The sequence below is a fragment of the Podarcis vaucheri genome (assembly GCF_965113315.1).
Source record: "Podarcis vaucheri genome assembly, chromosome: 9".
NCBI classification, from domain to species: Eukaryota; Metazoa; Chordata; class Lepidosauria; order Squamata; family Lacertidae; genus Podarcis; species Podarcis vaucheri.
In genome coordinates this window covers 30,817,399-30,961,577 of record NC_138767.1, presented here as the reverse complement: position 1 = coordinate 30,961,577, position 144,179 = coordinate 30,817,399, and the positions used below count along the sequence as shown (strand labels likewise).

Sequence of the window (144,179 nt, the reverse complement as noted above, 5' to 3'; positions counted from 1 at the left end):
GGGATTTACACACACACACACACACACACACACACTTTCAGCTAGGACCTGGGGGGAAGCCCCCGTTGTCACTGGCATATAAATTGTAGCTATTAAAACAAAGCCTCTTTGCAGCAGCTGCCACCCATCCAGAAACAGAATACTCCAGACTCTTGCAAGAGAAGCATATATAGGATCCTGGGCTAAATTATACATCCACAGTTTAGTCTTTTAAGAATCAAACCTATTCTTTCTGAGGTTCGTGAGAGATCAAGAAACAAAAGGAATATTTTCCCAAGGCCCCAGAGATGACTGAATGCAGACAACCAAAACAGTAATTTCCCCAGCAACATGCCTCAGAAAGGGAGGAGACACTGGGCTTCAAACCTGAGCATGATTTATTTCCAGTAAGTTACATTAAAACCTATGGGCCATTCTTCAAGTAAATGTATTCAGTATTTCAGAATGCATTGAGCAGTCCACTAGCCAAACCAAGGCTATGAGGGAATGCACAAGTTTGCAGGCAGTCACAGTAAAAATTGCAACCACCAGCCAGCTGTTGGTCACTTGGGAGCCCTGCGCAGGTGGGACAACCAACCTGCCAATCCTGTTGAGTCATGATGATGTAATGCACTTGAAGGGTGAGTTTTCCCACCTACCTGTCAAAGTTGGCCTACAGGGCGAAGCCAAAAAAGTTCCCCAATCCCGTGCTAACACATCCTAAAAAGATGTTGCAATTGGACAGTTCTACCAAGTAGTTTTTGTAAAAAGAAACTAGAATCCTGAGATCCACAGGCAGAACCAGGTACAAAACCATGGAATACATATACAGAAATACACAAAGAAGTAATGAGCAGTGTACCTCTGAGCAGATGGTCAGCACAGGAATTTGTTATCAGTACCAGAACCAGGCTCACAAGTCCTTTTGCACTCAAGCCTTCTTTTTCAGCAACCTATTTTTTTTTAGGGGAAAACAGAATCTTCCAATATTATCAAACAAATGGAAGCCAGATATCAACCAGTAGATCCCAGTCTACTTTCAGCCCAGTCCTGATCTACAATGTTTAAAAATACTGCTATTGAAAGAGACAATTTCGCTGTCACTCTGTTCCAAACTGGATGCTTTTCAAAAATACTTGCTACAAAGTTATGTGCATGTGTTTGTGTACTTCCTTCTTCTATAGGAGGCCTGATACCAGAATCCCGGGTGGATATTTCCTAAACGGTTTCTCTAATCCAGTTCTAAGCAAATTCTGTAGACTGAGAGAATGGGATTTTCCAAGATCAGCAGATTTTTTTTTTAAAGTGAGGGGGATTTAACTGAAAGATTCAATCCTCTTTAAAACATGAAACCCTACACCAGATAGACACTAATTCCAATTTGTAACAAAACCAGGAGAAAAGAAGGGAAACTCCAGTGGTTATGTATAAGACTCAGTGTGAGCCAGACAACTTAATAACACCACTTATTAGAACAGCCTTAAAGGTAATCCCATTAAAGCTATCCAGCAGAACACGAATACGTCTCTGAAATCTGTCTTAGAAGCAGACAGGATTACTAAAATGGAATGTGAGTGGCTTCATAATAAACCTCATCCCCAGATTTACTCCTGAAATTTGTATCTTGTGAGAACGCTTGATAGATGAAACAGAATTATCATCTGGGCACAAAGTGGGGTGTGGGAGTCATTAAACAATTGTTTTCATTTTGAGTAAAGCTTAACAAGAAGCCCATTCACGCTGGCACAAGCTCCTTTCCCAGACTGTGCAACAATCATTGAGTCAAGCAACTTTTCTGGATTTCCTGGTCAACCTGTTCAATTCTCTCAGGAGTTAGCACTGGGGTCGATTGCTCTTTTAGGAGTGGGAATATAGGCTTACATTAATGTAAAGAAATTCTGCTACGTACAGAAAAAGAGCCCCGCTGGGTCAGGTCTGGTTCAGCATCCTGTTTGTTTTTGTTTTTCTGTTAATATCTATATTTATTTATACTTGCCCAAAGATATACAAAAGTTCATAGCCAATACAAAGTATCTTTTAAAAATACACCAAAGTAAAAGAAATAGTTCTAAATTCGAATCTAAAAATGAATGAGGGAGGAGAGAGAGAAAAGGGAAAAGCAGAAAGAAAGGGGGAAGAAAGGAGAGAGAGGTGGGAGGAAAGAAAATGAAAAAGATTTAAAGACTTCTGGTTCTCTGTCCTGCATCTAAATGTAGTGTTCATCCATTAACATTCAGCTATTCTATTTTCTATTAGCCAATATTTTTTCAGTCTTCAAATCTAGACCATTGCAAGTTCATTTTCTCTTTGCCCACAGGAAGTCCACAAGTTGACTTGGGCTCCACAGCATGGCCTTTGTCATGCATTCATGATTATTTGTGCTCATGATGGCATTGGGGCAGTTATATGCAGCACTGCTTTCATTCCTGCCTGCGCCTACAAGAGTTTTGGGGCGGCCATACAGCTTCATTTCCAGTTGGTGCATGTCCTGTGGTTCCCTGCTGAAATCCTATAAATTTTCCTGCCACACATTTTCCAGCGGAAGAGCGCTTGCCCTGCTTTTTGGTGTAATATAGCACAAAAGCAACCCTCCATGTGGCAAAAATAGAATAGCACTGGGGAAGCAGCACAGAGCTAATAAAGCAGAATGACATGTGAGCAGCCCAGTATATAATCTCCACCAATGCATTATTATAATGATACGTTGCAGAAAACACCTGCAAGAAAACCACTAGTCTGAAAAGGCTCAAAGAGACATGTTGACTCTGAACCTGAAAGTATGATATGCTAATGTTTTAATGAATCCATTCCAAAGCCCATTCTATCCCATGTCCTTCTGAATCTGCATTTTAAAAAAGAATGTGTCTGAAAATTTGAACTTAAATATTATTTTATCATGAAATATGTATAAAAACAACACAACAATAATTTTATTAATTGTATGCTGCCAACCTGACTGGGTATCTCAGTTGATTAACTTCTAACTATATTTTAACTTAAAATACAGAAATGATCTTAATATACACATTTTATGACCCATTTTGGAATTCTTTTTGAGCCAAGTACTGGGTGCCAAAATTCAGGACTATCCGGCAAATAATTACATTCTGATCAGTGTAGTAGTAGCCTGGGAGGTGCAAATTAGTTGAGTTTTCTTAAAAATGCAGACTGAATGAAATTCTCCTCCATCTCTCATATATATATATAAAGCTTTCATGACTAGTAGTCTTTGATAGCCTAATTCTCCACGAATTTCTCTAATCCCCTATAACATCCAACAGCTTGAGACTGGCATCTGGATTCACTCAGGGATGAATCATATGACCTTTGTAGTACAGCAGTGTCCTAAAGCTACTTCCACATTATAAATATAACCTGGTTTGAAACTGTTTTCATTGCCATGCCCTGCAGTAAGGATCCCTGCTGCTAACCACGATTTTTGCTGGGTCAGGAAAATTCTCTGTTGGGGCTCTTTCCACAAGCAGGACCAAACCAAATCCAAGGTCACAGGGGAATAGTCCATGCCATGACACCTTTCCATACTTCAGTTTTCCTGGAACGGGAGAGAGGACAGCTTCTGTCATCAGCCGAGGGACCAAGGTCCACTGGGAAGCTGCAGGCAGGAGAAACCAACTGCAAGGGGGAGACCACCTTGGCCCTGTCAATCAGCCAAAGAAGAAACAGCTGGCTGTGGACATGGGGCCCAGGGCAATTGTCATTTGTAGCTGAGTCTTATTTGTAGCTGTCCAGCTACAAATAAGACTCAGCTACAAATGACAATTGCCCTGGGGCTAATGAGGACCACCTCTAGCCCCTCTTATTGGCCAGAGGTCTAATGGTGGGGGGGGGAGAAATGTTGGTTTGATGTGAATGATTTTTGGACTAGGGGAGGTTGAGCTTTTGTTTATTTGTTAATTAATGGGTCTGATTACTGCTTTGTTTATCATTTGAGTATTTTTAATGTTTAGTGTTTATTATTTGAGTATTTTAATGGATATTATGTTATATGAAGTATTATAAGATTCCCCCACTATTTTCTCTCAGGTATTATGTGGTATATATCTTTTTTGCTCTTGGAGTCTCTTGGAGACCTTTGGGTGACAAGCGACTAATAAGTCTAATAAATGAAAAGAAAATGAACAACATATTGGCAAAGGAGAACTGTAGTTCCATGGGAAGAAAATGCCCGTTCCCAAGATTCTTTGGGAGAAACCATGTTCTTTAAAGAGATGTATTTGGACTTGAAGGGTGGGAAGGCTGAGACAACCAATTTATTGAGCACTCATATAGATTGGTTCGCACAAGTTTGCAGGGACAGGTTAGAGGATGTACACTATTTATTATATTTCGTATAAATTTGCCATCACTTTTTTCATCGCCCCCCCCAAAAAAAAAATCAAATCTGTAGAGCATGCAGGTCTATCTGCATCTTCTCAGGAGGCATGTCACATGCCAACTGTTTACCCTCATCCGAGATCCCATTGCCGGGCACAGTAATTGAGAAGGTGGTGGGAAAAAGCCATCTCAGTCTCAGTTTAGGTGAATCTCAAATGAGCAGCCACCTTCTGTGAAAGGCTCTTTGATCCAACGGAATGTTCCATCAGCTGAACAGGGAAGCAGGGGGGGTGCCGATTCCCCCTCCCCTCTTTAATCCTCTGAGCCACCTCCCATACTATTCTGGAGGGTCTTTGACTCTCTGCAACAGGTTTTGGAGATCGAGGTTTGGGGGGGCATAGCTGCTAACAAAAACTGCTTCCTTCCCCCATCTCACTGATAAAAGCCTTTGCTGCATCAAAGAACCTCCTGTCAGTGGGCAGGGCACTGTTGGATACAGCCCTGTGAACAGATTCTCCCTCTCTGCCTACTTGTGTGTGATTTTAAGATCAACTGCAGAAGGACTTTTGAGGACTTGGAAGCGCTCTGTGTGTGTGTGTGTGTGTGTGTGTACATCACAGGCAGAGCAGCACTGGGTGTAGATTTAGATTTAATAATAAAGCTGGGTATGGCAACAGCTTCAGACTTACCAAAGGATATAACTCCAATCACACTCAAAAGATTGCTATCCCATAAACATGTCAGAAACAAAATACAGTACTGCAGTGCGCCGTATAATTTCACACGGAGACAGTAAATTCGGTAGTTCAATAGCCCCTGGCTGAACCAGGCAAGGCTTTGTAAGCTACGGATCATAAAAGGACAGAGCAGAGAATCTGGCCCAAGCCTGTAGCCACTGCACACACTATTGCGAGGTCAATAAGAGTTCATGGTACAGCACATCTGTCATCATAGATCCTAAATTACCTTTCAGTGCTAACCAATGACTGCATGGCTTAACAGGCAGAATGTTTACTTTTGTTTCAGGAGAGGACTTCATTAACAGTAATAGGATTTTTGCCTATTTTAATCCTAATAGGTAAACATACAACAGTTAAATCAAACCAAGCAGTTAAATTATACTGTAGCTGACTTGGAGAAGACAGATTTTAACAATGAGAAGTAAAGTGAGAGAAAATGCCTCCTAAAATGGAAAATATGAAAAGAAGTTTGGCAGTTTAAATGTGATTATATTAAATGTGATGTTTGCCTGAGGCAATGGGGGGGGCAATAAAAAATAATGATTGCATGTGTTTATTTTATTATTTATTTCATTATTTCAATTTCTAGCCAATCCTTCCACATTGTGATTACGGAGAGGTGGGGACCATGAGTAGCAGAATCTGAAATTCAGGAAGGGATATTCAACACCAGACTCTGGTTTTATATGGTTGTACTCTTTTATGTCTTATATGGGAGTAAAGCTTTCCCTTAACAACCACCTGCTCAAGCCTGGAATACTAGGAACTACACCTGCCATATGCTTCACTTCCTTCTTGCGCTGAATCAAATTTCTCTCCCCCACCCCCACATCCCTAACAATGAGGAAGCCCAAACACTGTTTCCTGGAGTCTACACCAGTGGTAGGAAGCCCATGACGCTCCAAGAATTTCTGTCTGACCCTCAAGACTCTTATCAGGCCAGAAAACACATCGGTCCACTTCCATGTACTCCTTAAGTGTTTTTGCCTGGTAGGAATGTATTATTGAACTGTGACAATGCCTCTTTCTTGCCTGGATGGAGGGGGTGTGTGACTTTCATGGGTGGAATGTAACCTACTGCACAATTGCAAACATCACATTTTATTTTTTATTTATATATTTTTATTTATTAGACTTATATACCACCCTGTTAGTCCAGTCACTTTTGGCTCTGGCCAACCCGCCACTGGTCTGTAGACCCCTGATTTGCACATCCACGGTGTAGATAGAACTGTGGCATGTGAATGTACATTGTTGTCTTTTGAGAACATGGCTTCATGTGGCCACTGTGGTAAGAAAACAGAAAAGGTGAAGAATAGAGGGGAAAGAGAAATAGCAACAAAGCAGAGGATATCTGAAGGGGTGAAAAGCAGCTGGTAAATGATGGATGTGAGGGTGACCTTCCATTAGCATTTTTGTTAGGGGAGGCAGGACTTGATGGGGGGCAGAACTGACATGATTGGTCAGTTACATCTATCCAATTACCGCCCGGTCTCGAATCTTCCATTCCTGGGTAAGGTGATTGAGAGAGCGGTTGCTGAACAGCTTGGTAGGTTTCTGGATGAAACATCTGCTTTGGATCCATTCCAGTCCGGCTTCCGTGCTGGTCATGGGACCGAGACGGCTCTGGTCGCCCTAACAGATGATCTCTGCAGGCAGCTGGATCGAGGCGGGTCGGGGCTGCTGATTCTTCTAGACCTGTCAGCAGCCTTTGACATGGTCGATCACGAACTCCTGGACCACCGCCTTGCCGACGTGGGGATCCAGGGCACAGTCCTTCAATGGCTGCGCTCGTTTCTCTCTGATCGGGGACAGAGGGTGGCGCTTGGGGGGGAATTGTCATCGCGTCACTCCTTGGTGTGTGGAGTGCCTCAGGGTGCGATTCTCTCCCCGATGCTTTTTAACATCTTTATGCGCCCCCTCACCCAGCTTGTCCGGAGTTTTGGGCTGGGTTGCCATCAGTATGCTGATGACACCCAACTCTATCTGTTGATGGATGGCCATCCTAACTCGGCCCCAGACACACTGACCAGATGTTTGGAAGCTGTGGCTGGATGGTTACGTGGGAGCCGGTTGAAGTTAAATCCTTCGAAGACAGAGGTCCTCTGGCTGGGTCGGGACGATATGGGATCGAGGGGGCAACTCCCATCTCTTGCGGGGGTGCAATTAGTGCCAGCACCGTCCGTTAAGAGTTTGGGTGTAATCTTCGATACCTCCCTCTCTATGGAGGCGCAGATTACAGCTGTAACAAAGGCGGCATTTTTCCATCTCCGCCAAGCTAAGCAGTTGGCCCCTTATCTCTCTCGCCCTGACCTAGCCACTGTGATCCATGCGACGGTCACCTCCAGACTGGATTATTGTAACTCGCTCTACGTGGGGCTGCCCTTGAGACTGACCCAGAAACTCCAGCGGGTGCAGAATGCCGCGGCGAGACTCCTTACAGGGTCTTCGCTGCGAGATCACATTCTTCCGGTGCTGTACCAGCTGCACTGGCTCCCGGTGGAGTACAGGATCAGGTTTAAGGTGCTGGTTTTAACCTTTAAAGCCCTATACGGCTTAGGACCCTCGTACCTACGGGACCGCCTCTCCTGGTATGCCCCACAGAGAAACCTACGGTCTGCAAATAATAACATCCTCAAGGTCCCAGGCCTCAGAGAGGTTAGGCTGGCCTCAACTAGAGCCAGGGCCTTCTCGGCTGCGGCTCCAACCTGGTGGAATGCTCTGTCACAAGAGACTAGGGCCCTGCGGGACTTGACATCTTTCCGCAGGGCCTGCAAGACAGAGTTGTTCCGCCAGGCCTTTGGTCAGGGCGCAGCCTGACTCCCCCCTCTGGCAACCGCACAAAATCTTGCTTAATCGGTTGCCATCAATTTGATTTTAACTAATTTTATAATGAAATATTTTTAGAATGTATGATTATTTGATTGTTTATTTGATTGTTGTTAGCCGCCCTGAGCCCGGCTCAGCTGGGGAGGGCGGGATATAAATAAAATTTATTATTTATTATTATTATTATTATTAGTTAAGTATTTCTATTGTTTTACTTGATAAGGGAGCAGATCCCCCCCCCCGCCTATGCCCATGGGACTTTCTGGCTATGCCCATGGGACCTTCAAATTTCCTGGTAACAACCAAGGCTGGAGAGGGCAAGTATGATTCTCATTCAACCATTGGTTCCTGTAATGGCTGACCCAACTTGTTTCTCCACATGGTGTGAGTTATTTCTTAAGTAGGTTCATTGGGAGTGTGTGCTACTGTTGCCCCTGTTTTCTGAGTTCCACATCCACCAACATGTATGAAACTAAACATTTCAAAATGTGCCAACCCCTTGCCAACCAACCTTGACTAAAATGGGCCTGAAAATCTGAGAAATATGTTGCATTTTCATAATGTGTTCCAGCTGCAGAAGCTTCTGATTTCAGGGATTCCTGTTTTCTACTGTGACTGCTATTTTTGAAATAGTTATCATGTCCCCTTTATTATTATTATTTTATAATAATATTTTATTAAAATTTTCCAAAAAGTTGACATCAACAAAAATCAACAAAAATCAGAAAAAACAGACAGCAAACATCAAAAATCCAAACAAAGAAACAAACAAAAAATAGAAAAAATACAAAGAAAAGAATTTAGTATAAAAAGAACACTCTTTTATATTAATAACTTTCAAAACCTTATTCTCTTTGCTTCCACCCGCCTTCCCTTCTTGTATTCTACTTTAAAGATTAGTTCAGCAAGATCGTTCATTATACATTTTAAACCTTTATCCCTCCCTTTATAGTCTTATTTATCTTAATCGCTAGAACCCCTTCATTTCATTTTCAGAGCCTTCAACATTCATAAATTTTACAATATTTTTGTAGATAAACTTTAAACTTCTTCCAGTCCTCTTCCATCTGCTCCTCTCCTTGATCTCGGATTCTGCCGGTCATCTCTGCCAGTTCCATATAGTCTATCACTTGCATCTGCCACTCTTCCAAGGTGGGTAGGTCTTGCGTCTTCCAATGCTTTGCTATAAGTATTCTTGCTGCTGCTGTAGCATACATAAAAAAAGTTCTATCCTTCTTTGGCACCAATTGGCCGACTATGCCCAGGAGAAAGGCCTCTGGTTTCTTCAGAAAAGTGTACTTTAATACCTTTTTCAATTCATTATAGATCATTTCCCAGAACGCCTTAATCCTTGGGCACGTCCACCAAAGGTGAAAGAATGTTCCTTCAGTTTCTTTACATTTCCAACATTTATTGTCGGGCAAAATGGTAGATTTTTGCAAGCTTGACTGGTGTCATGTACCACCTATAAATCATTTTCATAATATTTTCTCTTAAGGCATTACATGCCGTAAATTTCATACCGGTGGTCCACAACCGTTCCCAGTCTGCAAACATAATATTATGACCAATGTCTTGTGCCCATTTTATCATATCATGTCCCCTTTATTATAAGCATTAGATTACTCATTTATTTATTTTCAGATAATTCAGTGATCCCTTTTGTCCCCAAATTCTAGTCATAGAAGAAGGCACCCAGCATTTTCATCAGTGTGACATTTGTTTGGCTACTCTTTGATTTGCTCCTCACAGCTCAGGCATTTACAATGAGGCTGGATACACTTGAAAAATCACTAAGTACATATTCTGTGCTTTCCAGTTGTGCCCCATTAAAATTCCCCCTGTCCTCTGTCCCTGTGGTCACTGAATCGTTTCTCCAATGATTCATGCATGGATTTCTAAAAAGGCTTTGACATGACTGAAGTTCCCATCTCTCCCGTTCATTTGTCACTACAGGCAATTCAGATGCAAGACTGAATTAAGATGTGGTCCTGACCACTCTTGATGGAGAGTAAACCCCATTGAACACAGCTGGGATGTACTACTGACTAAGCAGATTTAGGATTGAGCTGCCCATCCGGACTATCAACACAAGGTGAGTCATTTGACAACACAAAATCTAAACAGTTTGTGAATTGACTTAGCTCAAAGAAACAAAGAAAATGTCCATTTTCATCAGCCCCCAATCATGTTCTCAAATCCATATTTGAATTGGGAATACTATCAAATCCATATTTAAATTGGGGCTACAGTAGCACCTCAGCTTACCTTACCCTCGGGTAACGTAAACTTCGGGTTACGAGTGGCAAACCTGGAAGTGTTTCACTGTGTGCACATGCACAGAAGCACTCTTCCGTGCCACACGCATGCGCAGAAGTGGTCCCTCTGGTTGCGGAAACCTCGGGATCCGACCGGAGCTCCTGAATGGATCCCGTCTGCAACTGGAGGTACCACTGTACTATTGGGAAACGAACAACTATCCAACTTTTAGAAGACATCTGAAGGCAGCCCTGTTTAGGGAAGTTTTTTATGTCTGAAGTTTTATTCTGTTTTTAATGTTCTGTTGAAAGCTGGCCAGGGTGGCTGGGGAAAGCCACCCAGATGGGCGGGGTTGTTGTTGTTGTTTAGACATTTAGTCATGTCTGATTCTTTGTGACCCCATGGACCAGAGCACACCAGGCACTCCTGTCTTCCACTGCCTCCCTCAGCTTGGTCAAACTCATGTTAGTAGCATTGAGAACACTGTCCAACCATCTCGTCCTCTGTCGTCCCCTTCTCCTTGTGCCCTCCATCTTTCCCAACATCAGGGTCTTTTCCAGAGAGTCTTCTCTTCTCATGAGGTGGCCAAAGTATTGGAGCCTCAGCTTCAGGATCTGTCCTTCCAGTGGATGGGCGTGGTAGAAATAAATAAATAAACAGTTGTTGTTGTTATCTCTTTCAAGACTTTCATTCTTTCTAAAAACCCAGTATAAGGAAATTTATTTATTTATTACATTTGTATCCAGTGGTGGAGCGTGGGGGTGGGGCAAGGGACGAAGAACAAATGGAGCCCACCATACCCGCTGACCCCCCCCCCCGCTGAGGGAACTACACCAGTCCCAAGTAGCATGGCTGTTGCACCCTCCTCATGCACATATAAACATGTTACATAAAACAGCTGCCATATGAAAGGTAATGCCAGCGCACAGCGGAGTCAACTTGAATAAAATATGGAGGGGGAGGTAAGCCTTGCCCTGCATAATCAATCACAATAAAGGGCACCCACCCACCATTTGAATGGCAATGTCCCATCAATTTTAGGGGTACCTGGCCCCCTACAATTATTTTGAAGGGGGGGTTGAAGTGCCCTTGGCCTTGTCATGAGCCAGGAACCAGCTTCACCTGCTGAATAGCAGCCTGAAGGGAGAGAAGGCAGAGTGACTCCACCTGCAGCTGATCAGCTTTCAAGGAGTCAGAAGAGAAGGCACTGATGAGAACCAGCTGGCTTCAGCCTTCTTAAGCAGAGCTTCCAGCAGCCCCCTGGACTGCCTGCCCACACAGATTGCTGTTTGCCTGACTCTAGGACTGGACCCGATTTTGGATGCTGACTCTGTTTCCAGGCAAGTACACCTCAGAGATTCTTCTAGCTGGCTGGCTGGCTGGCTGGCCTCCTACTCTACTGCATGTTGTTGCTCAGCAATGAGACTATGAGAGGCCCCTAGGAGTTGGCTCATATACCAGCATATATAGGGGGCAATCTTAAAAAATACATGCTATTTGGTTTGACTTGGTTGATCATATAGCAAAATTGGAAAATCCCAACAGAAAATCAGCACCATATGCACTTATATGAAATCAATAAATCAGTAGGTTTTTTGTCTTCAGAGTCCAGCTGTATTCTTCAGAATCTAGCTATACTGGATATTCTTTATAAAATGTTTTTATGATGCAATAGACACATAATTTCTATTATTATTATAAAACCAGTATTCATTGTCCATGTTGTGAAAAGTGGTCCTGGGGGGGAGGATCTGTCCTAGTTGTCTGTAATATATAACTTGCTATTCAATAATGCTTATTTGGAAGCGGGGAAAGGGTAATACCATGTTTGTTTAGCTGTGCCAGATTTACATAGGTGACAGGTGCACATCTCCACAGGGAAGTGGTAATAGAGGTGTTAGCCAAGCCAGCCAAGTGTTGGCAGAGGGCCTGGCCACTGGTACAGGCAGAGTGGCAGGAGATACTGAAACAATGCCTAGAGTAGACAGCAAAGGCATAATTAGAGAATTCATGATGAGGTAGAGAAGACACAAGACCAACTCCCTTGAAGCCTCCCACCCAAGCTCAACCTTAATTAAAAATCCCTGTGTAGAGGCTAGCACTGGTGTGTGGGGGTGTGTGTTGTGGGGTGTTTTTGTGTGTGAAACAGATCAGCTTCTGACATCAAAGCTCAGTCTTGGCCAACAAGGAGTGGAAATCTCTTGTTGGTTAAATTGCAGATGCTTTTTTATGAGTGCGTTTTACAAGCCAAAAGCAATTTGCTAAAAAGCGCCTGAGCTTCAGACTTGTAACTTTCACGCCTTTCGACAAAGCAGAAGAAGTAACAACAACGGAAATGTCAAATCCCTGGCAGGGTGGAAAGAATCTACACTGCAAATGCACTCCTAGCACTGATGCATGAAGAAACAGAATCTTCTCACAGCTTCACACTCAATGAAATCGGTTTGAAACATCGCCATTCCTTTTACACCACATATTTTTAAAGCTACCTTTCCCCATATTAGGCATCCAAGTTTTAGAATAATCATTTCCACTGGAGTAAGAGAATGTTGTGGTACTTGGCCTAAAGCTGATCTGGGGCATGATCTCAGTATGTGTCTAACACTCGCTTCACATGAGTAGGTGCTAATTGTTCCCATCTACACGGTTTCAATAGTAACACACATTTAGACAGCTAGCTACAATTCTTCGCACCACCACCAGAAAGTTTTGGGACTGGATGCATACATGCCGTTGATTTTGCTATTGAATATTAGAAGGAATGTGCATTCTGATGCAGAGGTCTGTTTTCTTAAAAAGCTTCACAAAACTGATGGCACAAATGTGGAGAGCCGAATTTAGGGTTGGAAAAAATGAGAAATGGGGATAAACCAGAATTGTCAGATTTACTCGTCCCTACCTGCCAATCACCTTTAGATCTCCAAAGAGTAGGCAGAGAGGTCTTTACAGCCACCCCCCCCCCCGTGCTGGAATGAAGAGGGCTGGGAATACTGAGACAGAGAGAGGGGTGTACATGGTGTTTGATATAGAATGGTACCTCAGTTTTCGAACATACAGTGGTACCTTGGGTTACATACGTTTCAGGTTGCATACGCTTCAGGTTACAGACTCCGCTAACCCAGAAATAGTACCTCGGGTTAAGAACTTTGCTTCAGGATGAGAACAGAAATCGCACGGTGGCAGCACAGCGGCAGTGGGAGGCCCCATTAGCTAAAGTGGTGCTTCAGGTTAAGAACAGTTTCAGGTTAAGAACTTTGCTTCAGGATGAGAACAGAAATTGTGCTCTGGCAGTGCGGCAGAAGCAGCAGGCGGCCCCATTAGCTAAAGTGGTGCTTCAGGTTAAGAACGGACCTCCGGAACAAATTAAGTACTTAACCTGAGGTACCACTGTAATCCATTACGGAAGACCAAAACATTCGAAAACCAAGGCCATTGAGAAAATTGGGGAAAAAACTCAGCAGAAACCTTTTGACTTCATTCAAAAACAGGAGCAATTACTTCCCGGTTTTCGACGTTCGAAAACTGAAACCTTCAGCTTCCGAGATGCTCGAAAACTGAGGTACCACTGTATATGTGTTTGTGACAATGGGCAGGGGAGATAGTAGTACATGCTCCCCCCCCTTGTTGCTTCTTTTTTTGGATGGTGGTTTGGTGGTTCTTTGGTTTTTTGCCTACCCTCTTTTTGCTGACTCACCAATGAAGGCTAAGGAAGTTGCAATCTGGCCCTCGAAATGAATAGGCCCTCCACCCTGCCATAATTGGATATACCAGTAGCCACGCCTGGGACCTTTTACATGGAAGGCATTAGTTATGTTGTACATCAAAACCACAGTTTAACAGATTTGCTGCTAGTTAGAAATTTCATATACCTGAAATGAGATGATCTACAGTGGTATCTCTGGTTAAGAACTTAATTCGTTCTGGAGGTCTGTTCTTAACCTGAGGTACCACTTTGGCTAATGGGGCCTCCCGCCGCCACCACGCCACTGCCACACAATTTCTGTTCTCATCCTGAAGTAAAGTTCTTAACCTGAGGTACTATTTCTGGGTTAGCGGAGTCTGTAACCTGAAGCATCTGTAACCCAAGGTATCACTGTACTTGCAATAGGAAGGTTTTATTTGTTTGAGAAAGAATTCTTCAAAGGAAGTATCTTGGAAGTAAATTTCATGCCCAAAGGTTTTACAAATAAAATACACATTGTCTGATGATCAAATAAGCCATTTTTTGTGTGCAAGTTTGTACAGTATACATGTTTTTGTAAGCAATTTTCTTCATCATAGTGTATAATAATAATAATAATAACCTGCCCTTCCTCAGAAGGTCCCATGGTAGGTCACAACAGTGTAAAATGCAACATTAAAACACATTATATCCATTTTTGTACACATTATTTTGGTTGGAGACCTGCATAGCACAATTCAGAAAAGTGGAATTTCAAAGGATAGCTGTGGTTCAGTTCCTGTATTATTTCAGGAAGTGTGAATTAGGTAGGTCTGCATTAAAATGCAAATTGAATTCCTCCCGTTCCCTGTTGGCACATGGGGGGTTGGCAAATTTCCCTCCTTGAAATGATATAAACTGAACATATTTAAAGGGCAGAACTTGGTTTCATTTATTACAGTGGTACCTCGGGTTACATACACTTCGGTTAGACTCTGCTAACCCAGAAATAGTACTTCGGGTTAAGAACTTTGCTTCAGAATGAGAACAGAAATCGTGTTCCAGCAGTGAGGTGGCCGCAGGAGGCCCCACTAGCTAAAGTGGTACCTCAGGTTAAGAACGGACCTCCGGAACAAATTAAGTTCTTAACCCGAGGTACCACTGTATTCAACTTTTGAAGCACACAGTCGCACACAGTATATGCAAATGTCTGGCTCATCTAAGACTTTATAGAACGTTTATTTTCAATAGTGATGGAACTCACAGGTGAAGAATACTTTCATTTTTACATATCTTCGTTATTTGTAGTGGAAATGCTAGTATGAGTCAATATTTTACTATTCCTTTGGAGCTGTGCTGTACTTCTGTCCTTCAGGCTGTGGCATTTTAAAGTTTCCATTTTTTATTCTTTGTTGTTTTTTGTTACGCTTGCACTTCAATTCCTTTTATTGGTTTCTTATGAATTTTAAGAAACCAACAACTATGGTCTTGCAGGTCAAATGAAGAGACTTGGCCTACAGGCTGGAGGATTTCTCACCACCACCATGAATTCAGGCCACCATTATATGCTTGGACCTGGGAGAGATTACCTTCTGATTCTTAATATACTTACATAGAATTGCGTAATATCGGGGCCAAGTCTCAAAGCTGAGAATGGCAAGTCCTAGAAAGGATTTAGACCTGCTAGACCCAGTCCTGTTTCTAGAACCTCTTCTAGTCACTCCCACAGAGTTCCTCCATCTTCTCCACTGCTCTTTATATAATTTCATAAAACATACACATTCTTTTTGATTTTGTCTGCTTCAAGTGTTATGCACAGTTGGATAAAAGCTCACTTGTTTCGAAACTTAAAGCCTGACCAGATGTGTGGTTCTTTGGTAGCTTGTCTCACTGTCTTCAATGAGACTTACTCCCCAGCAACTGTGCCCAGAAGTGCATTATTAGTCTTGTTGTTCAGTCGTTTAGTTGTATCCGACTCTTCGTGACCCCATGGACCAGAGCACGCCAGGCACTCCTGTCTTCCACTACCTTTCCCAGTTTGGTCAAACTCATGCTGGTAGCTTCGAGAACACTGTCCAACCATCTCATCCTCTGTTGGCCCCTTTTCCTTGTGCCCTCCATCTTTCCCAACATCAGGGTCTTTTCCAGGGAGTCTTCTCTTCTCATGAGGTGGCCAAAGTATTGGAGCCTCAGCTTCAGGATCTGTCCTTCCACTCAGGGCTAATTTCCTTAAGAATGGATGCATTTGATCTTCTTGCAGTCCATGGGACTCTCAAGAGTCTCCTCCAGCACCATAATTCAAAAGCATCAATTCTTTGGCGATCAGCCTTCTTTATGGTCCAGCTCTCACTTCCATACATCACTACTGGGAAAACCATGGCTTTAACTATAAGGACCTTTGTTGGCAAGGTGATGTCTCTGCTTTTTAAGATGCTGTCTAGGTTTGCCATCGCTTTTCTCCCAAGAAGCAGGTGTCTTTTAATTTCGTGACTGCTGTCACTATCTGCAGTGATCATGGAGCCCAAGTCTTAATACCTGCTATTTCCCCAACCACCAGAACCGAACCAACCCAACCACCATTGAAGCACAATTGCAATAACATTGATAAGGATGAAAACTCCAGTGACTACTGGCATGATGATGGGCATATTGGCAACCTGGCAATGGCAGGTGTTGTTTACTGTGAAAGCGGTGCAATAATGTGTACTCTGTGTCTCCGACTATTCTGATATAATACAGCTGAAAGAATACGTACATTACTGATGCGCAGGGTGTACTTTCCAAAGTCTCTAGGCACAGATCTTACTATGGTCTTACTATGATACTTAAGGAAGATTAATGGGGACTAGTCACCACCTCATTTGTTTGTAAAAGGAGAGCTGGTTTCATCAAAGGAATTGGCACCATGCTGCATGCTACAGATAATCTGCAACAGCTGCACTTTCAGATAGCTGATATCTTATCCTTCATTTTCAAGATTGTATCTATTTGTCTTCTCATTTTTGTGGTTTCTTTAGATCTCGAGGATCCTAGGTAATTTCTGCCTATAAACCATTTTGTTAATTTCCTTTTTCTGAACATCAGAGATTGTTTATTTCCCTCCCAACGATTACATTCCGTTTTCCTTATGTATGCTCTCTCCACCTTCTCCCCACCCCCTTACGGCAATTTTCTGAGAGATCTTTAAGAGAAAAGAAGAAAAGGCTGCAGCTTTCTAACCTGATCATGATTTTGCAGGTTAACTCCAAATGTGCGAAATGTACATGGCATTCCTTTCATGTTGAGGCATGCCTTCAGGGACTTCCATCAAGGTTTTTTTGCTCAAATGGTCATACAATGTAAACTAACCAGATTACACCTGTTGTTTCATGATAGATTAAGTTTCTTTTATTGTTTAAACATATTTTATTTTTCATGTTCTATAGTTAGCTATATTGCTTGCATTGTTTCCCCTCAAGCATAAGAGTGATCAACAAACTTGCCAAAAATAATCTCTTCTGGGGAGGGACTTTGAATGCCTTTGTTAATACCTTCGGCATGTGTATATATGACCAAACAAACAGAACTGTGTACATTTAAAAAAAAAAAGTATTTTCCAAGTTCACTCAAGTTCTTCATAAGAAAAGGATAAATTATGTAACTTGTATAAATTAGGTAAATTAAGCACACCTAAAATCTCTCTCTCTGTGTGTAAATGTTCCATTGTACATACAGTGGTACCTCGGGTTACAGACGCTTCAGGTTACAGACTCTGCTAATCCAAAAATAGTACCTCGGGTTAAGAACTTTGCTTCAGGATGAGAACAGAAATCACGCGGTGGCGGCAGGAGGCCCCATTAGCTAAAGTGGTGCTTCAGGTTAAGAACAGTTTCAGGTTAAGAACGGACCTCCAGAACGAATTAAGTTCTTAACCCAAGGTACCGCTGTATATGCTCATGCTATATGTATATGCATACAAGTGATCATAAGAATGTGCGTGTACAACCTGTGTTCTTCCATATATTGCTCCAACTCCCATCAGACACCAACATGGCCAATGGTCAGGCCTGATGTAGCCCAGTTGCATACCCTCCAACATTTCTGCGATGAAAATAGGGACATCCCATTCCATATGATAGTTTTGCTGTTTATACCCCACACATCTTACTGGGTTGCCTACCACTCTGGGCAGCTTCCAGTATATATAAAAATATAATAAAACAGTAAACATTAAAACTTCCCTGTACAGGATTGCCTTCAGACAGCTTGGGGGTCAGATAACTCCATACCCTCCAACGAAAATGGGGACATCCTAAGGAAAAGTGGGACATTCCAGGATCAAATAAGAAACCAGGACAGCTTCTATAAATCAAGGACGTCCCTGGAAAATAGGGACACTTGGAGGGTCTGCAGCCAAGTCCAGTGGCATCCTGAAAGCCACATATTCCTCATTCCAAAGTGGAGATTCCTGAGGTGCCCAAATTCTAGTTATTTCATGCTGATTTCCACATTTCTTTTTCTTGTGTTGCAAAAGTGCAGTATCAACTCAACTCTGGTCATCCCTGCAATAGTTGTAGTAGGTATAGCTTCTTCAGGGCTGCGCTTTCATTAAGGTTGCACACATAGAACAAAAGGCCTACCCTCACTCTCTTGTGCCATTTATGTTATTTATTTTGATTTCTATTGCATCCTGACACAAAGACTCCGGGTAGATTACAGGCATTGTACATCCAAAAGAGAATGATTCACTTCCCTTAAAGGGGGTCATTGACAGAGCACAATAGATCAATGAACCCAGGGACAAAAGGCGAATGAAGGATACACATGCCCTTTAAAAAGCTTAATCTAAAAAATATATCCCAGGTGAAAGAAGGAGAATAAATCCCATATATTTCTGCAGCAAGGATCAGGAAGCTGTTTCTCTCTTTGGCTATGTCTTTTTCGCCAGCCTGCCATTGTGCACCATAAATGTCAATCTACCTACCTAACTGTCCTGCTTTTCCAACAGGGCAGCTGTCATAACATGGCCTCCATGGTTGGCTAGGGCTGGGATGAGGACCTTTCTTCAGCTCAAGGATCACACAGCTGCATGAGCAGCCTTCCAGAGTTGGCCTGCCAATGGGGGACAGGGCCAGAGGCAAAAAAAAAAATAGGTGGAGCAACAGACAGGGGTCCGCTCTTTGGACAGTAGGCTACATTCCAGCCATGCAAAAGTCAGAGCTTTCTGCACACACATTTCTCCATCCAGACAAGCAAAAGGCATTATCATAGTCCAGCATCCTGGTGCCATGTGTTGCTTTGTTTTATTTAAGATTGTGGGACTTCCGATTCCAAACAAAGCATTTTATTATTCGTTGTAAAAAGGCAGAACACTGCTAGGCGTAATACTACAAACCTGAGAGCTTTCCTTCTACTCAGTCACAATGATCTGCTCAGAAGTGTTGCCTGGCCAGATGAGGGCCAGGTGGACATCTATAGAGGGCCACATTCAGCCCCCAGCCTGAGTACCCCCAACCCTAGCCGCTAGGCGTCCAGTAGATTTAGTAGGAGGCTCACTGATATCTTTCCTTTTTTTCTGGTTTATTTGACAGATTTATTTGACACAATTTCTAGATTGTCTTATAAAACTTAAAAACACAACAAAGATACCAGTTAAACTTAAAATGTTGGTCAGATTATTTCCTACCCAACCTTCAGACACCATAATTGGTACCTATTTGATTATGTTACAAGTCATGATATGCAAAATAGCAGCTCATTGTACACATAGCCAAATGGCACTGATACAAGATAATTGCTGTTACTAACTATTGTTATGGGTTCAGTTTGGCCCATGGACTGCAGGTTCTACACTTACTGACGGCAGCTTTCTGGGGTTTCAGGCCAGAGTAATTTGCAGCCATTGCTCGGGATGCCAGGAATTGAATCTGGACTTTTTGTATATAAAGCTTTCCATGAATATCTGTTTGGCCACTCTGAGAACTAGATGCTGGGCATGCTGGGTCACTGGCCTGATGTAGTAGGGCTGCTCTTATGAGCTGTGTCCCTTCATTAATCATACAACTGTGTGTTAGTAGAAGTATAATTATTTCCAATTGACTGCTGTAGCACAATCTGCTCAACCAATGAAAGGAGTGAAGTGCCAGTAGGGGAATCCCTTTGCTATTGAAGATGCTTGGTTGAATATTTGGGGCAATAAGCTAATTACATCCCTGTCACCTCAGTTGTTCAAAGTACCTATTTGACCCAGTGACAACTTCTAATATTACATCCTAACTGGGTCTTAACCGGGGACCTGGAATCCCTTTTGACTATTCAGTTGTCTTATCTCTAGTTTCATTATCTTGCTTCTTGTTTGTCAACTGGATTTATTTTATAAATATAACTGATACTTCCACGTGAATTATCCCTAGAAGTTAGTAAGCTGAAATGTTTTCCAGAAGGCACACAGTACCCAACTGACCCGCTTGGCCACAGTCTGTTCACTATCATGCTCTAAATTTCACTCAAAAGATATCTTTTTGGCTGATGTACTCAAAGCACCTGGAAAACGTCAGCCTGAGGTTTCCCAGAAAGACATGTCCAGCATAACGACACAGCTTCAGCATGTGTCCAGATAAAGCAGAACAAACAAAAAACAATTGGAGCTTATTGTAAAAAGTTAGAGTAACTTAAAGGCACATCTATACAACACCCTTTCTCAATCATACAGTGACCCCCTGAGAATCTCATGATCCTCAGTACAGGAAGTGTGGTGAAAGCCTGCTGACAGCTTTCTGACAATCCCATGAACTTTAATCCTATTTTTCAAGAGTTTAACTGCACGTGATCATTACTGCAAAATGTAGAGGAGACATGTGACTTTCATTCAATTCTTCTCCCAGTGTGTTTCAGGATAATCAAGGGAAGGCTCTTAATATACAGTAAGAACTGTTGCATGCTTTTGCGTGTCGAGGTCCCCAAGCCACCCCCCAAATAACTCACAATGCACACTTAATTTTTGTTTAAGGTTTTTGGCATAATTTTGGCCACAACTTTATTTAAATACAAAACCGTGAGTGGTTGTTTAGGCATTGGTTAAGACTATCTGTCCCCCCGCCTGGGGACAGAACTGACTTCCGGGCACCACCGAAAGACAGTGCGGGGGAAAGCAAGTCGGGGAGAAATGGAGCTGAGTCACAGACCCTCACCTCTCACCCGCCTGCTCCCCGAAGGCTTGCCGGCCCTAGTCCCATTCCAGGGATTGGACGAAAAGATGGCAAGCCCCAGGATTCCTTTAACGGAATTCCCTTTCCACAGCAACCATGGAGGGGCAGGCCCAGCCTATCCTAACCCCTCCTCCACCAATTTATAACCAATGCCTAACCACAACCTTACAAGTTGTGACGATTTGCTACGCAGTAGGCAAAAACCAAATGGCCCAGCCAATCTGCCAGATGGACAAAATTCCTACCAGGCCCCCGCTCCAAGGCGGACGACCCCATGACAGGCATAGCAAGGTCAATGCAACAACCCCTTACTCTAGAGCGGTGGGCGGGTGATCCGTTGCACGCAGCAAAGAGAAAGCTCCAGGCTGCGTGCAGAGTATTTAAACATTTTACCCCTCCCACCAAAATTGCAACATAACTTTTACCCCAGCAACCCAGTGAACCAATCACTGCCCCAGGCCATCTTTAGAGACCCTGCCTGGTAACAGAGGGGTGGCTCAGCAGACCCCACCGCAACACGAGCTCTCCATGAAGGAGAACACGCTTTGTGATACCTCCAAAAAATTCAGTGACCAGATATATGGCAGGCATAGCCAAGGTTAGCTGGGGCTGATGGGAGTTGTAGGCCAACATCTGGAGGGTACCAGGTTACCTAACCCTGATGTATGGTTAACAATGGCAATGATGTTGTGTGAAATGTCATTGCTAATCATGACCACCTTTGGAATCCAACAACTGTTCCAGAGTCCATGGTGAGCCATTTGCTTCTGTAAGCCCGCTGGAGCCAAACGCTTCATGAACCTGGACTCTACCATTTCAAAGGTGTATTTCATGCGGAAATGCTTCATCGCAATAACAAAGCCCTATACATATAAAATTACCAAAGCAGAGAGAAGTCAAGGCTGAAACTTTACATCCTGAAATGTAACTTCCTATGCATACAGGGGCTTTCTTTGACATGGGTTGAGATTCATACAATCCCCAGCCTATAATATCAGGTGGTGGCACTTTTGTTGCGATAATTGAAAACAACAGTAGAATCTCTGAAATAGATAAAAAGAGGGGAAAGTCAACTGCATCTAGAGATTCAGTCAGAAATAATCTGGTGCTATGGAAGAAGCAGAAAGAAAACTCATGCCCATAAATCATTCCCATGCAACCTGCTTTGGGTATTTATATTTATTTTCGCATTGTTTCTGGTGTTTGCTATTTACTTAATGGGTTCCTGCCATCTTCTATTCCCCGGTGGCATGTTTTGTTATTTCTGTTTATAATGGGTTTTGTTCCCCCTTTTAAATTAGAGAATGTGGAGATTTGCTTGGTCCTGTATGAAATGTTGATGCTTCTTATGAGAACTGAAATTCCCCAGAGATTTCTCTCTGCGTCTCTCTCTTTTTCTTATACACACACACACACACACACACACACGAAGTTGAGCTTTTGCAAAGATACGGGAGGATATGGGAATACCAAGCTAATCAAAGAATGAAACTATTCATGATTGTTAGACACTTACCAGTTCCTTGCTCCTTAGCTGTTATCTGCAAAGTGAAAAGATTTTGGCTAGCTGCTTGTTTGGTAACTGCTTTTCAGAGCACCAGGACCAGATAAGAGGAAATGAGAGACAAAACAGTGTAATTAAAAGCAGTAACAGGCAGAAAGAAAGAAATTAAAGATAATTATTGCAACAGAATAATGCCATAACATGTGTGAAGCAGTTGCATTATTGCAGTTAGGGAAACTGGACATATATCCCTGTTCTGTTCTTTTTATACATAGTGTACACGATAGAAATACATTTAGATCTAAATGTAAAAAATGTAGAGGTTAAATGCCTAACTTGGAGGCCCTTCAAGAAGTCTTGTTGTGCATTCACGAGGATTTGTACACATGATAGCAATGCTGTTTGCATGTTCAGACCCAGAAACCTCCCCCCTAATTAAATCCACACTTGACTCAAATTTTAGTTTGAATTTTTGGCAGAATTTAGGCCACAACTTTGATTACAGAAAGTGAGTGGTTGCATAGGCTCTGGTTCGACTAGTTCCCTGCCATGCAGGTAGCGCTGACCCAGGGTTCCAGCATAGGTCAGCCAAGGGTGAACACCTGGATAGGCGGAAAGTTGGGAACAGACTATGTCCACCACCCAGACATCCCCCTGGACTCAGGCACAGGCACAACCCCCTCTCAAGGGTTGACTAAACCATCTGAGTCCCTGGATTCCTTTAACGGAATACCCTTCACATAGGGATGGCGAGAGCGTTCTTCCATCCCTATCACCTGAACCAGAGCCTATCCACAACCTTCCAAGTTGTGACAAATTGCTACGCGGCAGGTGAAACCCAAATGGCAACAGCCAAGTGGGGGAAATTCCTGCCATGCCCCTGTCCCAACGAAAGACGATATACGGCGGCATAGCAAGGTCAAACACAAAAGCCCTGAAAGTAGGAAGGGGTGGGTGGGTGTTCTGAATGCACAAGCCGAAAGAGGAAGCTCTGGGTCACGTTCATGGGCATAAATAGGTCCCTCAAACCGTTTGGACTGCGTCCCATTGGCCAGATTGTACCCAGCTTCGAGGGACCTACCAAACGGATGTTGTGGTAGACCAATCGTACCCACCCACAACACAGGGTGTTGGTTTCCTGGGACTCCCCGCAAGGGAGGACCCAATATATCCCTGTTCTGTTCTTTTTATGCGTAATGTACACGATAAATACATTTAGATCTAAATGTAAAAAATGTAGACGTTAAATGCCTAACTTGGAGGCCCTTTCAAAAGTCTTGTTTGTTGTGCATTCATGAGGATTTGTGCTCATGATGGCAATTCTGTTTGTGCCAGCAAAGGTTTCAAGGCAGCCATACTACTTTGCTTCCAATCAATGCTTCCTCCCCAACCCCTATTTGTTCTAGTTTATTTATTTTTTTGTCCCACGTTTGACGAGCCCCATTTGCCCCTCACTTTCCGTCACTTTTACAGCACATGCAGAAACTGCCTTCTTGACAGATTGAGCAGTCGAGACCAACAGTGGGTGCAACGGCCTTCTTGACCATTGGGCCCATTATTGGTCTTGTCCACTTAACTGCATGAGCCTTTCTTCATTTGCTGCATCGCTTTAGCAGAAGGCTCCTTAGCTCTGGTAAATTTTGATAGAGAAAACCCCAAGCAAAAGTGTTTTGGTTTTCAGGTTAGCAGCAGCCTAAGACCAATCCACTACTTTTGATTGCTTTTTAGTACATGGCATGACACAAATGCCTAACACTGGCTGGCAAGCTAAGTGGTATTTTGTACCAAGCTAAATGTTTGCCTGGCGACCAAGTAAACTGAGGCCCAACCAGTTATCATACTAGCAGCATGGTGTGGTCAGTGATGCCATGTGGTCCAGGGGACTGATGTTGTTGCTTCCATGCCAACGTCACTGTGTTGGCATGGTCTTTACTTTTTCAGTCTTCCCACTGTTTTCCATTGATCTAGCGGGCCCATGCCTCAACTTAACATACACTCATAAAATTACAGCTAAGTTGTATTTGCATGTTCCCAAAGAACACAAGTTTAGCAGCTACCGATATGAGGGAAGGTATTTGTTCAGAATTGAATTTCTACTCTATAGATGTGACAGTGCTTTTTTCTGGGGGTACTCAAGGGTAGGGAGTACTGGTACCTTTTTTCAAATATTAAAATTGTGGCACTTACTGTAACAAATTCATAGTGAGTACTGACACTTTTCTCTCTCTCTAAAAAAAGGCACTGAATGTACCTACTTGCAATAGCACAGAAGACTCCTCTATCGAGGAATCATGCAAAATAAGCACTTTGTTTTTTCCCTGGCTGCTGATTTGAGGCTATTGATTTTGCTTAATGCTCTCTGTAATATGTTCACGCTCAGCTAGATATCTGGTACAGGAAATCACAGAAAGTTGTCTTCCAATGCCCCATCTCATTCATATGGGTGTCATACATTACCAGGGATGCATAGACATCCCTATGCTAACTACAAAGAGGCTGGATCCCTTGCGCATGCACACACACAAAGGTGTTACTTTGCACATGATCCGAGCGCAAAATAAGTATGTTCCAAACACTCAATTGATTGAAACAGCTGCTGCCACTTCCTTGCCCCCAAAGGACCCGCTCCTTTGTGGGTCAGAGGAAGGAGTAGCAGGTACTTCAGGTCCTCAACCCAGCATTCTTCTCCCCACATCTTGCTAGAATTGTCATCCTTTTTGCTGGCCTGCTTCCATGCCGTTAACAGCAGCCTGATATGCTCAAATTAAACAGATGAAAGCTTGCTTAGTAGGGAGACAGAAGAATAAATAGGAGAGGAATGGAAAACAGAATTCCCAATATAATTCCCAATATAATAATGCCCTTATGGAAATGTATGGTGAGGCTACACTTGGAATGCCATTTGCAGTTCTGGCCAATTCGCCTCAAAAAAGTTATTGTAGAGCTGGAAAAACAGTTCAGAAAAAGACAACCAAACGGTTCAGAAAAAGACAACCAAAATGATCGAGGGGATGGAGCAAGTCCCCTATGAAGAAAGGTTGCAACATTTGGGCTTTTTAGTTCTGAGGGAAAGGCAAGCAAGAAGAGACATGACAGAGATAGATAAAACTATGCATGGTGTAGGAAAAGTGGATAGAGGAGTTTTTCTCCCCCTCTCATAATTCTAGAACTCAGGAACATCCAATGAAGCTGAATCTTGAAAGATTCAGGACAGACAAAAGGAAACATTTTATAGAAAATAAATGCTATATTATAATATTATATTTTGTATGCATTCATTGCATAGTTAAACTGTGAAATATGCCACCACAATATGTAGTGATGGGCACCGATTTGGAGAGCCTTAAAAGGAAATTAGACAATTTCACAGAGGATAAGACTGTCAATGGTTTTTAGCCATTTTACATTGGAGGTGGTATGCCTCTGAATTTCCATTTCTGGGAAACAAGTCTCCATTCTCTTGTGTTTCACACAGTGCTTCTTCTGATGTGTATAAAATGCAAAACAAATAACAGCACAAAACAAAGTACCACAAATCCTAAGCTTGGGACATTTTCTTGCTCATGTAGATTCACAAGAACCAGGGCAGCCTCCTCTGATAGGCCGTAAAGCCAATTCTTTCCTTAAATTTGCTTTCTACTCTCACATGGGCCCATATTTCAGCTGAGATACCCACCCTCCAATTAAAAGGTACAATTGGTGGAAACTTATGCAACTGTGGTATTTATTGAGGGCGGTTTGCACTTCCTCTTAGTTATGGTCTCACTGGGATTATTTTAGTTCATATGGAAAATAACTCTGCATTCTTAAACATAGATAATGGCCATACTTTATGGGTGGTGGAGATACACGTGGTCCAATATTTTGTAGTGATGTTTTTACTAAGATTGTAAAAGGTCCAAGTTGGCAATGCTGAAAGCACTATTGTTTTGGGGCACCTCCAGATGAGTGTTTATTATGGCATCAGTGGTCTTCATATCATCTAGGAATATATTTTGCACCATTCACATGGTATTGTTGGCATCAAAATGCTGGGGAAATCTGATAGGTGAAAATATGAACCCCTTTTGCCAATGTCCCACTTGCAATATCCAAATGACCCTTTTCCAAATTAAGCCCCTCACTCCCCAAGCTGGGAGTACCTTTTGTGTGTGTGAAAGGGACTTTATTAGAAACTAACCTCAGTAACAATTTGAAGTGAGTCCGTATATCTCATTATTTGCATGAGAACCACAATTATCTCTTGACAGCCTGAATGTGTGAAACTGCTAAACTGCTCTCCCCACCGCTGGCAAGATCAGTCATCATTAATCAGCATTGCCACTTATCATATCAGGTAATTAACCGACTTATGGGGCCAAACGGGAAGCTAATGAGATTATCATGTTGGTCGACACCTGTCATGTTACATTCATCACTTTTAAATCTCACCTGAAGACCACGCTTGCAAAATAATGTGTCACAGTTAAATGAATAGGATAAACCTTCAGGCAAGCAGCTTGCAATCACAGAACTAAGGTTTCCCATTCCTCACAAGGAAGCATGAGAGTCAAAAATGGGTGGAGCAATGAGTACAAATGTTTACCTTTGTGCAGTAAGCTAGTTTCTACACACAACTGCTATATGTCTTTGAAGTATAACTCCCCTCTTCCCCAGTCATTGGCTGTTGTGGCTGGGGTTGATGGGAGCAGGAGTCAAACAAGGTCTGGAGAGCCACAGGTTCCCCATCCATGGTGGAGGAAGAGAGGAGTACGTACCCCAGCTCCCTGCCTGCCTAACCCCTGACATTCCCACACAGAGGTCTGCTGGGAAAGGCTTAGAAGTGCATTCAGAAGAACATGTTTAGAAGACACGCTGTGATCAGGAACCCAACATTATCAGGTTTGCTGATCATGTGGAGACTTCTAAGCATGCTCAGCTTATATTTGGATTGAACATAATGCTCAATCACAAAATGACAGCTGACAGCAAGGTAGTAGTAATAATAATGATGATGATGATGATGATGATGATGATGTCAGTTGGAATGGCAGAAGCAGAATGGTAGTACAGTAGGACCTCGGTTGCTGAACATAATCCATTCCAGAAGACGGTTTAACTTCCGAAACATCTGACAACTGAGGCTCAATGGATAGTCAGCAAAATCCACTGAAAAAATGGAGAAATGCGCCTCAAAATCCGTTCAACTTCCGAGGCGTGTTCGAAAACGGAAGCCTTCACTTCTGGGTTGTGGGCATTCGAAAGCTGAAATGTTCGACTTCCGAAGTGTTCAGCAACCAAGGTTCCACTGTACAGTGGTACCTCGGGTTACATACGCTTCAGGTTATACACTCCGCTAACCCATAAATAGTGCTTCAGGTTAAGAACTTTGCTTCAGGATGAGAACAGAAATCATGCTCCGGTGGCATGGCGGCAGCAGGAGGCCCCATTAGCTAAAGTGGTGCTTCAGGTTAAGAACAGTTTCAAGTTAAGAACGGACCTCTGGAACGAATTAAGTACTTAACCCGAGGTACCACTGTAATAGGTTCTGGGGCACCACCCTTCTTTCTCTCTCTCTCTCTCTCTCTCTCTCTCTCTCTCTCTCTCACACACACACACACACACACACACACACACACACACACAGAGAGAGAGAGAGAGGGGGGGGGCATCTTTCTGTCTGCTCACACTGGACTTCTCTCTTAAAATCAGACCAGGCTAAAAATCCCAATTTATACACAGTAGACTGCTTCTCCATCCAGACTTGGCGAGGTGGGGGGTGGAGCACATTCACTTTTTAAAAAATGGACATAAGGTTACATGGTTCATTGTGCTTCAGTTTGGAGATGTCAGCCACTTTCCAGTTTTGACGTGGAATACTCCTCTGTCCCCTTGCTTTGATGTGGTAGTTGAAAGAGATGACTATGCTTTGATGCTGCAATCCCACAGTGTGGACAAGCGACATGCTCTTGTCAAGCTCCTAGTGGTACAGCAATAAAAACTGCTTGCACGTTTGCAAAGCTAAGCAGGGTCCAGTGTGGTTTCAAATTGGTTGAGAGACGATGTGTTGAGGTCCCTGCATTGCAGGAGGTTGGGCTAGATTGCTTCCTGCTTGGCAGGGGGTTGGACTCGATGGCTCTTGTGGTCTATTCCAACTCTATGATTCTAATACAAAACAAGAGTAAGAGCTGTTCAACAGTGGAATTTGCTGCCAAGGAGTGTGGTGGAGTCTCCCTGTTTGGAGGTCTTTAAGCAGAGGCTTGACAACCATATGTCAGGAGTGCTCTGATGGTGTTTCCTGCTTGGCAGGGGGTTGGACTCGATGGCCCTTGTGGTCTCTTCCAACTCTATGATTCTATGATTCTACCCTCAGGATCCCTTCCAACTCTATAATTCTGTGATGCCTCAACTGATGAACATAGGCTAAGGAATTTTGGCATCCTAAATGGGGTATTTGTGAATGATGTACATCTTCCAGAGCAAACATAAGTAACTCTGAAATTTGATATTTGAATATGATATTCTTTTGGTTTGAAAACAAAAACAAACTTTTGGTCACTTCATGGATTAACATATTAACAATCCTATTCTTTTTTAAAGCTGCTCTGCCTACTTTTGACATTATTAACTATTTTAATTTGAAACAAACTTGGAGGCAGTGTGGTCTAGTGGTTAGAGTGTTGGACTAGAGAGATCAGGGTTCAGTTACTTAATTAGCCATAGGTGGACTTGGGCAAGTCACTGTCTTTTAACCAAAACTATTTTACAGGACAGAATCCATACCTTATGTATGTCGTACAGTCATACCTCATGTTACGTCTGCTTCAAGTTACGTTCTTTCAGTTTATGTCCCGCGGCGACCTGGAAGTACCAGAAAGGATTACTTCCAGGATTCACTGCTCGCGCATGCGCAGATGTGCAAAATGATGTCACGTGCATGCGCAGAAGCGGCGAATCGCAACCCACGCATGTGCAGATGTGACACTGCGGGTTGCGTTCTTTTCATGTTGCGAACGGGCCTCTGGAATGGATCCCGTTCGCAACCAGAGGTACCACTGTACACCAGATTCAGCTCCTTAGAGGAAATATGAGATATAATTAATCTAAATAAATAAATAAATAAATAAAGCTTATTAATGACTTTTCAACTATTAAAAAAGTTTTTACACTTTATCTACTTTCTAGTGTGTTTCAACTTTCCTGGATTTTATTTCCTGTGAAAGCCTGATCTTAAAAATCAAATAAAACAGAATCTATTTCTGTGCATCCAAATTGACGTTCATAAATATGTATGCATTTTCTATTATGTATTTATTGTAATGTATTTTCTGATGTAGCGCACCACTTGTTTTCTCAAGTAAATTTCACTACATTCTGGAGGGATTGCTTCCAAATAATTATGCATAGTCTTGCAGCCTTAGGAAATACATTGATTGTACAAGTTCAAGAGCATCACATCCCTGCGGATTATAGCCTTAGATAGCAAGCAGATCGCCATGAAGAATTAAAAGAAAATTATAGCCTGTCACAATAATGGTTCGTATTTGTTGCTTATAATATTTTAGCATTTCTGATTAAAATAAAATAAAAACAAATTTGTTTTGATTGAAAGGAAGTGAGCTGAGCAAAGGAACTGTACGGTATTTGAATTCACAAATCAGTAGCAAAGAAAATGTGTGAATGGCTGCATTTCCCCACTGCTGTTTTTGATTGCATTATTCTTGTCACTTTACATCTTTGCAACGCGCACCCTGCATCTCTTGTACACTGTAGACAGCTGGTCTTGTTTTCCTTTTCTGATTTCTATGCATTCTCTGGCAAGGCTAGCAATGTTAGAACACAGAAGTACAGACAAATAAGCAGTCACCAAATAGTATTTTTTATTTCCACTTTACTTTAACCATGACCCATGATAGATTCAGATGTCAGCACTGGAAGAAAACATCTCTTCGTATTAACACAAGCTGTGCTACTTTTTCATATAACATTTCTCTGCTTTCCCTACACACATTTTTTTTTCTTTTCTTAAAAAACATAGCCAGTATTTATTCAGACAGTGTATATCCAGTGGGCATTGATTTCCATAATCATTGCAGCCGTTTTACTTGTACAGAGAAACAATTCTTTTCCAGAGGCAAAACTAGATGCCTGGTGACACAGACCTGTGTTTGGGAATCTGTTTGGCCACTTAAACACCTGCCAAGCTGGGCAAGAGCTATTTATAGTGGGAGATTAGAGGGCAATTTGTCGTGTGGGATAGAGAAGGAAAGGATACTTTAAAAATTATTATTACATTTATATACCACCTTTTTCTCCCAAGGAGCTCAAAGTGGCATATATGGTTCTCCTCTGCCCTCTTTCATCCTCACAACAACCTGTTGCACATCATTTAAATGTATAATATATACATATGCACTCCAGGTTTCCTAAAGTACCCAATACATAAAAAGCTACATACCACAATGCCTATAAAAGTATAAAAATACTTACTATCTTCCTGCAGCATAATTTTGTAATTATTAATAGTATCACGGGAGGCTTTTACATGTAATATATACATGCATTTTGCCTATATTTAATCTGTTTTATTAAAACACACACACACACACACACACACACACACAGTGCATGAGTGGCTCAGACTTAAGTGTGCACCCCACTCAAGATGCTTTGGTTTGATGTGGCCCAACCCAGTCAGGTTAGAACCACTCATTTCTGTGCATAAAAAGGTAAAGGTAAAGGGACCCCTGACCATTAGGTCCAGTTGCGGACGACTCTGGAGTTGCGGTACTCATCTCACTTTACTGGCCGAGGGAGCCGGCGTACAGCTTCCGGGTCATGTGGCCAGCATGACTAAGCCGCTTCTGGTAAAACCAGCACAACGCACGAAAACGCCATTTACCTTCCCGCTATAAAGCGGTACCTATTTATCTACTTGCACTTAAGGGTGCTTTCAAACTGCTAGGTGGGCAGGAGCTGGGACCGAACAATGGGAGCTCACCCTGTCGCGGGGATTCGAACCGCCGACCTTCTGATTGGCAAGTCCTAGGCTCTGTGGTTTAACCCACAGCGTCACCCGCGTCCCTTTTCTGTGCATAGGTTCATTTAAAAGAGGGCACTTCCTCCATCCAACAGCCAATCTTTTAGACTTCCAAGTACATTAAACAAACAATGAATATTTAGACCCTAAATTCTGTTCAATTAATTTACAAAGCTTGAGCAATTTCTCCATTAGCTGTGCCAAAGTTAACTTTAATTTCTGACTACGGGCGCTTTGCTGCTTTGAAGCTCAGCGGAATAGTCACCCAAATGGTATCACATCTGGCTCTTATTTTAGCATACATGGAGATGGCAATTATCTAATCTAACCATCAGTTTTCGTGTGTGGGGGGGTGATACCTTTAGCTGGAGATGTTCCAGAAATGCAAACACTCCTTATTAGCAATAGAGAAAGATAGCCACTTCTTGTGTGTTTTTTTAAGGGAGGGGACAATTTCCATTTGGCCTGAATACTGAAGACAGAGAAGAATCATTGTTCTGCCTCCATTGACTCGCATTCTTTCCTCCCACTCTTTGTAAGATTAGTGTGTGTAGAATTTAGAGCCCCCCCCCCATTAATCAATTTGCCCCTTTGTCTTGCAGAGTTTCACTCCTATTCAGTTTCTGAACAGCACCCTGCTTAGCAGTCTTGTAATTCCCTTTCTCTCAGGCTTGCGCCCTAAAAGGAGGGAGTGTAGGATACAGGGAGAAGAAGCCAGCCATCAACCTGTAGTAGCGACAGATAGCTTAAGGTCCCCCTGCCCCCCCCCCACTTTCTTTTCAGCGAGGTGCTGAATGGAGGAAGGTTAGCCAACAAATAAAGGGATGGGTTTTTCAGCTCCTGCCTGGGATTTCAAGGGGGCCCCATGGCAATGACTCACAGAGTAGAGTTTATTTTAGCCATTAGTTGCCACTGGCAGCTTAGACATAATGACCCGGACAAAAGAAAGCCCTTCTAAGACCACAGACTTATTATCTCCCCCTAAATCTTCTCTCCTTGTCACATGTTTACCAACACTCCACACTGCCATTGTTGCTGCTGAATTCAATGCTTTCTCTTGGGTGCAAAATGTTAAATAGGGGAGAAATTACCATTTTCGAGCTGCCTGCTGTCACACATCCTGTATGAAGCAGGAATGGTTAGTTTATAGCCCTTCTATAACACCTTTGGAAGGAAGGAAGTTTAACCCTGTCAACATTGCTAGTCCTGCCTTGCAAAAAGTACAAAGAAATAGCAGTTCCCAGGCTGTTAGTCTGTTGCAGCAAAATTGACAAGATTCCCGTGGCACCTTAAATGGAGACTAACAAGTTTTATGGTGGCCTATGGTTTTGTAGACTAGAGCCCACTTAATCGGATGCAACAAATAAGTAATGTTCTCTTCTGTCAAACTACTGTATTGCTTTGCCTTCAGGGTTTAGTGAGAAAACTCTTCAGTTTTCTGTGAAAGACTAAAGAGGAAGCCTGAGATTTGCCACTGAAAGACTTCTGGTAGATTTCCCTGTGAGAAATAGAAGACTGTTCGTTCTGAAGTGATCATATGTGAACCTCCATTCTGAGGCTCTGTTGCTCCTCTCAGCGACACCATGGCACCATCTTGTCCTGATGTTACAATCTTCTAGGGTTTGCAAAATTATTGGGCCTAGTGGTCATATTTGGAATGTTTAAAAAGTTCCATGGAGATGTGGCATAACACTAAATGGCTGTCACACTTAAAAGAGCAGAAAAAAATAAGACTACAAAAGGGCATGGGCATTCTCCCATTTCAGTGGGTGGAAAGGTGCCTACATGAGCCATTGTCACACTCCTCAGACAGATAAGCTTTTTTCCACCACTCTTCTCTTCAAAACAAAAAGTAGGGAATGTCTCAAGTCTTAGTATCCAAGGAAATGTGTTCATGTTCAAAGGGGTGTGTTCAATGTAGGAAAGGCCAAGCCAGTGCATGCATGAACTGAGATCAGGAAGAGCAAATAGTCTCTCATGAACTGTGGATTTTTTAGTGGATATTTACTGAGAAATTTCATGGGCACCATTGGAAACACTGGCAGACACCTGGCCCCATCAAACCATGGAATACTTTAAAGAGCTGTTCCAGGGCTCACTGGGAGATGAGGTTCTCATGATGTTCTCTGTGACATAGTCAGGTGTAAACTTCGCTTCATAAATAGAGCTTTACATTTAAGTAGTTCATGTCCTTTTAAAATGACGCACTTTAAAGTGCTTTTTGAATGCTGTATGAATGTACCCAAAATATCTTTGAGGAGAGTCCTTCAGCTGTGGCAAGAGTATAGGCCATCTGTTGCAAGATTAAACTAGTCAATCTCCCACCAACATTTCACAGACGGATGGATTTGCTTTCACTGGGTTTTACAGAAAGTCATTAGCAGACTCAAGGACAGAATTAGTAACTCTTCAGTTGCTCTGGTCCCTGATGTATTTCTTGGAAGCGGCTGTATTTGCAGATAACTTTTCAAAAAACAAACTCTAAAGCTATTCTCACAGCGACATTAACTTTTTTAATGCATTGCATTTATAACCGTTTTAATTCTTGACATTCCACTGAGGTTTGGCAACTGTTCCCACCAATGTTTACCCCAAATGTACATTTCATGCTTGGAATGATTTTTTTATATAAAAAAAACCTTTGGCTATCCCATACACTCTTGAAAGACGTATTGGAGGAATCAGTTGAAAATGACTGTCTATCCAACTTAGTTGTGTTTGGGTTAAAACCGTTCTTAAACCAATAATCCATAGTTTCTCACTTTGTCCAACATGGGAAATTATGGTTATTGGCTTTGGAACAAGCAAGGATCTTGAAATAGGCTAAAGATCCTGGTTTGTATCAAAGCTGGTAACCATAGTTTTCTAGTCCAGATGAAATGGGAAACTGTGTGTAACTAATAAGAATTGCAGGCTTAATTGCATGCATGTTGGGAAAGATGGAGGGCACAAGAAGAAGAGGACGACAGAGGACGAGATAGCTGGACAGTGTTCTCGAAGCTACTAACATGAGTTTGACCAAACTGCGGGAGGCAGTGGAAGACAGGAGTGCCTGGCGTGCTCTGGTCCATGGGGTCACGAAGATTCGGACACGACTAAACAACTAAACAACAACAAGAGGAAGAGTAAAAGGACAAAAGGCTTTCTCATATCTTGGCCTGTTAAACCTGAATCAGCTAACTGTCTCTGCTAATTCTATTTCCTGCTGGAAGATGACACTTACCGTAGCTCTGTATCTTCCAGAGATAAATTAACCACACCTTACTCCACTTAACCTAGAATAATTATTCCTTAGAAGAAAAAACAAATGAAAAATGTTGCAAACCTTACTGAAATTATTTTTACTTCCCTTGAAATTCCTGTGAATGCTGTGCCGGAACTGAAACATGCAAATTCACTTCACTAAGCAACATCCTATTTCATTTGCCCATGTAAAGTTTTGATGTCATGTGTTCCAATAAGGCTTTTTAGCATCTATTTTCTTAGAGGACTGGGCTAATGACCCTTGAGGTCCCTTTCGGCTCTACAATTCTTTGTGTAATAATGGACTGGAAGACTGAACGAAAGCCTGCAATTTAACCATTCATATCATGAATATGAAAAGACACTGAAATAGTGTTAAGTGACAAACAATTCATAATAAGTGGGTTTTTTAAAAAAAATAATTACCCTAAATCTGCTTAGAAGTCAATCCCAGCTCTGTTGAGTGGTTTCTCCTTTAGCTTTTGTGTGCAGGGCAACACCCATACTCAACTTACAAATATGATACCTATAATACCTGCGCAACTGTAGAGCTATTTTGGACAGTAAACTGAATATGCAAAGGGAGCCAGTGCTAGTGTTAGTGGGCAGAGAAGTGGCACTACAAAATATTCCTTGTCTTATTATTTATTGTAATCTGTGTGGGGCTGTCCCAAGACTGACCTGTAACCTGCAGCTAATGCAAATAAGAGCAGCTTGTCTGTAATAGGGCAGCCTTCCATGATCATACACCACTGCTGAAATTATTGCACTGGCTAGCAATTGGCTACCAGCCTAAGCCTTAGCTGCAAAGAATATTACATCTTCTGGAAGATTGCTACATGTTCATAAAATAAAGAAAGATAAAGGACCCCTGACAGTTAAATCCAGTCACGAACAACTCTGGGGTTGTGGCGCTCATTTCACTTTACTGGCTGAAGAAGCTGATGTTTGCCCACAGTCAGTTTTTCCGGGTCATGTGGTCAGCATGACTAAGCCACTTCTGGTGAAACCAGAGCAGCACACAGAAATGCCGTTTACCTTCCCACCGTAGTGGTACCTATTTATCTATTTGCACTTTGGCATGCTTTTGAACTGCTAGGTTGACAGGAGTTGGGACCGAGCAACGGGAGCTCACCCCGTCACGGGGATTCGAACCGCCGACCTTCCGATCGGCAAGCCCTAGGCTCAGTGGTTTAGACCAAAGCGCCACCCACGTCCCATAAAATAGCTGCATTTTAAATCTGATGCTCTTTTAAAAATAGAAGCTGTGCCACCCTTGCTATAAAAATAGAATGAAATCATTTTTGTGTACAGTGTTATTCTATTCAGACCTTCCCAATGATCTTTAACTGCAACACCATCACCAGACACCATTTTAGAACCCAAAATAATTATTGAAGCTAAAATCAAATGTAGTCTGTGTTATTTCAAATGACAGAACATAGAATAGCTTCAGGTAAAATCATTAAGGGGGGAAATGCAAGGTAAAAAGGGCACTGGCAGGTTAACGTAAAACAACACTGACAGGGCAACCTAAATAAAAATATGAAACAGAAAGTTTATCCAAAATTAGGAGGGTTTTCTACAGCCGTTCTTTTGCAGAATCCCCATTAAAACAGTTCCAGGCAGCCCATCTAAAGCTTGCATTTTTGAGTGAGGCCTCTGCAGTTCTTGGCATCCATCATACAAAGCCATGTCTGAAATCTATGCAGTGGGATGTTTCTGATAACACACCCAAAGTTTCCAAATGTATGCATTCCTGAAAGAGGAACCATGGTAGTGACCCAAAAGGAGATGTCAGACATGGTATAAAGCCACATCTAACTTCAGCCCAGGTCCAGATAACAGGATGCTGTTACATGCTATAGAAATGAGTGGAAAGGAGCCAATCAAAAATCACTTGGGAGACAGTTTCATATGCTCCTTAAAGATGACTATACCCTTCTGTTGTGGCACAATCTTCTGATGTTAGTAACAAAGCAACAGCAGAACCTGCTGTTTTAGCTGCCCCTAAGGCAACATTCAGTCCAACTGAATCAAATGGTTATGGTGCTTCACTAATGTGCTTTTGCCATTTAATGATCTGGAGTCATCTTCCTATCAAGTTAAGGTGGATTAAATAGAATCCAAAAGACTTATCACTTCTTCCACTAATTAGTTGCTCAAAGATGAAATGATGAAAGGCATCCTGCTGTGTTGGTTCTGGGCATTTCACACTTGAAACATAAATTGGACTGATTATCCTTAAAGACACTGATTACTATTGCTGCATGTCTTTCCTTTCCCTTTTTTTTTTTTTAAGTGCCAGGAAATGCTAAGGGTGTTTGAAGCTGTGTTTGGCTTTTGGCAGTCACAAAGGAAGGGGCAGATAAATCCTCCTTTGCATTTCAACTCCTTTTTTTCTGCCACTGCAAAATTGCAATTCAGATTTTTCAAATGTACCTTGAATTTATTTATTTATTTATTTTTAAAAAGATGCTATGAGAAAAAGCCTGGGAACAGCATGCTTAAGCTTTCTTTTTGTTTTTAAGGTGGATGAGGCAATCAGTCTCTCTCCGTTAAGAACATTGAGCAAAACATGAAATGTAAGTACAAACAATGTCAGGAATACATTTGCTTGTAAACTTGAGGATGTTAGAAACTGTCTAGGATATTGTTTTTATCAAAAATAGAATGAATCCCTACAAAAGTGAGAGGCTGGTACATTGTAGCCTTAATAACCAGGCAACCAACAGCTGCTTCAAGCTCCATTCAGTGCAATCAGATTCCAAGAAAAGTGGAATCCAATAGCCATTATATTTATATCATGATTGTTGCTTTTAAAACAAAATATGGAAATTTGGTCAGCTTAAGGGGAAAAGGTAAAAAAATTAAAGCCAAAACTTGGCATGTGGGGAGGCTCATAATAAAATAGAAAAAAATGAGAAACTACCATTAATTGTGTAAATGAAATTAGCATGCTTATTTTTGCTAAATAAATAACAGTTGTGGGAAACCTGAGCAGCCATGGGGTCTGGGAGAGGAAGTTCAACTCTTTCCCACCCTGCCCCTCTTCCCACATAAATCTGAGGTGTTGTTTGCATTTCAAGAGACATTCCTGTTGGTTTTAATTACTTATCTCCTCTGAGTTTCATTTTCTTTATGAATAGCCCTGCAGGGCTTTCACCACCACATGCTCTCCTCTCCTCTACTAGTACTATACCTCTCCATGCTCCCAGAGGTGTGAGTAGGTGAGTGATTCTGGAAAAGAGCAGCTTCTACCTCTGCTCAAACATTTGCTATGTCTGACTGGCACAGGAGGCTTTTCAATGTGGTGAATGGGTCACTGCCCTCATTTTGCTGTCACCTATCACCTGTCTCCTTGCTTGCTTATGATCAGTCCAAAAGGTGGCACTTGGCTCTATGCTTCCTCCTCTGACTTAGTCTTGTAGAAGTCAGCAGGAAGGAAGATAGGGATGGTCTATAATTAATTTTCGCTGCCTGTTATTGGCTCTGACTCCACCCACTGTTGGCCTCTTGCATTACACCCTACAATCTCAAATTGACATCAGCCACCATTTCTGGGTGGACCAACTCTTTGGCACAAAGAGTTTCTGGGGCCTCAGCAGCTGCCCAACCCCTGGTCAGTCCTGAGTCCTGGTCAGCCCTGTTCTTTTCTTCCAACTATGATGGAATGGGTAAAGATAGGGAGGTCTTTCCCCAACTCCAACAAACCTCTATTGCTTCTCTAGCTGTGAGCCAAGTAGGCATCACACTCAGGGTTTGGATGGGATGGAGGTAGGCAGGGAGCAGATAAGAGTGGGATAGGACCAGTCTCTGTTTATTTCCCTGCAGGTGTGGTACAGTCCAGCAGCACTTCAAATTAATTTTTCAGATTTTTGATAAATACTTTGGTTTTCCAAGCCCCAGTCTGAACCTGACCAAAGGTCTCCATCCTTATCAATAACCCCACCATAATTACTGCAAAATTCTTCTTTCATCAAGGCCTCAAATAAAATCTCAAGGAAAACCTGTCCTTGAGGAACAAAACAGAAATGAATGTTTCCACGAGATAAGTTGTCATCAGTGAACCTTTGTGCTGGCATACCCACTTAAAGCAATCCTGGAATAAGAGCAATGCTATTATGGGCATTTGAGCTCATTTCAGAGTCAAACTACATTGGAAGCCCAGGAATTACATCACAAAATAGATGGTGTTAATGAAGGAGATGCACCAAGTACAAAACTTAACAAATCAGAAATTATTCATTGTGATTTATGGTTTTTTATGCACATGCGAAATAAGCTTGTAACATTGACATCAGGCATCTTATCCGTCAAGTAGTTATATTGCCATGGAGCAGCCTTCCCCAACATGGTGCCTTCCAGAGCACCATGAGGCTACAGTTCTCATCAGCTCAGCCATGCTGGCAGGGCATGATGGGAAATTGTAGTCCAAAACATTTGGAGGGCACCAAGATAGGGGAGGCTGTCATAGAGCACAAAAGCTAAAATATGAAACCCTTCTAGCATCATATGTCTACTACACTCAAATAAAGGGGATAATTCCAAAGTATCAGTAGTAAAGTGTTGGCATATGTATCATATTTCTTCTTGAGTTGGGGAGTGGTGGAATCCTAACAGGAATACATCAAAATTGCCAGATCTGATAGTTATCAATAACTATTGATCTTCCATAGTACAAAGCAGGCATTTTTTCTAGTGTCCAGTCTTCACGCAACCAAAATCCAGAGATACTGAATGCTGGGGGATGACCCTGATGGTAGGCCCCATTCCCAATGTCCATGAGTCCATCACCTCTGATGTGCAGAGCCATAATTCATACATGCAGGACAGGGATGGTGAACCTGTGTGGCTTTCCATATCTGGGGAATTACAGCTCCAAGAAGTTCAGCATATTTGACACCAATTGGTAGCAGCTTTCCATGAATTTCAGGCTGGAGTCCTTCCTATTTGTTGCTGAAGATGTGAGGTATTGAAAAGTGTTAAGTTGTGGGTGAACATATCATACGACACAGCGATTCTTCAAACAGCTCTTCTTTATTCAGATGCTAGAACAGAACTGAACTGAGGAGCTCAGTCAGCCTGCTTATATAGAGCTCCAGAACAGTGTAACTGTTGCAACTTTCTAAAACTATCCAATCACTGAACGTCACTTTCGATCCTTCATTTGCATAACTATCTACAGTATCCCCTGCTGGCCCAGGGTGAGAACTTCAGTACATAACAAAAAGCATGTGTTCTACCACCAATCTTTTGAATAAAATAACTTTATAGCATGATAGGGATGAAAGACTAAGCTCAGTTGGGATGACATGGGGACATGGGACTCTTAATCTCAGGGTTGTGTGTTCGAACCCCACGTTGGGCAAAAAATCTCTTGCTTTGCACAATCCTCTTTATGGAAGATAATGCATATCAATGTTATCTACCAATCTGTTTGCCAGCTTGTACTTGGACCTCTAGAGAGCAAGATACCCAGTCGCACACATTTCCCCTCCTCACAATTTTCATTTGTCCTACAGTTAGTAGAAAATATATATATAGTAGGAGCCAGCTTAATGTTTGTGGACCCTGTTTCAACTTTAAAAGGTCAAATTAGAAGAGACTATGCAAAGGGATGCGGGTGGCGCTGTGGTCTAAACCACAGAGCCTAGGGCTTGCCGATCGGAAGGTTGGCAGTTCGAATCCCCGTGACGGGGTGAGCTCCCGTTGTTTGGTCCTAGCTCCTGCCCACCCAGCAGTTCGAAAGCACGTCAAGTGCAAGTAGATAAATAGGTACCGCTCTGGCAGGAAGGTAAACGGCGTTTCCGTACGCTGCTCTGATTCACCAGAAGTGGCTTAGTCATGCTGGCCACCCGGAAGCTGTCTGCGGACAAACGCCGGCTCCCTTGGCCTATAGAGCAAGATGAGCACACAACCCCAGAGTCGTACGCAACTGGATCTAACAGTCAGGGTACCTTTCTGCAAAGGAAGCCTGTACCTGTATTTATGGGTCACATGATCACTTCCCACTGCTGTTGCTTTCCCCTCTGTTGTGAGACCAGCAGCAACACCCCAAATCCTATCTTCTTTCCTCCTTTGCATCTAGTCACCATTAGAATGGAAAACTCCCCTATGTGCCCTATGATATAGCCATTTCTGCAGCATAATCTAACAGAAAGAAAGGATTACACATAAGAGATTAGATATGAGGGCACATCAGGGAACACACAATTCAAAGCAACCCCCAAGTGTAACTCGTATCTATTTGGAGGGTGGAGAAACACAATCTAAGAGGTATGCAATTCTGCTTCTCACAAAGGAAGCAAAGCTACAGCGTTCCACATTGATGATCAAGTGTTGTGAATGAAGACAGCCTAAAGAAGCGTTGAACTCACTCATCCTTTATTAGTTTCTGTCCTATAAAACCACAAAATCCAGCCACTCGTTGGCAGAATGTGAAGTAAATTGGCTAACTGAGGATGTGTGTCTGTGTGTGATATAGTATATATTCTGTTTGCGGTGCCTGCCTCAAGCCTTTTGAAATGCCATACAGGAGTGTTGGTTTAGTTAATTTCATTTACTGTCCAAGACAGCTTCTGCAAACAGCCATTGTTCAGAGAAACAATTCACTTGGTGCCGCCTTTGCTGTCATCCTTTACCACCCTCAGCGCACATCTATATCACCCACAGCTGGATTTTCATGGCAGATGTTTCTGTTCCCTCTGGTATTTCCTCGCACACCCTCTTTCAAATCCCCCATTAGCCTCTAATTCTCCATTCTCTCTGGCATTCCCAGGATTTCAGAAGTGAGAATATGTGAAAGAATTACTACACAGATTTCCCCAGGGTCAGAGCAGCTGCCCTTTATCCCAAAACTTTGGAGGATCTGGCCAGATTCTATGATTCCAGCTGCTTTGATTTTGTGTTGCTCCACTAAGTTCCCAGTGCTCTTTACATCGAGTTTCCAGGGGATTTTTTTACTAGCTCTTCATAATTTACATATCTTGGCAAGCACTACCAGTGGTTTGTGAAATCCCTTATATGTCAAACATTCACGTAAACAGAAAAATATATTTTATGTATAGAAACCAGCATTCTTCAATGGAGTGTACAGGCAAGAAAATCAGAGTTGGATTAACATAATTTCTTATGTATGCCACAAATTAGGAGAATTGCATCCACACACTACAGGTACTCCTGTAGAGGTTATTCGAGATCATCTTTTTACAAAAAATGCACAAGGTAGCATGCCTTGTGAGTTCAGTGTGTGCCACAGGATGTGCTAAGAGTTAGATCATTGGTACCCCTCCTGCGATTTCTGTTTGTTCTGTGTTTTTCAGGGCTGATGGTGAGTTGAAGTATCACACTGTTATTGCTCTACTCGGGGGTGGGGGTAGGGAGGTGTTAAATTTGAAATAAAAATGTGTCTTCACATTTTCTGCCCCGTCATCATTTTAATCGTTGGCTAGTATGAGTAGTTATCTGGATAGGAAATTCCTATTCACAATTCTCATTCCTGCTTGCTCCATTTTCACAGCCACTGATACCTAGTAGAAAAAGCAAAAGGTTCTTTTTTTTTAAGCAGTCAACTTGAGTTCTCTCTTTAATCTAACTTGTCCCAAATAAAGGCATTGTTTCACATCACCTGAGTTTTTGGGCTTGTTGGAGGATTTTTAAGGAGCTGCAAAACAAAAATGAGATGTGTAAGATGCATACACACACAGTAAGCAATATGTTCAAAACAATGTAGAATAATTAGTTTGACACAGAAATAAGATGGATTTCTTTCTCTGCACTTGTCTGCAGAACACAGACAAACTCCGTAAAGCTGCTTGAGGGAAACGAGAGCCCCAAACAATATAAGCACAGCCAACCTGCCGCCCTCCAGATATTGTGGGACTCCCAACTTCCGTCAGCACCAGTCAGCATCACCAGTGGTCCGAGCTGATGGGAGTTGGAGTCCCAAACATCTGGAGGCCACCATGTTGGCTGTCCTACAGCTTGGACATATCTTTGTTTTCAAAGCATGACAAGTTGTTTGAAAAGAGGGAGGGAGGCGGGGGGGTGTCATTTTAGGTTTCCTGAGAGCAGCAGCCTACAATATTGTAGCAGAGTGAGAATATCACTGCAAGGAAGGCATGGCATGTTATGGAAAACATAAACATTCCTTATCTTTCTTTCTCCAGTCACTAAGATTTCCTGGAAGCTGACATTTCCTCTCTTTGACTGAGGAAACAATGCAAAGCATGTGCCTGACTCTGTTTGAATGGGTTGCTGCTGGATGTGAAATTGTTCTGTGATCAATTAGAGCTATATACTGTCTCTGGGAGACAAAGACCTTGACTGCTACTGTGGCGATGAAGGAGAAAGACTTTGCAGTCCATGCAAGACAGCAAGCATATAGATAAGCAGCTAGAAGGGGGGGGGGGAGGTGATGTTGTCTTTTCAATTATTGACCATTTGATGTGTTCTGAGGGCACCCAGCAATTGTAGGCCATTTAAGATGCTCTTGATGCTCTCACACTCAGCAGGCAGAGCATCCGCACTTCCGAGACGCAAATACCCTTTATCCCTCTTTGACTGGTTGCTTCCTACAGGGCAAAAGGAATATAAAGTCTCACGCTATTAACCCGCCTGAGGAAATATGACTGAATGCATCCCTATCGTTATTAAGGCCACTCAGCAGCTGCTTCTGTAAATCACTTTTATATTTGTGCTCTCGGGGAACTAGAGGACAACCTTGTGAATAGGGTCCCCAGGTTATTCTACAAGCTCAGGCAAATGCATCTCATAAAACTCCGGCTTTCAAGGTTCTGACCTTGGGTTTCAAAGCACTGTAGATCTGGAGTGTCAGGGAGCACATCTTTGCTCCCCAGTGCAGGGGCAAAGAAAGGCCAATGTGTATATTGTTAAGCTTTTGTAACAGCCAAAACCCTGCATGACATAATTTGCATGTGTGTATTTGTATTTGACAGACAACTTGAAGCTCGACAAACTGATGGCATAGTGGTATTTGAAAGAAAGTCAGGAGACCTGAAAATTATCTAGCAATAAGGTTTCCAGGCCTCAGCCAAGCTCTAAAACAGAGGGGTCCGAGAGTGTAGTGTGGGTGGAATATGGAGGGGGTGGTCTGTTGCAAGCAAACAAAGAACCTTAAGACCTGAAGCAGTTAATAATAATAATAATAATAATAATAATAATAATAATAATACAACAACAACAACAACAACAACAACAACAACAACAACAACAACAACGATATAATTTGTACCCTGCCCTCCCCAGCCAAAGCCAGGCTCAGAGCAGCAGGTCCTTATCAAGTCTTCCCATTCCAGTCAGATTTTCCATCCTGCTTCATTGAGTAGCCACACCAACTCCTGTGTGTTAGAGTTGTTCACATTTTGTCATGCCAGTTGTCCTTTCTGGATTCTTACCTGCCTTTGATCATGACCCCATCCACACCTTACATACCAGTCACGGCTTCCCCCAAAGAATCATGGGAACTGTCATTTGTTAAAGTGCCAAGAGTTCGTAAGAAGCTCCTAACAGAGCTACAACCCCCAGCATCCTTAACAAAAAGTACTTCTTCATGCAGTGCATAGTTAAACCAGGGAACACACTCTCACAGGAGGCAGTGAGGACCACTAGCCTAGATGGCTTTAAAAGATGACTGGACAAATTCATGGAAAGAGATACTGATGGCTCAATAGTCATCTAGAGTTTCTAAATACCAGTTGCTGGAAACCACAGGAGGGAGAGTGCTCTTATGTTTGTGGGTTTCCCACGGGAATCTGGTTGGACCCTTTCAGAACAGGATGCTTGACTAGATGGTTCATTGGCCTCATCCAGCAGGACTTTTCTTACGTTCTTGAGTGTTCTAGATCATTGTGGCCCTTCCCTGGACCTTAGAATGAAGGATGGGTAAGAAATCTAACAACAACAAAATCACATCAATATTTTTTTTTTGGTGATGCTTTATCAATATGTATAGATACGTATGTTTTGGGAAAATATTGCACAAAAAGAATCTTGGTGCAGTTGTAGGCATGATTGCATCATCATCATCATTATTGGTTTTCACCAACGTGCATGTGGTTTATTTTAAGTTAACATCTGGGTGAAAGATTAGGAAACTTGCTTGAGCCTTCATGAAGCAGCTGAAGAAGGAGGAGAGGACAGAGGGTGAAGAAAGAGCTGTGAGTGGAGGGGGATGCTCTTTCAGTCCTTTGGATCCCCTGGGAAATTCAACAAAGCTGCTGTACCTAGAACTGGGTGTGGAGAGTGCTGATGAATGGGACACAGCTGTGAGCAGCCTAAGGAAGTGCCATACACCTTGGGCCTGCCCATAAAGAGCAAGTCTAGATTAAGAGACTAAGATTATATCTACTGTTTCCAAGAAGTCTTCTTGTTTTGAGACCTTTGGGGGTGAATTGAGAGTTTGTTGGACCCTGGGTGAGATCCCAGAGGCTGAGAGGGAGGGAGTGTCAGAAGGAAAATATATTGATGCTGATTTATATCTATTGGTAACCTTGTATTAATGTAACATTTTTGTATGTATCTACTTACTTTTTATATTTTGTTTGTCTGTTGTTGCTTCGGTATATATTAAGCGGTATATAAATTAAATAATCAATATCTTACCAGGAATAGATATAATTGTTTCCTGTTAAAGCTAACACAAAGTGTTAAACCCTTTCCTCTTTTGAAAATATGCATCCAAACTACTTCTGTTATAACGTGGAATTATAAATTAGGGAACTAGATCTCTAAACCATTAGACTTGAGAATTCTGTATGAAAGGTTAATTCAGAGCTAAATCCTTGCGGAATCTAAAGCTGAGGCAGAATCTGTCAGGAACAAACTGAAGTAAACCTGTTATCAGCTGCTACTTATAACAAGGTCAGGTTGGGACATAAATAGAAAGCAATCTGGCAGATGTTTGGGGAACTCTGAGCTTAAAAACAGAGCAAGAATATTTGCCAGCAAGCTCTGTGTCAGAATTAGAAAATCAAATGTAATATTGAGAAACAGAACATAGCAAGGAGCCAGAAGCTAGTGCAAAAAGAGCTTTAGAATTAATTTCTGAATTTGGTCGGGTGGCGGGATTCAAGCTGAACAAACAAAAAACTAAGGTTTTGGCAAAAAACTTGACACCTTCAGAAATAGATGGGTTCCAGAAGGAAACAGAACTAAATGTGGTAACAAAGGTGAAATACCTGGGGGTTAACTTGACTGGGAGAAATTTGAATTTGTTTAAAGATAATTACGAAAAATGTTGGTCAGAAATTAAAAAGGATCTAGATATTTGGTCAAGATTGAAACTTTCCTTGTTGGGAAGAATTGCAGCAGTTAAGATGAATGTATTGCCAAGAATGTTGTTTCTGTTTCAAACCCTTCAGATCGTGGACAGAGTGGAATGTTTTGGAAGGTGGCAGAGGGACATTGCGAAGTTTGTCTGGCAGGGCAAAAAGCCCCGAATAAAATTTAAGATACTAACAGACGCAAAGGAAAGAGGGGGGTTTGCCCTGCCGGACTTAAGATTATATTATGAAGCTGCATCCTTCTGCTGGATGAAAGATTGGTTTTTGTTAGAAAACACTGATGTCCTAGATCTGGAAGGGTTTAACAATGCTTTTGGGTGGCATGCATACTTGTGGTACGACAAGGTAAAGTCTCACAGATTGTTTAAAAACCATATTGTCAGGAAAGCTCTATACACTGTCTGGACCAAATATAAGGACTTATTCGAAAACAAGACTCCGAGGTGGCTATCACCAATGGAGGCAAAGGCCCCAAAAAGACTCAACATGGAGGTCGGCTGGGCAAAATACTGTGAAATAATAGAAAAATGTGGAGATAACTGGAGACTAATGAGTTTAGAAAAATTAAAAAATAAGGTGCGAGACTGGCTACATTATGCCCAAATCCAAGAGGTTTTTAAACAAGATAAAAAAATTGGTTTCCAGGTGGAAAAATCAAAATTAGAGACAGAATTACTTGAACCTAAGACGAAAGTGCTTTCAAGAATGTATAACCTGTTGCTGAAATGGAATACTCAAGACGAGACAGTTAAATCAGCTATGATAAAATGGGCACAAGACATTGGGTACAACATTATGTCTGAAGACTGGGAAAGGTTATGGACCACCGGTATGAAATTTACGGCATGTAGTGCCTTAAAAGAAAACATTATGAAAATGGTATACAGGTGGTACATGACCCCAGTCAAACTTGCAAAGATATATCATCTGTCTGACAATAAATGTTGGAAATGTAAGGAGGCTGAAGGAACTTTTTTTCACCTCTGGTGGACATGCCCGAGGGTGAAGGCTTTTTGGGAAATGATTTACAATGAGTTGAAAAAGGTGTTTAAGTACACCTTTCAGAAGAAACCAGAGGCCTTCCTCCTGGGCATTGTGGGCCAGAGAGTGTCAAAAAAAGATAGAACTTTCTTTTTATATGCAACTACAGCAGCAAGAATTCTTATAGCCAAATATTGGAAGGCACAGGAGTTGCGTGCTGAGGTCCCCCAAAACCCCTACCCCAATAACTCAGACATCACACGTAATTTTTGTTTAAGGTTTTTGGCATAATTTTGGCCACAACTTTATTTTTTTTATACAAATTGAGAGTGGTTGCTTAGGCATTGGTTATGACTACCTGTCCCCCCCCGCCTTGGGGGGACAGCACTGACTCCGTAGCCAGTCCCGGAGGAAACATGGTCAGAGTCAGATGGAGCTGCGTCACAGACTCTCACTGCTCCGCGCATGTTCCTTGAAGCTTACACGGCCCGCACCCTGCCGTCAGGGTTTGGACGAGGGGGATGGTAAGCTTCAGAATTCCTTTAACGGAATACCCGTCTGCAGCAGCATTGGAGGGGCAGGCACAGCCAATCCATACCCCTCCACCAACCAATTTTAACCAATGCCTAACCGCCAACCTTACAAGTTGTGACGATTTGCTAAGCAGTAGGCAAAACCCAAAAGGCACGCACTAATCAGCCAATTGGACAAATTCCTACTGGGCCCCCGCACCAAGGCGAACGACCCCATGACAGGCAGAGCAAGGTCAAAGCGCAAGCCCAAATCAAGGGAGGGCGGGCGGGAGATCCGATGTCCACAGCGAAAGAGAAAGAGAAAGCTGTGGACCCTGCTTATATAAGGGGTCTGACCCCACCCCTAAATTGGCAACATCAATTTTGCCCCAGTAACAACTTCTTCCAATCTGCTCCAGCCCATTGCCATCAATGGCCTGGTCACTAACTGGGGGTTTTGTTCGGCCCCATCCGCAACACGTGCTCTCTCTTTTATGAGAACACGCTTTACCCACGCTGGAAGAATGGCATTCGCAGCTGATGGACTACATGGAATTAGCTGAAATGACCGGCAGAATCCGAGATTTGGGAGAAGAGACAGTGGAAGAGGATTGGAAAAAATTTAAGGACTATTTACAAAAACATTATAAACTATATGAATGTTGAGAATTTGCTAAGTTTTTGGGAAAAACACGCTTCAGCATCGAGATTGGTAAAGGAGGGAAACTGAGTTATGAAGTTAAAAAGTATAAATCATAGACTATATAATTAAATGAAAATACAAAAACACATAAAATAAGGTATTAAATTGCTGTTTATTTTTTATTGAAAAGAAAACGGGATGGAAGATCTGGGGAAGTCCAGTTGATTATGATCATTAATTCGGAAATGTAAATTTTCTTGTACATTCTTTTTTTTCTGTAAAACCGCTTTTGATGTGCTGTTGGAGATGTATTTGACCCTGGAAAAAAAGCAATAAAAAAATTATATAAAAAAAAGAGAAACAGAACATAGCAAGCACAAATTGCAGTAACTTGTGGTGGTGTTAAGAATTCTGTCAGGGAGAAAAAATCCAGAGATCTTACTCCAAAATATACATGCATAAAACTGGGGAGAATGGAGGTAACTCAGATTCTGGCCTGCTTCTCCCACTGGGCCAGGCCTAGTCAGGCATTTCAGCGCCATTCCCAATGTGACTCCATTCATGTAAAAGAGGGGATAGCTGAGAGAGTTGGCCTCAATCGTTCTTCAGAGGTTGCAGTGTTGAACTTCTGCAGTGGAGAGCCTTTTCTATTTGTGTAGACTTCCCCACCCCCACCACCACCCATGTGATCTAGAACCATGGAAGATCAGAAGTCAAAATCACACTAGACAGGACGGGCACTAGACAAGGCTTACTTGCTGCCAAAGTTCAGACCCCAGTGCACGGAGGGTGACAAAGCCAGTAACAGTGACACAACAAAAGATATAGGGCTAAGAAGCACATTCCTGTTCTCACACACCTGCCTGCCATGACTAGAATCACAGGTGGGGAATGCCTGAATAGGACTTCCACCTTCACTGAATCTCTCTCTGCCTTCTGCCTGGTTCCAGCAAGGATTCCTTCCTGAGTCTGACTGTGGCCACAGGTGCTACCATGCTCTGCCTGTGACCAACCAGCTCAAACCCACACCCATATTTAAACCACATGGCTTACCCTAACAGATCCTTGGGACTGATGAAAGATCAAGGTCAGAGCCAAGTGGTGAGCTAAAAGATGAGGAAGGGAAGTCAATTAGTGGCAGACCATCTATTTTTCATCCAGGCAGTAGCTGATTCAATCCCTGGTATCTTCAGGTACAACTGGGAATGTCCCCTGCCTTAAACTCTGCCTGAGACCTATCCATAGCTATCAACTTTCCCCTTTTCTTGCGAGGAATCCTATTCGGAATAAGGGAATTTCCCTTTAAAAAAGTGGAAAGTTGACAGCTGTGGACCTATCAATGATCCTACTTAAAAACAAACCCTTTGTTAGCAAGAAACCAGAACTTTGGGGCAAACAAACTTTCTGGAAAATAACTTCCCCATGGACTGGAAGGTACCACTGCTGATCGTGTTAAAATGAAGCCGCATCAATGTAAGTGCGCGATCAGGGATGCATATTGTTTTGAAAGTGAGAACTAAAAAAAGTGCTACCTACCCCAGGAGTTTGGACTTCCAAAAAAAAAAAGTGTGTGAAAATGATCCACCACAAACGTCCTTCTCTCAGCATCACAAGACAAGAGTTTAACAAGTGAGACAAATATAGCATGGACTGTGCATACCATTCACTTATATTTGTCTCCTCATTCTCAGGGGTCTTTCATGAGAACCTTGCCCAGGCCCCGTGGGAATGAGTAGAGGTTGCCAAGAAGCCGAGCTTGGTGGGCTGGGCTCATTTAGAACTGAGTTTTATGCTGCAGAGAACTGTAGTATAAAGCAGCCTTTCTTTGTCCTTCCTTTTCATGAGATTTTTTCAAAGGTCACCACTGCACAAGTGTCAGTGATAATTTAAGCACCCAAGTTAACTTACGCTGAATGCTGCCTTTTGTTTTCAGGAAAGCTTGTCAGAATGGTTACAGGCATGTGTGTGCTCCAGGTTATTTCTGAAGCTCCAGTCATACATAACCCAGGAATGCTTCCAATTTTATGTAAAGAAAAACGAAATGTCATTTTTTTTAAAAAAAGGGAATGTGTTGTAAAATGATGCACAATTATATGGGCCACAGTTAAGGGCAGACCTTTAAAGATCAGACAGGCAGCTGCAGTGAACGTGAAGTGCTATTTCTAGCCCAGATGTAATACAGTGCAGAATTGTTTTCCAGGCTTGAAAAAAGTAATGCATAGTTAACCAGCTTTAATAAAGATAGCACTGTGACACTTCCCCACCCCCACTTCTCATGTCAGAAAAGTACTCCAATGGCTAGGATGGAAAAGGCAGTGTGGTTGCTGCCACACATCTACTCAGTCAGGGTCTCTTGGTACTTGCCCCTAGATAAGCAACTCCTCCAAATGAGGTCAAAATGGGTTCAGTCAGGCTTGCAACTAGTTTCTCGCCTGCCAACCTGGGTGGGGAAAGTAAGAATAGCTTCAGGATGCTCATACAAAGATACTTTTGTAAAAGATAGCCGCCGCTTTCCTTTCAGCCTATTGATACATCACAAATACCCAGTGTCCCTGTCTGTCTAGGGCATATTTCATCTTTGGTTTGGGTTTTTGTTAGTGTGGATTGCTGAACTGGTGCCTCTCGCAGCTACAGCGCCCTTCCCGAGTTCTTGAGAAGTGAATTTTGTGAGGAAGGGTGGTAGCGTGAGGTGGATTTTGCGTGTCTGGAGTGTGGCCCATTGCACAAAGGTAAGAATCACAGCTGTTGTTCCTTCTGCTTTTACCTGTGGCCCAACCCACTTTTGCCTCTGAGCACCCCCACCAATGGTACATGGCCCATGAGGAAATATTGCCCCTGGACTGGAGAATGTTCCCCACCCAATGGAGAGCAATAGTAGTCATCTTCAGATGTTATGACTCTTCTCCATGCACAGACAGTAGGGTGGCATCAGCATTTACTACCTTCAAGTCAGAAAGAGAACTTCTGAAGAAAGCTTATGTGCCGTACTTATTGCATTTCAGTGCCATCTCCAGGTGTGAGGGGGGCCCTGAGTGGTGTGTCCTCTGCTCAGGCATCTCCTCTGTCAGTGGGACCATGGCAGGTTCACCTAACTGTGGCAGAAGTGTTCTGAGGAGAGTTTGGGTGGCTGTATCTAGCTAGCCCTTAAATTCCTCAAAGCAAGGTTAGGTTGGGGCATTGTAGGCAATGAAAATGTCAGCTGTCGCCAGCCTCCTGGTGCTACTCAGAATACCAGGAGAGAGAGATAAAATATAAAAAGGGGTCCAAGATAGGCATGAGCCATGGGTCCTGCCAGGACATCTGGACTCTGGCTGCTATCTAAGGATTCCAGGAGTTGACTCTCTTGTATACCTTCAACCAGCAAAGCAGACTTCTTCCTAGCTTTTAAGAAAGGGCAGGACAGGCTATTTCAAGGTTTATGAATATCGCAGACAGCAGAAGACACAGAGGAGAGCCTGTAGCAATGTGTAATGGGGGACAGGCCCTCCTCAGGCAGTGACCCTTGGTAGGAGGTGTACAGATGCATCTCTCTCTTTATCCCATGAGATACTGGATGGTATGCAAACAAGGAACATACTTACTGTATGTCTGGACACACTGGCATGTTAAATTGTTTGCGGCCTAATGACTTTTGGAGCCTGATTTGCTAGGCTGGCTTACATAAAAATAGCATTATGCTTCCCAAGGAACGTTACTGATGTATTTTTATTTCTGTCGGTTACCTGGCAACTTAAGCACAGTATATACAGCCAGACTGCCAGCCAGTTTAACGCGATCATGATCCTGAGGGGATTTCAACCCAAATAAAGCAACGTAGCAATGACTTTGCTGAAAGGCATATCCCGTCTTTTCCCCGCATCTCCTGTGTCTGCTCTCTGAAGGTGTGTCTGAAACAAGGCAGCATCTTGTGAGCACAGCAGCCTGCTCCTGGTCTCAAGACAACCCTTAAACCCTAAGGAAATAGGTCTGTGAATATAAGAGCTGCAAATTGTTTAATGCGTATATACAGCCAATTATCCAATTTTTGTTGTTGTGGGTTGTAGAGTTTTATGCCTAATGAGCTTATTAGCTCCAGACGTCAGTGCATTTGTAGGACACGAACCCAGGATGTGCAATTTGGCACCACCAGCCGGTCCTGAAGCCACTTACTTTCAGGAGGGGATGCTGTGCTTCATAAATGAATGGTACAGTGAGCCAGTAAAGAGATGAAATTAAGTCTGCCGTTCTACTCGTCTTGTAAATTGAATTAGTCCATATGTTTTCACAAGCCACATGGAGACGCATTGTGTGTTTTTTCTGCTGTTCTCAGTGGCTGTTTAATAGCTCAGAAAAGATAAGTTAATTATGATACTTGGGCGCACATGACATTCCTATGCATTTTGTCAGCTTTTTGCAAGAAATGGCAAAATGTCCAGGAAGGTTCAGTCAACAAGGCAAAGCCTGCCTTATCTATTGCCATTTTGTCAGAACAACAAATGGCCAATACCACAATCTTATGCAAGCTTACTCACAAGTAGGGATGGGGCAGAAATTCATTTCAGTTACCACTTAAAGCTGAATTTATCAAGGTTGTATTTTCCTAAAACATAGCAAAGATGCATTATACTGGGAGAAATTGCTTGCATAAATGTGTACATTCATCTAAACTGCAGACAAAAATGGGTTTATTAGGGGGGGAATCACATTAAAATGCTGAAGAATTTTCAGTTGGTTTTTTTAATTGTTAATCACTACAGAAACATATAGAGCTGAACTTTTAAGATTGGAAAATGGGAAAATAAGTTCCAGCATGTCCAACAGTACTTACTCCCTGGGAAGTATTCTTAAGAACTTTAGGCTAGGAGTAAGCCCTACTGATCACAGTTGGACTTACTACTGAGTAAATATGCATAGGATGGTATTGTAAAAGCCTCTCATTCATTCTTGAAACATTAAAAGCATACTTTGATAACTGTTCAAGAAAGATCAGGTCTATTTTAGGATAAAAAGGAGTTCCTCTTTGTCTGCCTGAGATGATTTGGCTCTTCACTGAGGGGGAGAAAGCTAGCTAAGAAAATGACAGCTCCATTGATGTAATGTGTATCTAAAAATATAGATGCCAAGTTGAAAATATTTTGTATTCTTTCAGAGCATAGTAGGAAACCTTGTACTTCAATAGGCGTAATACTATGTTAGCAGAGCTGACCTGAACACATTTGAGTTGGTATTTTATTTTATTTTTTAACACTCTTGAAAAAGGGCTTTGCTATAGTGTTCACTGACTGAAACTAAGGATAATGGTTCCTAAAAGCTACTTCATTGTCCCTCAGTGACACATCAGCACATAGCTAAGTCTGATTGGTTATAAACGCTTGTGATGCTATGATTGGCCAGGATTGCCCAGCTAACTAGTCCCAGGAAGAAAACTCAGTAATCACTGTGGAGAAAGTACACAAAGCAACAGTGGTAGGGAAATAATTCCAGTAAAGTGATTTGAAAAACATGGACATTCTTCTCAGTATTTTTTGGGGGAAATAATAATAATAATAATAATAATAATAATAATAATAATAATAATAATAATAATTCTTACCCGCACTGAGATAGTCATTGTTTGAATGGGGGTCTTTTATCCATTTCTGCAGTCACACAATCAATCAGTCAATCAATCAATTAATCAGTCAATCAGTAGCTGAACTGTGAACCACACAATCACAAAAACAAATTAACCGAAAAACCTTCAAAAACAAAATTGCAACATAAATAGTAAAAACAAAAGGGGCAAACTTAATCCATTCTGGAAGTCCATTTGACTTGCGAAATGTTTGAAAACCTAGGCACAGTGCAAGCACCCTGGAAACAATAGCCGACAGTGGCATTGGATGTTCGGCTTCTGAAAAACATTAGAAAACCAGAACACTTCCAGGTTTTCGGTGTTTGGGAACCAAGGCATTTGAGTACCAAGGTACCACTGTAATAGTATGGGTGGAGACTCAGATGCAGTGGATCCCATGGAGACAAAAGATTTAAACCCAATCTTTATGTTAGGCGCCGCAACATCAGGATGAATTTTCCACAGTATTTTTCTCAGTGAAACATTTGATGGGGGTGGGGAGATGGATCCCAAAGCAGCCATTTAGAAGACTTAACAAAATGAATACAGGGCCTGACTCCACGATGAACAGATAACCAACATCCTTCTGAAGGTGATGCTCTGGATTCAGTTTTCCTGCATGGAACAGGAGGATGAACTAAATGGCCTTCAGGAGTCCTTCAGGTGCTATGATTCTAATACCTGTAAATAAAAATGCTCTGCACAGTAAAGGAAGGAGGCTGTATGAAGACATAAAGGACAACTGCAACCTGCAATTGTTCTCTTAAAAAAAAAAAACCAAGCAGTTTTTTTTAGAGGGTAAACTTGTTAAATAAATAAAAGGTCACCTGAAAGAATCTTGACTAAACCTCCAGCTAGTGCTTTGATGGGGGAGTGAACAACAAATGACATCTATGACTGGAGAGACACTTCTGGAATTTTGCCAGTCCCAAAAATATCGAGATGATTGGTTGACTGCCAAAATATTGTTATGCATGAAATGCCTGCTGTATGCAGGATTGCTGAGCTAATACAGCTCTTAATGAATGGCAATGAAGACCTTTCCATGGCAGAAAACAGAGGCCTTGCCCCTCTGGTGCTGTCCTTTCTGTTCCTGCTGAATTATACAAATTTAATCAAGGGAACCAAAGGGGTGGATCCCCCCCCCCAACTGCCGGGTTAACAGTGTGCACTCAAACAAAAATGCACTGTTGCCGGCATGTACAAGATCACCAACAGGGATTCTGCTTTCAAGTCTACGGAATGAGTGGGCAGAAAGATGTCCCAGGATGCTGCCTTGTTGGTATTCAGACTGATGGATTGTTTTGTGGGTGTATTCCGCAATATGTCTTTTGATGCAATAATAGTGCATCAGCGATTGATTTAGACTGGACTATCCACATGTTACTCTGCTTCGTTAGGTGTTCTGTAATGCTCCCCTAATGTGGTTGCATTATTGGTGTTCAGAGGTGCACACTAGCGCAGCAGAAGCAGGACAAAAAATTAAAGTGGAACATTAAAAGTTATAAAAGGTCACAGGATTACAGCAGGAAGCTACAAGATATGCCCCAAGTAGAAATGAAGCACTACAAGGTAAAGGGACCCCTGACCATTAGGTCCAGTCGTGGCCGACTCTGGGGATGCGGTGCTCATCTTGCTTTCTTGGCCGAGGGAGCTGGTGTACAGCTTCCAGGTCATGTGGCCAGCATGACTAAGCCGCTTCTGGCAAACCAGAGCAGTGCACGGAAACGCCGTTTACCTTCCCACTGGAGCGGTACCTATTTATCTACTTGCACTTTGACGTGCTTTCGAACTGCTAGGTAGGCAGGAACAGGGACCGAGCAACGGGAGCTCACCCCATTGTGGGGATTCAAACCGCCGACCTTCTGAACAGCAAGTCCTAGGCTCTGTGGTTTAACCCACAGCGCCATCCGCGTCCCTAAATGAAGCAGTATATCTACCCAAAAACTTGAGCAGGCACAAAAAATATTGAAAACAATTTCACATGTGCCACCCCGATGCCATCAATGAGCAGGAATCGTCATGAACGTACAGTAAAAAGGGCATCAGGAAGGATTCTTACTTAACTGTTGTAGTGCATCCCCATTCTCTTCCAGTACAGAAGGCAAGGCTTTGCAATCTAAAAGCTTACTTAGCTGGTATTTCTCAATGCTTTTCTCAATTTCACATACCAAATGGTTGTGATTTTTCTACCATTTCCTGACCTAGTTTTGTTTTCAGTGAAGAATCCTAGCAGGTCAGACATCCCAGCAGACTACAGCTGCTAGGACAGCATATCCATAGTACCCTTTTCTTCTCTCTTCTCCTCTGCACGCCCCCCCCTCTGGAATCCTGCAGGTTCAAACTGCCCCCTGGTGGCTGCGCTTGGACTATGACTAAATATTTCTACAAATACGAGTTTTCTTGTCATCCCTCCAGCTATCAAGATAGTTTCCTATGCTTCCTATTCTTTCCCATACCATCCTTCTACTGCCACAGGGCAAGCAGATTTGGGGGAACAAAAGAATTGCCATGTTTCTATGTGCTGGAATGTGTGTCTGTGCAGTTGTTAAACTGGGCAGATTGCATCCATATGCTTGCAGCTGCTGAGCTGCATCTTGGCTTCTTCTTGCCATGTGATTCTCTGCCCAAATACAGAATTTAATTTACCATTATCTTTTATGTAGAGGTGGAAGGGAAGTTCTGAACAGTTACAGGATCATACAGGTTGAAGGTGCAACAGCAGGTATTCTAGTCCAAATCCCTGCTGATTCAGGAAATCTACTAACCGTAGGAACCTGACGACTGACCGTAGGAACCCAGGAAGCGGTCCTATACTGAGTCAGACTACCACTAGTGGCAGCTGGACTGGTGATTGGGAGCGGCCGCCGAGACCATATAACACCAGTCCTGAAAGACCTTCATTGGCTCCCAGTATGTTTTTTGAGCACAATTCAAAGTGTTGGTGCTGACCTTTAAAGCCCTAAACAGCCTCGGCCCAGTATACCTGAAGAAGCGTCTCCACTCCCATCGTTCTGCCCGGACACTGAGGTCCAGCTCCAAGGGCCTTCTGGCAGTTCCCTCACTGCGAGAAGCCAAGTTACAGGGAACCAGGCAGAGGGCCTTCTCAGTAGTGGCACCCGCCATGCGGAAAACCATCCCACCAGATGTCAAAGAGAAAAACAACTACAGTGGTACCTCAGGTTAAGTACTTAATTCCTTCCAGAGGTACGTTCTTAACCTGAAACTGTTCTTAACCTGAAGCACCACTTTAGCTAATGGGGCCTTCTGCTGCTGCCGTGCCACCGGAGCACAATTTCTGTTCTCATCATGAAGCAAAGTTCTTAACCCAAGGTACTATTTCTGGGTTAGCAGAGTCTGTAACCTGAAGCGTAATTAACCTGAGGTACCACTGTACCAGACTTTTAGAAGACATCTGAAGGCAGCCCTGTTTAGGGAAGTTTTTAATGTTTGAAGTTTTATTGTGTTTTTAATATTCTGTTGGAAGCTGCCCAGAGTGGCTGGGGAGGTCCAGCCAGCTGGGTGGGGTATAAGTAATAATAATAATTATTATTATTATTATTATTATTATTATTATTATTATTATTATTATTATTACTCAGTGTTGTTTACACTGACTGGCAGCAGCTTTTCATGATTTCAAACAGCTGTCTCTCCCAGCCTTACTTGGAGATGCTAGGGATTGAACTCTGAACCTTCTGCACCTAAGGCAGATGCTTTCATACTGAGCTACTGCCCTTCATCCAGACTCTGCTTAGTTACCCCTAATGAAGCAGAGTATGACCACCTACCAAAGCAATCTGCTCCACTGTCAAGAAACCTCATGACATTAGAGGGTTCTTCCTAATGTTTAATGTAAATGGTTCTTCTTTCAATTTTAACCTGTTTGGTTGGTTTTTCCTCCCTGGATCCACAGAAAACAAGTTTTCCCTCCATCTACTTTTGGACAGCCTTCCAAATGTTTGAAGATGGTTTGCATATCATTCATTCATCTTTTGCCCAGGATAGATAAAGGTAAAGGGGCCCCTGACCATTAGGTCCAGTTGTGACCGACTCTGGGGTTGCGGCGCTCATCTCACTTTACAGCTTCTGGGTCATGTGGCCAGCATGACTAAGCCGCTTCTGGTGAACCAGAACAGCGCACAGAAATGCCGTTTACCTTCCCACTGGAACCGGTACCTATTTATCTACTTGCACTTTGATGTGGTTTTGAACTGCTAGGTTGGCAGGAGCAGGGACCGAGCAACGGGAGCTCACCCCGTCGCAGGGATTCGAACCGCCGACCTTCTGATTGGCAAGTCCTAGACTCTGTGGTTTAACCCACAGTGCCACCCGGTCCCAGGCTAAACATACCCAAGTCCTTCAACCTTTCCTCACAGGATTTCTCCTCCAGACCCCTCACCTTATGCTTCTTAAACCATGGGGCTCAGAGCTGGACACAGCATGCCAAGTGAAAGGCTCTCATGAATCTGGGGTACTTCTGGACTTGGAGCAGGACTGAAATTGCTATTTAGTCAGCAATAATAGACCCTATCGGTCACCTCAGGCACGCAACCAGCTCCAGCTCCCCATATGTAACCCAATAATAAGTATCAACCTCAGAACTGGAAACAAAATAAGAATCTCAGCGTGATTTGCACAAAAATAAAATTTCCAACTTGATTAAACAAAGGCAAAATATGGATAAGATCTAGCAAGTCCATCTAGCCAAACCTCCCCCAATCTGCTACCCTTCAAATATTTTAGATGCCCATTCATGACTGACTATTCACCATACTGACTGGGGCTAATGAGAACTGGAGCAGACTGGCTTGTGGAAGGCTGATCTAATCAGTTTTTAATACATAAAGATCATAAATATGTAAAATAATATAAATAACTGCCCCTGGTTTATTGCTAGATCAATTCCCTTTGCCTTTATATAAAATGAATTCCATTATATACCATAAAAACCTCTGTATAGTTTTAGAAGAAACTGAATATGTGAATTTTTCATACAATTGAGAACTAAAGAGCTAGAAATAAAAAATGTAGTTATATTGCTTCTCCTAAAGTATAGCCCTTTCGAAAAGTTTGTTTTTGTGTTTGTGTTTTTGCTGCTAAAAGGAAATTGGTCTTGATCTAGAGTTATTTCTGTTCCCACAAAACTGTCTATTTATAGTTCCTTGGAATGGAGTCGATTTAGAATCCTTTAAATCTGGGAATTTTAATTATGGTGTGTCTGTGAGAAGTATACAACCATAAAATGAATAGTATAAAATATCAAGAGTGTAGAATCATTGGCCCAGGGGCCGCTATAAGAGGGCTGGAGAACCAAATTTTAACTCCAAGCCAAACTGAATAGTTAGAACTTCTGTCTGGCAGCCAGAATGTATTATGAAGTCAGTTGGATTTAATTGCGCGCTGTCGTTATCTGTAACCATGACAACTATCCACAACAACAATTAATGGTTCCATTTAGGACTTTTGAGCCAATTAAGCCTTTTATGCTGAAGAAAATGTACTGTAAATGGTTCCATGGGAAACAAGAATGCAGGCCTCAGAAGCTGGAGAGGGAACTGCTGCCTCACATTATTGAGTGCAAACTTCTCTGAAGCTTAGATTTCTCATCTGGAGATATCCTATTTGTAGCCTAGTCTCTCTCTCACCCCCCCCCCCCCAATATGAACCAGATGCATATAGATGAGTTACCATTTATACCTAAAGAGGCCTTAATACAGTATCTGAGTTTTTAGTCAGCTTCAATTAAAGGTTCAAACATGGTAGATGCTAAAAGTAGTTTGCATAAGGGTGGGACAGATGTCCTGTAGCACAATAGTAAACCACATGGGTCAGTGCTGCCCCACGTAAAGTTACCAGACGTCCCCGTTTCCCAGGGACAGTCCCTGGATTTACAAATCAGTCCCCTGACAAAATCCATCTATTTAGTAGCAAGTTGAAAAGTGTCCCCGGATTCATTGAAAAAAATCTGGTAACCTTCGTCCCACAGCACACATAAGGGTCATCATTCATGGACTCCCTACTTGGGACATTTGGCCTCAAACTGGTGGCATGAGGACCTTAGCCCATTCATCATCACTCACATTGTTATGTACTGAAGTTCTCACCCTGGGCCAGCAGGGGGATACTGTAGATAGTTATGCAAATGAAGGATCGAAAGTGACTTTCAGTGATTGGATAGTTTGTATGCAAATGAAGGATCGAAAGTGATGTTCAGTGATTGGATAGTTTTAGAAAATGGCAACAGTTACATTGTTCTGGAGCTCTATATAAGCAGGCTGACTGAGCTCCTCAGTTAGTTCTGTTCCAGCTTACAAATAAAGAGCTGCTTTGGAAGAATCGCTGTGTCGTCTGATATGTTTGCCCACAACTTAACACACATGTTTCATTTACATGTAAAAAATAAATAAATGCCTGAGGAGGACTCAAATGCATGCGACTATTGTGCTACTCAGGCAAAGACTTTGCCAGCCTATTTGTTGCACTGTCCTCTCAGTCAGACAACTACAGTGGTAGCTCAGGTTAAGAACTTGATTCATTCTGGAGGTCCGTTCTTAAGCTGAAACTGTTCTTAACCTGAGGTACCACTTTCGCTAACGGGGCCTCCCGCTGCCCCCGTGCCACCGCCGTGCAATTTCTGTTCTCATCCTGAGGCAAAGTTCTTAACTCGAGGTACTATTTCTGAGTTAGCGGAGTCTGTAACCTGAAGCGTCTGTAACCCGAAGTACCACTGCATTGAGTGAGAAATACCCAAATGACTGCCGCTGCCTGTGTGCTCAGATACATGTATGCACCCTGCACCCATATGGGACTGCAACACAGGCACACAGCTCAGAAGCCATTGTGAGTTCATGGGATGCAAGCTAATTATTCCAGCTGGATATTGTTCTGCTGAACATTAGATTTCTGATTTGCTACGAAAAAGATCTCAAATATGCACATGCAGGTGTCAGTTGTCTAACAGTGAGCAAGGAAGAATTTAGGGAGCAATCTTGGCTATAATGATGCATGCATAACTCCCGCTGGTGTCAGGGTGGGGAGGGGGTAGGTGCAATTTTGTGGGATTGCACAAAGCAAGAATTCTGTTGTTAATCCTTTTTTATAATATAAGTCCTAACCATTTGTCAGCAACTGGAAAGCTATCAACAACTGTTCATAAATGTTACGGAATATAAAAGCGGCTCATAAATTGATTCATAATACAGGAAGGGATGGATCCAAAGGACCAAAGCATAAAATATAGATGGGCTCATAAAATATAGAAAGGTCCTCCACAGGGTTAGAAACTATTGAAATGAGACCAAAAGAGAATGTTTATTAGGGCTGACAGCAATAATCAGTATGCTTGTTTAGCACCATCCATGTGCATAGCACTTTGCAGAGCATGAGGGGATAGGCCCCCTGCCCTGAAATGCTTCTGAATCAAAATTTAACATGGGAAACTAAGAGAGGACAGGGAGGGATGTTGAGACAGGGGTAAATAGGAAAGTTGCATGAGTCTGCATCAATTATATGTGCTTAATTACAGGCTTAGTTGCAGTTAGTGGTGACTGGTGCACCCTTGTTCTGTAGCACAACAAAAGGGGGACAAAAATATCCCCCAAACCCCAGAACAGTTGTGGTATGAAAAGTCACAAGATTTTAGCACAAAATGGCTAAAATTATTGCAACCAAAGCAATATGCTACCCCAAGCACCCCATAGCTTTTGCAGGTGAAAATGGTATTGAAACCATCCCAATGACATCACAAGCTCAAATAATGCTGAAGGCTCAATAAGAAGGGCCCATAGTGTGATACATCCCTGTGAGAAAGATTTTCCAACTTCTGCTCACAATGAATTTGGAAATGAAGAGAATGAGGGAATTACTCATGCAAAGGTAGAAGACACAGTTAAGCAGGGTGTTTTACTCTTCTCTGCTATAGGAGTCTGGTGGTGCTACATTTCTGACTTTGAAATAAACCACAGCATTGCAAAAAAGAAAAAGAAAAATGAAAAGCATAGACAAGCCATTATTATTTTATGATTTTTCTAACATCTGCCCTCCCAGTTATACAGCTTTTGACCCAAATAACCAACTGAGATCCTTGCTTGTTTCTCATGTCAGCAAAAGGCTCTCAGTGTCCATACCAAAGTCCTGTGAAAACATGAGAATTCAATTATAATATAAAAATTTTAATTTTTAATAGACAGTTTGTTACAGGCCCAATCCTTTGAGCCAGAAGCAGAAATGGCCAAGTGAGGGAGGCGGCTGTAGTTGGGCTTTCCATTTATATTGGTTAACTCGGGGATGATTTGGATTTGGCAATTGTGACTGCCAAGTCCAAAGTGGTTGCAATTGCCTCAGTGTTTCTGGTAACTGCCACAAAATTGCTCACTTTCTGGACTGCACTCATGACATGGAGGTTTTCCATACCACTGGCAGTGCGGGCAATAAGCAAATCGAATACTTTTATAACCTACTTTGGCCAGATTCCTCCCCAGAACAGAACCAATTAAGGTTAGACACTGCGGTTTACCTGACCTCCTCAAGGGGTATTTCTAGAATGTCTCAATAAACAAAAAGAAACATTACTCCAAATAAAAATCCTTTATCCGTTTCCCTAAAGAATTTTTAAAATATAAATGAAGCTTCCTGGAATAGTGAAGTTGAGATCCTGTAAAATTATGTGGGAGAGGTGAGAATTAAATCCTAAGTATTATGAACTGAACAAGCATGTTGGAAATGGTGAATTAGCTACATCATCATTTAAATTTAAAATATTCCCTGGAAGTAGCTATTTTGTCTGAAGCTCATTATCATCATCATTAAAAAATAAAGATCTGCAGGTATTTAACTGGGATCCCACTGTCAATAAATATTTGTGATTGCAACAGTTTTGAGGCGGTCATATCGCTCTGTTTCCGGTCAGTGCATATCCTGTAGCTTCCTGCTGAAATCCTTTAACTTTTCATGCTTCAAATGTTCTGCTTTTGTTGCTAGCGCAGGAGTGCTCCTCCAGATGACAAGAATGCAGTATCATTCGGGAAGGATTGCAGAACTAACAAAGCGGAATGATGTGCAGTGTGAATCCACCACTAAGGCACCATTACTACATCAATGACACGTTGCAGAATACACCACCCAAAAACAAACACACACAATCTGGAGGAGCTCCAAGAAACATCCAAAAGAAACTGTTGGCCAAGAACCTAGTCTATGGTTGCAGTCCAACACACATGTACCTGGGGGTAAGCCCCATTGAACTTAATAACCCTTCTCAATAGACCTGAATAAAATTGCAATATCAGCCTTGTGTTTTAGATAAATCCATCACACAAGTCTGCCATTGTACAATTCCAGAAGTGTTATTTTGAAGTGATAACATGAAGACTTCATGATCATTTGTGGCATTATATAGCAATGACCTTGGCCATAGGTGCAAAGGTGTTTTGTGAGGAGACAGGCAGGTCATCCTACTGTCTTTACCATATGACCCTTTAGATTTGACGCCTAAAGTACCCCTCCACTCCCACAAAAATATCTCCCCAAACCAGGGGCAAGCAAGACTCAGCAATTGGCTGAGCAAGCAGTGTCCTCTGTTTATTTTAAACACTAGTGTATTTTTATTTTAAAGTGGTTTTTCCTTCCTTTTCGCCTACCATTCCCTGTGCTTTGCAGGTTGGAGGTGACAGCTAGAGACATTTGCACTGCTTCCACCTGAGCAGCTCCCAAATTATCTCTTCCAAGTATCGCTAATTATGTTTCAGAGCTAACAGCTGTAGTTAAGCTATAAAGATTTTAAACTTGAGTCTCATTTCAACCAAAATAGAAACTGGCTTTTTAATAGACTGTGCTCAAAGGTGTAAGAGGTGAGGAAATCTAGCAGTCGGGGAATGCAAATAGTTTGGGTTGCCAGCTTGTAACAACAGACATTCGCAGCCGGTTTGCAAAAATACTGGATATGCTAATGGGCAATGGTGAGGGGAGACTGAAGGGGAGGATGATGGTAGAAGCACCCTCTACATGTTGTTATTTGCTCTTGTGCTCAATTCTTGCTTGAGGGTCCCCACAGGCATTGGGGAGCATTGTGAGAACAGGATGTTGGACTAAGTGACCCATTGGCTTTTCTTGTGTGATTGCAGTTTATAGGAGAACTCTTAGGAGCCTATCAGAGGAGACTGACAAGAAAGAATCGAGGGAATCTCTGAATGATGGGAACTGTATGACTGTTGACTATGGGGGATGCAGGACTGCTAGGCTTCAGCTTTGAATTTTGGGGTTGGGGGAAATACTGGTAGGGTGTTTTTGCCCTCACTTTGCCCTCAAAAAACAATATCCCATGGAGCAAACACCACCCTCAGTTTGTTGTTATCTACAGTTGACAGGTGGGCTCTGGGGACGCTAAGAGTGCCTTAGCTGTGTGTGCTAATTCACAAATTGCAACTGCAAAATGGTTGCGTGTTTAGACCTTTTAACCTCCCCCTTAAATAAATTCAGACAAGACTCAGATTTTGGTTTGGTTTTTGGCAGAATTTATTGATTACATCAAGTGAGTGATTGAGTGATTGCATAGTCTCTGGTTCGACTAGCTCCCTGCACCGTGGCAGGTAGCGCTGACCCAGGGCACCAGCATAGGTCAGCCTAGGGTGAACACCTGGATAGGTGGAAAGCCATGGTCAGGCTAGTCCACCACCCAGATGTCCCCCTGGACTCAGGCACGGGCACAACCCCTCTCAGGGTTGACCAAACCATGTTGAGTCCCTGGATTCCTTTAACTTAATACCCTTCCCATAGGGGTGGCAAGAGCATTCCCCCATCCCTATCACCTGAACCAGAGCCTATCCGCAACCTTACAGGTTGTGACGATTTGCTACGTGGCAGGCGAAACCCAAATGGCAATCAGCCAAGTGGGGGAAATTCCTGCCGTGGCCCTGTCCCAACGATAGATGACACACGATGGCATAGCAAGGTCAAGTGCAAGACCTAAATATAGGGAGAGGTGGGCGGGTATTCCAAGGCACTGGCCCAAAGAGGAAGTGCAGGGTCATGTGCATGGGCATATATTGGTCCCTCAATCTGTTTGGCTAGCGTCCCATTGGCCTGATTAAACCCAGCATCGAGGGCCCTACCAATAGGGTGTTGTGGCTATCCAATCATACCCAACCACAACACAGGGTGTTGGTTGTCAGGTGGCATCGCAACACGTGCCCTCTTTGAGGGAGGACACGATATGGCCTGGCTTTAGTATTCCCCACACTGTAATACATGCTGCCATTGGAAACTTCAGAAAACTCCCATTGGTTCAGAATGCAGCCAAAGATGCTCGGTGGCTCCCAGGTCATTTCAAGGAACAATTCAAAATGGTTGTTTTAATACAGTATTTGAAAGTCTCAGTAGCCTGTGTCCAGTATATCTCTGGAAGCATCTTCCCCCATATAGACCACCTATCTTCTCTATCTACTGTTTGGATGGTGGAGAGAAGCAGGGAACCTGATCAGTGGTGGCACCCTTTCAGAGGAATTCCCTTCTCAGGCTAACTCCCTCCCGACTTTTTCAGAAAATTGTGAAATTCTTTTTATTTCAGCAGGCCCTCAGAAGGCTATAAATTATTTTTAATTGGAGTGGCCTCTTTTATTGCCTTAGGTGCTCTTTTGAAATGGCTGGCATTTTACAACACACTGATCTTAGCTTTTAGAGTTTTCAATGAATATTAGATTGTTGTTGCCCTTATTTGTGTTATGTTGTATACTGCCTCGAGTTAATTGGGTGGAATAGAAGTTCTTAATAATAATAAAAAGCAAGTGAATTCTATTTCACATTTCTTTAAATGCAGAAAGTATGCAAGGTGCCTTCTCTTCAGGTAGATGCTATTTCTAGCCTTATCAAACCCTACATAATTTTTAAAAGATTCTTCATTCATCTTAATTTAAGACCAATCAACATAATCGTATTACAGCTTTTCCTATCAAGTGCTAGGAAATGAGCCAATTTGATCAAATGAGGTTTAAATTGGAGCCAGGAGAGTATATTTAACACTTAATCAGGATGAAATAAATCCAGAGCTCATATAATTTGAGTGCCATTTCTTTGAAAGTGCAAGCTTTATACTGCTGTACAACTGTTACCATGTGACAGCCTGATCCATAGCCCAGTTAAGCTGAAGTACTTGGCTTTTATTTGAATGATTCTCACTGAAGCCCCTTACATTAAACAGGCTTGGTTTAGCTTGATGGGAGATTAGGCTTACCACAGAGACACCAAAGAATATTCTCAGGTTAAATAAGAGTTCACCCATCTATAGGCACTCCCTTATTTAAAAAGACATGCATATGATACTCTCTTCCACATAGGATTTTCATTGTCTATTGGATTTAGGATCATAGCAAACTGCATTATACTGAGTAAGACCATTGGTCTCTCTAGTATTGTCTATATATTAACTGGCAACAACTCTTCGGGAATTCAGAAACTGATCTCTCCCAGCCCTACCTAGGGATGTTGAGGATTGAAACTAGAACCTTTGGCATGCAGCTCCAACACTGAGCTATGGCCCCCCAATTTATGTGGGCTATAGGGTAACATCATCAATGGCCCTGCTGTGAAGCTGCTTGGGGTTTCAGGATAAAAGTTTCAACATTAGTAACTCAAAAGTATCCATTCCAGACCTGCCAAAATACAGTGGACTGTACTTCAAATCAATGTCAACATGGAGAAGTTCCACATAAAGGTCTAAGAGGACTGTGATCTCATCACATTCCAGTGGTGATCCGTATTTCAAGGAATTCAGGGTACTTAAGCTAACTTGGAAAAGGTCATTGAGGAGCTGTAAAATCGAGTTTTCCTCTTTTGGGGGCTTCACTGCTTCCCATGCCAGCATGTGCTTGCATAATTCAAGGGGGATTCTGTGAAGAGAAAACATGTGATGGCAACCAGGCAAATAAGGAAGAGCCACCACTGTAACAGTAGGTGACATTGTTTTTTACACAGTTTAAAAAGGGTATTTCAAATTCTTTTCCCTAAACTATTTGTAACATTTCTTGCTGCCATGCTCAAAACCACTGAGATGGTGGTCCCGTTTTGCCATCTGGGAACACCAATGGATTGGTTGAATTGGGGAGGCAATTTTCGACTCATCCTCAATTGAAGCTTGCTGTTTAGCAACCACTGCTGCTCCTGTAGAGGAGTTTGGAGTCTTCTGTAAAATAGAAACTGGGCAGATCTTAGAAATAGTACTTCCAGGCATGGTTCATGGCCCCACCCCACTGAAGTTTCATCCCAAGGTGCCATCTTGGAAGCAGTCTCTAATGGAGGGGGTGTTCTGATGCTATCGCCAGCCAAGGAGCACATCGTATCCTGTTCACAGACCTATATAGGGGTCCCCATTTCACATATATTCTCAAGATAGTAAAAGTGAAGTAATGTGCATATGAGTAGGTTTTTTTAATCATTGCTTTTCTGGCAGGTAACTGGTAAATGTTGTGGTGTTTGATTCCCTTGGGTTGGAGTAGGGAGCGCAGGGAGCACCCAGAAGCATTCTATTACAGAAAACAAGGAAGAGGCAACATTAAAAACTCATTGCAGATGCTCAAACAAAAGCCCCAAGGGGTTGAAGCTGCTCTTTCACATACAAATCATGGCAAATAATTGAACGGAGTGCAGTTTGTATTTCATAAGCACTGAGGTCTTGGAAAAACTTCATATACAAAATGATAACAGCTGCTGTGCATTATGCATGGCGTACTGCTGCTCTGTAGTTATGCTACAAAAATTGGTTTCTTGCTGCTGCAAAGCACGAGTATTAGTTTACAAAAAAGGACAAAATAAAGAAATTCATAAAGGGGCTGCTGATTATGTTAATAGACCTTAGCTAGAACAGAGAACATCCAGTATCTGGGGGGGGGGGGATGAGTATTCAGTGGGTCAACATGCATTCTGTTCTTCTAAACTGGTGTGCAACAACTCTTTCCATGCACACTGTAGGCTGGTTCATGTAGCACTCTAGAAGGAATGGGAAATCTGTGACCCTCAGAGGTTGTAGGACTCCAGCTCCCATCAGCCCCAGCCATAATGGGCAATGGTCAAGGATGATGGGAGCCCGAAGTCCAACAACATCTGTATTCTTATTGTAATATGTGGAAACAGTTATCACTTTTGTGTACCTTTCCAGATTGCATAGGGTCAGTCTACCAAGAAAAGCTGTATGGAGCTTATGTATAGGGTCAACCTGCATAGATCTTTGATGTTAAGGGCTTTACATGTGGTTGCAGAAAATGTATGAGGCTAAGCTTGACTGTGTGCTCTGCCTCACATTTCTCCTCAATGCTCAACCCTGCATTTTTTAGAATCAAGTATGTAGTTTGTTCAGGAATGGGTAAGGTGGGCAAGAAGAGTTAGAGTGGATGTGTACATTTGAGGAAGGCTGAGGATGGATTCACATTTGCAATGCTTCCATTTCATAATACTGGTAAAAACACTCTTATGCTTTCCTCTTGCACAATGCTAAAAGGTAAAGGGACCCCTGACCATTAGGTCCAGTCGTGACCGACTCTGGGGTTGTGACGCTCATCTCGCTTTATTGGCCGAGGGAGCTGACGTACAGCTTCCGGGTCATGTGGCCAGCATGACCAAGCCGCTTCTGGGAACCAGAGCAGCACACGGAAATGCCGTTTACCTTCCCGCCGGAGTGGTACCTATTTATCTACTTGCACTTTGACGTGCTTTCAAACTGCTAGGTGGGCAGGAGCAGGGACTGAGCAACGGGAGCTCACCCTGTTGCAGGGATTTGAACCGCCGACTTTCTGATCAGCAAGTCCTAGGCTCTGTGATTTAACCCACAGCGCCACCTGCGTCCCCCTTGCACAATGCTACTTACACCAATTAATCTTATGCCAGCTTTTCGCCATGCATCTTAAATGATGTCGGTGCTTTCTGGGGCTGATGTTCAGCAACATCTGGAGGGTGAAAGGTTCCCCACATCTGCACTGGACTATCCTGATTCGAATCAGTGTGAGTACTTTAAAATAAACAAATTAGAGATATCAGTTGGGTTTCTCAACTGTTACAACTCAGCCAAACATCTTCCTCCCTGGCTGAATTATGGCTTTACTCCCAAGGAAATTAGTCTATGCAAAGTTTCAAGACAAAAATTAATTGGCAGTTCTTAACCTTCTTCATGTACAATAAATAAACACATGGGGTGTGCAGCTGTTCCAGATGTTTGTTTATACTCTCTGGAAGAAATGGCCTTGGAGCATTACATAAACATTGGCAAGGATTTTAATGTTCATATAAAAGAAGGGACTGTATACTGTAAGATCATTTTTAAATAATGCATCTACTGCTTTTAAAAATTTAGCTAGTGAATAGTTATGATACAGCCCATAGCTCTCCCTTCCTTTCATAATTAGAACTGCAGGAATTACTTGGAGCCACATGTGAGACCAAGTGAAACTCACTTTAGCTGGAATTTCATTAGAGTCCTGAAATTTAATTCTGGATAGAAAACCAACTTTGAATGATCCTGAGCCAAGTTATGGCTTAGGGTGAAATCCACAAGAAACTTAATTATTCTGGCTCATTGTTGTCCAGAAAAGCGGGGGAGGGATACTCGTGCCAGTACATTTTCCTTTACGGCTGATTCTGCCTTTGGCTCTGTGGTCACGGAGGCAGGATGGGCTCTTCAGAATGGCAGAGGAGAGGAGTATTCAAGTCCGGTGACTAAGAACCATTGGTGTTCAATATCCCACTTCCCCTTGGCACAAGGTTCATAGGCCCACATTGTAAGCTAGAAAGGAGAAGGATAGTTGGAACAAATGCTGAGTGACCAGGAAGGTAGATTGTCTCTTTTTTGGAGAAATGAACACACACACACACACACACACACACACACACACACTTACTTCAAGTGAACCTCCTTTTATTTAGAATAGCACCATCCCAATGACCAGCATAAGCAGTAAAACGAATACCACCTCTCATCATCCTAGTATTATGGCACAGCTATGCAACTGTAAAGGCAGGTGATGGTATTTGTCTACTTTTTTCATGGCGTATCCCACAACTGTCTGGAAAAACTGGGACATCTCAATTTTCCCTGCAAGAGAACGGTGGCCATTTGGGTTGCTCTGATTTTGCAGTGAAAAATGCACTTGGGGGGAGGGTCGTATTCTTTCATGGTGCCCCCAAATGCCCATTTTTGAGTGCCATGCCCCCAGTGTGAAAATGGTCTCTCTGCGCTCATGATATAAAACTGAAATATGGCATGCGGGAAGATGGCGTCCCAGTTTTTGGCTTCAAAGTGTTCAGCTAAAGACGTTGTTTCTAAACATTAGTCCAGAACTTCCGAAAACCATGAACAACTAGTGGGTCAAATGATATTTGCGTGCAGCACCCTAAAATTCATGTGGTGCCACCGCTACCCGATTCTGTCATGATTCTTGACTGCATCTTGCACATCATTCAAGCAAAAACTGTCAGTGATTACATCTTAAATGTGATGTTCAACAGCTGAAGCCTTGTTGGTGGTGCTGACACCAAGGGCTGCCCCATGACAGGGCCTTTTCCGTGGTGGTTCCCTGGTTGTGGAATGCCATCCCTAGGTGAGGTGCACCTGTCCACATCATTATTAATTTTCAGGAGAGGTTTGGAAACATTCCTGTTTGCCCAGCCATTCGATGACTGGAGAATACTCATCTTGCCAACTGAAAGATCACTGAATGAAATAATGTTTTTAACTGAAGTTGGTTTTTTATATTTCTAAGTGTTTTTTTAAATGCTTTTGCTTTGTTTTACTTTTTAAAATGTTTGCTTGTTTGCTGCTCAGGAAGAAGGGCAGAGGATATAAATGCAATTAAAAAAAAAGTACAGAGGTACCTCAGGTTAAGAACTGAATTCGTTCTGGAGGTCTGTTCTTAACCTGAAACAGTTCTTAACTGAGGTACCACTTTAGCTAATGGGGCCTCCCACTGCCGCTGCACGATTTCTGTTCTCATCCTGAAGCAAAGTTCTTAACCCGAGGTACTATTTCTGGGTTAGCAGAGTCTGTAACCTGAAGCGTCTGTAACCCGAGGTACCACTGTATATGAAGCACACCTCTCTCCTACACTTGCCAGTGCAAGAAAAAAGGATTAATTCAATGGTGTTTCTTCTTCAATATTTTTAAAATTATTATTACTTTTTATTGGGTGGTTTTGTGTTACAAAGCAAACAGATAAACAGGGAATGGTACATCTATTGTCTCTATTTTCTATTTATAGTCTTTTTCATAGTTTGTTTACATCTGATGAGAGACATTTTTGGCATAGACATATTGCAGTTGGGGAAGAGAGATGGGGATATTTTTATTCTATTGCCTATTCTTAGTGTAGGGGGTGTTGTGTCAGCATCACATGAGTAGGTGCTTTGTTTGTGTATTTATTTATTTATTTTTATTGATGTTGCAAGAGGTTAGGGGTTCCCAAGCTTGGTTGGTTGCGGTGTGGCTTATTTGTGTGAGGTTTCTTCTTCCATATTGTCAGGCAAGTGATCTAGGATGTTGACAGTACTGTACTCCTGTATTACAATCACATTTGTCACACCCTTTCCAGCTACTGTTCATTGGAGTGTTCATTGGGGAAACACATTAGTAAAAGCCTGAATGACAGGATGAACAAAAAGTGCCAGCATGCAGTGCTGACTCTCCAAAAGGTAAACACAAGTGCCACCTAGTGGAAGACACATCCTTCTTTTTGAGAGAACTGAAATCTACGGCAATGGACAATTGTGTAGAAATGCCAAACACTGGAAAGCAAACCTCCAGAAACAGGCTCTACTTAATTTTGATTATTATTCTTTAGCTTCATTTTTTGCATAGTGTCAAGGACTGGTTGAATGCAGAGGCATGGTGGGAAGAACCGGCTAGGGAAACCCCAAGAGAAGAAAACTCAGAGCCTGGGAAGTGGTGGTGGGACAGCAATGAGTGGTCAGAGGGAAGATGGAGAGAAGACTGAGAAGAGAAGGTGTCAGAAGCTTAAGAGGTAACAGGGTTTAGGTAGCAGGGAGAGTCTATGGCAGAGAGCTGTCCAGAATCAGAATCAGAGGCAGGAGATGAGGAAGGCAAAGAGGAATCTGGATGGTGAAGAAACCAGGGTGTCTCCCCATCTTGCTGCGACAAGAACCAGTAGAGGCATGAAGAGAAAGCAGAAGTTAGCTTCCTGCAGGCACAGTCTCAGACTGCTGGGGAAACAGCTACATGAATAATTCTGGTTCAGCAGGTTATCATGTTCTTTGTACAGAGGGTGTGCCACAGTAGTACAGAAAGTCAGCAAACCAACACAATGTGATATTTTCTGAAGCTCGAGCCTATCTGGAAGTCATGCTCTTTGATGTGGTAATACTTTCTCCTGGCCTCAGATGTATGAGGACTGTAGGGTGATTGGTTAGGGAAAGGAGGTCCAGGCATGTTCCAAGGAACTGTTCTCAGCATGCTTATGTCACTGGTCACAGGACTGCCTCTGCCAGCCCTCTTGTCTCAGGATCTTTGGCTGGATTGAGAAGGACTCAGATCAAGAAGATTCCCATGTGATCATAAAAATCTCTAAGTAGCTCCCATCATCCTCAGAGGCTGAGGGTGACTCCTCTGCAGCCTCTTCTGCAGGAACATGTGACTGAAAAATAGTTTGTTGTTGTTTAGTCGTTTAGTCATGTCTGACTCTTCGTGACCCCATGGACCAGAGCATGCCAGGCACTCCTGTCTTCCACTGCCTCCCACAGTTTGGTCAAACTCATGCTGGTAGCTTCAAGAACACTATTCAACCATCTCGTCCTCTGTCATCCCCTTCTCCTTGTGCCCTCAATCTTTCCCAACATCAGGGTCTTTTCCAGGGAGTCTTCTCTTCTCATGAGGTGGCCAAAGTATTGGAGCCTCAGCTTCAGGATCTGTCCTTCCAGTGAGCGCTCAGGGCTGATTTCCTTAAGAATGGATAGATTTGATCTTCTTGCAGTCCATGGGACTCTCAAGAGTCTCCTCCAGCACCATAATTCAAAAGCATCAATTCTTCGGTGATCAGCCTTCTTTATGGTCCAGCTCTCACTTCCATACATCACTACTGGGAAAACCATGGCTTTAACTATACGGACCTTTGTTGGCAAGGTGATGTCTCTGCTTTTTAAGATGGTGCCTTAAAGATGGGTGCTTTAAAGATGGCTTGCAAGGGCTTGGGCCAGTACAGCCCTGCCAGCCTTCTGAAACCCTTAATTGATTCTGGTCCTTGGCTGACATGCCTTCCTTAACTCAGTCAGCTGGGCAAACTGGGAGCTGCCTTGCCTTGCCTTGCCTTGCCCTAATCATTTCAATTTCGCTTGAAGGCTCCAGCAAAGCATGACAGTGTTGAAACTTTCTAGGGTGAAACTCTGCTGAACTTTGGTTCAAATCAAGCCAAGTTGGTTCATTTCAGTGAGTTCTTTCAACATGTTGCTACACTGAACAGTGATAATAATACTCTGAAACATCAGTATTCCCCCCCCCTCTTATGAGCTGCCCAATTAACAATAGCCTAATATTGGAAATGATCTATAGAAATCCCCACTGAAATCTGGTTAAGTAATATTTGGAATGTAGTTCTATGGGAACACCTAACTCACCACAGAAGGGTAATTAAAGGCACTTGAAGGATACACATTTTGGTGTGACTTGGGTTCCTTTCTTTTCCTTTATAAACGAGACAAAAGATTCTTTTATTCCACCCTCAACACAAGAATCTCTGTGGATACTTGAACTGATAATACATAAATAAACATATTGCTTATGTACTGTGTACTGCATATGCAACTTAATAAGAATGTACTACTGGACAAGTAACTGTAGTTATGCTGTTCTTGAATTTACATGAAAAACAATAATAAAAAGGGGGGCACATCAAGGTCTTTGTTTCCTTTTCCTGCAGAAATGATAGTAATAAATTAATTCAAAGTTAACACCACAGTTCTGGTGATTTGGTATTTTGACTACTTTAATATTGCAACTTCCAGGAAAAACCCACAACCCTTTTCTATGAATCTGATGAAGATTGTTGGATTTTTGTACTTCAGTTTTTTCTGAAGACCAATCCAATTGCATCAAGACAACTACCGTACTTTTCCGTGTATAACATGCCCCCATGTATAAGACGCTCCCTATTTTTCAGGACTAAAATTTAAGGAAATGGGGGGAGATGGCTCAGAATTGTTGAGCTTTTTGGGGGAGGGATTGCCCAAAGTCCTTGAGCTTTTTTAGGGGGGATTGCAGAAAACCGCTCAAACACACACAGCAAAAAATCCACCTCTCATCTGTCCCTTTGCTGGCAGAAGCTGCCAATCGCCCGCCCAATTGCTGCAGCGTCAATCAATCAACACCAGCCCTTGACGCAGCAACCAATAGCATGCCCAAAAGCTGCTGTCAGCCACGGCAGCAACCAATCAAACATCCACCCTATGCATTACCCATGTATAAGACTCCCACTTTTTAGCACGATTTTTAAATTAAAAAACCTAGTCTTATACACAGAAAAGTACAGTATACCCAAATTGTTATAGTGTCTGGAGTTTATTATATAGATTTTTCTTTGTTAGGGGGAAATAGCACTGATTACCTAAGAACAAAACACACTGTATGGTATTTATTTCACTGTAGTTATAGTCATGAATGCTCAGAATGTGATTCATTAGTTCATTGTTCCACTAGATGGCACACAAGTCCTATCTTTTAGCTTTTCCCAGAGGATATTCTAGAAGTTAGCAGCTATTTTAACAAATTAACCTGGAGGACAGACACTGGTCCTTTTTAGAGGCAGTAAAAAGCTAAAGTAGCTTATTTTTCTGCCATTCATGGCAAGATGTGCATATCCACCGAAACAAATATATAACATAGGAACATTTGAAGTTCCTATCAGGACAGATATAAGTATCCATGAATCTAACCAAAGACAGTTGTTCCACAGGTCTCTTTTTTTTCTAAAGTAGGCTAAGCATTTATAATGTGCAGCTTTCAAAGAGAAGATGTTTCAGTCACATGGGATGTAGAGAGATTAGTGATGAGGGAGCGATTTTATTTGGTGTGCACTGAAAGGCGAATCAACCCAATTCACATTTTCCAAAGCAACCTGAGAACCAAAATGCAGCCATTCTTTGAAATTTGCACTTATCTGAATTTTGCCATGCTGTTTTCCAGCAAAATGACATGTGCTGGGATAAAGTGTGCATATTAATGTATGTATTAGTGAAACAAACATAGATTCGTATGTTATATACATACAAGATGTGTTCTATTAGAGAAAACTGCTTTGCAAAAATAAGCACTAGTTGACAAAATTGCCTACAAACATGTGCATTTCACACTAAAATGGTGGTGGGTTTCCAAAAGGGCTTCTTTCAAAAGATTGCTAACCAGTGTGGAAATGTGGAGACCTGGGAAAAATGAAAAATGGAGAAAACCCAAAATTGATATATCTGCCCATCCGTAGTAGAGATAGAGAGGTGCATGAAATAATTTTATGTTTTATTTCAGTGACTTAGCTTGATTGCTGCTTTTGGAAGTGAGGAACCCAAAGTTCAAATATCTGTCCTAATGTCATTTACCAGGTAGCTTTCAGTCATAATTCCTCAAGTCCATATCACAAATTAAAACTTTAAGTCAGACACACTGAGACTAAGAGCCACGAGGCCTCTCTGATCAGATTTTTTAAGGCGGCTTACAGATAAGAACAAGAATCACTAAAAACATAGAAAAACCAAATATATGTAAAACATACCAATAATTACAAAAAAGCAACAAAAGCCAGTGATGAACACAAGACATTCAAGTTCATTAGGTTCCCATTTTAATTTGAACCTATTGATTCCACACTTCTCCAACTTTTGCAGTGCCGTTCTCCATCACAAAGGCATGTCTCTTAGAGACAATGACATTCAAAAATGCATTTTATTGTGGCAAATAGTCTGCAAAAATGCATACATACTGTTATTTTAGTGTGTGTGTGTACAAAAGGATAGAGAGAGAGAAATGGGGTAAACTGAAGATTGAAAAATAAGAAACAGCAGAACTGAAACTGAACGATTCTTTCATCTCTAGTTAATGATGTGTGTGTGTATATGTGTGTTTAATATTACACAAATTAATCAGCAGAAGTGTTCTTTGCAACCCTCTGCTCATTTCACCCTCCACTCCTAACATACAAGCACAAAACATTCCCACACTGCAGCCTGGACAGCTACTCCCCTTCCAAGCTGGGGCTCTGCCTGCCTTGGGGCCTAGCTTGGAGAGTAGGACGTGTGTGAAACAGACGCCCAAAATATTATCTTTCAGGAGACAACTTGATGTTCTGACACTACCAGTTTTTGGCAGAAAATAATATATTTAATTCATCCTTCTGTTTATTTTTTTAAGGTTTTTTTGTGTGTGTGTTTTTGTTAACCTGTGTTGTTTTGGCTGTTAAGAATCTGACAGCCTTAAAACCAGAGATTAAAAGAAAGGGCTGGGTATGCTTTTGTTGAGGGCGAACTGTCAACTGTGGAACGTCTTCCTGACATTATAAAGTTTCAACATTGCTTTGAGATATTTAATGGGAAGCAATCCATAAATGGAAATAAGTACACAGGATTGCAGGCAGAAGACAGCCTGTTTGAGTTCAACGTCTTCCATGTTAGAAAGATAATGTTTTGGATCCAAAGAAACACGAGCAAGAGGGCAATAGTTGGTGGTGATATGCTCCAAAAACATGTTCAAGAAAGATTTGATGCAGGGCTGTAAAAGGGTTAGGATTTCCAAAAGTCTTCCCATGGGCAGAAGGTACGTTTGATCTAACCCATTAACTTCATTAAAATTCCAGTGGAGATCTTCAGAAATCCTGAATGGGCATTTCAGGAAATTGTCTTAGGAGTTACAGAATTGCATTGGTGAAGTAAAATTTTCTTTCTTGTATATCAAGTTTTGGAACTAAACAAACTATCTGCTAGTTGTATCTTAATCAAAGCTGCTTTGATGATAGAATAGTTTATTTGATCTTCAAGCACCCTTCTTGTGAACTTCTTGAGCACACAATGCAGGTTTCTCAAAAACATTTCAGCCTTTTAAATTTTATTAGTCATACCCCTGCTTTGTGATTTAGCTCTGACAACTCAAATTTCCTTCATTTCCCACTCATTGTACTATTGCCTTACTGATGCCACATGATCCTAACTTCTTGTTAAATTGTTGTTGATTTTCTTCTTGGATACAATCATTAACTGTAGCATTTGCACTCCTTCCCCTTGTAACAATCAGATTACCAAAAAACTGAAATCTAAAAGACAGCGGAAAGTAAATTCTGTAATTTTTAAAAATTGATAATGCATTGGCATCTTTCCATCCTGCAACAGGTGACTATTGGGGGTCTCTTCTAGCAAAGCAAGCTTAGACTTAATTACCTCAATCGGATACCAAATTGTTTTAAGGATTTGGGATCCTGTTAGGTTGGTGACTGGTTATTATTCCGCATTTTCTCTAGCTGCTGGTGTACAACTGAATTAAAGCAAAGAAATAGTGAAGTCTAAGCTGTTTAACAGCCCAGTAATAAGAATTTAGCTTTTTCCAGTTGCCTTGAGTAGAAGTAAACCCTTCATCTCAACTGGGTTATGAATTTGACTGTTAGGTATTAGAAATAAAATAAACCAGTTGCTGCAATGTTTATATCTGTCAGTCACACTATTAATAATTTGAATGAATACCTACATTTGCAAATAACAATGGTGTCATTCCTGCTAAGGGTCAGTGGGAGTTTTGCTGCTAACGTGACACAGGAGTAAGGATTCAGTTTTTACCTCTCAGGCACTGACATGAAACATGTTCCTTATAAGGATGGTATTCTTCTGGCCACTTATATGTCACAGGATGTTATTTTCATAGAGCTGGTAGTAGCAAGTGTTAACGTAAATCCCATAATTGACAGGTTAGTGGTTTGTGGAGGCAGTGACTTCCCCGGAGGGGATTTCTTGATTAATTGTGATGGCAGATTTAAGGCAGACTGGTTGCCAGTGGGAGGCAGCTGATTACACAGTGTCTAATTACAGACTTTCCACTTTCCAGGGCAATGTAGTGTCATGCGTAAACCTGCCAAAATTCTTTCAAGACAGGAAATGCAGGGGAAGCTAGGCTGACCAAAAAGAAAGACACTGCTAGCAAGGCAAATCTTTGATGGATCATGTATAAACAAGAAGCAGGGACAGTAGGAGACAGTGAGCTCATTGACGACATTGGGAGGCAGTCTGTGCAGTTGGGGTAGAACCAAAAACACCAAAGGTCAAAATCTAAGATATACTTCAGCTATGGGTAAGTCCCTTTCTCTCCCTAACTCAGATTGATTTCTGTACCTGGAAAACAGCAATATGGGGCAATTCTCAAATCATAGAATCATAGAATCATAGAGTTGGAAGAGACCACAAGGGCCATCGAGTCCAACCCCCTGCCAAGCAGGAAACACCATCAGAGCACTCCTGACATATGGTTGTCAAGCCTCTGCTTAAAGACCTCCAAAGTAGGAGACTCCACCACACTCCTTGGCAGCAAATTCCACTGTCAAACAGCTCTTACTGTCAGGAAGTTCTTCCTAATGTTTAGGTGGAATCTTCTTTCTTGTAGTTTGGATCCATTGCTCCGTGTCCGCTTCTCTGGAGCAGCAGAAAACAACCTTTCTCCCTCCTCTATGTGACATCCTTTTATATATTTGAACATGGCTATCATATCACCCCTTAACCTCCTCTTCTGTTAACATAATGCTGTTAACATAAAAAATACATGCCAATGCTCATACTGTATAGTACAAAAAAATGGGGTTTGCAAAAAAATTGTCATTGTGGTGTGTTTCTGTCCATTACTACAGTTGGTCAGCCTGACCCTACAGAAGACTTGATTCCATTTCCTTATCTGCCATATTTTCCATTTTCCCTCCCCACAGCCAATCAGCTCCTTGGTCAGTCCTCATTGGGTTCTTTTGGAGTTCCTCCCACTCTGGTTTTACTTCTTTTCAAAACTGCAATGCTACAATCATTGTTGTTGCCCCAAACCTCCTGATAACCCCCTCTTGTGCGTGTGTAAGCCATGGCATCTCACCTGAGCATCAGAAATTAGACAAAATGACTCCATTGCATGCCAAAGTGCAAACAGCCTTCTGGGTTATAACTGATATATCCTGTGTAATTTGTAGACTTAATGGGTCTCCTTCATTGAGAAGGACAGCTGAAGCATATATTGTTCCATCATGACTGAACTTCCTCTATCTACAGTTCACAAACAGCCACAGGGATATGTGAGAGGGAACACTCTCAGTTCAAAATAGGTGATGGTAAGGTCCAATGCTCTGCCTTGTGAACTGAGGGTTTACCTAGGAACATGCCCCCCAAGATTCTCTGTAATGTACAGGGTCTCTGTTGTAGAAGTTTCTTGGCAGATGCTGATATGGATGATGTTGCAAGGTGGTAAAAAATGGAAAAAACACACACTATGCTATGCAGTTCCATGTTAGCTGTCAGCACTGCCAGATGTTTATTACCATTGCAGGTCAATGATCAAACATCGCAAATTACATATCAGATATCAAGACCAAACATCATTTGGCTGAAACACAGACAGCAATAAAACTCTACGAATATTAGGAAACTATTCCAACATTTGCTGTTGTTATCACTGAATAATTTACATCATGAAACTTTAATTAAAGTACATGGTGTTCCCAGGTGATTTCCCTCCAGAGAGAAATACTTTGAGAATATTCAGCATCAAAATCATCCACAGAAGAGAATTTTGAGGACAATTTTTGTTTTATTTCAGCTGCAAATGTTTCACAGGTAACTTGGATTTTTGTAATCAGTTTAAGTCCGGCTCATTGTATGCCAAGGCAATGTGCCACCCACCACCCCATTTTCCACAGCAATAAACCAGGCAGAACACAGTGATTTTTGGATCAAATAAGGCCACAACTTTATTGATTGCAGATGTTAAGAGGTTTGGCATAGGTATTGGATACAGCCATTGACTTCAAGCCCACCTGCCGGAAGTATATCCAAGATCAATCCAACAGCGGGAGAGTCCTATGACTTATATCAAGTAGGAATACCCCATGGGATGGCTGTCTTGATGAGTGCTGTGGCCCTAGCCCCCATCTAGGACAAAAGCAACTCCTCACATATCTCTTTAGTTGGATATCCTTTTCTCATAGGGACAGGCAGAGCCACAACCTCCCCTCCAGCCAAGACTAAGGCTTACCCAATGCCTAAACCACCAAAGTTGTGATGACTGCTGTGAGGTAGACAAAAACAACTAGAGTAGAACAAATTTGCTGGGTGGATAAATTTCTACCCAGCCCCAAATACGGTGACCAGAAGTCCACAGCAAGGCCAAGCGAGCATAATTAAAGCTGAAAACATAGGCAAGGCCCAGGGCTGTCCGGCTTTTAAGCCCAAGGAGTGGACCCAAGGGAAGCCTGAATGCTCCATTGGGCTTGCTTCTTAGGAGAGCCTGTCTCCAGGCCCATCCACGACTGGGCAATTTGCAGGCAGGCAGGCCTGAATCCAATGCCCTGGCCATTGACGCAAGTTGTTAGGTCCAACGTTAAGTGCCAGGCTGCAACACCACCTGCCCCTTTAGTGGTAAGTGGACTTGCTACAAATGTACTCTATTGATGCTTTGACTACTTGGCCAATGCCAAACAATAATTGACCAAATATTTCTTTGCTGGTTGAGTTTATGAATAACTGGCCCATCCTAATGCAGTCGGGGATTGTTACACTCCTAGAACAAGAGAGAATGGAGTTGATTAAAGATTGAAGTATAAAGTATGTTTTGATGGCGTGAATCACATTTAAGTAATTTGCAAAATATGCTTTGCTCATAAGGAGCAACCAAAGCTTTTCTCTGACCTGTGGGGTTCTCCAGGATCACAATCTGCTGGGATGTACAGCACATCCTCTCTCCCTGTTCCACTCTCTTCCCGTTAGCAGGTGATTTACGTGACCCCCATTGGCTTCTGTCAGTTACCTTTGATTTGTGAACAAGCTGGAATGAGCCCAGGGCTGGTGGGATCGCATGGTGACAGAGGGATGTTTGAAAGAAAGGTTACATGCAGCCTTCCACTCCTGTGAAAGCCAAACATGCCATTTTTCATAGCTGTAGCTCTGTGATTTCACCTTGCTCACTCGTTTGGCAGGAAGCACAGCTACCGCCTGATGACAGTTCTGAAACAGAAGCAATTGAAAGGGCTTCTTTATTATCTGGAGGTCAAAATAATCAGAAAGTGGAAGAGAAGCAGACAGTGTGACATACAGAATGAACCAGGGTTGCCAGACCCTTATTTTAAATTGAGGGTGAAGGGGAGAGAAAATTAAAGAAACTACCCTAATGACAGTAATAGTCCTATGTCAACAGAAAAGTGCACTTTTATTTTTAGTGGAGAAGGAGAATCCAGTGGTTTCTTTCAATGGGATTAACTTTTACCGGAAATCGATTTGCCTCTTGACCTCAGAGTTCAGCAGTAGTCAAAGCAGCATTTGCTCAGTGTGTATCTCTTTAGAGAAGAAACCTTATTTTTAACCATCAAATAAAGCATGGGATGCAGTAGGGTAAATGATTGAGCGCAGTCCCATTGAGTTCAAGGAGACTTGCTCACAGGTATAGGATTGGAGCCTTAAAATAGTTTTTATAGGTCAATCCTATGCATGTTTGCTCAAAGGTAAGAAATTCTGACTTCAATTGCACTTACTCCCAAGTAAGCAAGTATAGGACAACAGCCTAGGGCTGTAAATCTAGATGCACTTAGATGCACCCATGGTGAGACTTCCTAATATATACATATATATGCATAGAACTGTAACCTTGCAAGTCTTGATTTCATATTCTTAAAGGTATGCACTTATTTATTTAGCCTTTCACCCACCTTGTCCCCCAAGGTCAATGTGGATTGAACATCAGAAAAACCAGATACACAAGGATGTGATGATTGCTAAAAGTCACTTGCTGTAAGATGCCTGCCCAAGTTCTTCTGAAATATTTCAAGGGGGGAAATTATTTGCTTTTTAATTAGGTCAAGTGTATCTGTGCGGTATGATTAATTGCCTTAAAGGTAAAGGGACCCCTGACCATTAGGTCCAGTCGCAGACGATTCTGGGGTTGAGGCACTCATCTCACTTTACTGGCCGAGGGAGCAGGCTTACAGCTTTTGGATCATGTGGCCAGCATGACTAAGCCACTTCTGGCAAACCGGAGCAGCGCATGGAAACGCTGTTTACCTTCCCTCCGGAGCGGTACCTATTTATCTACTTGCACTTTGATGTGCTTTCGAACTGCTAGGTTGGCAGGAGCAGGGACCGAGCAATGGGAGCTCACGCCATCATGGGGATTCGAACTGCCGACCTTCTGATCGGCAAGCCCTAGGCTCTGTGCTTTAGACCACAGCGCCACCCGCATCCCAATGTACTTCATAATCCATTCCTATCCAATAATCCTATCCATAATTGTGCTCCTACCAAGAAAAGCGCTCCCTGGCCCCAAAGAGACATCAACATACTCAGGCAGCAATAGGTCCAGATAGTTTTCTCTCTTGAGGTTGAAAGTAGAGCAGGCTTACAAAAATTTTCTACTCCCATCCTCTTAAAATATATGTTACAAATTGATAGCTATTTATCAATGGATAATACAGTTTGGAACTCATGATGACAGAAGGCTTTCCTATCCCAAATTTAGGCTCTGTATTCAAACTAGTTATTCCCAATGCAAGATCTTTTTACAAATTCATTTCAACAAACTGATTCTATGAGACATTTTCAAATGTAACTTCTGTAAGTCTTCAACAAAGTTTAGTTTCGCTTTTACATATGGTATCCTGTTTTTCAACAAACCATGGTTAGTTATACAAGCTTGCTTTCTCACCTAATGACTTGAACTCTAGCAATTCATAATAGTTTAGTATTCAGTGCAAAGATGGCTAATGTTAAATTTGACAAGTTCATGCAACTCAGCATATGTGCTATCTGTTAGCAGTGCCTGAATGTCCAACCTGGTGGTCTGACATTAATGGAGCTCTGATGTGCCAGTAACATCCTAATCTCTTCAATCATATTGATCCGCTGAAGAGCTGAATCGAGTTTGAGTGCTTCTTATTCATGTTGTTTTTGTAGCTGCAGTTCGTAGTTTGGGTGATGGGCCAAAAGATGACAAGTCCTTTACTCCACTTGAAATGGCTAGTGAAAACATTTTTAAAAAATAAAAAAATCAATTATTGCTTCTGCAAGGTTTACACGCCACTGAAAAAGTTTTGTAACTCAGCCAAAATGATCAGTTTTTCAGCAGGACCAGCCCTTACAAGTATCAGATATGTCTGAACAAAGCTCTGCTCTATTCTGCCTTGCAGTCACAAATGGCTGACGATATCCCTGTTGAATGATGTTGTTGAGTGATGGGAAACATACAAGTAGTACTCAGGACAAATGTCAGAATGGTACTTTGTACCCTAAAGATCTATTGCAGACTTGTGCAATCAGGAAACACTGGAAAAAGGCAGGCACTCGATAGCTCCAACGCTGGAGAAAATAGACTCTGAAGACACTTCCCAGTCACCTAGCTGGATGCCTCATCACCCAGGCTCCTCTTTCCCAACGTCCATTGAGGCAACAGTATTCAGGGAACATGGGCTTTCTCTGCACTAAAAAAGAAGAGAGCTATTGGGCTGTTTTCCCACTTGAATAGGGCACCATTACGATCTCAATGGAGTCAGAGGGAAGTGGAGAGATTGACATTTGTGAGCACCCAGAGGCACCCAGATGACCGGCAGGAGGCGAAGATGGCCGCCGAACTAGCTGCAGAGTTCTGGAGGTTATCTGAGGCAAGTTCTAAATCTGCTTTTTAAACAGGCTCGACACCGGGCCAACCTTTGAAACTCCCTTTATAATATTTTTTAACTCCTCCAGAGTTTTTTAAGTAGTTTAATAGTCCTTTTAGCTTGCTGCTTCTAAAGAAAAAGAGCTCCTTTGCTACCTTGTTATCTTGATGTCCGGAGGGTTTTGCTCCCCGCGACGCCGCACCCCTCAAGTCTGACCGACAACAAGGAAAACGGTTGACAGCTGATTTATTGCCAACTCCGTGCTACGCTCTGAACTATAAGCTATCAAATTACAAATTACAAACAGCTATCCCAAATCTTGCCTCATTTTGGACCTTAGCCCATAGCTGGGTGGACAAAGATTTACAAATGGTACTTACCAGAAAGCAATGTAGGGACCTGGGGATAGTGACAAGCCCACTGTTCCAGGAGTGTTATGAGAAACAGAGTAAAATCACGCAATACTTTTTACACACAAGGGACAACGAAAATGGAAATGGAAATGAGCAAAAGATGGCTGAGATGGCTGAGTTGAAGCAGGATGAGGCTCTTCCTTTTCCCTCTGCTGCTCAAGATCACTCAACCTTCTCTAGAGGAATACAGGACACAGAGAATAACAACCAAAATAGAAATACAATGAGCCTGGCCCATGAAATAGTCTTGGCTGAGATATTATCTTCAGAGCTACACGAAGAAACCCGAAACTCCCAGAAACCCCAGACTTCATCTATGGGCTCCCAGACGGAAAACAATGACTGCTATCCTCAGGACTGGCTGCTCTCTATAAATCTGGATCTGGCAGCTATGAAAAAATACTTAACAATAACAAACGGGCTGCTCCTGACATTAGTGGAAAATTATCCCTTCCAAGCTAAAGGCTCAGAACCCTATGGTGTTGATCCACAAACCACCCCTCAAGGGCCAGAATATACAAAGCAACCAGCAACCAGCAAGTGCACACAAGGATCAGCAGCGGAAAATCATTTACACCAAGGAAAGGACATAGGACTGCATGTATCTGCCCCTAAAACTGAATTTCCTATTGAAGTAAATCAAAAGAAGCGAGGCATTAGTAAGAGATCCCATAAGAAGAAAGCTGAAACTAAAAAGAAAAGTAAGAACATAAAAACTGCAAGGAAATCTGTTACAAACCGACGTGCATGCAAAGTATGCTGGAAAAGACTATATAAGCTGATTCCAACAAAATCAAAAACAAACTCTAACAAACCTGCTACACATGGCAGCAGAGAGAACAACAGTGTGGATCCAGGAAAAAAGATCCAGCTGAAGTCTCTGAAAGAAACATCATTGCTGCCTAATAAAACAAGTGAGGAAACGGAATCACTACCCGGGTGCTCTATGCTGAAACCCCAAGGATCCATAAATATTAAAGAAGACTCACCCCACACTATTGATTATGGCAGATTTCAAGATGAGCCAGTAGCAGGGCAAGACCTGCCCCAGGATAAAGGATGGAAACTGATGTTGGCAGATAGGAAGTTAGCTTTTCTTAACTACCCGAAGCCAAAGGGCTTCCTTACACAGGAAGAACGCTTGGTGCATTTTGTGAATATTTTAGATGATATGCTGCCAGGGAAAATAAAATTAAATGACATTACCTCAGTAGATTTCATATTCTACAATGGATATTCTCTGCGAGTGATTACCTCCTTCAAAGATCAAAACTTGGCTAAATATATATATAGATCAAGACATCTGCTGTCAAAGAAAAGGATAACGGTAACAAGATTTTTCGAAAACAGCACATGTTTGAAATTGTTCCCTGATGAGTTTACGACTGCTGAGATAAGATTTACTTGTAAACCAAAGGAGGAGAGAGGACACTCAAAAGACAAACTGGAACATACTGAGCAAGGGCCCTTGAAACTAAGACAGGAGATGAGATTGCCTAATGAGGGGATGGATAACTTCTATCCAGAAGAAAAGGCATTAATAAACCAGTTTGGATTGTTGCCTTTCTTTGCCCAATCTGAGATCTTGAGAAGACTGGAGACCCTTAGAAATAAGTTAACAGAGATGAATGCTCAGGAAAAAGTAAGAGAGAAAGAACCGGCAACGGACCAATTGAAGAAAGAGAACCTCTCTGAAAAAGCTAAGACAGACCTCATGAAAGATTACTTTTATAATACCTCTACAATTGCGGAGATAAACCTGTTAACAACAGATCCAACACAGCCCGTAAGGGACAGCAACAACCTACCATCTAAGAAGGAAACCATCCCTATGGCAACCACGAAGGACTACCCTTATATTACCTCTGCAGCTGCAGAGATAAACCTGACAACAACAGATCTAACACAGTGCGTAAGGGACAGCAACAACCTACCATCTAAGAAGGAAACCATCCCTATGGCAACCACAACGCGCTCCTGGACCAGCATGAGATACCTGGATGAGGATGAACTTGGCACCAGTCAAATAGAACACCTCAAGGTGGACTCGCCAAAAAAAGGAGTACTGATCACTAACGTTAGCACGCTGCACCCCTCAATTGATTCCATTGAGTACCTGGGCGATAATACATCTATGGACATTGCCAAAATGAATGAAATCCAACTAACAGATAAAAAGATAGGCCCAAAAAATCTTTCAAAGGCAAATTGACTAAGACCAATTTTTGGCAAGACAACGTGCAACCTTGCCTTGCTAACTTGGAATATTGCAGGCTGGCAAAAGAGGCGTTCTGACCAATCCTTTGCTAAATATATCCAGAGACATGACATTGCGTTTCTCCAGGAGACCTGGAGCACAAGTGAAGTGGAGTTAAATGGTTTTTCTGCGTTCTCCCTCCCAGGTCTTTCAAGTACTAGAGGGGGGCGAGTTAAAGGTGGGTTAGTTACCTTAATCTCAACAAGGCTAAGGGCCACATTTAAAAAACTAGACCCACTAGACCATCTGGCCACAGCTGTGCAAGTACAGTGGAGAACCCAAAGCTGGCTGTTGATTAATGTATACCTACCTCCACAAAGAGAGAAAAGACTGATAAGAAATACTTGGGCTCAATTAGAACAGTATCTTGACAAACTACTAAATCAATTTCCTGATGCCTCTGTAGTGGTGGCAGGTGACCTAAATGCCAGAACTGGACAATCTGATGAGGCTTTGTGTGCCCATTTCCACGAAACAGCCCCCATTATAGAGGAAACCCACCCAATACCAGCTAGAATCTCAAAGGATAAAGGCTGCAATTATGCCGGCTTATGCCTACTACACTTGGTCAATAAGTTGGACCTGGTTATATTAAATGGCCGCACAGAGGGGGAGAAGGTCGGAGAATTCACATTTATATCTAACAATGGCGCCTCCACAATTGATTATATAATTGTGTCGTATGATCTTCAAAACAAAGTTCTGGAATGCAAAGTGGAGGAGCGCTTAGACAGTGATCATCTGCCATTAAGTGCACTTGTGGCTGCGGGAAAGGATTTATCCTGCGCTGAAAAAATCGAGCATTCGAGCCCTACAGCTTTGGAGCTCAGATATTCGCGCATTAGATGGACAGATGAACTGCATAAGGAAATTTCAAGTAGGCTATGCTCAAAGGAATTCCTCATTAAGAGAGAAAACCTCATAACTTCCTCAAGCCATGAATTAAAGATAAATTTATTTCAGGAGCTAATTTTACTCCTTCAAGATCCCCTGAAGGAAAAAAGGAACAGGCCAAGTAGACAATCCTCAGTATATAAAAACTCCAAACCCTGGTTCGATCAAGAATGTCAGGATATGAAGCTAAATTTACTGAAAAAATACAAGAATTATAGATCTGCCAATTTACCCCAACTCCCCACGGGCTGGTTTGAAGATAAACGGAATTATAAAATTTTGATCAAAAACAAAAAACTCCTGGCACAGAAAAGAGAATGGAAATGCCTAATAGATGTATCCAGAGAGAGAGATTCGGCCACCTTCTGGAGACTGGTAGCAAATGGAGTGCGACCTACTTCCTCAGAAGTGGAGTATACTATACCTGCAGGGACTTGGGAGGCATTTTTTCAATCTTCATATTCAGCTCTGCCTCTGACACAGCCACTAATACAGTGTGCGGCAGATGATGAGTGGCCTCCGGTGTCGGTTGCGGAGATTAGGAGGCTTATTCAGGCACTCAAATACAGAAAAGCCCCGGGAGCAGATAACATCTCTCCTGAACTTCTCAAAGCCAATATTGACTGGTGGGCCCCAGTCCTTGCCACCCTTTTCACCAGCATAGATCAAACAGCAATAATACCAGAGGACTGGGGATTGGCAATCATCGTTCCCATATTCAAGAAAGGCTGTAAACTTGATCCAGCCAATTACAGACCAATCAGTCTCTTAAGCATCATCAGCAAACTTTATGCAACTCACTTACGTGAAAAGTTTGCGGACTGGCTAGAACAGGAGCACATCCTAAAGGAAGCCCAGGCTGGCTTCAGGGCACATAGATCAACTCTAGACCAAGGACTGGTATTGCAACATCTAGTGGAGAAATACACCTCAAAGAAAGGAGGCTCTCTCTATGTAGCCTTTATAGATTTCAAATCAGCCTTCGACTCGATACCCCGGCACAGACTTTGGGAAAAACTAAATGTCACAAACATCGATAGACGTCTTTTGCTTCTTATCCATAGACTACATGAAAATACTCGGATCCGTGTTAGATGCGACCGTTATGGGAACCTATCAAAGGAAATCCAAAGTTCCCATGGTGTCAAGCAAGGCTGTGTTCTTGCCCCTATTCTTTTTAACTTCTATATAAACTCCTTAGTCGGAAAGATGGAGGAAGCAAGTACTCACTCCCCAAATCTAAATAATACACCAATCCCGGTCCTTTTGTACGCGGATGATGCGGCACTTATTTCCTTCTCTTGTGTGGGTCTAAGAAAACTTTTACGAGCTCTTACAGAGTATTGCGAAGCTGAACACCTAATAATAAACTACACCAAATCAAAAATTATGGTGTTCTCCAAGAGAAAACTCCGACATAAATGGAAAATTAATAACCAACCTATTGAGCAAGTAACATCTTTTAGATATCTTGGAATAATTTTCGATGAGAAGGGATCTTGGTGCCATCAGATTAAGAATTCCATTGTAAATGCGCAAAGATCTTCCAGAGCTATCATAAGATTCTTTTATAGAAAAGGAGGTCAATATGTTCCCGCTGCCTCCCAGGTCTTTGTTGCAAAAATACTTCCACAATTGACCTATGGCACCCAGATATTTAATTGTCAAAAACTCAAGTCCCTGGAATCTGTACAAACTAAATTTTATCGTTCCCTACTAGGGTTACCTACCTGTGTCTCTAACACTGCCGTTAGGCTGGAGGTTGGCCAACTCCCTATTAATGCCAGGATATGGATCCTGAAGATTCATTTCTGGCTAAAACTCATATTTTTCCCAGTGGGAGTGGCTCCATTGACTCTACTAGACCCGTTCCAGTCTAAATGGAGATTGTCGCTCTATGAAAAACTGAGGGGCCTGGGGCTTTCCTCACAAGAACTTATAGCCTCAGGCTTTGAAAAGGCTAAAATGATGGTGAGCCAGCGAATAGGAGATGTAGAGCTTCAGGACCATATGAGCAAGATAGATAAATATCCAGCTATCCAAGATTATGGAAAAGGGTTTAACCTAACCCCATATTTGATGGACCTACAAATCGCAAAATATAGGCGGGCGTTTACCCTTACTAGATTTGATGTATTGCCATCTGCCTTACTAAAGGGCAGATACGAGGGCACACCCTATGCTGAACGAGTTTGCCCATGTGGTCTGAAGGAGGTGGAAACGGCTTCACATGTGTTGTTACACTGCGACCTTTACGGGGATATCAGGTTACTGTTTATCTCCCCTATCGTTCAGAAATTTCCAGGTCGATCTGAATCTCAGCGGCTGAAAATCCTACTAGGAGACAAAAACCCAGAAGTAACATTGAAAGTGGCCAAGTTTTCTGCGGCCGCGATCAAGCGGAGGGCATTAGCTGTAAAAAAGTAAAAGATCTGACCCCTGGATAAGCCCCCCCCCTTTTTTAAGCCCATACATATACTGTAGTGCATATATGAGTATGTATATGTGTGTGTGTGTGTGTGTGTGTGTATGTGCATTGTTTTTATGTATAATTTTACAACTTTTAACTGACACCACCATTCCCTTGTAAATTATTGCTGCCTTTTATGTTTTGTTTTTTTCCCTTTCTTCTGGTCTATGACCGTAATAAATTTATTCATTCATTCATTTGAATGATGAAAGGAGGGTTACACAAGTCAGGCGTTCAGTGGGGAAGGACTATTGCTAGTAGCAAAGCACATGCCTTCAAAGAATCATAGAACTGTAGAGTTGGAAGGCACCCCAACGATCATCTAGTCCAAACCCCTGCAATGTAGGAATCTCAACTGAAACATACATGACAGATGGCCATCCAACTTCTGATTAAAAAGTTCCAAAAATGGAGAGTCCACCATCTTCTGACGCAGTCCATTCCACTGTCAAACAGCTCTTACTGTCAAAAAAAGTTATTCCTGATGTTTAGTTGGAATCACCTTTCTTATAACTTGAAGCCTCGGTCCAGTATACCTGAAGGAGCATCTCCACCCCCATCGTTCTGCCCGGACACTGAGGTCCACCTCCAAGGGCCTTCTGGCAGTTCCCTCGCTGCGAGAAGCCAAATTACAGGGAACAAGGCAGAGGGCCTTCTCGGTAGTGGCTCCCGCCCTGTGGAACACCCTCCTACCAGATGTCAAAGAGAAGAACAAGTGCCAGACTTTTAGAAGACATCTGAAGGCAGCCCTGTTTAGGGAAGCTTTTAATGTTTAATAGACTATTGTATTTTAATATTCTGTTGGAAGCCGCCCAGAGTGACTGGGGAATAAATAATAAATTATATTATTATTATTATTATTATTATTATTATTATTATTATTATTATTATTATTATTATTTTATTATTCATGTCCTGCCCTCCAGAGCAGGAGAAAACAAGCTATTTCCTTCTTCCATGGTGACAGCTGTTGAGATCTTTGAAGATTGCAAAGAGTAGACACCTGCTACACCAGGGATCTGATGGTTTGCCCAAGGAGGGTTGCCTATTCAAGGTGAGCATCAAGAGATGCCGTTTCCTAACTCTCTTCGTGGTAGCAAATACACTAGAGCTGAGTTAGGGGAGAGATTGCCTTTGGCTAGTTGACTGCAAATCAAACACATACGTCAACAAGGCTGTGGCCCACAACTGAACCCATTTGCAGTGCCTTGTGTTTTCATTCCAGGGGTGTGGGGGAGGGAAGGCGGAAGCAATCATGTTTTAGGTTGGAACAAATTAATACAAGCAACGCTAGGCACATGTGACACGGTGATCATGGAAACGCTGGCACAGCTCTAAGTATAAAAGAACCATATGACCATGCTTTAAAAACCACAGTACACTGTAACCCATTATCAAAGAGCTGATATACAAACAATGGATCAAAGTCTCCCAGCATTCCCATGCTATGCGTAGGAAAGCCCGGCTTTCTTCTGTTTCAGATGAACTCAAGATGAAAATGCGGCAGTGAATGAAACCTTTTCCACTGATGAGAGAGAGGGAGAGCAATAACTTAAGAAGCCTTTACTGATGTTAAGCTCTCAGGTGTTGCCTTCAGGCAGCTTTTGTGTGTTGTTGATTATTAATCTTTGTAGCTTAATCACTATAAACACGGATGATAATTATCTTAAAAGGGAAAATGCTTTCTTTGTTGTCTTCAGCACAACATTAGGTGTGTGGGTTTTTTTTTTACTCTTCCCTTAGACTGTAAACCACACTATCTAAACTCTCTCCGAAGTAAGAAATATAATCCTCTAAAGCGGAGCAAAAGTATTTTAGCCAGGAGGTGGTTGTCAAAGCTGTGGCAGTTGGTAAAGCACTTTGCTTCTGCAGGAAAGCCTTTCGCTTGAATCATTTGGAAATCTTTTCTTTTTGTGCTTCTGTATTTTAAATGTGCACACATAAATGGCCTCAGCTCTGCTCTCGTCATGGGCAACAAGTCATGTCCCAGAATGGCATCTGCACCAAAAGGCACATTTCAGCCGGTTCAATGAAAACTATGTGGTCAGTGCAATGAAGGTGGGAACAAGTGGAACCTGCAATGAAACGTTGTAGTGTGGAGTGCTGCCCTTCACGGTTCTAGCCAGGCAGCTATGCCCCTTTCCAGGATACTCCATTCCGTTCCCATTCCCACCCACTGTTTTACATTTCCCATTTCCCATTTCCTCCTACTCAGCAGTAAGTCAGCATTCCATATCCACCAAGCTCAGTCTCACTAGCCTGCTCTGTGATCCACCTTATTTTTTGTGTGTGTGACAGGGGGACATCTGCCCTTATATTTCTGGTGGGATCTGATTAGACAATCCTCACTTTCAATTCTATGAATACATTAAGAAAATAATATTTTTAGAAGTGCTAGACTTCCAGTTTTGGTAAACATCCCAAAGATGAAAAAGCTATAGGTGAAGAAGTTAATACAGATCCTTTGGTGCCTTTGAAAGTCAGGCCAAAAGTAATTTGCCTAGAGCTATGCCGATTGCCCCAGGAATTATTCAAGCTCTCTTGACTGTAATTTAAGGCTGATTTATGTGGTACATTTTTGTGGCCAAACCTCACATGCACCGGATTGTGTGTGTGTTTGTCTTTCCTAATCAGCAGCTCCTCTGCTGACTTGAGAGTCTCCACATTCAAAAGGCTTTCAAGCTTTAAAAGCTGTCTTGAGATTCATGCAACAGTTTTGCTGTGGAATCAAAATTGATCCAAAAAGCTCCAACATGCCATATGTAGCCCTCTTTCCAGTATGTCTGAGCAATAGACAAGAAATCAGGTTTTGTAGGTGATTTGTCTGCCTCTTAAAATGTCATGTGCATTGTCGTGCAAGATCACAGATCTTTGGTGATCGGTTCTCTGATACTTTGCCTTCTAAAATTATTCAAAGGCATGCCCAGATGTGCCTAATTTCAGTGATGAGATCCTGCTTGGGGAAGCACATTTACTGAATTTGGGATTTACATTCAGTAGCATGCACTGACTCCCCCACGCCTGACCACCATTCCCCATTCCATTTGTTGCTGGGCAATCTGCCAAGTGGAGCTCCATTTTAAGGCTTGAGTAGTTAAGCAGCTTTCCTTCACACGGAGCTGAATTGACAGGTTTGCTCCTGGACTAATCACACACATAGTTCTTTTGAGACAAAATTGCATGTGACAATATTAAACCCTGGTCACCTTTGATGTAAAGATCAGACAATGAACCCATGAATGGCAAGGTTACACCACCATGCTATTCACCAGTAATTCTTTTTTTACTACAGACGGAGATCAGAAATGCCAGTTTCTGAACCAATTATGAGTTGCTGGCTTAGGAGAGCTTCCTATCAAATCCAAATGTGGGCTATACTCCATAGTCTATATTCACAACTGTAACCAATATCTTCCAGAATTGGATAAAGGTTTATAAAAGTGGAATCTTAACATTTTGTGGACAGACTCTAAGAGCACATGGATCTGTTAGAACAGAGGAAGGCAGAGGTGGCAGCTTCTCAAGATGATAGGGGAGCCCAATGCAATGTCTTGACTTTGCACATGCAGCATCATGAGCAGCCAGGGGGTAGAGCCAAATGCCCTCTGAACATTAACATTGGGGGCCCTCAAAGTGCCTTGGCCCCCAGGAGCTGGCTCCTATGGAGGAAGGCTTGAGACTACTGTTCAAAATATTGGAAGGGGTTCAACATTGCACCAAGATGATCATTCCATGAGGGCAAACACTTCGGCTTGCCTGATGGAATAATCCCTTATGATGATGTTGCTGTTGTTGTTGAACTTTGTTAGTTACTTTATCTTGCTCAGGACAACTGAAAGTGACTTACAACCAACCAAACAGATAATAAACCCCACATAGATACACTAAAACCAAGAGAAGGGCCTACTGCATGAGGGAAATGTTTTTCAGTTGGATGACCACACTCCCTCATGGGTGGTGGCAGGTGTTCTAGGTACCACAGATGAGTGGCAGGAAGGGGCAGGGGCAGCAGACCACATTCCAGCCATGTAGAAATCAAATGCTCTCTCTCTCTCTCTCTCTCTCTCACACACACACACACACACACACTCCATCCAGGTGATCAAAAGACATTGTCACTTCACAAGGGCATTCCAACCAGGGTAAACATTTGAGGAGGGCTGGTGAAGGGTTTCAAGGGCTAAACATAGAGGGCTGGAGGATTGTGTTCTGTCCTTCTCCCATCCCAGGCTAAGAATCCTCATCCCAGGCTTTTTTTCCTAAATAAACAGCTCCTGTCGGGGCACCCTCACCGATAATGTGCTATGGGTTGCAATCCCAGTGAGCACAATGAATAGTGATCAGGTTATACTTGGGTCTTCCTTCCCTACATTGCTCCCCCTTCCCTACATTGCAATTGATTTGCTTTTTTGCTAATTGCCCATTGCTTTCGTAACCCTGGGTTGTTGTTGGGTTTCTTTACTGAATTCCCAAGTCCTAAACACTTAAGTGCTGGAGACGAACTGAATTCAACAGTGTGCTTCTTAATAATGCAGCCTTGATAGGCCATGTAACAGCAGATGGCACTAACGCACTAATAATAAACACTCCACAAAACAGCACCATATTTACAACACATCTACCAACCCATACTTTTCAGAAAGCATTTTAAAACACTCTTTTCTATAGATCAAAGAAGGCTGCAATATACCAGGTCAAGCTATTTGCACAGTCTGCTTAGCCCGCTATATTGTCTGCTTCTCTCATAGGGCAGCAGCAATTCAAGGTCTTAAGGCAGACATCTTTCAAATCACCTGCCACCAGATCCTTTTAACTGGAGATGCCACAGGTTAAATCTGGGGATTTTTTGAAGTGGGCCTCTACCACTAAACCATGCCCCCTCCCCCATTTCATTTTTATTTAGCACTCAGTCTGAACTTTACCTATTTATTCCTCCTTTTACTAGCAAAGGTAATAGATTTATTTTCTGAGTGGTTCAACATTTCCTAAGTAACTACTGAATTTTCAGATCTATGTTGAACTTTGTGGGTGTGGTGAGTTTTGTTTTTTTCCTATATCTATGTAGTTTTTGATTTTCTGGTTTTATGCATTTATTTTATATTGGAAACTGTCCAGAGAACTTTACATGATGGGATGGTATACAAATGCCACAATACATACATACATACATACATACATACATAAAAAAGCCTCACAGTGTCAACATTTCACATGACTTGCACCAGAATTGTACTTTTAAAATTTAATCAGGAATCTTTTTAGATAAAGGTTGTTCTCCTTTTAAATAAAGGCTGAGTAATGACCTGCACAGGCTACTCTGGCTATATTTTTATAACTATTGCTCATATAGGATTTGATCCCACAGAATTATGTGTACTCAACTCATTTCCTAGAAATATGTGCTTTCTGCAAGATCTCGCTCACACCCGTGATTAACACTCTGATTGGCAACTGGTTCAAAAAAGGATTAAAATACTGACATTGGGATGGGCTGCAGTGAAATGTTACAATGAATTCTTCGCGTGTACCCTGCCAAGTTTGAGCTGTGTGACATTTCTAGTGAAAGGCATTTGAGATAGCAGGGCAGGAACTTTGAAAGGAACTGGCCTACTTTTGGGTCATTCCTTACAGTGGAAGGATGTAACCCAAAAAAGAGCATGACCAAAAACTATCTTAAAAGCAGAAGTGCTGGGTTTTTTTATCCATGCTCTGATATTTTCTTGTGATCCTGCATTTCTTAAGTGTATAATGCTTTCATAATCTTTCTCTCTTCCTCAGCAGCCAATTGAATCAGTTTTTAAAGGAACATCTATTTGAGATTCATATGAGATACACAAATCTGATTGGATCACAGCTGTTTATATTATCACTACTGTTGACAAGAGGTTTAACGGCCTAATTAACCTATAGATTAATCACAGGAAGGGGTTTAAAATGACAAACTGATTCCCCCCCCAAAAAAAATTAAAATATGGGTGTATAGTCATGGGAAAAAGAAAGTGCACCCTCTTTGAATTTTGCGGTTCTGCATGTCAGGACATAATAGCAATCATTTGTTCCTTAACAGGTCTTAAAATTAGGTAAATATAACCTCAGATGAACAACAAATGACATATTACACCATGTCATGATTTCTTAAACAGAAATAAAGTGAAGATGCAGAAATCATGTGTGAAAAACTAAGTACACCCATATTGTTTCCATAGGAATTAAGAGGCTAAGTAGTAGACAAGGGCTGCTAATCAAATGCCCTTGCTTAATTGATCATCTGCAAGTGTGCCCACCTCTGTAAAAGCCAAAGTTTTGGGGGTTTTTCTGGTCTGGAGCATTCAGATGTGCTTTAACACAATGCCAAAGAGGAAAGATAACACAATGCTCTTAGAGAAGCAAGTGCTGCTGTTCATGAAACTGGGAAGGGTTTTAAGGCCATTTCCAACCAATTTTAGGTCCATCATTCTACAATGAGAAAGATTATTCAAAAGTGGAAAACATTCAAGACAGTTGCCAGTCTTCTCAGGAGTGGACGTCCCAGCAAATTCACACCAAGGTCAGACCATTCAATTCTCAGAGAAACTGCAAACAAAAACACCAAGACTTACGTCTCAGGCTCTACAAGCCTCAGTTAGCATGTTAAATGTTAAAGTTCATGACAGTACAATTAGAAAAAGACTGAACAAGTATGGTTTGTTTGGAAAGTTTGTCAGGAGAAAGCCTTGTCTCTCTAAAAAGAACATGGCAGCACAGCTTTGGTTTGCAGTTGCATCTGAACAAACCACAAGACTTCTGGAACAATGTCCTTTGGACAGATGAGACAAAGTGGAGGTGTCTGGCATTAATGCACAGTACCACGTTTAGCAAAAATCAAACACAGCATATCAGCACAAGCACCTAACACCAACTGTCAAGCACAGTGGTGGACGAGTGATGATTTGGGTTTGTTTTGCAGCCACAGGACCTGGGAACCTGGCAGTCACTGAGTCTACCATGAACTCCTCTGTAATAAAGTCTTCTGCAGTCAAATGTGTGACCATCTGCCCGACAGCTGTAGCTTGGCTGAAATTGGGTCATGCAACAGGACAAGGATGCCAAGTACACCAGTGAATCTACAACAGAATGGCTGAAAAAGAACAGAACCAGTCGCTATCCAGACCTCAACCCAAATTAAAATGCTGTGCATAAAGAAAACTGTGCATAAACAAATGCTAGCAAACCTCAATGAAATGAAGCAACGTTGTAAAGAAAAGTGGGCCAAAATTCCTCCACAACAATATGAGAGATGGATAAAGTCCTACAGAAAACAATTACCGTACTTCATGCTATTGCTTCTAAAGGTGGTTCTACAAGCTTTTGAATCATAAGGTGTACTTAGTTTTTCACAAATGGGTTTTCCATTTTGGCTTTATTTCTGTTAAATGAATCATGACACAGAGTAATATGTCATGTGTTGTTGTTCATCTGAGGTTTTATTTACCTGCTAGGGAACAGATGGTTGTTATTATGTCTTCATATGTAAAACTACAGAATTCAAAGAGGGTGCACTTTCTTTTCCCCATGACTGTAAATGGGAGAAACGGATTTTACTTATGCTCCCCAGTTATGTTAAAATTTTCTTTTGATATCAGTGGAAATGGGACAAACCCAACTCTGCCTGGATTATGTGCCATGTCACCTATTGCCTTAGGAAATATGGTCCAAGGCATTATAAAATCTATTAACATGCATAGCACCCAAGATAAATTTAAAGCTTATCTTGCACCATTGTCAAACATAAAACTGGTGCTTGATTTGTTTGATGTGTTTCTGGAGTAGATTATTGGAAAACCTTGGACCATTCTTATTTATTAATTTCAGAATATTTATAGCCCATCCTTCCTCTAGATCAGAGCACTGGATGACTCTTTCACCCTAACCTAATACACAGTGCTGTTGTGAGGATAAAGCTGGGGGCATTCTATATGTCACTCCATAAGAAGGGTGATATAAAATGTGGAAATTAGGGCTTCCCTGTGGCATATTTAGATCACAGTAAAAATAAAATAAAATTGCTTAATTTTACCAATAGATGTAAATGAAATCAAGAATAGAGTGGTGTGTGTAAGTAAGTAAGTAAGTAATAATGCAAAGCTGTTTTGCTTCATTGGAAAAAAAATGAAAGGAGAATCCCCCAAATTAATGTTACTTTATTGGAAAGAGCAGCAATACTCTGTAGGGCAGAAGAGAGGTAGGAGGTAGGAGCCATTTTTTCCTGACAATTGGAGCCCTGGAGACACAGTGATGATATACATGAATTAAACTTCACAATGCATTCTCCACTCTAAGAGAGATTTACCATCAAATAACATGATAAGAATAAACAGCAGCATCAAAAAGTGCTGTAGATGAATTTTAGCTTCTCTATCTGCCTCAATACCTTCAAGAATGACTGGATAGTCTTGTTTGATAGATGTTTATTTTGTATGTACAGACTGTGCCGAAGATTAATCTGATACATGCCGGATGTGTTGTTGAGCAGGGCAGAGTTCATGTTTTGCATACCAATTTGAAACAAGAAAGTGACTTTTGTCTGGGATATCTGAGGGAACCCGTTGCCAAGAAGCATATAATGTAAGTCTGTCATATATAATGTTACTGTTTCTTCAGAATGAACGTCGTTTTTGAAGAGCTTTTGGCTTTATTTTTCTCCAAAGTAGTGGAATGAATAATATCAACAAATAAACTGAACTGGAACATTGCAATAAATTTGTACTGGTTTACATGTCTCTGGGTAGCTGTTGATGGAAAAATATGCCTTTTGCCCTAGAGTTGCACGTTAGTTGGAAATGTCTGGATATGGCTATTGAAGTTGTCATTAAATTTGTAGGGATGGTTTCTAACTAAGTAATACTCATAGAAGACCCATTTAAATGAATGGGCAAGACGCTGGACACCAAGTCACACAAAGTTTTTGAAAATATTCTTTTACAAAAATAATAATATGAAACTGGAAGACACACTTGTTGATTTTCCTGATGAACATGGATCAGAATTACTCCATGGAAGTGATTTGTACAACTTTGCCAGCCTCAAAACTTTGCAAACAGATCCTCTCTCTTGGAAATCTTGTTGAATCTTCTTCCCATAAAAAGCCAGCATCTGGAATGGAAAGACACACCTATATAGTGTTATCTCAAGATGACCTCATATCATTCGATATTCCTTCATTTTAGCTGATGTATCAGTTTCTCCAGGCCTTAAGAAATGAACCTGCTGATTATTGATGCTGGATGAAGTTGGGGCTTAGTGTTTCTGTTTTCACAGTGGATGTATTACTCTCTCTTTCTCTGTAAATATGTATTTAAATTGTATATTGTGTTATAAGCTGATCTGTGCTTCAGTGTGAAGGAAGAATGGGTTATAAACTAATAATTATATTTATTATTGTTTTATTTATTAGAGGGAGGGAGGCAGGCAGGCAGGCAATGACCCATCTGTGCAGATTTCATTTTCTTGGTGGTGCCAGAAGTGGAGGGGGCATGAAGCTGCAGGAGAGGGGAAGCCAGTGAAGATTGTTGCGCCCTATGACAGCCTGCAACTAGGATGGGACCATGTGTAGGTCATGAGAAATGGGGGTGGGGGTTATTGACACAAATTTGGCAACCTCCATTTATTTATTTCTTTGCATGCTTGACAAACATATTGATGGTTAAACACGGAATGTTATTTAGTTATTGGTCTGTGCTGCATCCTATGCAATTAAATTTATAGCATAATTTCATGCTGGGTGAAAAAGTATTTCCAACAGGGAAACCACAAAACCCATAGTCAAGTTGCATACTTTCTGTTTCTTATTTGGATTTTAAAAATGCAGTTGAATGGCAACTATTACAAGTGTTACTAGGAACAAAAAACCTTTGCAGTTCATTAGTCTCTGTGCTACAATTAGGGGTTTAGAGCAGGTCCAGTTCTTTCTTCTCCTACATTATACCCAGATGGAAGAAAATGTCTTGCTTGTGGAAAGGGGTGTGGGGAGAGAGCAACATGACTAAGGGGGAAAACCAAAGATTCACATCATTCACCATGTATAATGTGCCTTCACAAAGTATTTTGCTTTGTTTCTTTACCAGTTCAGGCACTGGTAACTTCAAGGCTGGACCACTGTTTGGACCTTCCCCTGCTGATCAGAGGGTCTGAGGTAGTAAACCACAAAGTTCTTGCCTGTCACAAAGAAAACACAAAGTGAAGATAAAGTTTTTCAGAAGATAGTCATTCAGAAATTGCAGTTCTTGCAAGCTGCAACAGCAAGCCCTCTTGATGATGTAATGTGCCTTTGCTGGTGTTGAATGGCTTTATAGATATGGTTCAAGAGACTCAGTATTGTTGATGTTGTAAGGTGCTAAATATCTTCAGCCAAATCCTAACCCTGATCTGCAGTCCCTGATCAGGGAGTTAGGATTAAGCATAGATGTACCTCTGATGACTTCTGCTGCTGTAAATGCCCCTGCTGTACCTGCCCAAAGTCCAAGTGGTTAGGAAGCTACCACTTCTTTCCTGCATAAGGTAGCCTGCATAAGGCTCCAAATCAGAGCATTTCAGTGGCAAGGCAGGGGTAGAAAAGAACCAGCCATAGATTCACCAGAATCAAAGCCGCTATATCCCCCTGAGCAGGGTCTGATTTGACAATCAAAATATCCTTTTGGTGATAGCATTTCTATACCATCAGACTAAAAATTGTGTGGAGACAGAAAGCCATTCTCGATAGCCACTCGATATTTCCTTAGAGGCTCAGTAAAACAAAATATTGCAGGTTCTGTAGACTTTTCTTCTCTTTTTTCATTATCAAATGCACAAATACAAAATCAAATGTATCTTCATATAACAGGAAATTCACCTCATCAAATGCCACAGGTCCTATGGCCATAAAAAATAAATAAATTTCATTAGAAAATGAACAAATCCAAAGGTAAATTTATTATCATATAAGAGAAAATTCTCCTCAGGAAGTCCATAATCACGAGCCCTATAAAGGAAGCAGAGCTAGCTTCTGTTACCTTAAGGCAACAATATGCTCAGTCACAAAATTACCTCAAATTACAGTATTTCACAAACACAAAAAAGACTAAAACAAAGAGTCAAGTATTACCTCAGATTTAACAGGCTATGTTGCCATCATAAAATTAACAGCCTCTTAAAAGTTTCTATTCCCTTTGCAATATCTACCTAATATCTTCAAGTTTCTCAGCCAAGGGTTTCTTTGATTTCTTTGGGAAAGAAGAAAGAGAAGAAAATGAAATATATGCTCCTAATGATGGTAAGAAGGCTAAAGATTTCAGAAGGATAGCTTTCTAAAACTTTATATCAGTATATTCAGTTACATTAACAGTATAGTCCTGAACATGTCTGCTCATGAGGATCCCCTAATGAGTTCAATGGGACGCACTCCCAGGGCAGTTTTCCATAGGATTGTTACCTAAAGGTGTCATTGCTGAACCCGGGCATCCTCAAAACTTTAAAGACTACACCTTTTAATTGTTGCCTTATGATTAGACATTGAGAAGAATTTGATTTGGTTTGCACTTAAAGGTAAACCTCCCTAAATTCCACTTTCCAAAGCAAAGTGAGAACTAAGAAACATCCATCTGTCAGGATTGTTCGGCTATACTACTACTGTAATTTTAACCTTTGGAGCCACCCTTTACCACTTTCCCATTTTATTTGCAGGTTTCTGTGATCTTTGATGGGTTTTCAAAGCATAGGAAGCTTCCTTAAGACAAGTGAAGGCCATTGGTCCATCTAGCCCAATACTGTCTACTGTGACAGGAAGTAATATTCCAAGGTTTCCTGCAGGTGCTTTTCCTAGTCCTATCTGGAGATGCTGGGGACTGAACCTGGGACCTTGTACCTGCAGGGCAGGTGCTCTACCTGAGCTGTGGTCTTTCCCCCTTTTGCTTCTTGCTGTTTTAAAAAACACTAGTGGCATTTGATTTAGTGGATAAGAACTTCTCTGAAGTCTCTCAGCCCCACTCACCTCACAGAGTGTTTGTTGTGGGGGAGGAAGGGAAAGGAGAATGTTAGCTGCTTTGAGACGCCTTCGGGTAGTGATAAAGCGGGATATCAAATCCAAACTCTTCTTCTTTTTCTTAATTATCTCCCTTCCTTTCCTACCTTTGTGGGCAGCAACATCTCCTGTGTCCTTCAGCTGTCTTAGATGCTTGTTTCTTGTATTGCACACGTTTGACAAAAAGATCACTTACCCAGAAACTCCTCTCCTCAAAGCCAATAAAATTAGAGAGGGGCTGTTTTCTATGCCTGAGGTAGCTCAGCTTGTCTTCCACCATTTCCATCAAGGCAGCCTCGACACCTGACAAATTGAACACGTCAACACAGTATTGGTACGAGCTTCAGTGTCACCATTCATGAAAAAGAAGAGGAAGGATAGAATAGCTTTGTAAAATGCTGGCGTTTGCACATTTCTATTTTTCTCTTGGCTTACTAAAGAGCACCATGATGAGATCTCCCCAGCTAAAACAGCGTTAGCTTTCATATTTTGTTTCCTATAACTTATCTCCAGCATCGCAAGGGGGGGGGGACCCTCCTGGGACTAGGCCCCTTCTGAATCCAGTTCTGTGTCGGGGATCACATGTTGGAGTGTTTCCCTTCATCAGTAAAATATTCTTGAATACAGAATGCAAGCATGACAGGGAAAAGGCTAGGCAAAATCTGATCCTCTGTTATTTTCATTTACCTTTTTATTTTATTTTTTTTTGCTCTATAAGACTCACTTTTTCCCTCCTAAAAAGTAAGGGGAAATGTGTGTGCGTCTTATGGAGCAAATGCAGGCTGCACAGCTATCCCAGAAGCCAGAACAGCAAGAGAGATCGCTGCTTTCACTGTGCAGCGATCCCTCTTGCTGTTCTGGCTTCTGAGATTCAGATTTTTTTTTTCTTGTTTTCCTCCTCCAAAAACTAGGTGCGTCTTGTGGTCTGGTGTGTCTTATAGAGCGAAATATACGGGTATTTATTTTCAGTATTTATAATTTAAAAATTCCTTCCAGTAGCACCTTAGAGACCAACTAAGTTTGTTATTGGTATTAGCTTTCATGTGCATGCACACTTCTTCAGATACCTGAAGAAGTGTATCTGAAGTGTATTCTCTAAGGTGCTACTGGAAGGAATTTTTTTATTTTGTTTCGACTACAGAAGACCAACATGGCTACCTACCTATAACCAGTATTTATAAGTTGTCTTTCTGCACCATGTCCACCCAAGGTGGCAAACAGCAGTACAGCAAGGAAACCCAACCCAACCCAATTTCCCCAAATAGAACCCCCAAATGTATGAGATTGGTATAAAATCAGTATAAAATTATTTCCAAAGCCACAACAGTAAAACTATAAAATATGTTTGTATTTTTTTATTCTGAGACCAATCTGTATTCTGAAGAGAACTGTATCAGATGAATGACTGTCTAGAAGCCCATACTCATTTATCCAAGAATCCAGTTGCCAGAATTCCAGGCTGTAGCCTAAGGAATTATTCCAAATTATAAAGAGCTTCCATAGGTAAATTGATCCATCTCTTCCTTCTGCCACTCTGCCCCAAATCACGATATCATAAATCCAAATTATCCACAATCCATATCTATTTAGTACATGCCCTGAAAACCTCACAGAATGGAGATTTCACAACCTGCCTAGACAGACTGTTTTGTTACTGAACTGTTCATATGGTTAGGAAGTCATTTTCTCCTGCTTCAGCTACGTACACTTTCCTGAAGCTTAAACACATTGCTTCTTCCTCTCTCCTTGGTATAGTGGGAACAACCACCGTATTGTTTTCAAGACTGAAGTACTTCTGATGCCCTCCTTTTGCGTGAGAACACAAGTTGTGTAATTTCCTCCGTTTTCTTTATTAGTCAGCTACTCAAGCATGTGAATTGAGAGTTTCATCACCCCTTGTTGAATTCACACTGGCAAATATTCACAATGGGTAGATTCTCAAGGGATGTCTACTGCTACACAGACAGCAAACCTGCAACTCTGAAAGCATAATATGTTTTTCCCCTGTTCTGAAAACATAAATACTTAAGGATGTAACAACATATTGATGGTGTTAGAGAGTTATAGAATGATAGTGCTGAAAGGAAACAGAAGGTCCTATTGTCCAACCCCCAACTAGAAAGCTGTACCATCCATTCTGTGATTTATTATTATCCAAACCTCTTATTCACACTCACAGTGAGTTTCTGATAGAACTACTCCTGATGATTCAGGAGAGAAAGCCAATACACACTATCAAAAGTTTAAAAGTAAGTTAAAATGTAACTTCCATTGCAAGTGTCACCATGTCTCCTTGGAAGTCCCAATGAATTCGTTGGGGCTTACTGCAAGGTAAATGGAGTTAAGATTGCATTCTAAGGCCAATAGCACATGCTCCAAATACAGGCAGGGCACCACCTCCCTACGGAGTTGATCTGTACACCTCCAAGAGTAAATACATATCATTTCACTTTCACTCTTTCTTCCACCCTCTTTTGCAGAATGTAGAAAGCTCCTCACAAATAGATGTAGACTAGGAGTATTACACACATGCATGTACATCACTTGAACTGTCTACATTTGATCACTGTAAATAGAGAACTGGAAGCTAAATATATGAACTGACCCACTGGAAACAACTGAGATGATGTGAATATTCTGTCAGTGCTGTTTTATTTGTAATTGCACATTCACACATGCCAGCCATCAATGGATATTATAATTATCACATGATGACTATCCATGTCCCCAGTTCCATGAAGTGTTATTATTTGTTCTATCAGCTAATTTTCTTCAGCATGCATTGTTTTCTAAGGCACACAAGTTCTAAGCTATTGAACATAAGCGCTCCTCCTCCTCCTCTGTGGTCTATGTGGCTGTTCTTGTTGGAACAGCTCTATGGCATTTATTCAAGGAGGGAAGGAATTGCTTTTTCAGTGATCATGATTTGGCAAGGGGAAAGCCAGGAAAGGATGCCCAGATTCAGTCTGTCAGGCCCTTTTTTTCTCTCATCAGTTTCAACAGCAAATTTATTTTGCCATTTTCAGGAAGATGTGGAACATACTCATACACTTGCTTGATACTGAGCTGGAATCTGAAATTCATTTAAATTCATGAAAGGAAGAAGCCATAACAGTCTGAGAGTGTAGCTCTTCTCTTACTCACTCTCACTGAAAAAGGTACTTAAACAGTGATCTGAATGGGTAACTTGTATGTAAAATTGACTTTGGAAGTTGCAAGAAAACAAAAATGTACCATATTGACTAAAATGCCCTCCTTCTGCTGTACAAACATGTCCATGATATACTTCTGAAAATACAATTATTCTGTGTATGTGTTATTAAAGATCCAGTGTAGTGGTGAAGCTGATAGATTAGGAACTAGGAAGCCAGGGTTCAAATTCCTACTCCAGCTTGATGCTCTCTGAATGACCTTGGGCCATTCATAGTCTCTCAGCCTAATATTGAGAAGATAGAGAAATGCTATTGGATGAGAAGAGAGAAGGTGGAACTACTCGACTTTGCCTCTGTCTTCACCCAAAAGGAAGGCAGTGTACAACCTGATGATAACAGAATAACTGATGCAAGGAGGGAACTGCAGCCCAAGATAGGAAAAGAGGTGGTAAGGGAACACCTAGCCTACTTTAAATGAATTCAACTCTCATAGCCACTGTCTATAATCTTCCAGGATACCCCTGTTATTTCCTTGTGTCATTGACCTTTTTGTGGAGGAGTGGTATCTTTATTGAGGTGTTGTTGTTTTTTTGAAAGCTTATAATATCCTGCCCCCAAGCTTTGTGTTCTCTTGTAATAGCAGATAGACTTCAGACTCCAAGGATGGATGAAGGGCAACTTTAAGTCCCCCACCATTCTAAAACTGAGGGCCTAGGCCAAGAATAATGCTTGAAAACCTAGGTGGCTGAGGAGGCTAGATTCTTAGGTCCCTGAGGACAAGTAAGATGAGTCATAGAATCATAGAATCATAGAGTTGGAAGAGACCACAAGGGCCATCGAGTCCAACCCCCTGCCAAGCAGGAAACACCATCAGAGCACTCCTGACATATGGTTGTCAAGCCTCTGCTTAAAGACTTCCAAAGAAGGAGACTCCACCACACTCCTTGGCAGCAAATTCCACTGTCAAACAGCTCTTACTGTCAGGAGGTTCTTCCTAATGTTTAGGTGGAATCTTCTTTCTTGTAGTTTGGATCCATTGCTCCGTGTCCGCTTCTCCAGAGCAGCAGAAAACAACCTTTCTCCCTCCTCTATGTGACATCCTTTGATATATTTGAACATGGCTATCATATCACCCCTTAACCTCCTCTTCTCCAGGCTAAACATGCCCAGCTCCCTTAGCCGTTCCTCATAAGGCATCGTTTCCAGGCCTTTGACCATTTTGGTTGCCCTCCTCTGGACACGTTCCAGTTTGTCAGTGTCCTTCTTGAATTGTGGTGCCCAGAACTGGACACAGTACTCCAGGTGTGGTCTGACCAGAGCAGAATACAGTGGCACGATTACTTCCCTTGATCTAGATGCTATACTCCTATTGATGCAGCCCAGAATTGCATTGGCTTTTTAAGCTGCCGCGTCACACTGTTGGCTCATGTCAAGTTTGTGGTCAACCAAGACTCCTAGATCCTTTTCACATGTACTGCTCTCAAGCCAGGTGTCACCCATCTTGTATTTGTGCCTCTCATTTTTTTTGCCCAAGTGCAATACTTTACATTTCTCCCTGTTAAAATTCATCTTGTTTGTTTTTGCCCAGTTCTCTAATCTGTCAAGGTCGTTTTGAAGTGTGATCCTGTCCTCTGGGGTGTTAGCCACCCCTCCCAGTTTGGTGTCATCTGCAAATTTGATCAGGATGCCCTTGAGTCCATCATCCAAGTCGTTGATAAAGATGTTGAATAAGACCGGGCCCAAGACAGAACCCTGTGGCACCCCACTAGTCACTCTTCTCCAGGATGAAGAGGAACCATTGATGAGCACCCTTGTCCTTTTTCCAGGACTGCCAATTGACTCTTCCTGGTCCTGCAGTCAGCCCAGTTCCCTTCCCTGTTCTTATCTGAAGATGCCTCCACTAAATTAAATAAGTAAAGGTTCCATATGGATTCCAGATGCTTAATGCATAACTGGGGGGGGGAGATATAGAGCATTAATAACCATCAGGATCACATTCCAAAATGCAAAGCATTAACAAGCTGGAAAGAAAAGGCTGTGGAATAAAATCCCTTGAAATTAAGTAATGCAAGGAAGGGTAAGAAAACAGATTCTCCCTATACCTGTCCATTTCTCCATTAGCGATTTTCCAGATGACCAGAGTCTTGGTTACAAACTACCTCAGACAGGATTTTTAGGAAAGTGTTTCTTTGGTTGAATGAATAATCATTAAATGTTGGGCTCTGAGCTATAGCATATCCCGTTCGATTTTTGAAAGTACTTAGCATGATGCCCCCATAGGATAAAGTGAACAGTTTTAAGAGCCAAATTGCATGAGAGTACATTATAATTTCAGTTCATTCTTTCTTTTTCTCGCAGTAGAGGGGAAAAGTGGATGTAAACCTTTCCTCATAATAAGAAAGGATGCCAGTAGCTTTCGTAATTTCAAAAGGTGCCAGAAGATAATGGCAGGGAACTATGAATATAGCAATTGGCTACTGAGAGTAAAATCTGGGTTCTACATTTACCGGTATGTGACATTTGATTTTCTCTAAAGGTAATCATTTCAGGGGCTACAAAAATACTCACAAGCCCACTTTCACCTTTCACTCTTTTGCACATCTTTGCATACCCATGTGCAGCCATTGTTTCTGGTGCTTGCAATAATATAGGTCAAGGATGGGAAACTTGTGGTCCTTCAGATGCTACTGGACTCCTGTCTAGGGTTGCCATATTTCAAAAAGTGAAAAGTGTTGAGCTTTTTTGTGAAACAATCAAAAGAAAATCAAGATTTCTACACTACTGACATGGGCTGCCATTCGAGAACCGGATACAGCCTATGTCTGGGAAATTCCAGGTGTATGGCAATCCTACTCTCATCGGGGGGCAGCTAAACTAAATTTGGGGGGCGCTGGGTGGATCTTTGCACCCTGGTGGCTCATATGCTAAAGACGGCCCTGGGGCCAACGTTCTCTGTGGATGCACATCCAAATATGTGATATGATGATAGTTCAATGCAGGGGAAGAGCTCAGTGGTACAGCATTTGTTTTGTATGCAGATGGTCGCAATTTCAATCTCCAGCCGTTGCCAGTAGGACTGGAAACACTAGAGAGTTACTGTCAATCAGTGTAGACAACACCGAGCTCAGTAGACCAACGGATTCATCTGGTATAAGGCAGCTTCTTGCCTTCCTGTGTCTACAATGGCACCTGCATTTGGATGTGTATCCAGATGTCAATCCAAATACATTCCTAAATCAGGTTGCCATTCCTCTGCAGTGTGCATCCCAACATAAAGGTGCATCTTGTAAAGGGAGCATGTTCCCCTCCCCCCCCCCCCGACTGGATGCAAAATTTGTGGGATATGGGGAGCTGTTTGTAGCTGCTGGAGGTAAAAATGTTTCAGCTCAGCGCTAAGACCATCCAAGCTAAAAAGACTCAGCTAGCACTGGGGAAGTTTGAGGGCACAAGGAGAAGGGGACAGCAGAGGACAAGATGGTTGAACAGTGTTCTCGAAGCTACAAACATGAGCTTGACCAAGCTGCGGGAGGCAGTGGAAGACAGGAGTGCCTGGCATACTCTGGTCCATGCGGTCACAAAGAGTCGGACACGACTAAACAACTAAACAACAACAACAACAGCACTGCTCAAATAGAATCAGTTCATTGAAGGAGAATCAGTGGAAAATTTTAAGTTCCCAATGGGGCCTGATAATATGCAAGTATATCGTATTTTATTGCTTGGAAGTGTGCTTGGTGTGAAAATTCCTTAATTGATTGATTGATTAGATTTAAAAGCTTAAAAGTTTCCGTCTGTATCAGTCTCATTCTCACAAAAAGAATAAACGGATATTCTATCCTAAGGGTAGGGAATTTGTCTCCCCTGCCCTGCCACACACCACAGATATTGTTAGACACTGAGCATGCTGTCTGAGGCCCATAGCATTTGGAGGGTCACAGTCTTCCCATCCCTGTTCTAAACTAAACAAACCCACAAAGTGGAAATTCTTAATGGCAAGGTCAAAGAGTGACATGCCCAATGCTGCTTTGTGATTTCCTGGCTGGGCAAGCATTCAATTCATCTCCAGGTCCAACATTCTGTCTTTTGGATTGCATTTGTCCTCAGTCCATGTCTCTGTTATCTTTGTGAGTCACTCAGAGAATGATGTTATTGGACTTCCAACATAAATGCTGCAACTAAATAAGTAAGTAAATAAACTGAAAAATTGCCCAAGCATTTTAGCTTTTTTAAAAAAAACCAGAATGCTCAGAAAAGGAATGACTATGTGCAGTATTTGTGTGTCACCAACAAATTAACAGTAGTTCCCACATACAAGTCTTTTAGCATGTGCAAATAGCAAAAAGAGAGAGAAACGGGAGTGAGGGTTTTTTTGGAGATCTGCAAATGAAAAAGAGTGGTGTTGTCTTCATGTTCTGCTTCTTGGGGCCTCCCATAGACACCCAGCAGGGCTGTTTTTAATCCTTTAGTCAAATATGGTGAAATGGCTTTAGAAAACAGCAATGATATTGGATTGTGGGGTAGGCAGGGCCATGCACATATTTTGCATGAAAAATCAGGGTTCCAAAATGTGCAAGTACCTCCACAACTACATGAGGCTTCCCCACTGCAGACCATCATCCTTTAAGTTGTGTAAGGGTCTGAGCTAGCACATTCACACATCTTCTCTGTCCTTGTGGGTTCATTTAAGCGCTGTTATGAATGCCTGAATAGGGCTACAGAAGTCAGGGCAAGGGCAGCAAACTCCTCTGCCATGTGTTGAAACCACACACATGCCAAACATGTGCAAAAGGACTTTTGGCTTAGGTCAACTTTTATACAGTGGATTGCCATGATGTGATCATAGATAGCATATTAGAGTCAAGGGTTATAGTCTAGTCATTTCCTTCACATGCTAGATTTCTGCTTAGGTAAAGCAAATAAGTACATGCTTATTTTCTCTCACCAAAATCAATGAAATTTGAACGTCCTTGACCAATGCCATTGTGCTCATTAGTTAAGAAACTTGCTGAATTATCCCTTGGCCTTTGTCCAAGTTTTTTTTCTTTCCCCTAGAAAATAAACATGAAACAGAATATCATAAGACAACGATGATCTCTAAATCATTTAGTGCATGCTTCAAACAATCAATTTAGTCACCATGTTACCATTCATTACATGGAAGGAAATTTATAGACAGTTGCTATAGATCTGGCCCTTCACATTTGCATTTACTTCATCTGCAGAATCCTATACTTTTCAAGCAGTTGCATTGTTCATACCATGCACAATTGCTTTTAATGCAAGAAGCGATTCTCACGTATAAAGTCCTAGTACTAGAAAGATTGGGATTCCAACCAAACTTATGCATGCCACCTGGAATGCAGCCTTTTCAGTAGACTTTGATTGATTGTGACAGTTTATATCCGCCAAGAGATCCTACCCATAACAGGAGAACTGCCTGCATTTTATATACCTTGAATTCAGCTAGACTGGATTTATATGTCTGAATGCAAAGCAGGCAGGAAACCTTTTGGACACTGGACAGGAAGTTTTGTGAAAGGCAAATTCTTGAGCTTTTCATTCAGTCACACTTGTTTAAATTCCTTTGGGAAAGGTATATTTTTTCACAGCCTTTGGCATCCTGCAAATTCAAGCTGTGGCTATTCATGCCCATGCACAATACTGACTACTGTGGCATGGAAGCCTGTATAGATTGTCCCCATGCAATAAGGGGGAAAGGGGGGGGAGAGAAAAAACTTTATTTAGTTGCAGTAAGTCTCACTGCTTTCATCTTTGAATGCCCGGGCAAAGATTTTCATAGAAATGCAAACATTTCATTTAGAAGTATTGATGTGTGTTAGATAAATTACATGAACAAAGCCAATGTTGATGACGACAACAGCATCAACAAAAACAGTAGTATTTTTAAATCCTGCAGTTCTCACTAAGCACTGTTTCACTAAGTATAATAGCTTTAAATTACATCCCTTCCCACATCCTACATCCCAAGTAAGTTCTTGTATTGCTGTGAACTCTGGAAACTAAAGAGGAAAGCAAGCAAATGTCTGTGGGTGTTTTGTTCTTTGTTCCCTTTTTTGCATCTCTTCCCCCACCCCCCACCCCACGAAGTTCTCTTTTCCAGTCCCATGGCTCCAAATTGTTTATTTGCAAAAGCACAATTTCATAAATTTATTTAGCATCATTCCATTCCAAGGGCTTGTGTGCACATTTGTCAGTATCTAGAGACCTTCCTTAAACCAAGTCAGATTAACCAACTATCTAACTTAGTTTTGCCTACACTGAATGGTAGCAGTTCTCCAGGGTTTTAGAGAGAGAGATTTCCAACTCTCAGCTGGAAATGTCAAAGTCTGGACACGGGGCCTTTTGTATGTGAAGCACACACTCTACCACCAAGCTGCAGACCTTTCTAATTGCTTCAGCAGAGTTAATCATCATGCTTTCCTATACTTTGCTTTTCAGTTGTGTTCAAGTGGTGAAACAGTAGTTTCATGCATTCTGAGGGCATTCTTTTGTTAAAATACTTACAAACAACTAACACGGAATGGTACTAGCTTTTAAGATGTGTGGTTCATGTTAGGTTTTTAAGGCGTGCACTTCTATGAAGAGTTTTAATTTCCAAACATCTAGTTAACAATGGAGGTGCCATATCAACCCGTTCATCTCGTTTAGCATCCTGTGTCTGGCAGTGTCTGGGTAATACGCATAGGTGTTGAGTGAAAAGCCACTGTGGTACACCTGGGTAATTGTGTAACATTATATCGTACGCTATAGCAAACACTGCTTTTGACTGCTCCCTTCTGTGATTAATTTAGCCATGTGGCTGAATAATTGATTTCCCATGCATGAGTTGTATTTAGTAAGGGTGGAAAAGATTGATATTTCTGAATCTCCACAACAAATAGTTTAATTTCAATAACATTGTGATGAGGTAGTTTTATGCTTTTGGGCCTTTGTTATTGCGTTGCTTTAAAAAGGAATTATATCACTTACATGCACACACAGATATGTTAAAAGGGCTTATAGGGTGGAGAATCTGAGGCCTGGGGGCCAAATGTGCCCCACATGTCTCTCTAGCTGCTCCTTCCAGGTCACACTCATCAGTGGACTTGTTGTACAACCTGAAGTGTTCTTGCCTGGCTAGAATATGTCCTTGAACTGTGATAATGCTTCTTCCTTGCTTGGATGGAGGATGGTGGTAGAGGAAGATATGCAGAGAAAGCCCTGAGTTTTGTGTGGTTGAAATGTATGCCACTATAAAAACACAAGAGTCACATCCTTGATGCTGCCTACTTTTACCTCTGGCCGCACCACGACTGAAATACACTATGGCCCTTGGAAGGTTGTCATAAGGGGATTTGGCCCTCAGGCTGAAAAATATTCTCCACCCCAGCTTTTGGCTTGGGCCAATTTTGGCCAATATTTCTAGACGACCATAATCTTTAGAATATTATCGATCACATAAGGTGAACCTAAAGAGGCATGAAATGAGACTGTGGGGAGAGGGAGGAGTTTAGCTTGACTGGAAGCAAATGGACTTGAGGGTGCCCCCCTAAAGATCTATGCTGTTGTTTTGAGAACCACAAACACAACCTGTTGGTTTGCTGCCTATTTATTATTGTTGTTGTTGTTTAGTTGTTTAGTCGTGTCCGACTCTTCGTGATCCCATGGACCAGAGCACGCCAGGTAGTCCTGTATTCTACCACCTCCCGCAGTTTGGTCAAACTCATGCTGTCCAACCATCTCGTCCTCTGTCGTCCCCTTCTCCTTGTGCCCTCCATCTTTCCCAACATCAGGGTCTTTTCCAGGGAGTCTTCTCTTCTCATGAGGTGGCCAAAGTATTGGAGCCTCAGCTTCAGGATCTGTCCTTCCAGTGAGCACTCAGGGCTGATTTCCTTAAGAATGGATAGGTTTGATCTTCTTGCAGTCCATGGGACTCTCAAGAGTCTCCTCCAGCACCATAATTCAAAAGCATCAATTCTTCGGCAATCAGCCTTATTTATGGTCCAGCTCTCACGTCCATACATCACTACTGGGAAAACCATAGCTTTTACTATACGGACCTTTGTTGGCAAGGTGATGTCTCTACTTTTTAAGATGCTGTCTAGGTTTGTCATTGCTTTTCTCCCAAGAAGCAGGCGTCTTTTAATTTCGTGGCTGCTGTCACCATCTGCAGTGATCACGGAGCCCAAGAAAGTAAAATCTATCACTGCCTCCATTTCTTCACCTTCTATTTGCCAGGAGGTGATGGGACCAGTGGCCATAATCTTCGTTTTTTTGATGTTAAGCTTCAGACCATATTTTCCACTCTCCTCTTTCACCCTCAATAAAAGGTTCTTTAATTCCTCCTCACTTTCTGCCATCAATGTTGTGTCATCTGCATATCTGAGGTTGTTGATATTTCTTCCGGCAATCTTAATTCTGGCTAGGGATTCATCCAGCCCAGCCTTTCGCATGATGAATTCTGCATATAAATTAAATAAGCAGGGAGACAATATACAGCTTTGTCGTACTCCTTTCCCAATTTTGAACCAATCAGTTGTTCCATATCCAGTTCTAACTGTAGCTTCTTGTCCCACATAGAGATTTATTATTATTATTATTATTATTATTATTATTATTGATCTACTTACTTCCAGTAGGCTCTGACTGTATATTTGTAAATGAAAGAAAAATTGCAAAGACAGGATAGGCTTCCAGCTCTCTCTTATCCAAGGGAAACTAAACCTGGTGGCAGTAATCTTGGGTTCCTGGAAAGCATGTGGAGAAATGAGGGGCATGTCATAGTATTATACCGCAAAATGCATGTTTTGTGACTTCACAGTTTCTCCAAATCCCTCCCCCCCCCCAGTGAAACAAGGCTGTACCTTTGGCCTCCATCAGTTCTCCATTGTAAACAATGGAGTTCACTGTAAACAATGGAGTCATGGCAAAGCTAGGTACATACTCCACACCTTATTCCTGCAAATAGTAAAAGGAGTGTAAATATTTGTTTACTCCTCTTATGTGCACCCCGCCAACATTTGCCCACAGGCAGCTTCATTGGAAAAGAAACACTGCAGGCAACATCATAATTTGCTCACTGTATCAACCTGAAGAAACATGTTTCTTTGGAAAACATTAAAGACTTCTTCATATCTGGAAAGTAAGACCTTCGGAAAGAATACAGAGGCTGTGTACACACAACCATTTACTCTGGATTCAGTACACTCCCACCTTTGGTTTGGGAAGTAGTTTACACAGCACATTAGTCACAATCCATATCTATCATGGATCTATTAAAATTGTGCCAAGGCCTGAATTTGGCCAAGGCCTGAATCCCGGGGCAAATTGGGCCTTTTCCAAGGCTGCTAGGAGCTGGTGCATCAAGCAGAAAGGAGAGGCAAGGATGAGTGATAAGAAGGCAGGGAAACCACAAAAAATTCACATTTAACCAAAAAGCTTGGGCCTCACAATCACTTTCTCTCTGCCTAACTTAGCTCACAGGTTTGTTCTGAGTAGCGGCTGGGGAGAAATTTGATTCAGGTCACATTTAAAGGCAAACCTACCTCATTTTCACTTTCTGATGCAAAATGAGAACAAAAACAAAACCATCTATTGAAATTCGTATTTCTCCAAATTTTGCAGTGCTGTTCTCCAACCAAGCAATGTGTACAAAAATGCACATACTGGGGTAAAATTTGTCTTAACATGCACGTTAGTGAAAATTACCCTGTTGCGTAGATTAGAACCGATCGGCAAGCCCAAGAGGCTATGCATGTATATAAGGAGGAATTTGCACTAGTTTTCATGGGGAGTTTTTTTTAAAGAATATCGCAAACCGAACTGTAAATGTGCAGAACTGAACGTAAGATTTGAAGAGCAGTATTTGAAAGACCTACATTTTTGCACAATATTCAGATGGAACAAATAAATTGTCTTAAATCACTGCAAATTTAACTTGTCTCTTGGTTAAAACCACTTTTGGTAAGTATTAGGTACAATTGTGTGAGTTGAAATAAGATACTTTTTGTTAACCTGTCAGAGATTCTGGGTTCAGAAAAGTGAAGGGGGGGGGATGAAAGTCATCCATTCTCTTGTCTGATTCAGGGCCGTCCTACAGTTTGCATGAATATGCTGCCTACCTGTTTCTCCAATTTAGTCAGGAAAGGCTTTTGTTCAAAGGTTCTTCTTTTTTCTTTTTTAAGGCATATAATGTATGTTTCAGAGTTGACACATTGGTAGTGGTGCTTTCATTAACGGCTGAATTTATCTTGTGATGGTGAGGTTGCCATGGTAATTGCCAACTACTAGGAGGTAATTACTTTAGCAAATTCTCATGTAGCTAATCAGTATATGAGACAGACAACCTAAGGGTAGCTTTCAGTATGTACATTCCACTTTCAGAAATTTATTTGTTTTGACAGCTAAGGTGGGGCGGGGGGGAGGGAGATTTGCATTGATCACAGTTTTTTGCCATTAGACTCAACATTTGATTCTCTTCTAAATGACACTGGCTGCAATCTTAACCCTGCATCCTGCCTGGCTATGCTTAATATAATAGCAGGTCTACCATCAAATCTGCAGGCCTACCATGCACATACATCTCAGTAGAGATGCCCTCAAAAACTCACAATGCACAATGTTCCTGCTCAGCTCCTGTTTTCACTTGCTTGGTCTCTCCTGTATTGAACACAGCCCCCACTCCTGTAGCCCCATTTCATTGGATGTCAGGATTCAATAGCCTTCCTTCCACTCTGAACAGAGTAAAGGTGCAAAGACTTTCTGCCTTTGAGCAAGCACTGTTGTCCAGAGCAGGGTCAGGAGAGGCATGCCCACATCATTTTGCGACCCTATCTCTTTCTCTGCTCTATTAGATGTGGCAGCCATTTTGGGTTACGCCACACCGCAACAGCAGCCATTGACACACACGCTCCACAGCAGCCATTGTGTGATTGGCACCATGGACACTTTCTTCAAATTCCAAATATGCCCATTGCCTCCCCCTGCCCCAACAAATTGGGAAGCCATGGTTTAAGATACCAATAAAGCCATGTTTGGAAAGGGCTGCTCCTCCCCACCATGATCCCATTATCACCATTTAAGGCTTCTGTATCAGTGAAGTTGCACCAGAGTTGAGGCAGTGCCAGCATAATTATATGCTGGCATCCTTCTTCCTGACATGCTTGCATAATAAGCCCAATGTCAGATCACCTCCAAGATCTGCTGGCACACCAGACTTAGTCAAGTTCCTACTGTCAACCAGCCAGTATAATTCCTGCTCTGTAAATGCCCTGTAGAGGCACAGAGGAATGAGTTTACTTAGTAGTGAATTGTGCACTATTTCTGCTTGCGCATGCCAGTCCTGCCTTCCCCACACAGCAAAGACACACTTGCACACACAGAGACCAATCTAAACAGTGTGTTCCAAAGTTCTAGAACTGCAGAAATTTCCAACTCTGGAAGGTACTTTTTCAACATGTGCCTTTCTGTTGCCCCTAAATTAATCTATTTTTTAAATTGCATAACTGTTTATGTAACGCAGTTCTTGCCAATGCCAGAGGTGATGGGTGTTCCCAAAGTACAATAGTTTGCATTCCATAATATTTATACTATTTTTGAACATGCTGCCCATACACACACACACACACACACACACACACAGTGTATGACTAAGTGTGACCACATATTGTTGTGTGTATGATTAGAGCAAATTAAACTTTTAATCTGCATGGACAAGCTTAGGAAGATGAGAGGATTTCAACCTATATTCATGCTCTAAGAACACACCTGCCCCAGAGCAATGTGAATATAGATCTAGATCCAAACTTGTAGTTTACATGACAGGCCCAAAGGATTGCTACGTCTGATCCTCTAATTCCTACAGAACATATTGAAATCAAGTATACATTCACAGGTCCAAAATCAACTAATTCAGGCACTACTTAAGATCTGCAATCAAAGATAGTAACAAACTCAGGTGTTGACTGCTGACAGGATTAGAGTCAAGGTGGAGACTGAGGTTTGCAGAAGTCCAAAAATCTTTTTTTAAAAAAAAAAATCTATGAGGACATCTCCCTGCTCCAAAAATATATCCAGCCCCATGAAGACTGAGCATGTTGAGCCACCATAAAATATTAAATGTCACCTAGGACAAAAATGGGGTGGGAAGAAAAATACCCTGCTTGGAAGGAAGGAAAATCTGGAATATCTGGAATCCTGCACAGAACACCTAATTGCGGGTGAGGATGCCCTGCAACATTTTGTTGCAGGTTTCACTTGTTGTTGTACAAGAGACTATGTGAACTTTAATGCCTGATCTGCATTGAATGTGAATCTGTACCAGAATTTCCTTGGCCCTGACATAAGTGAAATTAAGCTATAATTAACAATACCTCTTTCTCTAAGCAAAGGAAGGGGAGGGATGTCTTCTAAAATAATGCTTCAGATCCGTCATATACTTTAGGCTGGAAATGACATGCCAATAAGTTAAGTGAAGGGCATGTCACAAATGATTTCCTCCTCATTTTATGCTGTCATTCTTCCCTACAGCTCTGAACTTGGTGCCTGTCAGGTCTAATCAGTCTTGTTGTGTATACTATGCTTGCTTGTGAACCTCAGCCCAGTCATTAGTTAGTAGTCACCCAGCTGAAGAAAACTTAGTCAATTAATCATACAAATCAACTGATAAAATTAACATATAAATAAAATAAGAGAAAGCATTTTTTAAGCTTGTGACAAAAAGAAGAGTAGACCAGACTGATGAGATGATCATGTTGGAACAATTGATTGGAATCCTGCTTCTATATGCTTGTTTCTGCCCAAATTCTAACACCTTGGAAGCACAACTCTTTTTACAGAAGCTTAGGCAGGGACAGAATCCACAATCCCTTCCACACACTGAGGTCACTGAGGGAGGCACTTTTGCATGCCCACCCCCATCTGAGGGATGATTGGATCATCCTATTCCCATTCCACATCATCTGTGTATGTCTCAATAATAGATCCCATCAATCCCATTCTTGGCAGATCTTTGTTTTAAAAATGCATAAAAATTCACATTTAAATTGTATACTTATTATGTGCATTCTGCCCCTGAAGTGTACATTTTTGAATGATTTCCAGTGCACTAACTCCAAAAAATATATACATGGAAAAATAAGATTGTGGGGGAAGACCCAAACTGCATTGCAAAATTCAGAGAAGTTTGTGATCCAATTAATAGTTTCATTCTGATCTAATTCAGGACCAGATAATTACTTCAGTTTACTCAAGGTGAAAAAATGAACTTATTTATCCTCCATCCTTGGGTGTGGCTGGCAGAAATGCAAGAGAGGACTTCCTCCATCGCAGCCTCCTTTGGAATTCCCTGTCCTAGGGATCCATATTGCAACTTTCTGAAAACTTATTTTTCTAATACTTTGTTCTTACTGTTGACTGATTTTATCTGTACTCTTTTTGTTGTCATTCGGGTGACTGTAATTTTTCTGTTAATTTTCTTGGCTGTTGTGTTTGTTTTAAACCTGTTTTAAAACCAGTGGTGAAAGGTTGAGCAGTTAGTATTAGTGGTTAAATTACCTAATAAGCTCAAACTTCTAGGTGAACACCTCTTTTGACCATTTACTGTTTCTTTGCTATTAGCTTCAAGGGTAAAAACCACCTTCCTAGGGGCCATGTCTAACTTACAATTCACACAATGAGTATTGTGATAGGAATTTTATGGTCTTAGATATATGGTAATGTTCATAACTGCACATACATAGATCAACACAGGAAAGCCAACCTGGAACCATTTTGATTCCTAAACTGAGCAAATGTTTCTCTGCATGGTAAAAATGGAAAAGCCTCCCCATTGTCTCTTCCTCACAAATCCTGTCTCAAAGATATGAATAAGGTGTGAGCCTGTGACCTGGCCCAGGAAATAAGTATTTTACCACTACAAAAGAATGGCCAGGCTTCCCAGAAATCCAATCAAGCAACTTGCCAGACAGGAGATAAACTGTGACAGGAGAAAAACAACATTTAAATTTCTGTGATGTAGGTGGGATGTATCTGAGGGGTAGTCTTAGGTTACACCCCTTCTGTGATGTATGCATAATGTTTCTGGGGGTGGTCTTGATCTAGAGAATGGGAATTTCAAAAGTCTTTATAAGGCCTTGCAGGCCATTGTTCTGGGTCCTCTTCCTCTCCTGCGTGTGAGGGGAGTACCCTGTTGCAACAGATCAATAAAGATCAAGCTTACTAGCTGCTTTGCTTCTCAATATCTGGCCCAGGGTGGGGCCTCACAAGGATGGTTGTTGCCATTGATGCTGCTACTGCCCAGGAGGACCCGGAGGAGTGCAGAGCCCTTTTTAACATGTTTTGTTTTGTTTTTGTTTTTAATATTTCCTTTCCTTTTCGATTCTATATATGGGGTGGGATGGATGTTTGGGTGGGCTGGGGAATTTGTTAGATTTTGATGAATTTGTAATTTTTGCAGTTTTTGTTTGTATTGTTGTATTGTTTTCTGGGTTGTTTTTGTTTTTTGTTTTTACTGGTTTAAGGTTTTATTGTTCTAGGCTGCGAAAGAATAATATTAATTGCCATCAATGGAGGCCACTATGAGGCCTGGGATTGCTACCGTGGAGGGGCGAGGGAGGTATGGCGGTGGGGGCAGATGTTACAGGCGAAGGGGATCGAGATATGGATACGCTCGTACCCTTTCCAATCTGCGCCCCATCCCGAGGGACGAGGGTAGGGTGAGCAAGGATTACTCACCTCCGTCACTGGTGCTGTGCAATGCCAGGTCTATAGGCAATAAAACCGCCACCCTGCGAGATTTCTTTATCTTGCAGGGGGTCGACCTGGCTTGTGTGACGGAGACCTGGGTGCGCGAAGGGGCAACAGTTACCTTACGAGAGATGGCGCCCCCGGGTTTCTCTGTCCTCCACCAGTCGCGGACTGTGGGCCGGGGGGGAGGGGTGGCATTATTAATCCGGGAAGATTGTCCTTTCAGGGCTCTACCATCGCCATCGATCCCCGGCATCGAATGTGTTGGCCTAGTGTGGGGCTCCGAGGAGAGCTTGGCTGTCTGGCTGGTGTACCGGCCACCTAGCGCACCAGCAGCCACCCTGTCAGGCCTGCTGGAGGCGGTGGCCGGCTGGGCCTTGGAGTTCCCTAACCTATTGGTATTGGGGGACTTCAACATCCATGCCGATGCCACTCCCTCCTCACAGGCTCTGGACCTGGTGTCTTCCATGGCGACACTAGGGCTCTCCCAGTTTGTTTCGGGCCCCACACATCAAGCAGGCCACACGCTGGATTTGATCTTTGGCGTCGGTATAGATGTGATCATGTCTCCTCCGACGAAGGTGCCATGGTCTGATCACTACGCTCTGAAAGCCAGGATTGACTTTCCACCCCCACCCTGCTTAGGTGGCGAGCCAATTTGGGCTCGCCAGCAGAGGCTGATGGACCCCGAGAGATTCCGCCAAGCCTTGCGGGACCTTGCTCCCCCTGGCGACTCATTGACTGAGCTTGTTGAGGGCTGGAATGCCCAGCTCCTGGCAGCCATCGATGAGATCGCACCTAAGCGCCCTCTGCGACCCCGCAGAAACCGGGCTCCCTGGTTTACCGAGGAGCTTCGGAAAATGAAGCGGGACCTCAGACGGCTAGAGCGAGTATGGCGGGGTGCCCGTGACGGAGCCTCAAGAACATCTTATAGGGCTTTTATGAAAACCTACGAGATGGCGGTGAAGGCTGCTAAGAAGTCATACTTCTCGGCCTCCATTGCATCCGCTAGCTCTCGCCCAGCGCAATTATTTAGTATTATTAGGTCTTTAACGTCCCTTGAGGGACAGCCAAATTTAAATAACAAATTGACACACGGCTGTGAGGCATTTGCGAGCTTTTTTGCGGAGAAGGTCTTGTCGCTCCGCCATGACCTCCCTGCCAATTTGGATACAATAAAGGAACTGGAGGCCCCTCGACTGTCCTCGGGTCCAGTATTGGACCACTTCGACCAGATATCCCCAGCCGATGTGGACAGACTCCTCCGAGCTGGAAAGCCCACCACTTGTCCTCTCGACCCGTGCCCATCTTGGCTGATTAGAGCGTGTCCAGACGAGGTGCGGGCCCCCCTGGGGAATATCATCAATTTGTCCCTTGGCACGGGGACATTCCCAGGGGAACTGAAGGAGGCAGTGGTGCGCCCGCTCTTAAAGAAAACATCATTAGATCCTTTAGATCTATCCAATTACCGCCCGGTTTCGAATCTTCCGTTCCTGGGTAAGGTGATTGAGAGAGCGGTTGCTGAACAGCTTGGTGGGTTTCTGGATGAAACATTGGCTCTGGATCCATTCCAGTCTGGCTTCCGCGCTGGTCATGGGACCGAGACGGCTCTGGTCGCCCTAACAGATGACCTTCGTAGACAGCTGGATCGAGGCGGGTCAGGGCTGCTGATTCTTCTAGATCTATCAGCAGCTTTCGACATGGTCGATCACGAACTTTTGGACCACCGCCTTACCGACGTGGGGATCCAGGGCACAGTCCTTCAATGGCTGCGCTCGTTTCTCTCTGGTCGGGGACAGAGGGTGGCGCTTGGGGGGGAATTGTCATCGCGCCACTCCTTGGTGTGTGGAGTACCTCAGGGCGCGATACTCTCCCCGATGCTTTTCAACATCTTTATGCGCCCCCTCGCCCAGCTTGTTCGGAGTTTTGGGCTGGGTTGTCATCAGTATGCCGATGACACCCAACTCTATCTGTTGATGGATGGCCATCCTGACTCGGCCCCAGACACACTGACCAGATGTTTGGAAGCTGTGGCTGGATGGTTACGTGGGAGCCGGTTGAAGCTAAATCCTTCGAAGACAGAGGTCCTGTGGCTGGGACGGGGCGATATGGGATTGGGGGGGCAACTCCCATCTCTTGCGGGGGCGCAATTAGTGCCAGCACCGTCTGTTAAGAGTTTGGGTGTAATCTTCGACACCTCCCTTTCCATGGAGGCGCAGATTGCAGCTATAACAAAGGCGGCATTTTTCCATCTCCGCCAAGCTAAGCAGTTGGCTCCTTACCTCTCTCGCCCTGACCTAGCCACTGTGATCCACGCGACGGTCACCTCCAGACTGGATTATTGTAACTCGCTCTACGTGGGGCTGCCCTTGAGACTGACCCAGAAACTCCAGCGGGTGCAGAATGCTGCAGCGAGACTCCTTACGAGGTCTTCGCTGCGAGATCACATTCACCCGGTGCTATACCAGCTGCACTGGCTCCCGGTGGAGTACAGGATCAGGTTTAAGGTGCTGGTTTTAACCTTTAAAGCCCTATATGGCCTAGGACCCTCGTACCTACGGGACCGCCTCTCCTGGTATGCCCCACAGAGAAACCTACGGTCTTCAAATAAAAACATCTTGAAGGTCCCAGGCCACAGAGAAGTTAGGCTGGCCTCAACTAGAGCCAGGGCTTTTTCGGCTGTGGCTCCGATCTGGTGGAACACTCTGTCACAAGAGACCAGGGCCCTGCGGGACTTGACATCCTTCCGCAGGGCCTGCAAGACAGAGCTGTTCCACCAGGCCTTTGGCCAGGGCACAGCCTGACTCCCTCCCTCGGCAATCTTCGCAGAGCTCTGGCCCAATGGTTGCTAGTGGCTTGAATTAATTAATTTTTATAATGAATGATTTTAGAATGTTGTTTATGTTGTACCTTTGTACTGTTTTATTGTTGTTAGCCGCCCTGAGCCCGGCTTCGGCTGGGGAGGGCGGGATATAAATAAAATTTATTATTATTATTATTAATATTCTCTGGTTGGCCTCTGTTATTTTCTCCTACCAATAGGGAACCTAAGTAAGGACTCTATATGGGCTCTTGGATACCCCATAAGGGAAAAGGGCATATTTTTATTTACAACAGTATCTACTCTGAGACTTACTTTGTGCAATTTCATTCCATTGATCAATCACTTATTTGGTTTCCATACTGAATCTTAAGACTGGACTTAATCTTTTTTATTTAAAAAAAAAACTGAATGAAAATGTTATTCATATAGTACTTGTAAATGCAGCACTTTATGTCCTGTGACATAAGTGTTAGGAAGTCCCTTGCCGATCTATGCTGTCCCCCATTTTGTTCAACATGTATCTGGTTATTTCATTGCATTCCCAAATGCCATCTTTGATCCACCAGTGTGCTGTATCTGTGCTGACCAAGCTATAATTTGAGCACACAGTGAAGGGGATTTAATAATGAGTGCTGCAAAAGACATCTGCCCGAGAACCAAAAGGGCCATGCTCGCCACAATTCTGAGTAGAACAACGGTAGGCAGACCGTATGCTTGTCAAATCTAATTCATTTTTACTAGAACCCCCAGATCTACAGTATCAATCAGTACCAACTGCAAAAGACATATTGTTAGAATAAAAGAACTATTTTGATCCTAGCAATTGCCTACCCCCCCCCCACCAGTACCAGAACTGAAGCAAGCCCAGTCCTTTCACACAAAAGCTACTCCTGGCTCATCATCATCATTTCAGCACCCTAATTTAAGTGGGGGAAATCATTTTGCTGCTGCCATTGTTAATCTTTTGCAGATCACTCAGAGATCTACCAATCGATCCTAATCTACCTCATTCCCACCCTTGAGTAGACTATGATAGAGCAACCAATAATAACCTCATGTATATATAACAAAGCTATCAGATAAATCACTCCCAGCAACTAAACTTGGCAAACCACCTTACCAACCAAGCCATTATGTGAGGCGTGCCACTGTAGATTGGGGTGTGAATGTGCCACATTTCTGAAAGTCCTGCTTAAATTGTTCCATTTGTATTGTTTACTAAGCTGTATCCCAGCGTATTGGCTTTGTCACATTCAAGAAGGAGAAATTTAAGAATAGGACACACGCAACCCACTTGTGGCTGGGGAAACTCAGCCAGATGGGTGGGGTATAAATAATAAATTATTATTATTATTATTACTTGCAGTCTGAAGCACTGCTAGCCAGAAAACTTCCCTTCACCTTCAGTCTACACCATGTGTAGAACAGCTCACAGGCCGAGTCAAACAACATTTTGCCCTGCTGAAAGAGTCATGTGAATTAGCCCAGTGATTCTCACAAGCTGAGCTCTTTCCCCCCTCATGCCATTTTGGCAGCAATATAATCAGATCACTTCCTAGTTTAACTTGTGTATAAACAGTGACCCTATTTATACTTCCCAGCAATCTTTCCTCTTAGTAGCAGGATTACTAATTGCTGGTTTACAACTCTTTCCTCCCTGAAGCTGTAGGACCAGTGGAATTTGGCTCCCCTCCAGATTTTGTCTTGCAGGAGACAGACATTTCCAGTTCTGCTCCGCCCTTGCTAAAGTGAAGCTGAGGCAACAGAGAGAGGAGACGTTTTGCTGCACAGGCACACACAGACCTTTGTTTATACAGCTTGATTGTTGACAGCACACTCACACAAGAATGGAAGTTCAGAGGGTGACCTGGCTCTCTAATCTCTGTTAATGTTTATCTAAAAACAGAATGATGGATTTATTGATGCAGCCCTAGCCTTGTAAAGTTATGTGTGGTTTCCACTAGGAAATTGTTTATTAAATGTTCAACTAAGGCTGGCCTGACTTTATCTGGAGGCAAATAACATACTGTTGTGTGTTTGGCGGAACTTGACTTGCCAGATGTCAGCTAGACCTACATTCTGGAGGTTGTATTGGGAGGATGGATTGCCTTTCTGGGGAAAATACAGCTCTGTGCATTGGAAACTTGGGTATCTGGCCACTATAGATGGATATGCAAGATCTTCCACACACAAAATTCAGAAAATTGTGGAGCGTTTTCCTGAGTGAATCCAAGGCCTGGAGAAATCTGCCACCTATCAGTCTCTTAAATCTGCCTGTATTTAAACTAAATCTTTGCCTTAAATGAATAATAATAATAATAATAATAATAATAATAATAATATAGATGCAGGGACAAAAAAATGGTGGGTAACGTTGCTCCCCTGCATCGCATAGTGGAAGGAGCCAGCAATTCTTTCCCACCTTAGATTTCAATCCAAGCTGCAGAAGGATTCAGGGGCATGTAAAACTCATTTCTCCTTTGAGGTTGGCTTTTGCATGGCCCCACGGTTCTTTTCTGAGCCCTGCTTGGGAGGACACCAACATTTCTTCCATCAATACATTTTTCTGATCAGATCAGACTAAGGAAAGTAAATATATAGGAAAGCACCTCACAGCTGCAGCCAGAACTGCATTACACAACTTTCACAGCCTCTTTGATATCCTGAGTTCCACAGATCCCTCATCCCTGCATTTAGCTGTATGTGGATAGGTTCTGTATGCATGAACTGGAACCCTTCAAAGAAGCAGGGTCCCTGATCATGCATGTACAAGATGTACGCGCAGAGGCTGTATGCACACAGAACCCATGCTCAGAGATGAGAAATGCATAGAAGTCAGGAGCAGAGCAGTGAAATCGATGTGTTCTGACTGTAGAAAAAGCTTTTGTATTACAAACATCTGAGAGCTGGAGTGAATTTTACCTCCTCAAAGTGCATACCTGCTTCTCAGGCTTCAGGATACATTGTGAATATGCACAAAGGACTTGTGAATATGTAGCACAGTGAGGAACCTTTGCTAGATTTCTCTTTTTCCTTCAAAGCATCAGATTACCCGAAGTTAATTCAGGTGAAACCTTTTCCTCAACAATATCTTGAATCCAAGCACTCTGCAGTAACAGTAATTCATGTCCACCTCAACATATTTGACGTACCCTTGAAAATAGCTTAAGATGATATTGAGTGAATGGTTATTTTGAAAGAAAGGCTTTTCCTGTTTAAAGCAACTCTCCCATTGTCTTATTTTCAAAGGCAAAGGCCATTTGCTGTTCCTGAGATGTATTTTACATGTGAATCCAAAAGCCTCTTAAGCATAATCAGAGGGAAGTCAGGTTGCTTAGAGCAAAGCTTTCATAAGGCCTCACAACTGGGTTATTTTAATCTTCTAAAGCGTCTCTTAATTTGGACCAGAATGACAGCAACAGTAATTGGAAGATGAGTCACTGGATACACTTTAGGTGAGACATCACCAGTAACAGAAGGCCAAGAAACAGGGCTTTTTTTAAAAAAAAAAAAGATAGAAAGATAGAGACTTGCTTTTATTTTGCCTCTGGGCTTGTAGCTGTCAGTTTGGAAGTATTTATACTGGCGCCATTCATGTCAGGATTGCTGGCATTTCCATTAGAATTTCTGTTTGTACCATGATTTTCAAGTCATTATCAATATTTTTTATATGAGCTGGTCTTCAACTAAAAGTTGAAAAACAAACCAAGCAAATACCAAAAATTGTTCTTATGTTTTGGACACCAGATTAAAAACGATCCTAAACTAGTCTACTCAGAAGTAATACTGTGGCCAATAGGGCTTACACCACCGGTGTGTTGCCTTAAACTGCAATCCTATATCCACTTACCTGAGAAAACATCCCTTTGAGTTCCATTAATTTGCTTCTGAGTAAATATGTGCTTTCTTTTAATAATAATAATCTAGGTTGTTATACAATACATGCTCTCTTTAACACATCAATAAGTTAAGCACTGGTTTTGTAATCTTCCTCACTCTGTAATTTTATTAAGTGTATAATGTGTGGCAATGCAGGATTCAATCAGAATAACAATGTTACACAACACATTGCTGCTGCTTTATAAATTTTTAGTAATAGTAGTTGTGGGTAGTCGTGGTTGAGGTTACAATGTCTTTTGATGCTCTGCTCAATATCTATATGATAGCATGTGATATGGTATGTGGCTTAATCCAGAACCATGCAAACAGGAGTCTACAATTTTCGGCTGGTCTTGCTAGCCAAACACTGTGGCCACCAGAGTCTTCTTTGGCCCTATATAGTAGCACCATGCCAACCTAACCTGCAGGGGAAAAGGCATCAGAGCACTCTCCTGTTTGATCACTCTGTGTTAGGTGCACCAAACACCTCAGAAAAAGGGACCAAATAATAGAGCCCCTCCTTTCAACTTAGAAGTTGATAAATAGGCAGAGATCACAGGATGTCTGGGATGATGATCAACCATCTCACTGGTGCTTAGCTTGGTCAGAAGGCTAATCTCCCACCACACCTGCCATGGTAACCACAAATGCAGAAGCTGGCATGCAACCCCATGTGCAATACTGCTTGTGTGAAATGGGTCTTAAGCCCAAACAGGGCACAGTCAGTATGTGGAGGACTAGTGGGCATTGTGCTTTGTGGCCCTACTCTTGACCACCCTACACTGATCCAGTTCTCCTGCACAGATTGTTTGTACATGTAAGTTAGACATGTGTCTAGTTTCTTGCTAGACAATTAGGAGCCCTGAATCTCAGAGCATTCCAGATCACATTAGCAGAACCTTCAAACAAAACTTCTTGTACATACATAGTCTCTGTGCAGAGGAGCTGCATCAAAACCCGGAAGTCAAGGTTTAGGTTAATGTAATTTCCACCTTCCACATTTTTGACTGCTCTGGTTTGGTTGACTAAAGGCTGTAGCCTACCATCCTGTTCTCACAGTGGCCTACAAAGATACAAAGGCCTGTGGGAAACCTGCAAACAGGACCCAAACATATACGGTACTCACTCTCCCCTCCTCCAAATGACAGCAGTCTCTCCGTTGGCCAATGTGAAAATAAGCAAGATAAAAATGAGAATGACTTTGGACATGCTATGCATGAGAAATATTATTCTTAAATGGCATAACTGTTCATTAGTTTTCCCTCTCTTTCTTCCAGAAGAAAATGCCTCTAAGATTATATATACAGTGTCCCTATTCCAACTGAAGAATCAGGTTTCTCCTGATGAGGAACTGGATATTGCACACATTTATGGTCACCAGATGGAAGGTGAGTTAAATCGCTCCTTGTGGCGCTGCTGTGGAGCTATCCACAAGGAAGCATTTCACCCCACAAATCATCTAGTATTCCTCAGATTCCACTACAATTAGTAAAATGAAATAAAGTGCATGCTGGTGTGTCCAGCAAAGCTCAATGCACCAGCTTAGAGAGGTGCCTTTGAAGAGTGCAGCCTAAATGGGAAGTGTCTAAAGAAAGATAACATTTCTTTCATTGTGTGAGCCAAGTGAATTTGGCACTGAACTAATAAATGTGAATGAGAGGGGAGGGCAGGGAGAGATGAACGTGCACCAACTAGCACCAAACACAGCCAACAGCTCTCGGAAGTAGTTTCATCAATTTTTATTCCCCTTGAGGCACCAGGGAAGGGAGAAACGGGGAAGTGCAGGTTGAGCAATAAGCTCAAGGCATACATAACTGAATATTTTAGATTTAGACCTTTACATATTTTGTGCCTTCTGGAGAACATCACTTTTAAGTGCCGGTTCCTTTCTATCTTCCTTGGCTGTGTCTCTGAACTTGCCCTTGGCACCAGCTTGAACTTGGAGAGCTCTTTCTTGAAACAAAACAAAATTAATTAGAGCATCGCACAGGCTGAGGCATGCGGAACAAGGAGTGGGGGTCCTATTGTAGCTGGCACTGTAGATCGCTTGATTTCAGAGAGAAGTAATATATCAGTGTCTCTCTGAAAAGTGTTGCTCTTAAGCTGTTGGCCCCTTGCGTCCGTTTTGCCACAATCATGGTCCACAAAATGCCATTTGTTGTGTTCTTTAACTGACATGATATTCACAGATAATAGTAAGCCTACAGTTAGAAGGAAGTCACATAGGTGATTGGATTTAATTTAATGGATACTGATCTCTATCACCGATGTCTCTGCCCTAGATGCCAATCAACCTATATCAAGCATCTAATGTAGAAAAAAATTGCTACAAATGTGAAATCAGCATCTACATGATAGAGAATAGAGTGGGTGGGGTATAAATAGTAAATCATCACCACTACCACCACCACCACCACCATCATCGAACAAGGCACTTTTCTGAAAAACAGGCATCTCTAAAAAACGATAATGGTCATGGGGACAAAGAATAAGGTCTCCCTTCCTTTTTGATGGCCGTCCAGCTTGTCTGATCATGTAGACCATGGGTCGGCAAACTAAGGTCCACGGGCCAGATCAGGTCCAATTGCCTTCTGAATCCGGCCTGTGGACAGTCCGGGAATTGCAGCATGGATTGCCAGTGCACGTGCTCTTTCCCTCTCCCTCACATGGCAGCAGCGGCAATGCATCCTCCCTCCATCCTCCTGGCTTCTCCCCGCCCTGCCTAGAGGAGGAAGGGGGCTGGGTTTTTTTTGGTGCCAGAAGCAGCAGCACTCAAGCGGCCACCATTTTAAGCAGCCCCTCCCTGGAGCCCTTTCGTCCCTCCGCCACCACCAGCCCCTGGTGCTCACAAGACACAAGTAAGCAGCCATTGGGGCTCATTCCCCCCCCCAAAAAAAATATAGTCCTGCCTCCCACAAGGTCTGAGGGACAGTGGACCGGCCCCCTGCTGAAAAAGTTTGCTGACCCCTGACATAGACAGATTCTGCTGTAGAGGCTCAAGCAGTGACTTTTGCCTCAGTAGCAATAGCATAATGCTATTAATAGCAAGTGTGGCAGATCAAGCTGACTTTGCCTATTTTATTGGGTGGAGGGAATCCACCCCTTTCCCTTACTGTCAACTATATGAACCTGCATAGTATCTACAGTTCACAAGGTTCTGCACAGGAAACAATGCTAGACATCTTGCTTCACTGTATTTTGGAGCTGCTGTCATAGAGACAGATACATAGATACAGGGCTCATTCCTAGTCACATAAACCTATATTATCCAACAGTGTACTGTACTGATAATAATCCTGGGTCAGCCAACATGGTGTCCCCCCCGGTGGTGTTCGACTGCAACTCCCATTGTCCCAGACCATTGGCCATGCTGCCTGAGGCTCCTGGCCATTACAGTCCAACACTTCACGTTGGCTGCCCCTGCTGTAATATACATGAAGAGTCTCCTCCTTGTGTTGCTGACAGGATATTACTTCTGAGCATAAAACAGCCGCCATGTCCTAACCTGCGAGAATCTTTCAAAGGCTTTGACATGGGATACAAACACTTTCTTTACACTGGCTCAGCCAGGGTTGATCCTACAGTAGTAAGGTTTTGTGAAACAGCCTGTAGATAAAAATGGAGTATAAAACAAAAAGCAGGAAGGCGCTCACCAGCAATTGTTCCACAGATGGAAAGAATTGGGATTATATCACACAAAACAACATCTTCTAGCTCAAACTAGCAAAAAAACCCAAATTTGTAGTCTCCTAATTTGGTGTTTTTACAGTATTACCAATTTGGGCCAGTGTGTTTGTACTACAAAAAGAAGCCAGCCCAGCCACTTTAGAAATGTGACAACTCAAATTATAGAGTGCATGAAAGCATATATATGAAAGCGAAAATAATGTCATTTTCTATAGGTAGAAATATCACACTCCTTCCTTCTAAATTGAATATGCATGGCTGTTTTACTTATTTAGCTTCCATGTTGTCTTAACAGACACACAGATCACTAACCTGAGCACCAGGGCAGACCAGTCTGTAATAATTGGTCAGTTAAAATCACATGGACTCTGGCCCTACTGTTACACAAGCTGATTGAGTTTAGTTGACATTTCTTCACTACTAGCATTGACTAACCTAAGAGCGTCCTCATACTTCATATTGAGGCCCACCTCACATTCAAAGAACATTGTGACCTCAGTTTGTCCAGTACGCTGTCCTATAACATGCTTAGCCCGGACGTCAATCCAACACTGGTGTTAAAGTCTCACTCCTTGTCATTAAACAAACCCTGAATTTGCTACTCTGGCTCTTCATTATACTGAGAAGATTTTTTTTAAATCATGCACACATGGTTCTGGTTCCCCACACACATTCTACATGGCAGCACACCCTATTATAGGAGATGGTTGGCTACTTGGTCTTCGTTGTTTTATTATGGTTCTAAGAGGAGTTCTGTGAAAACATTTTGCATTTAATAAATATGACTCAGAAGTCATAGAGCCATCACTCCTTCCAGCAAATATTCCAAACTCAAAACAGATCGTATGGCAGAAAGACAGTGAAATGCAATTGGTTGTTATTACATAGCCATGGTAACATCTCAGCATGCTTTGCTATAATTCCAGATGGGAGAAAGGGAAACAGCATATGGATGTGTTCATATTACAGCCAAGGCTTCAATGCTTAATAAGAGGGGTGAATCAAGACTTACTGGAGCAATCTTTCAGCTAGTTTTAGTTCCTTACAGATGAAAAAACAGATGAGGAAAGCTCATTTAGAGAATAAATTTAGACATAGAGTACACATACTCTCAATAAATCCTGTTTTTCCTTTGTTTAAAAATAGTGATTCACAAATAATGAGCAATTTTAAAGTCACTCTGATTCACAGTCCTTTAACATAAAGGACAACTGCTAAAAGTTGAGGTAGCTTAGCATTAGATTTGTTTAAAAGTCTTGTAATTAATAAACAGAAAGCCTGATCTTTTCTTTTTTGTGTAATTTTTTAATTAATTTTCATCAAGAAAAATACATATCGCACCACTTTACAACTTTAACAAATTTTCTCGTTTTTGGACTTCCTTCAGCCTCTCTAACAATCATCCGAATTAAACTTTTTAATTACACATTTCCTAAATTTTCTATTGCCTTTTAACATACCCTTCCACACCTTTCTTTCTTTCTTACAATATTTCCTAGGTTTTTACAGAGCTTCTTTAAATGCCACTAACGTTATTTCATTATCACTTCCCAATAATCCACTAGCTTTCCCCAGTCCTCGATGAACTTTTGATCTCGTAGATATCTGATCTTCCCTGTCAGTTTATCAAGTTCTGCATAGTCCATCAGCTTCATTCTCCACTCCTCCAATGTTGGTATATGTTCCCGTTTCCATTTCTGGGCCAGTAATATTCTTGCCGCTGTTACTGCATATTGGAAAAGTTTACAATCTTTTCTATTTATTTCATTTCCTATAATTCCTAAAAGAAATGCCTCTGGTTTCTTAACAAATGTATATTTCAACATTTTTTTCAATTCATTATATATCAATTCCCAGAAGTTCTTCATTTTCTTACATTCCCACCACATATGGTAAAAAGTGCCATCCTTTTCTTTACATTTCCAACATTTCTGAAAGCCTGATCTTTTCACAGTTTTTCAGCTGGTTGACAATATTGAACTTCTTGAATATATTTGTGAGGCATTGGATGGGTTTGGATGATCATCCTATAGTTTAATAAACTGAGCTATGGACAAGACCTGCCCACATGCTCAGCATCTTCTGTCCCCTCTCCACAGCATGTCTGAATGAAAAGTGGGCAGTGTTTAATAAACCTGTTTCCTGTTTCATCTGAAATGGACAACTATGGTTATTGTAACATAAACCCACTTCAAACTGTGTTCTGCATTAGGCAACCATAGTTTGCTGATTTGGGTGAAACAGGAAACCATGGTTAATAAGACACTTGCTCATTTCCTTGAGGCACAGCAATGGGAGGAGAGAAGAGGCTAAAGTCTTGCACGTATCCTGGCTTATTAAACTGAGATGCAATTGTTCAAATGCAACCATGTCAAATGTTGGGCCTTAGACGGCCTTGAGCAGAAGCAGAACACAAAGCCAAAGACACAGGTGAGGGGGTGTAGAATTGTGATGGGGGGAGCCAGTACTATATGTTCATAGAATTGTACAATTATAGAGGGTCATGCAATGCAGGAATCTCAATTAAAACCTCCAATGAAGGAGAGCCAAATGTTGCCAAAGCAAAATCTCAAACTAATCTGGAAAACTTTCAATTCCTACCAGATCAGGAGAATCTGATGTGTTGCATGGGTGTGTTGAGTCACAACATTGCCTATACTGAACCTTCTGAACTGCAGCCTAGGTAGCTTACCACATTTGCCTCCTTTGGAAGAGAAATCAATCGGAGATTGATGCGCTTGCCAGCTTCTCAGGAACAGAAGGAAAGCCATCGTCTTTCTAGTCTACTTGGCTCCTTGTCACTCCACTCCACTCTTTCCTTCCTTTGGATTATTTCCCAGGGCCAGAATCTCCTTAATGTAAAGCCACAACACAGACATGCTTTGGATAAGGATTGATTTATATTTCTTTATATAGAAATTCCTGCCCCACCATTCTAGCCTCTATGCACCACACAGGTTGGTTTACAACTAGTTATTATAATTGTTGGTCTTGTTTATTAGTTTCTTTTTCCAGAAAAAAGTACTTTTAAAAAATGACTTTTAAATACAAGTTCAAAAACAAGGATAGATAACCTAAAACTCTCGGGCTGCCATATTCCATAAAGGAAGACCCCAAAATTGTTGAGCTTTTGAGGGGAAACCTAACACAAAAATAAGTTTCTTGAGCTGTTTCTACTGCTTTTTCCATCGCGCATGGCAAGCCTACACACACACACACACACATATACAGATCCAATTTAACATCAAAATACAATAAGATGCAAACAAAACAACTGAAAGTTACATAAAGTGGTAATTACCACAGATGAAAATGGCCTTCTCAGATAATACTTAGTAGACAAAAGCCTGCCTAAAATTATGTCTTTACCAGCTGGTAAAAGCAGGCAGAAAGAGCTCCATCTTTGCTTCATGGGCCAAGTATTCCACAATATTAGTGCAGCCACTGTAAAGTCCCAATCTCTTATCATCAACCATGCCTCTACCCTAGGTGAGGACTCCTCCCGTGGACTTTTGCCCATATAGCAACTGTTAAGAGGCATCACCAAGAGGTTTTTACTCATTACCACATTAGCCTCCTTTTCTTCCTGGACCACAGGCAGAGAACATTCAAAAAGAAATACTGTGTGGATTAATTTTAGAATGCTAACTTATTTCACAGATCTACAGATACATAGCTCTTATCTCAGCATATATTCTACACCAAGGCTAGGTCTACACTGATCTATAAAAATGCTTAGAAAATAATAATATGGCTCCCAATGCAATTTTCCACTGACAACAGATTGCTGCTCTACAACATCCTCTGGTGTCTCATTTTTGTAATGGATTTTTAATGTTATAACTGACCAGTGTAGATTTGCCCCATGTCTTCATCTTATATAACTCACAATTCATTTTGACAGCTTCTCACTATATTGAATAATATGCTCCATTTATTGTTGTTGTCATTATTCACATTCCCAGTGATTTTCATATCTACCCCAGTCCATGCATACTTAAAACAAAAACAATCCCAAATGGGAGTTTGCTATACTGAATGAGAACTATCAAATACTTCTGGATTCTCACGGGAGAACATCTCTGGAAAGACGGCTGTGTTCCCACTTTGACAGGGTTAAGAGACGTTCCAGTGTTATCTTCCTAATATCCCAATTTGTTTTCTCCCAATAGGTCTGGGTTCCAGTTGGAATCCAGCACTTAGCCATTGCATTAGTCATAGATGAAAACATTCTGTTCCTATTAGCTATCCAAATGCTAAATCCCCATCCTTGGGGATAAGCAATAAATATGACACTCTAGGTCTTGGAGAAGGTTCAGCTTTGCTGCAGAATATAAGAAAATGTATTATGTGCCTTTAATATGTGCACAATGAGTATGTACTGTATCTGAGGTTCACCTTTCTTTTAAAGCATGACCTTCACAAATGTCAATATACTGGACATGTTAGAATTTGCAGAGAATAATCTTGGCAGGTTAGATCCAGTGTATGTTTTAATTCCTCAATCAGCTGCACACACAGTCATTTTTATTATTCAAGGTTATTAGGGAAAGCCCTGCTCCAAAATCCTATCATAAAACAACCCCCTTTATTTTAATTACTATGTCTTAGAACAACAATGAAAGCTGCCTCCGGCTTATGGAGCCGAATGTTCATTCTCTGTTTTTGACCTAGCACAAAGCACTCTCACTTCCAAGGTTCTCTATAATGTTTGACAGGTATCTTTACAGTTTGTTTGGAAAGGAAGGCTAAGCTCTGCTGCAACATATGAAAGGAAATCACATCAAATGCCATCCGTATAAACCTGACATGTCAACAATGCCTTCATCGGAAATGTTACAACACTTCTGTTACCGTATCTCCCTTAGCAACGCCCTATGATTTGTTTAAGCTAGATAAATCTTTAAGAGCTTGACATTGAAATGTTTCAGGGGATAATATATCTCGATGCCTGTTAAACTACAAGTAAAACCTAATCCTACTAGATTTCAGAGATGGCACCTGCTCAGTCCTGCTGGATTTGTCTCCTGGCATGCAGTGTGTGAGAGAGGTGAAGCTGGTTAAAACCACAGGGACAAAACTCCCAACTACTCTGCTTCCTACCCCCCCACCTCCCGCCCCCTAGAAGGCTACAAGGGTACGGGTAGATTGGTTTGCTTGTGGATCCCTCCCCTAGCTCAAAAGCCCTCCCCTTTTATATTCATTGAAACTATAAAATGCATGCACTGAACTAAAATATATGTTTAAGATAAAATGCGCTGATTGAAACAATTCCCTGACCAACTCCTCCTCCCTTGTGTCATGTCTTTTTATATTTTTTTGTTTGTTTGCTTATAGTCTATAAATTCTTCAAATTCATGTATAGAGAGACAGCTTACAGCCTGTTCTTTATGTCCATTTGTAATGTCTTCATCCTGACTACCTCTCAGTTCCAGGGTATCTCTAACTGGGGCTGCTATTATTTCCTTCAACCTGATGTGGAAGGTTAGCCCAGGCATCCTGAGCTGGGCTGCCTGTCTTTACAGGCCTGGCCTTCAGAATACTGGAGTCCTTTGGTCCATTGCAGACCATTTCCTGGCTGTCCTGGGACAAATGTCTGGCCTCACTTCCTCCTATTCCATTGTCCTAGGCATATATGACCATGGAAGATAATAACCATCTTCAGGCATTCATTTAGGTATGGATGAGTCTGTGGAACGGGTAGACTGGTGTCATATGTGATTGCAGATTTTTCCACTTTCCAGGGTTCTGGATACCTCATACAGGAGCTTACACATGTTTGGGTGTCCATCTGTAGGCTGGTTCCACAGTGGTTGGGATAGGGATGGTAAATTGATCCTGATGCATTTACTGGTGCCTAAATGAACATCATTCCTGCTTACCAGTGAGCTGCCAAGGCAAAGTAATTGTTTAATCCTTAATAACACTGTTGAAGAAAATTACTAATTACAAATACCATGGAGATGCAGTATTGCCACAGGAATAATCATCGCCATAATACTTTTGGAGCTTTTGTTTTGTTTAGTTTCCTTGTTGCAATAATGTAGAGCAGCTGTGAGGTGAGAGGTGACAGCTGGGCCTTTCCGGAATGTACTATTATTTCCAGATCAGCAGTTTTCTTTTGACCTAAAGTAAATTCTGGCCTATTTTGGGGGAGCGGGTGCCTGCAGGGAAGATACCTCCAGTACTGCTTTTAGTTCCTTTGAGATAGCTCCCCTAGTTCTCTTTTCTTTTTCTTTCTCAACAAAAACTTCAGTATAGAAATGAGGCCATGAGATTTGTGCGACAGGGTTGATTAAATCCCAGCTGTGCCATAGAACTTCAGATCTTAAAAAATCAACACATTCTAAAAAATACGTAGCCTTTGGTGGTAGCTGGGGGCATTTTAAATGGTCTGGTATTCCACTGAAGCTATTCCGTCCAGTCAACTGCTAGCTTTCTACAGTGTTTCTTAATGTTGTATATATTCCCCATAACTGCCAACAAGTGTATTGTAAACATTTGTTTGATTGAACAGTGCAAAGACAATCCTACTACTGTATGCTGAAGTTGAGATTTATTGGGTGGTGGGTGGAAGAGAGAACATACAGGTAATTGTATAATAACTGAAAATTTCATTCACATATGGGGCAAACAGCAGCTTGGCAGTGACAACTTTAATGGGGAAAATGGTGTAGGGTAATGGATAAAGTCCCTTCGCCAGGATTCCATTCTGGATCTGATACCTTAGAATCCAGAAATATAGCATACAGAACATGTAGTCATTTTACACAGAATACTCATAGTTCTAATTTCCTATACAGATCTCTTTTTCTCAACGGATGTGCTTGTTTTAATATCTCTTCATTATCTCACTTTCATCTGTCTCACTCTCAACCTGTCACTCATTCTAACCCTGCCCAACGTTTCATTCCACTCTCCTACTGTCACTCATTCTTGCTCTCGCTCTTCTGCTAAAGGTAGCATCTTTTAATTCATGTTATATGTCTTCTCCACTTCTTTTAATGCTTCCGTGAAAGCTGCAAAGCCAAAGATCAATTCTATCACTTTATAATTCTAAAACCTGTGAACTATTTTTATTCTTCTTCTGCAAAATCCCACGCCACGCCATGATATGCTTCGTGGCAATATGTCACACACAGCAGTGTATGCACTTGCAAGTGTTGTGGCCTTCAAACAATGAAACAATTAAATCAGCAAATAATATACAAATAAAATAGAGTCAATCAAGAGATGTGGATTTTATAAATGATGGTATCCATAATTGTGCAGTTTTTGCCCAGCTGCAAATGCATAGACATGATTGATTGATTGATTGATTGATTCATTTATTCATTGCATTTCATAGAATTGTAGAGTTGGCAGGGACCCTGAGAATCATCTAGGCCAAGCCCCTGCAATGCAGGAATATGCAGCTGTCCCATGTGGGAATTGAACCTGGAACCATGGTGTTATCAGCACCACATTCTAACCAACCTTTTTCTCCAATGAGCTCAAAGTGGAGTGCATAGTTTACTTCTTCCCTCATATTATCCCCATTACAGCTGTGTGAGGCTGGTTAGGCTGAGGGGCAGAGAATGGCCCAAGGTCACCCAGCAAGTGTCATAGTCAAGTGGGAATTTGAACCCTGGTCTCCCAAGTCCTCATTTGACACTCTAACCCAGCCTTTCTCAACCTTGGCTCCCCAGATGTTGTTGGACTACAACTCCCATCATTCCTAGCTAGCAAGATCAGTGATCGGGGATGATGAGAGTTGTAGTCCAACAACATATGGAAACCCAAGGTTGAGTGCTCTAACCGCTATACCACACTAGGTTTCCTTCTAAACTAAAAATGATAGGGTAGTACTTGAATTTCCTTGAGCTATGACTGTTGCAAGTGGCACTGTGGGTTAAACCGCAGAGCCTAGGGCTTGCTGATCAGAAGGTTGGCGGTTTGAATCCCCGCGACGGGGTGAGCTCCTGTTGCTCGGTCCCAGCTCCTGCCAACCTGGCAGTTTGAAAGCACGTCAAAGTGCAAGTAGATAAATAGGTACCGCTCCGGTGGGAAGGTAAACGGCATTTCCGTGAGCTGCTCTGGTTCGCCAGAAGCGGCTTAGTCATGCTGGCCACATGACCCGGAAGCTGTACGCCGGCTCCCTCAGCCAATAAAGCGAGATGAGCGCCGCAACCCCAGAGTCGGCCACGACTGGACCTAATGGTCAGGGGTCCCTTTACCTTTACCTATGATTGTCTAGTACTGTTCAGAATGTAAATTTTGTTTAAAAATATCTTTCACATACTAAATTGCAATAATTACAGCAAAAACAAGAGTCTTGTGGCATTTTAAAGACCAGCAAATGTATTATGGCATAAGCTTTTGTATTCCATAATTATATTGTAACAATTATATTCAAAAGTGCCCCACTGAAATGTGTGTGTGAGCGCAATCTAGGCCCTCCAAAAAAAACAACAAAAAACAGCCATAGCAATAATTAGCACTTGGAGGAAATCCTTTTTTTTGCTAAAGAATGGATTGTCAAAAGGTATGTTCCTCTTTTTGGTCCATATGGGGTTAATTTAAGTCTGCAGAAGCTGACCCAGCTGAGACTAATCATGACAGAATGAGGGTTATATAAATCTCTCTGGGCTAGACAGAGGAGTATAGAGCAGGGATGGCTTCAGCTTTCCACCTGGCTTTGTTAAAGGAAGTAAGACAATTCATTGAGGACTGCTATCTTCATGGTAAGGTTGCAATCTCTCTCTCTTATTTTAGCCCATTTTCTTCAAAAACTGTAATGTAGGGCATAATGGATATTCCTTATTTTAATCACCAGCCTTGGAATAGCTTCCAAATGAATTTTCAGTATGGCAGCTCTTCCTGCCAAAGGATTATAGAAACATTGAATTGTAGAGTTTTGAAGGGATCCCAAGGGCCATCTAGTCCAATCCCCCTCAACACAATAATTTCAACTAAAGCATCCATTACTGATGGCTGTACAACAACTGGAGGGCCACAGAGTCCCCATCTCTGACCTAAACAGAAACCAGCTGCACAAATATAAGATGAGGGACACCTGGCTTGCCAGTAGTACATGTGAAAAGGGTTCTTAGTAGGCCACAAGCTCAACAGCATGATGTATCTGCAAAAATACTAATGCTATTCTAGGCTGCATCACAGAAGTATAGTGTCCTGATCAAGAGAAGTAATAGGCACCATTCTATTCTGTGTTGGTCAGACCACACCTAGAATACTGTGTCCAGTTTTGAGCACAACAATTTAAGAAGGCTATTGACAAGTTGGTGTTAGGTTTTAACTCCCTTCAGTCCCTGCCAGGGTGATCAATAGTCAGAGTTTATTAGAGTTGAGGACCAATAATATCTGGAGGGTTACAGGTTCCTAGTTTAGGTATTTTGTTTTTGCTTTCTGATATTTTTTATTCTTCTTTCATTGAACTGTTGCACTATGTTTACCGATTTAAATAGACTGTGAAGGAAGGAACTGCTCACCTGCCCCATATATATACAACCCCCAAAGCCTGATTCACTATGGTCCAATAAACTGGACAGGGCAACCTGCTGTTCTTCTGTGTCAATCAGAAATATATGTATGATTACTTTAAAAATACCCAGCAAGTGTTACTGTGATGGTCAACTGCTAAATGCAACCAGACGTAAAAGACTGGGGTGGGGGGAAGCAAACATCTTCAATAACTAAGTGTGGTGTCTGACTCAAGACTGAAATTGTCACTACATTGAAAAAATAGGATCCACTTTCTTATATTCTGTATATGAGATGCATATCACTCACCTTCCTTCAGTGCTAGATAATATCTACAGTATTATGAAATACAGAACTACACTAACAGGATGCTAAGAAATACTAAGGGCTCATAAGAGCAAGACTTCAGTTCTTGATTGAGAAAGCACCAGGGAAAATAAAAAGGTTGGGAGTAGGGATATGGATGTCATCACAACCTCTACAGTGAGCCATTTCAGCTACATAAAACAGTTATTAATAGAAGAACCTTTATTTTGTTTGAATAGCTCCCAAGGATTTAAATGTCAACCAACATGGGCTTGCTGATGCTTTGCAGACCTTCAGAGGATGTTAGAAAACCATGATCAATCGTGTTGAGACAGAAACATATTCTTGAATGAAATTAACAAGGTATGTGCTTCATACTTATAATGTTTAATATGTAATCTGTAGACCCCACTTCTAATAACCTTTAGGTCAAAATGAACACAGGAAAAGGAAATGTGTTGTAATAAATACCACTGGATTTCATGAAAGCAAAATTACATCCTTTTAACCGTATAAATTCCAGATATCTCAGTGAGAATTATCAAATTTGTCAATACCATGAGTGGGTTGACTAGAGTATTTTGTCTCTTAAAATAGCAGCTGAACTGTTTCACAGGAAGTATTTAGCTGTTAGTACCTTCATTCTTTCCCCACAGTTCAGAAATACTGTTTCTGTCTGCAAACATCAAAAGAGGGAGCTGTTTGGGACAGCCAGCTGCAAACTGCATTATTTTGCTTCCAGAAGACATTGGGACAATACTGTGTCTTGATTTAAGACAGTGTCATCCAGTGTCTTTAAAAGGAAAAAAATAAGGGCGTCCAGCTGCTGATCACACCAATGAATTCTCCCCGATTTATTTTCAAGCTGTGTGTGTGAGAGAAAGGGTAAATGCCCTCCCCCAAAATATTCATGGCAGTAGTTTCCTCCTCCAATATTTGGTAGCTTCCAAAATGGCCACCTCTCCTGTTCCTCCACCACCCAAAATGGGTAGCAGAACAAGGAAGGCAATTTTAGCTCAGCTCTTGAATCTCATTCTCATAGGTTTTATTCTCTATATTCAAGGGTGAGGAAGCTGTGGAACTCCAGATGTTAATGAATTCCCATTCCCATTAGTCCCAACGAACATTGCTAATAGTCAGGGATGATGGGAGTCAAAGACACTGACTGTGGGGTACAGTGGGGTACACATGTACTGGGCCCCAAGCCAGCAGAGGGCCTGGACTCTTAGCTTTATTTTTAAGTAAGTACATTTGTAAAGAAAGTTAGAAAGCAAAGCATGGAGGCAACCTTCTAAGGCAGATAAAGAAAATTTGCTGTAGTTAAGGATTTTTAATCCTTGTTGCTAAGCAATCAAATGAAGGGAGCGGGGCCTCCAGAGCAGCAGAAAAATAGGCAAAGCTTGCTGGTGGTGGTGGTAGACTGAAACTGGATGAAGGAGAGTCTGCCTCTGTTCCTAGAATATGTTTGTTCAGGCACTTTCCTCCATGTTCAAATTATCTCATACACTCCTCAAGAGAATTGCTTTGTTGTACCCAAAATTGATAGTTTAATAAAATTTCAAAAATTGGAGCTCAGTAAATGGAAGAGGAAAATATACCTTTGGGATGAGAAATGTGATCCCTGACGAGAAGTTGTGGAGGGAGCTGCCTTCTTCCTTGTTTTCTCTTTTTGCTCTTTATATCTGAAACATCAATACAACTTTTTTATTAAAAGAAGGAGGAGGAAATTTGCAACAACCCACGCAATTATTTCTCAGGACGCAGATCTTGGCAACTGAAACACTTCAGTGATCTGGCCTACATAAAATGTAACAAAAATAAGAGCCATTCCGTATGAGAATTGCATACTATGCATACTAGAATCCTAACAAAGCTAGGAAGGAGATTCTGTGGCAAAATTTGCTCAGTTGGCAAAGTGGTGGGGGCATGAGAGGTATCCTTGCAACATTACGGCTAAACTTAGATTAAAAAGGCATACAGTTGAGATGGCTCTTGCAAAGCTGCAAGGGACTGCTAGATACTCGTATCAGAGCGGGCACATAAAATGCAAAGAAAGGAAATAGCTCCTATTATTCCCATTTCCTTTTCACTGATTATTTCAAGTTTTCATGTGGATTCCTGCTTTTAATCAGCACAAGATGTTAAGGCATAACTAGGACATGCTAAAGGCTTGCATAAACAATACTGCTACCGTACCAATGCTCTTAAAATGTATTTTACTGCATTCTCAAATGCATTAAGACTAGGTCACTTCACTGGTATACCAATACCTCCACCCACATGCCTCCTCCCTGTAGAGATGCCATGCTAGTGCAGTAAACTATGCCTCAGTTGGTTTCTATGTTGCTTGAATTTGTTTGGATATGGTGGGGTGAAAAATAAAGACAAAGGCAAAACCTGCTACCTACATTTCAGAAATATTGCCTCCCATCACCTCCACAGTTCCAGCCCCCATTGCATTCTAGGTGTGAAATCCATGGCCATAACTATGAGAAGTAATTGAAAGATGTGTTTCGTTCTTAGTATGTGATGAAGAGTTAATTTGTGTTACTCTGAGTACAGTTCCTAGCTTCCAGATCCGTTTTTGCATTCTATTTTTGCCTATTCTTTCATTTCCCAAATATGCATTATGTACAATGAAGAAGGTGGTGGTTCTTTCCACTGGTTGTTGCCAGAAAGACCAGACATTCATAGTCATCCTTTTTATTGTGTATTCATGATTGTTTGTGTTCATGATGCTATTGGGCAGACAAGAGATCTCACAGCTTCATTTCCATGGAGGGCATATCCTGTAATCTCCTGCTGAAATCCCCAAAACCTTTATAACACAAATGTTCTAGTTTATTTTTGTACCACTTTTCTCATGGTAGAGCCCTTCTGGACATCAACATTTAGTGTCACATAACTAAAGCAAAATAATCCACAACTAATGAACTTTTTATTGTGTCAAGAATACACAAACAATAAAACACCAGACTGGAGGGGCCCCATGTAGAATGAACCCAACCAACAAAGAAAACATTTATACTAGAGTAAGATTTTATGGACAGAGAATGTGCAAGAAAAGCCACTGTCTTGGTCCCTTCTTATTGGTTCAAGTTGTTCATCTAAGTGATACATTTTTAAAAAAATAATAAATTTCAGACATGACCTGCAGATGATACTTCTAAAGTTCACCAGCAATTCCTTTGAATGACAAGTCATGGCATCAATGATCTTTCCCATTTACTAATCTTAGTGGCTTGACCTGATGGAGAGGTATAAGCACATTCAAATCCTATGCTTTCACCATGTCAGTATAATGGAATTACTTACCACTTATCACTATAGTCAGAAGCTTTAAAGGATTAGGTGCTTGCCTTGTGAAGTGAAGGAATCTGGTACAGGAAAGTTGTCATTATCAGTGCATGGAAGCAGGCTGTGCACAGTGGATCTTTCTAGCTAAGTAGTTGGTACCCTGTGAACTTTCTAGCTGGCCTTCTCTACTGGGACTTGGCTCAAGAGAAGCTAGTCACTTATTATAAGCAGCTACCCAAGGCCTTTTTCTTCTGGCCAGCCTGACTCCCAGGGAAGTTGTTCATCAGGATAAGAGGTTCCTGCATCCTTGAATCTATCGTGACTGCAAACATCTGAATTGGACAGTCATCTAAGAGTGCATTGGGGTCATACAGTGAGGATTTTCATCCCACGTTGCCTAGGGTTGCCATATTTCAATAAGTGACAGAGTGAAAGTCGAGACACAAAAGTTGTTGAGCTTTTTTTGAAGCCTCTTCAGCCCCTAAGAGTTGGCTCCTATGGATGGCAGAGAAGCACTCCATATAAGTGCCAAGTGCCATGTGTCCCATTTCTGACTTCTTTGTAGAATACTAATGCAGAAATAGCAGTGCTGTTGCCAACTGCTGTCAAGGATTGGTCACCATCAGTCAACATCCTTGCCCTCACACCTTAGCAGATCCCAAATGATTTGTACCTGTTGCATTTGCCGATTGTGAATAAAGATGATTTCCAAGGAATGCTTCAGAACACTTCTTCTAGTCTCCCAGAGATGGATTGTTGCTCTAGGCATAGATTTTCTCAGAATTTATGTGCATCAAATGGGATCTTGTACAGACAGAAATCAGCAAGTTGGTTTTTTCCAAGAGCAACCTGCCATTTTAAGTAGTTGTTGGCTTAATAAGTTAAATAGCTCCAGGAGACACACATGCCATGATGATTGCATTTGGTAAGAGAAGACTGTGCCTATGGGCCTCTGTGCATCAGTGCCAAGATGTGTCATCCTTGTGGTCTGTGTGTTGCAACCTGGAGTTAGTCTCATTGCTGATGATAAGGGGCAGCCGATCTTCAAACTCTGCTTTTTTTAAAGAGCAGCTAACAAAAACAAAACTCAGTTGAGCTACACAAACATCA

The 144,179-nt window shown here is 42.0% G+C and overlaps 1 protein-coding gene across 1 annotated transcript; it reads right to left on the bottom strand.

The window, feature by feature from the left end:
* Positions 1–67,217: 67,217 nt before the first annotated feature.
* On the bottom strand, positions 67,218–141,442 carry LOC309541070 (uncharacterized protein; the record flags this gene model as incomplete). Its single annotated transcript, XM_082238479.1, has 6 exons — positions 141,371–141,442; positions 113,482–113,598; positions 109,794–109,899; positions 101,896–102,002; positions 80,796–80,992; positions 67,218–67,308 (listed from the first exon to the last, which is right to left on the bottom strand). The coding sequence occupies exons 4-6, from the start codon at positions 101,983–101,985 to the stop codon at positions 67,218–67,220; spliced, it is 378 nt and encodes a 125-aa protein (XP_082094605.1). The 5' UTR covers positions 101,986–102,002; positions 109,794–109,899; positions 113,482–113,598; positions 141,371–141,442.
* Positions 141,443–144,179: the final 2,737 nt, after the last annotated feature.